The 113,296-nt window shown below is 35.5% G+C and overlaps 3 protein-coding genes across 8 annotated transcripts in view; all 3 read left to right on the top strand.

The window, feature by feature from the left end:
• Positions 1–1,026: 1,026 nt before the first annotated feature.
• Positions 1,027–15,518, top strand: LOC141336837 (polypeptide N-acetylgalactosaminyltransferase 16-like). Its single transcript, XM_073842566.1, has 5 exons — positions 1,027–1,034; positions 1,710–1,793; positions 1,932–2,055; positions 10,700–10,816; positions 14,409–15,518. Exons 1-5 carry the CDS (start codon positions 1,027–1,029, stop codon positions 14,550–14,552), a joined length of 477 nt encoding a protein of 158 aa, XP_073698667.1. The 3' UTR covers positions 14,553–15,518.
• Positions 15,519–21,000: 5,482 nt separating this feature from the next.
• On the top strand, positions 21,001–103,743 carry numb (NUMB endocytic adaptor protein). 6 transcript variants are annotated; one of them, XM_073842453.1, is made up of 11 exons: positions 21,001–21,210; positions 65,090–65,229; positions 72,104–72,178; positions 84,821–84,853; positions 86,851–86,925; positions 90,380–90,520; positions 92,431–92,635; positions 93,965–94,270; positions 95,822–95,965; positions 98,137–98,283; positions 101,403–103,742. In XM_073842453.1, exons 2-11 carry the CDS (start codon positions 65,104–65,106, stop codon positions 102,173–102,175), a joined length of 2,025 nt encoding a protein of 674 aa, XP_073698554.1. In that variant the 5' UTR covers positions 21,001–21,210; positions 65,090–65,103; the 3' UTR covers positions 102,176–103,742. The 6 variants fall into 6 exon arrangements, with proteins under 6 accessions (XP_073698554.1, XP_073698553.1, XP_073698557.1 ...); XM_073842452.1 differs by having other exon boundaries at positions 93,962–94,270; XM_073842456.1 differs by lacking the exon at positions 98,137–98,283 and having other exon boundaries at positions 93,962–94,270; positions 101,403–103,743.
• A 1,297-nt stretch (positions 103,744–105,040) lies between these two features.
• The window catches only part of exd2 (exonuclease 3'-5' domain containing 2), a 15,226-nt gene continuing 6,970 nt past the window's right edge, over positions 105,041–113,296 (top strand). Inside the window, exons 1-5 of the mRNA XM_073842565.1 lie at positions 105,041–105,149; positions 109,732–110,100; positions 110,201–110,457; positions 111,914–112,040; positions 113,271–113,291. Coding sequence (XP_073698666.1) covers positions 109,753–110,100; positions 110,201–110,457; positions 111,914–112,040; positions 113,271–113,291 — 753 coding nt within the window. The 5' untranslated portion in view covers positions 105,041–105,149; positions 109,732–109,752. The remainder of the gene's footprint in view (positions 105,150–109,731; positions 110,101–110,200; positions 110,458–111,913; positions 112,041–113,270; positions 113,292–113,296) is intronic.

The raw sequence follows: 113,296 nt of genomic DNA, 5'->3' as shown, positions 1-113,296 counted from the left end.
AAACAGTCAAATTTGGAAATATTTGTACTATTTAAATGACTGATTTTTATTTGAATATATTTTAAAATATTATTTATTCCTGTGATTTCAAAGCTGATTTTTTTAGCATCATTACTCCAGTCTTCAGTGTAACATTGTCATTCAGAAATCAGTCTAATATTCTGATTTGCTGCTCCAAAAACATTTATTATTATGTTGAAAACAGCTGAGAAGAATTTTTCAGGTTTTTTTGATGAATAGAAAGTTCAGAAGAACAGCATTTATCTGAAATAGAAATCTTTTGTAATGTTACAAAATGTCTTTATCATCACTTTTGATCAATTTAAAGGATCCTTGCTAAATAAAAGTATTTATTTCTATAATTTCTTACCCAAAAACAACAACAACAACAAAAGTAGAACGACTCCAAGCTTTTGAATGGTATAGTGTATAAGGTTACAAAAGTGTTTTATTTCAGATAAATGCTGATTTACTCAGCTGTTTTAAATGGTGATAATAAAAATAATAAAAAATGTGTTTTGAACAGCAAATCAGCATATTAGAATGATGTAATGATGCTGAAAATGTAGCTTTGAACACAGGAATAAATTACATTTAAAGCATTATTTTAAATAGTAAAAATATTTCATAATTTAACTGTTTTTGCTGTACTTCTTTAAAAAAACATTACAAATCTTACTGTTCAAAAACTTTTGACTGGTAGTGACTTTGACTTTATGCTGATTCTAAGCAATTTGAATAAATACATTTATAAAATAAGTTTATTTAACTGAGACGAAATAGATGCAAATAATTAATAATGAATCATGCCATGATTTTCAGAGTACTGAAATCTGAGCCATTTCATTTACAGTCAAAATAAAATGTATTCAGATACCTTCAACATTTCTCACACTATCACAGTTTATTCACTATAGTTTAGAAAATGGTAATAAAATATGACATGAACTCAAGAGTTAAACTGTGTCAGAACAAATTCATCTTGATGATATCAGATAACTTTGATAGAAAGGTATGTAACAAAACATGGTCAGGTCAAAGAGTCAAATTTTTGGTTCAGTTTTACTGGTAGTCCAGAGTTTTTGGGTATAATATGTCATTGTTTACTTTATTTTGCTATCCTCACTAACATACATCATCTATAGTGTCCTGCACCCACTAGTAAAAAAAAAAATCAAAAATTATAAATTTTGGTTTGACTGTATGTATGAGTGAAAAATATGAATCACATATATTCTATTATTTTAATCATGTTTATTATCTTGTTCATGTTAAAACTGCGCAATTCAAATGGTTTGACATTTTATGTGCAATTCAAATACATCAATCTTAAATTAATGCTTAAATATGTTTTTGAGTAGATGCATTTTAGTATGTTTCTCACTGTTTTAACACAATATTTCATAATCAATACAGTGCACAAGCAGTATGAACTATGGACTATTTTTATGGTTCGTTTTGGAGCTTGACGGCCCCTGGCAACTGTCTGCTGTCATTTTCTGAAAAGAAACACAGTGAACATTATACTAAACCTCTCTTTCTTTCATTTTTGGGTGAAATTCAATGGCACTGATTTCCTAATTCGAATCTAAATTGCCAAGATCTTTGTTTTTTGTCCAGTTTACATGTTTACAAGTTTGACTTTTATTTGTAATATATATTATTGGCCATTAAAGGTTGTTATGCTTTCTCTCTGACTCTCTTTACAGTATTGCAGATCGCCTTGCATTAAGACGGAAGCTGAACTGTAACTCGTTCCGCTGGTATCTGGAGAATGTCTATCCTGAACTCAAGTGAGTCACGTTCACTGGACTGTGTCTGGACTCTAATAGACTGGCAGACAAACCTAGACTGTATTTAAAGTGAAACCTCATTTAACACTCTCAAGTCTGTTCTGAATGTGATTTGTCTTTATTGCTTGTGTTTGTCAGAATCCCAGAGCAGGAAGCGGCGTACAGTCTCTTGAAACAGGGTGGCTTGTGTCTGGAGAGTCACGGCACAGACAGTCTGGGTTTGGCTGAGTGCAAGACCACCCTAAACATACCTGCCTCACAGGTGATGCTCTAACACAGTTTGTGATAACTGAATAAATACAGCATTTCATTTTTTAAATTGGAGTATAAAGTGACAAAACCAAAGCTTAACATTGGCACTGATTTCCTGATTTTGATTCTGATAACTTTTCTTCATTTGTTCACATTATTTACAAGTTTGAATTTTTTTAAAATATATTATTGGCCATTAAAGGTTGTTTTTGTTTTGTAAATTGTTCAGTTACCGCATCAACATGCATATAAAATTTTAATTACTACATAATTGTAACAGTAATTGTCTCATTGATTATGGGCATAATGTGTTTTATTCAAACACATTCTATGTTCACTTAGTTTTCACAGTTGCCTTTTTTTATTTAAATATTTTTGTCCACTAAAGGTTCTTGTTTTGTTTTGGGTTACGCTTTATTATAAGCAGACTTTGTTACAGTGTAATTATAGAATTAAGTACTGAGTAATATTATTTACCAAACATGCACTGCAAAAAATGCTTTTATTACTTAGCCAAAATATCTAAAAATTCTTAAATCAAGAAGGATTTTCTAGACGAGTCAAAATTTCTTGTTTTCAGAAAAAACTAGTCAAAATTAAGCAAGCTTTTGCTTAGAACAAGCAAAATAATCTGCAAATGGGGTACGCAAAAATATCTTATTTCAAACACAAAACAAGATTATTTTTCTTACCCCATTGGCAGATTATTTAGTTTGTTTTAAGCAAAAACGCACTTAATTTTGAGTATTTTTTTCTGAAAACAAGACATTAATTGTTATTAGTCTAGAAAATCCTTCCTGATTAAAACTTTTTTATATATTTTGGCTGGAAACAAGACAAAAATCTAAGTAAGATAAGTTTTGTTTTGTTTTGTTTTTCAGATACCATGGCAACAGACCTATTTCAATTGCTACATAATTGCCTCACTTTTGTTTTGCTTTGTGAATCAGTTACCACGTCAGTAGACATTTCATAATACAGTAGTTATTACATAACTGCCTCATTAATACATGCATTGATACTTTTTTGTATATTTTTGGTCGTTAAAGGTTAAAATACCTGTGCAAAGTTATTGCAACGCAGTAGGAAGGAGGAGATGAAAGAATTTTATTTGTAATGACAAGTAAAGTAAAAACAGTGATGGCCAAAATGATTAGAAAACAATCTCAGGTTACTTGACTGTAACCTTGTTCCCTGAGAAAGCGGAACGAGATGCTGCGCTGCTAAGCGCATTGGGAACGTCTTTAGAAGTGACCAGCTGTGAATATTGTATGTAAAACGTCAATATAATTGACTAAACGGCATTATAGCCTCGATTGGTGACGTCACCGGAGCGCACGCGCACGAGGCTATAAATAGATGAGCCACAGGTGCATCGTCAGGTCTTTTGTCTTCAGAGATCACTCTGTGTGTTGTGTGCGTCGGAAAACTCTCTCTCTTACTCATCCTTGATTTTGTTAGGAGTTAGTTTTACTAAGCAGAACGCAGAAACGTCACTCTTTTTCTCACTTTTCTCTCTTCTTATTTTAAGAGTTTAAAAAGAAGGAAAAGAGCATCATGAGTCAACAAGCAGGTAAGCGTTGTGTTCCTCCATGCTCGCGTCCCATGACCGAGATGGATACACACGATTATTGCTTTGTTTGTTTGGGGGAACAGCACGCGGTCATGGCGATAGAGAAGGGCGGGTGTGAGCATTGCGACCTGTTAACTGTCAAGATGCTTCGCACTCGTCTTAATTATTTCCACTCCGCACCTGCATTGCAATCGTGGGGCTCTCGCATGGATTTGCTTGACGAGCAAGAGACGGGTTCGTCCTTTTCGCTTGCTGCGTCACCAAATCCTGACATTCCTTCTCGTGATCTCGAAGCGCGCTTCGGTGCTTCTTCGGTTCACGGAGGGGATGACATATCTCTTGGTTCATCAGATCGCGAGCCGCCAGCCTCTGAGCGTTCTTCTCGCGATAGAAAATCTGTTGAGGAATTGCTGGAGGTGATCACTCGCGCTGTGGACAGGTTGCAGCTTGACTGGCCAGATGAACAAGAGACCCCCAAACGTAGCAAGCTTGAGGATAGGTTTCTGTCCGGTGGCAGAGGGGAGAAGAAACAAAAACCTCTCCCCTTTTTCGAGGACCTCCATGACGAGCTGTCCAAGTCATGGAGTAAACCATATACCTCTCGTGTCTTTGTGCCATCGACGTCGACATTCTCGGCTATCGTGGGTGCGAAGTCACGAGGATATATGGAGATGCCTCGGGTCGAAGAGACGCTCGCGAGCTATCTCTCACCCGAATCAGCATCGTCTTTAAAGAAACCTACCCTCCCCACTAAACCGTGTAGAACAACTTCGGCTTCGGTGGGAAAAGCTTATCAGGCTGCAGGTCAGGCTGGTGCTGCGCTGCACACAATGGCTGTGTTACAGGCATACCAGGCTGATCTGTTGAAGGATTTGAGTGCGGGCAGTACAATCGACGATGAAGCTTTCACTGAGCTTCGTCGAGCCACAGATTTGTCTCTCCGTGCGACCAAGCAAACGGCTCGTGCCATCGGCCGATCTATGAGCGCTTTAGTCAGCACGGAGAGACATCTATGGTTGAATCTGACAGGAATAAAAGAAAAGGATCGCGTGTTCCTGTTAGATGCCCCCGTTTCTCCCTCTGGACTATTTGGAGACTCGGTTAACACCGTTGTCGAAAGATATAAAGAGGTAAAGAAACACGAGGAAGCGTTTGTTCAGTTTCTTCCTCGCCGCACTCAAGGGGAGGGGCCGTCTGCCACCCAGCCCCGTCCCGGTCCTTCAACATCCAGGGAGGTCAAAAAGCAGAGCGTGGCTCAGCGTGCTCCCCCTCGTAAAGATTGGGGACAGGCTCGCCGCGCTCAACAACCTCCTAAGCCAGATCTCAGGACTATTATCAACAAAAAGAGAAAGTCCTGATGGTCTGGCGCCCAATCTAGTGGGGGTAGCCCCCCGCGGGATGGGGCGCGTTCAACATTTAAAACTCGCCTCTCCCCGATACCCTCACGAAACCTCTCCATCCCCGCCACTTCTCGTGCCTCGGGGGGCAGCGGTTTCCAGAGAAATGTTAGATGTTCCGTCGTTTTCGGCTGTCATTCCGGACGCGGGACATCTAACATCCCCTCAAAAGGAAGTAGTAAAATTAATACCACTCTCAGAGAGTCTGGCAGCGTGGAAACTTCTGCCAGGCATCTCAGAGTGGGTATTAAGCACAGTACAGATAGGATACAGAATCCAGTTCAGTCGTCGTCCTCCGCGTTTCAACGGCGTGGTTTACACTTCCGTGAAACCGGAGCTGATGCACGTACTGTCACAAGAGCTGAAAACTCTTCTGAGCAAGGAGGCCATAGAACATGTTCCTCTTCCAGAAAGAGAGTCAGGCTATTACAGCAGATACTTCCTGGTTCCCAAGAAGGATGGGGGGTTGCGTCCAATCTTAGATCTTCGAGGCTTAAACCGTTCAGTCAAAGCACTCAAGTTCAAGATGTTAACTGTCAAGATGGTCGTGACGCAGATTCAACATTACGATTGGTTCGTCACGATCGATCTAAAAGACGCATATTTTCACATACAAATATTGCCACAACACAGGAAATTCCTGAGGTTCGCTTTAGGGGGCGAAGCGTACCAGTTTCGGGTTCTTCCATTCGGCCTAGCTTTGTCACCCCGCACATACACAAAATGCATGGATGCAGCACTGGCTCCATTACGACTCCAGGGCATTCGCATTTTGAACTACATCGACGACTGGTTAATACTGGCACAATCGCGAGAGTTGGCGCTTCAACACAGAAACATCGTGTTGGCTCATTTAGTTTCTCTAGGGTTGAGACTCAACACCAACAAAAGTGTTCTTTCTCCTGCCCAGAGAACGACTTATCTCGGTATCGTTTGGGATTCGATCACGATGCGGGCACAGCTGTCTCCCGCTCGAATCGAGACCATTCGGCAGACAATGAGCAAAGTCAAGCTAGGTCAAAACCGTACTGTTCTTCAGTACCAAAAAATGTTAGGCTTCATGGCTTCAGCATCCACGGTGATTCCTTTGGGGCTGTTGCACATGAGACCGTTTCAGTTGTGGCTAAAAGCCAGAGGATTTCATCCAAGAGCCAATCCTCAAAGGCAAATAAAAGTGACGCGCCGCGGGCTTCGTACACTAACTCTGTGGTTCAGACCCCGGTTCCTTACCTTGGGTCCCACTCTAGGGGCGCCCTGTCGTCGCAAACTGCTAACGACGGACGCCTCCCTGACGGGCTGGGGAGCGGTCTTACATGGTCGTCCAGCTCAAGGGGAATGGGAGGGTCATCAGCTCGATTGGCACATCAATTGCCTCGAGTTGATGGCTGTATTTCTGGCTCTGAAATACTTTCTCCATCAGTTGAGGGGCTGTCATGTCTTAGTGCGGGTGGACAATACAGCAGCAGTCTCTTATATAAATCACCAGGGAGGTCTGCGCTCACGCAATCTGAACAGATTAGCGAGGCAGATTTTTCTCTGGGCCCAAGGAAAGTTCCTGTCACTCAAGGCAGTTTACATTCCAGGGCACTTGAATGTGGGAGCAGACTTACTGTCCAGACAGACATTACCGATGGGCGAGTGGAAACTCCACCCGGAAGTAGTGAATCTGATATGGACCAGATTTTATCAGGCGGAAGTGGACCTCTTCGCCTCTATACAGACAGCGCAATGTCCCCTTTACTTCTCTCTGAGTCACCCAGCTCCGTTGGGTCTGGATGCGATGGCGCACTCATGGCCCAATATGCGCCTGTATGCGTTTCCTCCAGTCTCTCTGCTCCCGGGGGTTCTAGCCAGAGTTCGCCAGCAAGGTTCTTGCCTCTTATTGATAGCGCCGCGTTGGCCGAACAGAGTATGGTTCTCGGAGATAATATCTCTCCTCGACGGCTCGCCTTGGGCGATTCCGGAGAGGAGGGACCTTCTATCGCAGGCGGGGGGAACGATATTCCATCCCAGGCCCAACCTGTGGAATCTTCATGTTTGGCCCCTGAGGGGAACCAACTGAGGGACACGGGGCTTTCACCTGCCGTTATTGAGACCATCCTAAGTGCTAGGGCTCCCTCCACTAGGAGGATTTATGCCGTTAAATGGGGTATTTTTGAAAGGTGGTGTGCTGCACACAATGTAGATCCAGTTAACTGCCAGATTGCTTCAGTGTTGGACTTCATGCAAGAGAAATTATCATCAGGCATTTGCCCCGCTACTCTTAGGGTATATGTGGCCGCTCTTTCGGCTTGCCACGCCCTAATTGATGGGGAACCGCTTGGGAGGCACCCTCTGCTCTCCCGCTTCCTTCGTGGGGCCAGGAGACTGAGGCCTCCAGTCAAAACCAAGATCCCTTCTTGGGACTTAGCAATAGTCCTTGAGGGTCTGGTTGAAACCCCGTTTGAACCTTTAGAATCAGCGTCTGACAAACTTCTGACTCTTAAAATGGTTTTTCTTATGGCAATAACTTCCTTAAAAAGAATTGGGGATATGCAGGCTCTGTCTATCGCGCCATCCTGCTTAGACTTTGCCCCAGGATTGGTGAAAGTGATTTTGCATCCTCATCCTGATTATCTGCCCAAGGTGCCATTCTCGGCTGTACATCCGGTCATTTTAGAAGCCTTCTGTCCTCCACCGTTCACAACGCCGGAGCAGGAGAATTCTCATAGACTGTGTCCAGTCCGCGCTCTTCAGGCTTACATCCACCGCACTAGCCAGTGGCGTAAGTCGGAGCAACTCTTCGTCTGTTATGGCCCCCATAACAGAGGAGCAGCTGCCACCAAGCAGACCATCTCTCATTGGGTCAGGGATGCTATAGCTCTTGCCTATGAGGCGCGCGGTCAAGCTTCGCCTATAGGCCTTAGGGCTCACTCCACCAGGGGGGTCGCCTCGTCCAATGCGTTGGCAAGGGGTGCTCCCCTACAACAAGTTTGTGATGCGGCAGGCTGGTCCTCTCCGCACACATTCATAAGATTTTATAGCTTGGATGTTCATGCCACTCCGGGCTCTCGCGTCCTTGAGTCGACATCACAAGCTAATGTCTAGGTCTTCCTGCGTTCTTGTGAAACACACCTGCACAACCGTAGGAGTCCAGACATATTCAAGCACGGCGGCGTGGGTATTCTCGTTCCCAATGCGCTTAGCAGCGCAGCATCGACTGTAGCTTTCAAAAGGGAACAATCTCAGGTTACTTGACTGTAACCTTGTTCCCTGAGAAAGCGGAACGAGATGCTGCGCTACTTTGCCGTGCTGAAGATGTCCCAGGACTGCTCTTCAGACAAAATATCCTGACGATGCACCTGTGGCTCATCTATTTATAGCCTCGTGCGCGTGCGCTCCGGTGACGTCACCAATCGAGGCTATAATGCCGTTTAGTCAATTATATTGACGTTTTACATACAATATTCACAGCTGGTCACTTCTAAAGACGTTCCCAATGCGCTTAGCAGCGCAGCATCGACTGTAGCTTTCAAAAGGGAACTAGTATTTTCACCAGCTAAACATGGTTTTAAGTCTGTTAATTCTATCTTTTGCTGTAGTGTGTCAGTAGGAAATATCAGTTTACATTTACAAACATTTATTTTGCCATTAATTGTAATAATACAGTAAGATTTTTGTTTGCACAAGGAGTCAACAGCCAGGGCTCCACACAGAGATCTGATCTCATCATCATCCGGTCTGTCTGGAATGACTTGAAGAAACAGAACAAACTGAGACAGACTAAGTCCAGAAGAACTGTGGCAACATCTCAGATGCTTCAAGAGACCTACCTGCAAAGCTACCTGAAAAACTATGTGCAAGTGCACCTAGGACCAAAGCTAATAGTTAATAGAAGTGAATTGATAAAGAAAATCTATTTATGAAATTATTTTTGACAGCATTTTCAATTTACAGCGTTTTTTTTTTTTTTCACAAGTGCCTAAAACTTGTACAGTACTGTAGCTTTGCAGGTAGGTTTCTTGAAGCATCTTGGAGACGTTGCCACAGTTCTTCTGGATTTAGTCTGTCTCAGTTTGTTCTGTTTCTTCATGTCATTCCAGACAGACTGGATGATGATGAGATCAGATCTCTGTGTGGAGCACTGGCTGTTGTAAGACTCCTTGTGCAAACAATAATCTCATTGCTTTATTACAATTAATGGCAAAATTAATGTTTGGAAATGTAAACTGATATTTCCTACAGCAAAAGATAGAAATAACTGAATTAAAACCATTTTTAGCTGGTGAAAATACTAGTGTTCTAATATTTTTGGCCACTAATGTTACTATTATCAACTCTGCTAAATAAACAACTAAAAATACAAATAAATGAAGTCAAATATTTAGTTACTTTGAGTGTGATTGATGGACAAATTCTGATTTGCTATATATATCTCTGTGAAAAAAAGGTTTATCTTAGTATTTTTATCTTGTTTCTGGTCAAAATAAAGTAGGGTTGATATCTGCAGGTTTTAGAAGACTATAGTGCACTATTCTGACAACACAAGTGGTTTTTGTAGAAATTAAGTGTTTCATAAAAGTCATTTCAGGCTGAATGTTCAGAACGTTCAGTTTCATGTTTTTGCTCTTTCTCCTAATATCCCTCTCTCTAATATACGAAAAACCTTGCATTAAGATGCATTTACTAGATAAGCAAAATTACATAAGATAATTAATCTTGTTTTAAACAAAATGCACTTTAAGCGAGACACTGCAGGTGAATAGAGTAAAAAAATTAACTAATATCACCTTACTTACCCAGTTGATTGATTACATTGATAATTGCAAACATTTTTTGTATTACAAGTTTTCTAAAATGTTAGGTTTAAATATGCAAATGAGGCATTGTTTAATATGCACTAATTTGCATACATTTCTAGTACAAATCTAAAATCTAAAACCAAATCTAAACACTGAGTTTCAAAATTCTTGTTTATTTTTTTGACATATTAGAGTCAAAAGTTTTTAAAGAGGGAATTTTGGGTATCTCATTTTGTCATGCCATAATTCAGAAAAAAACATTTTTTTTTAGCATTTTTGGGGAATAAAATGTGTAAAATCAACGAAACATATATGAACAAATCCCTCTGTAAAACCTTCAGAATATAGACAGGAATAAAAATGTAAAGTTTGGTGTGTGTAAGTGTTACTGAAGTGGAGATTTATGGCTCAGTGTAGGAGAAAAAAAACTCATTTTGAGAAAACGGCCTTTAAAAATATACATTGTAATTTAAATCTATTGACACAAATAGATAAAGTGCTATAAAGGAAACACTTAACAGTGTTTTTTGAATGTTTTCTTTTCACTAGTCTGAAAAAACACTTTATGAAAAACCAAAAGCCCAAAATCTCAAACTTGATAGGTGCATGAGTTTTTTCTTCAATTCTTAAAACAAGAGTATTTTACTTACCCCACTGGCAGATAATTTTACTTTAAGCAAACTGCACTTAATTTAGTTTTTTTTCCCTGGAAACAAGACTAAATATCTTACGTCATTTTGTTCATCTAGTAAATGCATCTTAATTTAGTATTTTTAATATTTTTTTTGATATTTTTACTTAAAAATCTAAGTAAGATAAGCCTTTTTTTTTTTTTGCAGTGTATCTAGTAGCTCTCTACACCTGCATTACTCACTCAGTCATTTGTCTGTCCTGTTTTCTCAGAAGTGGACTCTGATTGAGCCACAGATCCGTCAGCATGACCTGTGTTTGGCCATCACAGCCTTCACAGCAGGGTCAAAGGTCAGACTGGAGCCCTGCAACATCAAAGAGTCCAGACAGGTGGGTATATGTGTAACTGACATATAGGCTATTACAGTTTTGATGACCTTTCTGAGAATAAATCAGATGTAGGTTTGATGTCTGCAGGTTTTAGAAGACTATAATGCACTATTCTGACAACACAAGTTGTTTTTGTAGAAGTGTAAGCGTTTCATAAAAGCCATTTCAAGCTGAATGTTCAGAACATTCAGTTACATGTTTTCGCTCTTTCTCCTAATATCCCTCTCTCTCTCATTCTCTCAGTAAAAATAGCTGCCATCGATCTGAAACGCAGCAGAAACAAACATATCTTCCCATAAGCCCACTGCATATGGTTCCACTCACGAATTTAGCTGGCTTAGCTGGACTGGCTTTTATCTTTTTTTCTTTTTTCTCTCTCCATCTTTCATCAGTCTGACCTCTGCTCCTGTCCACTTATTCAAGCTCGGCGCATTTGTGATTATCTCCTGAAGTCAGAACATCCCTCACAATCAGATCTGATTCCATAGAGAGAAGTTTAGCTGCTTTAGTCTTTGCTTCTCTTCATGTGGCAAGACCATTAAAGGGATAGTTCACCCAAAAATGAAATTCTGTTATTAATTACTCACCCTCATGTCGTTCCAAACCCGTAAGACCTAAATTCATCTTCAGAACACAAATTAAGATATTATTGATGCAATCCGAGAGTTTTCTGACCCTGCATAGACAGCAATGCAACTAAAATGTTATAGACCCAGAAATGCAAGGAAATTGGTTGAAAAAAAAAGCATGTTGTTTGAATTTTTACATAAATATTGTGTTGCACTGAATGACAATGTAACATCATTTCAACCAAATTCTGACATTTTATTCTCCAAAACCTTAAAAGTAGACACTTTACTTAGTTTTAATGTTTTTTCTACGGACATAAAATCACTTTTGTAAATTTCTTTTGACGTGGACATCTTAAAGTCTTTGACCCAAATACAAAAATCAAATCAAATTCAAAATATGAACAAAATTAATAATAGTCGTACTGAAATAACACTTGCTCACAGTATGGAGTGCTGTTTATGTGGCTTAGAGTCTACAGTCAGTTACAAGCTTACATTTCAGTTAAGATGCTGCCTACGTAGGCAGTAGTTCGTAAAACGACTCACTAGGGTTTAGAACAGAGCTATTCAGCGCTGAGATCATCGCTCTACTGAATGAAACCGGCCACGCTTCCAGCAAACACACACACACACACACACACACACACACACACACACACACACACACACACACACACACATTTTGGGTTTACATGCACACACACACACACACACACACACACACACACACACACACACACACACACACACACACACACACACACACACACACACAGGATATTACGGTATATATCAAGCCTTCTGTATTCAAACTCACTGACCTCACTCTAAAGCAGTCACATAAAATAAAACATGCCCTCAGCTACATTTTTCTGCTTTCATTTCATTGTATAGTTGCTTTGCAGAATTGTTAAAAAGGTGTTTCATGTTGTTCCTCTATGTGTTTCTTTAAATTTGAGATTTTACAATCATTCTATATTTTGCTTTTTTATTCCAATTTTGTGTAAAAAATGTTCTAAGAGTGAATGATGTGTAAAAAAATCATAGTTGTTGATAGTAGTAGTTGATAAATGTGATGCTGGACCACAAAACCAGTCTTAAGTAGCACAGGTATATTTGTAGCAATAGCTAAAATTATGGATTTTTCTTTTATGCCAAAAATCACTAGGATATTTAGCTAAAGTCATGTTCCATGAAGATATTTAGTAAATTTCCTACCATAAATATTGCAAAACTTAATTTTTGATTAGTAAAATGCATTGCTAAGAACTTCATTTGGACAACTTTAAAGGCAATTTTTTTTATATATTTAGATTTTTTTGCACCCAAATTCCAGATTTTCAAATAGTTGTATCTCAACCAAATATTAGTACTATCCTAACAGATCATAAATCAATGGAAAGCTTATTTATTTAGCTTTCGGATGATGGTTGGTTGTGGTCCAAGGTCAAAAATGTAGTAGGTTATGCACATTACTCAATGCATATAGAAAATCCACATACAAAAAGCAGATATATTATATATATTTTTAAAAAGTGTATATACAGTAGATACATAGATAGATAGATAGATAGATAGATAGATAGATAGATAGATAGATAGATAGAAGTGTTTTGTCATTTTTATTCGTTTTTGTTTTTCTTTAAAATTATAAGTAGTAGTAGTAGTAGTAGTAGTAAAAAGTATTTTTTCTTTTTTTCTTTTATTACTTTTAGTTTATATAGTTTAATTTAATACTTTCATCTACACTAAATGAAAATAAGACATGTTTTGGCAGCTAGTTGAAAAGTTAGTAGTTACAATAGTGTTTTGTTTTATTTATTTATTTATTTCAAATAATGAAATTATTTTGTTTGGTTTAGTTGATGATAATAACCCTAGTTGAAAATAAATTCACTCTATAAGCTCTAGATATGCGTTAAATTCTGGTAACAGGGTTGCAAAAAATGCAAACAAACTAAATGAATGTAAAATAAAAGATAATATTTAGTTTAACCTTCTGAGGTGACTTAAAGGATTAGTTCACTTTCATAACAACAATGCACAGATAATTTACTCACCCCCTTGTCATCCAAGATGTTCATGTCTTTCTTTCCTCAGTCGTAAAGAAATTATGTTCTTTTTGAGGAAAACATTTCAGGATTTCTCTCTTTATAATGGATATGGATGGCGCCCCGAAGTTTGAACTTCCGAAATGCAGCTTCAAAAGGCTCTAAACTATCCCAGTCGAGGAGGAAGGGTCTTATCTAGCGAAACGATCGGTTATTTTCTAAACAAATTGACAATTTATATACTTTTTAACCTCAAATGCTCGTCTTGTCTCATCTCTGCGCAGCGCATGCGAAGTCTGTGCGATTCGGGTAAATACAGTTAGGGTACATCTAAAAACTCCCATCTCGTTTTCTTCCCTAACTTCAAAATCGCCTTAGATCACTGTTAAAGTACCGACATAGTGTTTACAAAGTGAACATACAAAGAAACTCAAACTCCCTTTACAAAAAAGGGGTAAAAACAGCATTATAGGACGATTTTGACATTGAAGACATAAACGAGATGGGAGTTTTTAGACATCCCCTAACTGCATTGACCCGGATGCTACTGACTACACATTCACTGCAGAGATGAGACAAGACGAGCATTTGAGGTTAAAAAGTATATAAATTGTCAATTGGTTTTGAAAATAACCTATCGTTTCGCTAGATAAGACCCTTCCTCCTCGACTGGGATCATTTAGAGCATTTTGAAGCTGCATTTCGGAAGTTCAAACTTAGGGGCGCTATCCATATCCATTATATAAAGAGAGAAATCCTGAAATGTTTTCCTCAAAAGAACACAATTTCTTTACGACTGAGGAAAGAAAGACATGAACATCTTGGATGACAAGGGGGTGACATTATCTGTACATTGTTGTTATGAAAGTGAGCTAATCCTTTAGGAGGTTTGTCTGCAGCATTTGTATGTGTTACTGCTTCACTATAAATGAAATGAACCCTTTTTCACTTTTTTCTGTCACTCTATAGAAATGGAAGCCCAGAGGTCCAGCACTGCAGCACATGATCAGCGGCTTGTGTCTGGACAGCCAGCCTCCTTCAGGCCCACCGCTCATCGCACAGTGCCGCCCCCAGGTGGCCAGCCAATCCTGGGAGCCGCAGCTGGTCACCTGACTCTGAGAGCTGACAGGGAAGGCGGGGAAAGGGGAGGAGTTTAGTCAGGTTGCTGAGCTCGAGGAAAACATTTGCACACTGTTTTAGTTGAAGGTGCTGCTCTCAAACCAATCGAACATGACCATGTCCAAAACATCTGACCTCATATCTTTAGCCTGGAGTAGCCGGAGAGGAAGACGCAACATTTTGTCTGCCAAATCAAAGCCCGAAGGGCGTCCTAACAAGTTTTCGGACATGGCCATGAAGTTCACACGGCATTTGTCATTTGACAAGAGTGCTATGTGACATCTTATTTTTCTGAATGTTGTGTTAAGGACTCAGACGGCAGAAAAAAAGATATGTATATAAATACCTTTTACTACCTTTCCTTAACCTCACCCATAACCTGTATATACCCTCGTTCCCACTGAGACTGTGGTGTTTGCAGCATAGGCTTCAGTAGCTGTTCTCATGAAGGGTTGAGTTGTTTTCAATCACTGTGAAAGGTTTCCAGTAGTTTTATTCAGTATTAGATTGGGATAAAGTGCAATGCCTTGAGATGAATCTGCATATACAGTGCAAACTGTCAGATTAGCAGCGGTGCGCCAGCTTACTTGAAGATGTTGAAAAATGCGGAAAGAAGGACAGAAAAGGCTCCAGAGAAATCCACTAAACCCACGGCTAACGTCGCAGTGAAAAAAACCTAATGTTTTATCAAAAAAAAGCATTGAGATGTCAGCTTATATGAGGTGTAAAGCGCTTTTAATGAGCTATTATTCTGCATGGTACTGCACATCAGCACAATGAAAAGGCATCTGCGAACATGTCAAGCCCAAAGACTGTTTTTCCTCTGTCTTATTTGTTTGCCTTTTGAAACTTTGTATTTACTTGAAGCAAAACCATTTTTCATTTTGAACATGTGCTAGGAAGCAGTTATGTTGTTTGAAAAATAAAGACTACCACCAAAAAACTAAATACAGACAACAATCCAAAACCTGGAGTTTGTCTTTGCTTGCTACAGTAAGTTTTATTTTGGAAATACAGCACACAAGTAAATGGATACGTCTTTTAACAGAAATGCGGTATAGTGAATTTATACAGTATATTTATAAATATGTACTGCGGTCTCCTTTAAATCACTAGATGGCACAAAAGCCCACTGCAGCACTTTCCTAAACAGCTCATGTGGACTTTTGGTTGATTCTTGATGTGATCACAGACAGCAATACACTGCAATTTTTTTTGTCTCATTTCCAGCCAAAATATCTAAAAAATTCTTAAATCAAAAAGGATTTTCTTGTTCTCAGTAAAAACAAGTCAAAATGAAGTGAGTTTTTGCTTAGAACAAGCAAAATAATCTGCCAATACGCTAAGAAAAAATTATTTCAAACAGAAAACAAGATTATTTTTCCTACCCCATAGGCAGATTATTTAGCTTGTTTCAAGCCAAAACACACTTAATTTTGACTTGTTTTTACTGAAAACAAAAAAATATATATATTTTTTTACTTGTCTAGAAAATCCTTCTTGATTTAAGAATTGTTAGATATTTTGGCTGGAAACAAGACAAAAAATCTAAGCATTTTTTGCATTGCATTAGATGATTCTGCCTTAATTTGACTTATGCATTTATTTTTTTAATAAATGTGATAGATTTATGTAGCAAATTAGAATGGATAAAATCCTCTAATATTTTTTTGTCTTGTTAATAAAAGTGTAAAAATATGCTATTCGTGGTCAAAAGCCATTGGGGTTAAAGGCACAAAAACTGACATGATAAATAAATGGCTGACTTTTCCATTTGTTGACAGTGCATGGCTAGATTCAGGTAGTTAATGGGTTTTTTTTTTTATTAAATTGTGAGTCGAAATTTGAGATAATCACCAATTTTATATTAAAGCCATCATATATTAATCATTTCTTAAATTGTTTTAAACAAAACAAACCACATTTATGATTCATTAATTTCGTATGATCATTTTCTGACTAGATGCTTTGCTCTATCAGTGTTCAATTAAATCCTATTTTTCTGGAATCAGGGCAGTAGTGAATAACACATTTTTTCTTAATTTCTTAAGGTGTGCCTTTTGCCCTGTTATTCCCTATTAGATGAGATTTACAAGTGCATTCAGGGTCACAAAAATATTCTGGAGAATTGGGATCTCTGATATCCCTAAACAGCTGTGGGAATACATTTTATTAAACATTTTAGTGATTTATCATTACGTAAAACTTTTTGAATGTGAAGATCTGGGAAATTTGAACTGATTTTGGAAACATGTAAGTATCTTCTGAAGGCCAGTACTAAATAAAAAAAATATGATATTTAGGCAAAATAAGAAAGATTTACACAACTTCATTCTGTTCAAAAGTTTTCACCCCCAGCTCTTAATGCATACTGTTTCCTTCTGAAGCATCAGTGAGCGTTTGGACCTTCTGTAATAGTTGCATATGAGTCCCTCAGTTGTCCTCAGTGTGAAAAGATGGATCTCAAAATTATTTGTTGGAAAGGGTTCAAATACACAAAAATGCAGAGATTGACAGTAATGAAGTATTTTTACTTAAAGTAGTGTTTTTCTTTGGAAAACTTTACTTCACTACATTCCAAAGCATAATGTCATCCTTTTTACTGCACTACATTTCATAAAGGTTGTTTGTTTTACCTTTAATACTTAAGAACATTAAATGTAGTACTTTCTTGTACTCAAGTAAATATTTGAATTACTAGAGTAAAAGTAAGAAAGTAATAGATTTCTAATGTAATTAAGTATTAAATGATATTTAATATAAAAAGTACAATATAATGCTTTGGAATGTTGTGAAGTAATGGAAAAACACCCTGGTAAAGTACAGACACGTAATAAGTACTTTTACAGCAGAGTAAAAATGTTTTGTTTTTTTAACTACTGTCTGCCTCTGCAAAAATAAATACATGAAGGATTTTTCTGAAGAACAGTGGCAAGTTTAATTATTCAGGACAAACAAGGGACTCATGAACAACTATCACTAAACAAAAAACACAGCTGTGGATGATTCAGGTAATATCACAGTGTATGTTAACTTTTAAATTTTTATTAAAAAAATGTAAATTCAATTATTATTTTCTCTTGTGGACTTCTATGCACATCTTCTATGTGAAATATCTTCACATAGAATTCAGATCAGTACTAACAAAATAACATGCATTTTGTATAATCACTCTTATTTTGGTAAAATAATTGACATTTTGCAGATTCTGCAAGGTGTATGTAAACTTTTGACCTCAACTGAAGCCTATTTGATTTGCAAGGTAGCTTATAGTAATAAAAAAAGACCTACGTGTTTTGTTGATGTTGACAAACTGCAGTAATAAAAGTGCAAATGTGAATGCGTCAGTAGTAAAAGTATTGTCTTAAATTGTTGTAATAATACCTCAAACTGCACACTGCATTATTTACGGCAGTAGACTATAACGCAGTGGCTGCGTTTCACCAAGCGACCACTAGTTGTCAGGCCTTCATCACAAATACTCAATTCCTTTCGTCAATATAGATTCAAATTACACCATCAGACATTTATAGAGTAAATAACAAACACTTTAGAAACCTGCCCTGAAAACAGAAATATAAACGTGTTTAATACTTCCATATACACTTTTATTAAAAGCAAAACCAGCTAATATATTCACAAATATAGTCTAGTTTTTCTATAATAGCCTACCAATAACATAAAAACAACATCACTGTTAGAAAAAAATCATACTCTCTTTGTACTCGTAGGTTTTCTTCTTATCTAAGACTTATATTCCAGTCAGTAAACACAGTGTCCCTCCCTACAGTTCGTCCAGGGTGTCAACATTGGATGTTGATGTTTTGGTATTTAAAGGTCAACACTAGGGCACTGTGACCTATGGATCAAATGTGGCTCACTAGCAACTCACTATACATACTTGAAAGTATGTGCACACGTGCTGGACTCATGTCACTAACAAGTAGCATTGTGTTCCTTATATCTTTTCTTTTAATAAATGATTGAGGGCAGTGAATGAGCTCAGTCACATAATGAGGGCAGCGGGTGAGAGACAGGTGAGTGCAGTGAGATAAACGGGGCCTTGTCTTCACAGCATAACAGGCTTGACAGCTTTGTAGAGCTGCGTGAGCATTCCATGCATTCCTCAGTGAGCTCTGCTGCGCCCGCCGCTGTCCATGCCATTGAGGACCAGACTTATTTAGAAGAACTGCTATGTTATATTGCCACATCTTTGTTTAAAAGAGTTCTGTGCAATCCTTGTCATTAATTTTGTGTGTTTCTGATTCAACTAGACTTCAAAAAGTAGTAGTCTGCAAATCTTTGCATTTACATTGTCTGTTTAAATTGGCTGACACTGGAAACAGATGACCAAAACCAGTCTTAAGTCGCAAGGGTATATTGTAGCAATAGCCAACAATACATTGTATGGGTCAAAATGAAAGATTTTTTTGTTATGCCAAAATCATTCGAATATTAAGTAAAGATCATGTTCCATAAAGATATGTTGTAAATTTCCTACAGTAAATATATTAAAACGTAATTTTTGATTTGTAATGTGCATTGCTAAGAACTTAATTTGGACAACTTTAAAAGCGATTTTCTCAATATTTAGATGTTTTTTTTGCACCCTCAGATTCCAGATTTTTAAATAGTTGTTTCTCAGACAAATATTGTTCTATACTAACAAACCATACATCAATAGAATGCATATTTATTCAGCTTTCAATTTAAAATTTTACCCTCGTGACTGGTTTTGTGGTCCGGGGTCACAAATGGACTCATTTTCAATTTAGATAATATATTAATTTTCTATACCAGGATACAGAAGCGTTAAACTACTCAGTATGTCATCCATGTATTTTAATTTTTGGCCAACACAAATTGTTCTTAAAATGCAATAAATGTTTCAAAACAAGCAAGATGTTTTGAAACTAAAAGAACGGATAGTTGTGAAAAAAAAGTAGTTAAATAAATAATTATAATATAGTAAAATACATTTCATTTCAATTCAAATGATAAAAAAATACATAAAATCAAGATTTAACTAAAAAATTATATTTTCCCTCAGTAGCTATTGTTGTTTATTGAAGAACACAATTTCCCCTAACCTCTGGAATCACAAAATAAAATTCTAATTAATTAACAACATTAATTTTATGACTTTATAATCATTGTAATTTTTTTCCTATTCATTAATTTTGTAGAAATAGGGTTTCAACATAAGGTTATTTTTTTCTAGAACTGCAGAAATAATTTTAAATGTACTTTTGACTTTGTATGACTTTTTTTATTTAGTTTTATTTGTACTTTATGTAATTTATCCTAAATTTACATTCACAACCTCTCTAAGCTGCAGCCCTACAGCACTATGTACAATCAAACCAAAATATATTCAGATACCAGATATAATTATTTTTTTAACTAGTGGGTGCAGGACGATATAGTTCATAGCAAAAAAGTAAACTGTAACATATTATACTTAAAAACTCTTCATACAGTGGACTACCAGTAAAACTGATATGAATTTGGGACCAAATATTTGACTTTTTGACCTGACCATGTTTTGTTACATAACTTTCTATCAAAATTATCTAACATTATCAAGATGAATTTGTCCTGACACAGTTTAACTCTTGAGTTCTTGTCATATTTTACCATTTTCTAAACTATAGCAAATAAACTGTGATAATGTGAAAAATGTTGAAGGTGTCTGAATAAATTTTGATCAAGATGATTTTTTTTTCTGACACAGTTTAACTGTGAGTTCTAGTCATATTTGTGACCCTGGACCACAAAACCAGTCTTAAGTAGCATGGGTATATTTGTAGCAATAGCCAAAAGTGCATTGTATGGGTCAAAAATGTCAGAAATCATTAGGATATTAATTAAAGATCACGTTCCATAAAGACATTTTGTAAATTGCCTACCATAAATATAGGAAAACTTAATTTTTGATTAGTAATATGCATTGCTAAGAACTTCATTTGGACAACTTTAAAGGCAATTTTTTTCAGTTTTTTTTTTTTTTTGTACGCTCAGATTCCAGATATTCAAATAGTTGTGTTTTGGCTAAATATTGTCCTATCCTAACAAACCAAGCTTATTCAATCAATCAACGGAAAGCTTATTTATTCAGCTTTCAGATGATGTATAAATCTCAATTTAAAAAAAAAAATGTACCCATATGACTGGTTTTGTGGTCCAGGGTCACATTTTATTACAATTTTTTAACTATAGCAAATAAACTGTGATAATGTGAAAACAAAAGGTGTCTGAATAAATTTTGGTTTGGTATACCTACACACACACCCAATTAATTAATATGTATATTAGCGTGTATATTAATTGGCTGCTCCCCTGAATGCTCCTCCCACACTGATTGTTTATGTTGTGAATAATTAATGAGAGCTCGTGTCAGACTGTGACCCCGCCCAGCGCAGATCAGCGCCTGACGGCTGCCTGAACCCGGCGACCAGTCAGTCAGGATCGCGAGACACACACAGACACACAGAGTCGGACAGACAGGTGAAGAGTTCAAACAGGATCCATCCATATTTGGGGGATTATAATATTTTATTTTCCTGGTCGTGTAAATCTCCGAATCTCTCTGATCGGGTTCACTCACTTCATCTGTGGATACGAGCAGTTCATCTGACCCGCCGCTGAACAGGTGAGTCGATTCACCTTTACCTACCCCATCTGAACTGACACGCTGATGAGGATGACAAACGGGTTAATGATGTTATAACAACAGTAGTCATGATTATAATAACGACGGTTGATGAGGTTGTTGTTAGCCAGCTAACGAGCTAACTGACTGTTTGACTTTGAGTTCAAAACGTAGCATCCGGCTAAGTCAGCTGCTAACCAGAACCTAGCGAGATAAAAATGACTCATACTGATGTTTTGTGTGAAGAAAACAGTTTGCAGACTGCCTTGTGTGTTTCGTGTCGAGGGTTAAGCTTCGGTTAACCGGTTTGTGGGTTCGGTCTGTTTGCTGAAGAGTTGCTAGCTCAGCTAGCCGGTTAGCAGCTCACCTGCCACTGATTCACAACACTAAAACACTTAGTGCTCCATTTCACTGTCATATCTTTTATTTTTGTTATTATGAACATCAGAGCAGAAGAATATCTTAATGTTGGGAGTTCAACAGTGTGCAAAGGTGTGCATTCTTCTGAACAAGCTGCTTGTTCATGAATAGTGCTGCTGCTGATGTTAATACAGAAGTCAGGAACTCAACATCTTAACGTCTTTTTATGACTTTGTAATCGTCAGTTTGCTGCTACATCACTGTATCCAAGTGACTCCAAACAAGCTGTGTTTGTAGCTGTCACACTCCAAAATGATGGTTTGGTGTGAGAGTGACCACTCAGTGCTGATTATATCCTTGTTTACACAACAACAAATTAGTCTGAGTCACATATGTCTCAGCATCATGGGACAACCTTTCATTAACCCTGACACATAAAATGTAATGCATCATTGAATTATGTCATACATAAAATGGCATAACTATTAGTCATCACTTTTTTTAAGCTTTCAGTTGATGAATGGGATAATTTTTGGCCAAAATACAACTATTTGAATATCTGAGGATGCAAAAAAATCTAAATGTGAGAAAATCGCCTTTAAAGTTGTCCAAATGAAGTTCTTGGCTATGAATATCACTAATCAGGAATTAAGTTTTGATATATATTTGTGGTAGGAAATGTATAAAATATCGTCATTGAACATGATATTTACTTAATACCCTAATGATTTTTGGCATAAAAGAAAAATCAATCATTGTGACCCATACAATGTATTGTTGGTTATTGCTACAAATATACCTGTGCTACCTACAGTATGACTGGTTTTGTGGTCCAGGGTCACATATTTAAATGCTTAATTTGATGAGCAAAACATACGATGCAATGTAGGCTAATACAGTGATGATTGAGAGATGAACAAATAAATGTTCCTCAAAAGCTGGTGATCAAATTTGAGACTCACATTTGAACTTGGTTATTCTGAAAAATGATGTCTGTATAATTAGGTAAAGCTGAGCTTCTTCAGTCAACTAAATATTCATCTTGAAATATGTGACCCTGGAGCACAAAACCAGTCTTAAGTAGCACGGGTATATTTGTAGAAATAGCCAAAAATACATTGTATGGGTCAAAATGATAAATTTTTCTTTTATGCCGAAAATCATTAGGGTATTAAGTAAAGATCATGTTCCATGAAAACATTTTGTAAATTTTCTACCAGAAATATATAAAAACCAAATTTTTGATTAGTAATATGCATTTTGGACGACTTTAAAGGTGATTTTCTCAATATTTAGATTTTTTTGCACCCTCAGATTCCAGGTTTTCAAATAATTGTATCTCAGACAAACATTGTATTGACAAACAATATATCAATGGAAAGCTTATTTACTTGGCTTTCCGCAAATTTACACTAATGACTGGTTTTGTGGTCTAGGGTCACATATTACTAACAGAATCAAATTTTGTGTTTATTTGATAAAAATCCATAAAGATATATAGAGCTGTAAAATGAATAATCACGATTAATCAGTTCAAAATAAAAGTTTATGTTAGTGTACTATTTGTGTGTGTACTGTGTATATATATTATGTAAAAAATGTTACAAATATTTAAAAAAATATATACGTATATGAGTGTTTTTATATATGCATAATTAATAAACACAGTACACACGTATAGTATGCAAATATAAACTTTTATTTAGAATCAGCTCTAAAGATTTCACAGCAAAAAGGCATGAAACATGAGCTGAAGGGGGACGTTTTTACAATTGTACTCAAAGTTTTGTTCAAGTTGATCACTTAGAAGCGTTGTAAATTTGTCTATTAAATATGATACAATAGGCTTTATTAAGCTCATGACCTGTGGTTTTAGGGGTGCACTTTCTGCTAATTACACAAGTCTTACAATGACTTATTGCCACATCAAAGTTCTGCCATAGTTAACATTTTTTCATAGATAGATCTACAGGAATACCAAGCAACCCATGTTGGATTTCCCTTGTAAACGAGCAGGTTTTGTTGCAACATACATGTTCACCTTGACTGGTATGAGGGTTTGGCTTTTCTTAGAAGTGCGATTACGTTCGGAAACGAGTGCATCCAGTTGATGAGTCATCAGAATGGGAGTTGCTGTCAGAATGCACACTTCTGAAGGGTTTTCTTGCGGGATGAAGTCATTTGTCATTTCCTAATAGAGGCGAGAGGCTTTGCCAAGATAGAAATCAAGAGGCTGCTCTTATCTGTTTACTCAGCTACCTTTGGTTCCAGCTGTCCTGGGCTGCTCAGCGGTTAATCATTATCACATTCAAAACTCTGTACCCTGACCGGAATGGTTCATTCAGGTTATGTTTTGATATGATTGTACTCAAGGTTGTAGTTTTGCATGTGTAACTCTAGTAAAATGTGACTGTATAACTCCATTCTAAGGTTTTTTGAAGTATGTCGTATTGTGCATCGTTCCTTCTCTGTTGTGGATGATTAGGTCTTCCCGCCGTTCCTGTAATTTACGAGGGCTGCGTCTACTCAGTTTTATAGCCGCGTGTAAAGAGAGGTCACGGCGCAGGTTGAATGGCTGTGACGTGAGCCGTGAGTTGCACTGAGATATTACTGCTGTTTCTGCACATGGACTTTGGCCTGGTATGTGTCCAGTTCTCTTGAGTTAGTGCTGACATCACTTTCAATGACAGCACATTCATGAAATGCTGTCTGGGAATCCAGCCATACCCCTTTTTCACCAAAATGGTGCTGGGGTTTGGCTAGGGAAACTCGAATCTCCTTCAAAGCTAGCTTACTTCTACTTTTCAGAACATAAATAATTGAATTCAGTGTATTTGATGGAAGTCAAAGTTATAATTCGGGATGAAACGGAAGTAGTGACTGATGTTTTGCTTCACATTGTGATCCAAGTGGAACTGACTACGAATGTACAGTTGATTTTAAGAAAGGGGCGGAGTTCAAAATAATTGAAAAGATGAATTTATTATTTAATGGTGATTATAAATACTGTACATATATGGGTTGTTGACATGACATGGCATTTTCACTGTCTCACAAGATAAAAGTTGAATATAATTAATATTGCCGTTATTTAAAATTCTGGAAATCGTTAAACATTTCTTTGTTTTACATGGAACTGTTATTAAAGCTGCAGTATTATTCACATTTTTTAAGCCAAATTTTAAAATTGTCCTATGGTGTGACTGTCTCAGGCATGGTTCAATCAATTACTTTTATAAATTAAAAAGAAAAGCTTAAAAATGTTAATAAATACCTCTGACATAATTGTACAAGTGTCTGTTTTAGTAAATGGTAATCATTGTTTTCATCCATATATTTCTGAAAGTGTAGGAACTTGATACATTTTGTCTTTGAAAACCATGTCCTCTGGTGCGACACCATATCCTGATGTTAAATCGGCCAATTCCAGAGAAAACTTTAATTAGTTGAAGTATCCCATTCTTGGTCGTGTTACTCAAGCCCATGGCATGTGCACATGGTAAATTTTCTCTGAATTGTTCAAATAACTTTTTTAGAACCACTACAAAAGTGTTACGTTTTGTTTATTTTCCTCTAGATTATATTTTTAAATGAAAAACTGTATGTTAAACTACATAATCATGGAAAATTATGCAAATTTGTCTTGCAAACCTCTAATGATAGATTAGCTGGGAATAGCAAGGTCATTAATTGACACAAAAGGCTGAAACGTCCTATGGAATGACAGAAAATGTCCACCGGTGTGACGTCTGTACTGTCACAGCATAGGACAAAGATGTCACACCAGAGGACAAGGTCTCTTTAAGAAGCATTTACAATAATTAAATAAGATTTGTTTAACTCCTTTTTGTTTTTGATCATTGTCAGTGTTCTTAAATGCACTAATTACATTAAATTATTTTCAGATGTTTTTGCAGAAAACTTGTACTGTTATAAAGTGTCATGAGAAACTTTGTTTTTGAAACAGAAATAATTGAGGGAGACAAATTATTTGAAGATATAGGACATGGAATTATAGACAGAAAATGAACAGGGATCTACCAGAAGGGAGGAGATCCTAAGAGATGCAGAAAGTAAATAGGATCAAAATGATGCCTTAAAAAGAGTAGCCATATAATAAAAAAATCATTCACATTTTCATGAATATAGTTGGAAAATCAATCATATTTAGCTGTGCTAGGAGAGTTTCAGTAACATTGATTGAAAGAGACTGAATTTTGTTGATGGAAATTATTTTGCTTTGTTTAAACAACATGTTCATATTGTTTGTATCAAAATTAAACTTTCTTTCTCCTTTGACATAGGACTTAGAAATACTTTAATAACTACCATTTTGGTCTTTTAGTGTGATGTAATGTCCTGTGGTGTAACACATTCAAAAAAAAAAAAAAGGCAGTTGAGTGCTGCAATAGGAGAGATATAAATATGACTCATCTTAAAATGGTATAATTGTCAGTAGTTTTGAACGGATGACAGCAGAGTTTGTCTTGTTGTCAAAGTTTGTCTTGAAATTGCCCAAGAAGTCATGGGGAACAAATTATGTTAATTATAATTTCATAGTAAATGCATTACACTATATGAAGATAAATTTCTCCCATGCTGTTTTTTCCTAATTGTTGCTATGTCACACCACAGGACAAATTTATGGTACAGTTCATTAAAAATATAAAAAAAAAAAAAAAAAAAAAAAAAAAACAATGAAATAATTGACGAAGTTAGTGACCCTTTGTATTTTCTTAAAGATCTGACTTCACTTAAATGTATATGTATGTCCTCTTCAAAAATGGTCTTTTACAAAAAAAACATTTTTTTACTGGCTATTTGTGAACCAACCATATACTAAAAACCAATGTCTTTGCTAAAAGAAATGTTGATTACTTCAAATGTTTTTATTAAAATTAAATGTAATCATAATTGAGTGGTGGCCCTGAAATCAATTAAACTATCTGTTTAATTCCAAATTAACAACTAGCATAACACATGATAAATGTAACTGATTCTCCTCATTCTCCTATTCAAAACATGATGGAAACTGTGAATCCACTGCAAGTTGCAACTTACTTTAAAAAATGCTGAAATTTCAGTTTAAATTGCACAAGATATTAAGTTGATGTAATCAACATAATTATGTCAATAGAACTCTCATCAAAATCTTAAAAGGTTTAATTAAATCATTAAATTAGAATCAATACCGTGTTGGTGGGAAAGGGTTCTGTAACTAAGTTTTAGCATTTTCCCTATAGTTGCCTGACTTTAAACATCCATTCGTATGGACTCATGATGTAGCTATGAAATGAACCTTGATCACTGCACAATCATAATGCCAATCATATTTAAGTCTCAAGCATCATAAATGCTTATGCTAATAGAGCCATCTGTATCTTTAGGTGTTATGCATACCATCTGGACTCAGATCTTGGATCTCGTTTTACTGGAACACAATGCTGGTTAATGAGAACTCTTGACTTTAATGGTGTGTTGAAACTAGCCTCACCCATCAGCATGTCGCAAGAGGAAGAATGAGCTACTGGCTTACTGAAGACATGGACATTCCTGTAAAGCTTGTCATTGCTGATGTCATTACTAACCATTTCATGTTACTAGAACTGCACCTGTCATCTGAAAGTCCTGCTCCTCTGTGTTGAGCTCTTGATGTTACACACCTGCAGATGCTTTCACAGTATTTCCCACAAGATCTTGTGAGTCTGTGAGGTGAACCTCAGTCCATCTAGATCGGCACAGAAGACGATTCTGTACATTTTACAAATTCAATTTAGGTTTTAGGTGATTTTTAAGTTTGAAAATGTTGAAAATTCATATAAAAAGAAAAAAAAAGAAAATGTGAATATTAGCATTTTATTTGTTAAGTGTATTATAAAATAATTTTATTTGTATTTAATGCACATAGTTTATTTTACAATATAATAGTATTTTCACACACTATTTGTGACCCTGGACCACAAAACCTGTTTTAATAGCACAGGTATATTTGTAGCAAGTGTCAAAAATACATTGTATGGGTCAAAATTATGCCAAAAATCATTAGGATATTAAGTAAAGATCATGTTTCATGAAGATATTTTCTAAATGTCCTACAATAAATATATCAAAAACTTAATTTTTGATTAGTAATATGCATTGCTACTGTAGGAACATTATTTGGCCAGCTTTAAAGACAATTTTCTCAATATTTTTTATTTTTTGCACCCTCAGAATCCAGGGCCTGTATCCCTAAAGATTCTGAGAATCCTCTCAGAGAGCTCCTAACTTAACCTAAAAATTCCTTGCCAGGAGTTTTAGCTTAGAAGTGATTCCAGAACATTTTCAGTGAGCTCTGAGCAAGGAATGGATGGAAAATCCTATCTTAGTGAGGAGGTGTGGTTGACCCCGTTGCTAGGTATGAGTCATCATTTCAAAAGCCGTGATTGGTTGATCCTACAAGTTTGATGAAAATGAACTTTTGGTGATAATGAGCAAAGGATGTACCCTCAAATCAATAAACATAATTATACACTCTAATCTTATGCAGACTGTAATTGTAAATAATATTTCACATTCAAGAAAATATCTGGAAAATGAATAGTAAGCTGTAGGGGTTATAGCCTAACATTAGAATCTAAAATATGTGAAAACTTAAGCTCATTACACCCTGTTCAAATAATGATTCGTGTCTTATTTGCTCATATTAATATCCTAGCTGGCATATTTTGTACTTTCACTCCCATATGGACCCCATTGAAAACAAGATGGGCTGTCCTTAATGAAGTAGAAATTGCAACGTTACAACTCAGTGTGTTCTTAACGAGGGTAACACGGCTCAGCCTTTATCAATGTCTGTGATTGCTGGCTGGTCTATTTATGAAGGCTTGTTAACAAATATCCTACAAACACAGAAAATGGCCATTTTGTGCAGCTGCTTAGGGGAACTCCTAAGCCACTAAAAGTCCTCTTCCCTGCTCTTAGCAGATCTCGCCTTAGGAGCCCTTTTAAGCGCTAGGAATCTTGAGGAATAGCTTTTATATTAACTGGGATTTTCGTGTCACTTTTAGGGGAAATTCTTTTCTTAGAGAATTTTCTTAGAATTTGGCCGCTAGGAGCCACTTTTTGCACAAAAATTCTTTAGGGATACGGGCCCAGATCTTTAAATAGTTGTGTCTCGGCCAAATATTGTCCTATTCTAACAACGCATACATCAATGGAAAGCTTATTTATTCAGCTTATTTTTTATTCAGATGATTTAAAAAAAAAGGAACCTTATGACTGGTTTTGTGGTCACATTTTGTTCCTCTTCTTCTTCTTTGACTTTTTCCACTTTGACTTTGAGTTCTATTTAGATTTTTTTCTTCAACTTCTTCGATTTCGACTTCTTCCTCTTAGACTTCCTCTCTGCAATATTTTCATCTTTAATTTCTCTGTTTTTTGCCTCTTCAAATTTTTTCTACTTTGACTTTTCCCACTTAGACTTCTTTGACTTCTTCTTCAACTACTATTCCCTATTCGACTACTATTCCTATTCACTTTTGTCTTTTTTGATTTCTATTTATATTTTTCCCTCTTCAACTTCTTCAATTTCGACGACTTCTAATTCTTAGACTACTCCAATCTCTTCAATATTGTCTTCTAGAGGTTGGAGAAAAAATCGGTTGATTCACGATTCAGTATTTTAGCGAATCAAAAAATATGATGGAAAAACTGAATCGTGAATAAATATCAAAAAATCGTGAATTGATTTTTAATAAAAGAATCGATCTGAATTGAATCGTCAGTTTCTTCGATTTCTTTGCGTCTTTGATTTTTTTTTTTTTTACTTCTATTTCGATTTTTCCCTTTTCAACTTCTTTGATTTCGACTTTTTTCTCTTACACTTCTTCGCTCTCTTCGGTATTTTTGTCTTCGATTTTGTTCGCCTCTTGCCTCTTTGATTTTTTTTTTCTTTTCTTTTAATTTTTCCACTTTGACTTCTATTTAGATTTTGTTCACTTCTTCGACCACTTCCGTCTCTTCAATATTGTCTTCTTTGATTTTTGATTTTTCGACTTCTTCCTCTTAGACTACTTAAAATCAAAGAATGTTAACATTATCCCGATATATATATATATATATATATATATATATATATATATAGTCAGTGAAGTTAATGCAATATTATTGCTACTATTCAGTGTATCAAATATCACCCAGCCCTCTTTTATAGTACTTTTTTTTTTTAGTCCTTTTTAGTTATGTGGAAAAGAGCAGCCTGAACATTCTACTAAACATCTCCTTTTGTGTTCTGCAGAGAAAGTTAATTAATTTTTTGGGTGAGCTATGCCTTTTAATGTGAGTTCCCATATAAGAGTCTGTTGGAAAAGTGTCAAATGTGAAAGGGATGATTCAGTGCAGTAAGCTTCTTGATGATAGTAAAGCTAATTATCAGGATAAGAGTGTAATCAGCAGTGTTAACGCAGCCTGTGCAGTTATAAGAGCACAGGACCTGTAGATGAGCGGCACAGTGCTTTGTTCTCTCTGTGGTTATCTTCAGCCTCACGCTCAAGGACAGCGGCGTGCTAATCTGCAACCTGTGGCACACTGAGATATCTTCTCAATAACCTGCACACGTAACGTCCTGTGGCAAAGCTCCGTTCGCGGCTTTGACGCTGGTTTCCTGGTAACAGCAGCAGCGCTGGGGTATGAGAGCTCGGACATGAGCAGGGGAAGCCAGGCGCTCCTCTTCAGCCGGTGCGCTCACATTTTGGCTCGGTGTCAGAAGCAGGCTTGATCGTGGCGGAGGCAAGAGAGCTTACCGAAGGCTCCTTGCTGTCATGAAATCTGTTCAGTTTGCTGCATCACGGTTCGCTTGGAATTTCAACACCGCCTGTCGCAGGACGGGTTGTGCAACACGAGTCCTCTCGTGCCATTGCTGTTGACGTTACTGCAGAGTGTTGCTTTTTTAACTGAGGTGAAGTCAGGATGTTTCCTGTGGTTTGTTTACGGGCAGAGCGTTTCTATTTACAGCTTTTGTCAAACGTCTTTTAGTCACTCCCAATTTTGTCAGATTTGTTGCACAACATGCATTTTTTTTTTATTCTAGGCTATGTTGTAAAAATGCAGCTCTGCATTGTTGGTGGAATATCGCTGATGCAGACGTTTGTTTCAACACTGATGATTCAAATGTGAACATGCACACAAGCACAAGCACATATTGTGCTTTCCAAGAGCTCGCTCCCTCCCTCCCTCAGATAAGACGAGAGTAACGTGGGAAGAATGTGCATTCCTTTCCTGAGAAGGAGGAGGAGGAGGAGGAGGGGACGGCAGTCTGGAGAGGAGTGTGTTTCCTCTGCCTCGCATCAGTGGACTGCCTTCAGCCGTTCAGGCTTTTATCAGCGATCCAGGCCTTTGAGATGAGTCACATGGTACCGTCCGTGTTGGTGTGTGTCTCTCACACCCTTTCCTTTTGAAATGATGACGGTGCAGCGGTGTAGCTTCAAACTAACTGTTACTTTATAAACAAACATCTGCTCATAGTTTTGAGAACATCCAAAGTAATTTAATTCAATGAATATGATCTCATAAGCTGGCTTTGAACAAGAGTGCTAGTTTAAATACAATACCAGTCTCTTTTGCTCATCAAGGCTACATTTATTTAATCAAAAACACATTAAAATGGTAATATTGTGATATAATATTACAGTTTTCTGTTGTGTGTTTTCTATTGAATGTATTTTAAAAAGTAATTTATTCCTGACAGTGATCAAAGCTGAATTTTCAGCATCAATACTCCAGTCTTTAGTGTCACATGATTCTTCAGAAATCACTCAGTCTAATATGCTGATTTGCTGCTCAAGAAATATTATGTTTTCAGTGTTATAGGGATGTGGCGATATCAAAATCTCACGTTATGATAATATCTCTATAAATCCATGACATAATACTTATTGCGATATTTAAAAAAACAAAAAACAATTTAGTACATTTTAAAGTTATAAAGTGATACATTGTTTATCTAATGCACTTTGAGAGTTCAAAATTAAGAGCTGCAACCCATGTTCTTGACTAAGAAAATTTAAGTCAGAAAAAGTCCTGTACCTGAACTTTCAAGCGGACTCAACTCTCTTATTATTTGTGGTATACTGTCTCAGTCTAAATTGCATTCACACTTACATTCATTGTGGGAAGCCAAACATTATTCCTAGGCCAGTAGTAGCCATTTATTGTACAATTGCACTATAAAATAAATGAAAATGAATATTTCATAGGTATATCATTTATGCTTTACACTAAAGTACGGGAATTACAATTGTTATTTCCTTAATTTTACACTTGAGATATTTTGAATTTGGACTGCAGTAACGTTACCCATTTAAACTGCTAGCTGTCAGCAATTCATACAGCAATTTTATGCTTTTTTTTGATGGAAATGGCAGTAGAGCTTTTATTTCGACAAAAAACTCCAGCTTCAGTGAAAACAGGACTACAAAACCTTGTCTCTAGTGACAAATCTAGTGAAATGCTGTAATCATCTGGCATTAAAATAAAGCATAACTGGTGTTTTAAACAAATTTACTGCATTCACTGTGAACTGAGCCGTTCTGAGGAGTGGAAAACACCGGATCATGAGCTGTTTCTCTGAACGATGTGTGTGCTTTGCTTTGAAATGCATAGCGAAAACAGACTTGATGAAGGGATTAAGCCATATTGTGTTTTTCCAGTTTTAGTTTGTTTGACAGATACTGTGCCAAAGCATAATGGCCAAACAAAACTTGAAAGACCTTTTATGTTAGAATAAGAAGTTCAAATATATTTTGAACATGATGATATCGATACAGTTTGGCTATCGCAATACCGTGATATTAATAATACCGTTACATCCCTATATTACAAACAGTTGTGCTGCTTTATATTTTATATTTATATTTTAACCTTTTTTCCAGTTTCTTGGATGAATAGAAAGTTCAAAAGAACAGCATTTATTTGAAATAGGAATCTTTTGCAACATTATAAATGTCACTTACTATCACTTTTAATCAATTTAATGAATCATAAAAATGAAAAGTCATAGCATTTAGTTCACACATACAATATTTGAAATGATTGTAGATGTGGCTGGAGTAACTGCTGTCAAAAATAGAAACAGGGATCCATTAACTGAATGCATGTGACATTAGGCTGCTGCAGTGTAAACAGCTCCATTATAATTATACTGGGACTTATCTAATTTTCTTTTGCAATTTTTTAGTATCAGGGCTCGCAAAATCGCTAGCCCGACGTCCCGGGGCTATTGTGTTTTCCAGTCGGGCTACCAAAATGTGTCACTGGGCTGCCCGACGGGCTATCATAAAGTTGACGGCTCCTGCATGTCCTTAAAAACCCCTCAATTTAGTTGTATCAAATTTAAGCCCATAAAAAGTTTTAAATATGTTAAATAGTATAAGAAAATTCTTAATTATAATTTAGGAGGTCTTACATTTGGGGACGGAAAGACGAGAATCGCGATAGGGCTGGATTAAACTTCAAAAGGCAATGATGTCATTGAATAAATATGCACGCTGCACGTTTCAATGTCAAAACGAGGACTGATTTCTTTATATGAATTTATCTGAGGGGAACCGACTGTCCATTGCACAGGACTAAGACCATTGCAGTAAAAGAGAACGCGGACGCTGTTTTTTGTTTGTTTGTTTTTACCGCTGCCGCACACACCTGAGGCGAGCACGCGCACAGAGAGAGAGAGAGGCGCAATTCAGACGATTCACAGATTGATTCCTCTTTAACTTAACTTTGTTATGTGTGTTTCCATTCAAAGAGATGTTTAAATACCCGTTTTGGTATTCTGGTAAACACAGTCGGTTATGTCTTCAGTGAACCGAAACAGCTGAGAAAGAGATGTGTGCCAGTATTCGGTTCGTGCATTTGGCCTTAAAGAGACAGCATCCTATAAATACCTGCATTAAGAAGCACTAGTTATTTTGCAATAAATTATTAAATGTCTGCACCTGAATACTAGTCTTATTGATTTTATTAGTAACTTTATGCTGTATTCATCTACACATGTCATTTGTGTAATTGTTGTTTTGTGACTTTATTAGTTCAGCTAGTAGTTTTTGCTGTGGATTAGAAGTACTTAAAGCATTCAGTAATTATTAAAAAACAAACTCTTTTGGTTTTGTTTGTTTTTTGCTAATCCGAAAAATTGATTCCAATCCTACTCATACTGTTCATTTTACTTGTGCAAATGGGTAATAAATTGCCTTAAATTGATATTTAAAAATTCTGCAGATACACTAAATAGTGAAATAAAATTCATTCCTTGATATTTGTTTGTATTTGTGTATTGAAAAAATTTTTCATTGACATTTACCCCCAGTTTCACAGACAAGGCTTAAAACTAGTCCTAGATTAAATGTAAATCTGAGCTGTTTCAACTGAAAGAAACTTGGACTGACTGATCTTAAAATATATCAGTGCCTTTGTTTTGTCTCCAGATGCACACCAGTAGGCCTTTAGTTTCTTTTCTAAGTCACGGTTATAAAAATTACTTAAATGTCCTAATCCTGGTTTAGGCTAAACCCCATCTAAAAAACCGGGCCTTAGACTCCTATCTGATTTTCTATATTAAAAAGAAAAAATATATGTATATTTTTTTTATTTGGGCTAGTTAAATTATTTTCGGGCTACCAAAATCTGAAGAGTACCTGCCCGAAGGGCTACCAGAGATTTTGAAATTTTGCGAGCCCTGAGTATACTGTCCCTGCAGGTATAACACATTGTATGATTTCTGCTAATAATCCCACATATATTTAAATAAATTCCGGTGGCCTTTGAACCTTTTCTGGTGCTCCTAGTCCGGGCCATTTGCATGTGCAGGCTATACTCTCAAAGTATTATAATTTTAATTGCTGTGATTTAATTTTGACTTATTTTTTAAACATTTTGACTTTATTCTTGAAACTAGAGATCGACCGATATGGGTTTTTCTATAACCGATGCCGATGTTTAGAGGTCAGGGTCAGCCGATGGCCGATATGTGCTGCCGATTTTTTTTGGCCGATATCTTTAAGTTCTCCCCTTTATTTCCATGCTAAAATGTCACACTAATAATAAGTGGATGCACATCATTTCTAAACTTAACATCATGAACAATGAACACGATGAACCATCTTGATTTTGTGCACTGCACAGTATTATTATAAAAGATTTAACCAAAGTTAACCAAAAAAATCAAACAGACCAAGTATTAAATATATAAAACAGATAATATAAAAACTGTCAATCTTTTACACATAAAAGTTTAAAAGCTGAGATTAATGCTAAACTTTAATGTTTTAAATATAAAATTTTGAATACAGAAAATTTAAATGATTTATATAACTGAGAGGACCTGCCAGCAGGTGGCGTCAAGACACTGATTTAATTACTGAATCAAATCATCATTCATTTGATTCGTTCGAACAGCTGATTCATTCCTGAATAAAGCAAAATTACTCTCTTTATGAATGAGAAATTGAATCATTTCACTAGATTCGATTAAAAAAACGCACGTTCATTCATAAACGAAACACCGCAGTGTTTAAATGTAGGCAATAGTGTAATCTGCCTGCCATCCACCCGCACCTATATTTTTTCTCTGATTTAGCATACCGCACTCGATCTTTCTATTACAATTATTCTAATTCTTAGTTTTACATGATGATATGATGAATGGATGGTTCATTTTAACAGCGGATATTCACATCGCTGCACACTTATATAGGCTTAATCACTTGTGCTTTTAAGCCAAATCCATGCTGAAAAAAAATCATGTTTACTGACATCTGAACGTGGCCATAGTTATAAACTCGCAGTATCTGAGGTGACGGAGAGGACGGTCGCATCAGGCGCAATCATCAAAATATATTTAAAAGGAAGCTGGCGCCACGGTCTTGACCACATAACTCAGGTTCAGATTTTAGAAAATGTAGTTAATGTTTACATTATTATTGTTTTATCTCATCCACGCGCGACCCACCCACAAGCAATTAGAATGTATTTTATTGTTACCAGACCCGCGGATATAACCACCCTCTGTGCATCACTGTCTCCGAGAGAGGCGGAGTATCACAACGCTGCATTGTTTGTGAGAGCTGCCGCCTTCTTGAAATTCTCCGACTCGGATACAGGAAAAATAAAACAGAACTTATAACATTGGGGCTAATATGTTAGCAAACAAGCTGCTGATCGTTTTAGACTACAGTCTTTAAACTTAACTGCAAGTAAGCAAACCTTTAACCAGCTGTAGCATTATGCCAGTTCTCGACGGTCCTATGATGTTCTTTTACTAAGTGAAAGCAACACTTCATAGTTTACTGGTAATATATAGTACAAATATGGCCATGGGACTTTGAAATATCAGAATTTAAGCCTTACCTTTATCTCTCAGAAATGTTTTGGCTTGGGGTCCTTCACAGTAGCATTCCACCGCACCAATAACACGGGGCTGCCCGCAGACGTGCCTGACTTTAAATCGGCGCTACTAAACACGGATATCGGCCGATGCCAATATATATAAAAATGGCAAATATCGGCCCGATATATCAGTCGACCTCTACTTGAAACATTCTGACTTTGCTCTCAAACCATTTCGAATTTATTCTCATAATTTCGACTCAATTCTTAAAACATTTAGACTTTATTCTCAAAACAATTCGACTTTTCTCAAAACAATTCGACTTTATTCTGAAACAATTCGACTTCATTCTTGAAACATTTCGACTTTATTCTCGAAGCATTTCGGCTTTATTCTGGAAGCATTTCGACTTTATTGCCCGAAACAATTCAGCTTTATTCTCGAAGCATGTCGGCTTTATTTTCTAAGCATTTCCACTCTATTCTTAAAATATTTAAACTTTTTATTTCTTAAAACAATTCAACTTTATTCTCGAAGCAATTCGACTTCATTCTCAAAACATTTCGACTTCATTCTCGAAACATTTCGGCTTTATTCCAGAAACATTTCGGCTTTATTCCAGAAACATTTTGGCTTTATTCCTGAAACAATTCAGCTTTATTCTCGAAGCATGTCGGAGTTATTCTCGAAGCAATTCGACTTCATTCTCAAAACATTTCGACTTCATTCCAGAAACATTTCGGCTTTATTCCAGAAACATTTCGGCTTTATTCCAGAAACATTTTGGCTTTATTCCCGAAACAATTCAGCTTTATTCTCGAAGCATTTCGTCTTTATTTTCTAAGCATTTCCACTCTATTCTTAAAATATTTAAACTTTTTTTTTCTTAAAACAATTCAACTTTATTCTCAAAGCAATTCGGCTTTATTCCAGAAACATTTCGGCTTTATTCCAGAAACAATTCGGCTTTATTCCGAAACAATCCGGCTTTATTCCCGAAACAATCCGACTTTATTCCCGAAACAATTCAACTTTATTCTCGAAACAATTGTACTTTATTTTCGAAACAATTCGACTTTATTCCCGAAGCAATTCGACTTTATTCTCAAAACATTTCGACTTCATTCCCGAAACAATTCGGCTTTATTCCCGAAACAATTCGGCTTTATTCTCGAAACAATTCGACTTTATTCCCAAAACAATTCGACTTTATTCTCGAAATATTTCGACTTCAGTCTCGAAGCAATTCGGCTTTATTCCAGAAACATTCCGGCTTTATTCCAGAAACATTTCGGCTTTATTCTCGAAGCATTTCGGCTTCATTCTCGAAACAATTCATCTTTATTCCAGAAACAATTCGGCTCTATTCCAGAAACATTTCGGCTTTATTCCCGAAGAATTTCGGCTTTATTCTCGTAATTTTTTTTCTTTTTTCTTTTTTTAACACTATAACGCCGTCCTAGAGGCCAGATTGGGCACTGGGGGTAGAAAAGGATGCATGGGACTTGTTAGAAGCCTTGTGAGCTTGCTGCATTCTTCAGTCGACTGGACACAAGCCCTTGCAGTGCTTCAGCAGCAATCACCTGTCCTCTGTAAGTGATCGGTGTCGGCTTCAGCTCTTCTGGAGTTCTGATTGCCCCTGAGACGCCACCGAGACTGATTGGAGCTTCATTCAGCAGCAGAGGTTCCTGGCCCGTACGCTGATGGAGCTGCTATTTACTGAGCGCATTGCTTCAAAGCAATCAAACCTCTGCGGACTGTGCCACTGGGTAATTTTCCATTATTTGGACTTCTTTTGCTCCACTGGGCGCATTTGTCCGTGGAACAGCGATCTCTCCATGGCTTCTCATGCAATACAGTCTCCATTGTCTTGGACGGCAGACAATGAGGTCTTTCAGTTTGTTCAGTTGAATTTGAGGGCCTAGAGGGAGAGAGATGGCCGGATTGGTGGCTTCAGGTGTCACTCAGGTGCGGCGCAGTCACCCAGAAGGAAAATGTTACATACCGCAGGCCTCGTTGGGCCTCCTTGAGTGGTCGGACTGGTCCGACGGGGTGTGATGAAATTCTCTCTCTGGTTTGAACCAGAACACTATGACTCACACAGGCTCCTGTTACCTGTTCTTTCAATATTGTCTTTCACAGAGGAAGAGCTTCTTGCACCCCTGAGTCTTTCTTATCTGGTTTGGTTGAGTTTGATTTGTCCCCTTTAAATAACCTAAGCCCTTAGGGAACCAATTTAAACTTTTACAAACAATTATTCCTTATAACAAATATTACTCTGTCCTATGACTTTAACAGCTACAGGTTCACGATCACTAATACTACTGTTAGTAAAATTATTTAAACTTGATTTTAAAGAAATATTACACCATTTTCCTTCATGTTTTAATTTTAGGTATTTAAATGTAATTATTAAATTTTTTTTTTTTTCAATAAACATAACTTTGTTTGCCATAAATAAATAAATAAAAGGAATTGTTCTATGTTTCTGTTGAATTAAATGAATGTTTTATGACTTCATTGCATTACCAACAGAATTTCGTAAGGCACTATGTGTTTTTTTGTTAAACTTGTAATAAAATGATGTCAAATTGTGTAATTTCATTATTTAAATTAACTAGATATGGTTATTGAATTACTAAAATGTAATCTAACCATTAAAATAGAATCCAGAAATGATAAACAGGATTAAATTGAGAGAAAAAAAAAAAAACTGACTTAGAGTAAAATTCAAATGAAGAAGATGAATTATATATTAAGACCATTTGAATTTTTAGGACATTTTTAGATTGTGAAATTATTTTCGTTATTATGGCTATGCACATTTCCCCTCAAAAAATGCAGAATTTCAAAAGAAATAAAAAAAAATAGTTGTTAATATTTTATTAATTCAATTGATGAGAGTGCATTTTTTATTTATTATTTTATTATTTATTAATCCATTAAAATGGAATCCAGGAATATTAAAATGAGAATAAACTGGGGAAAAAATAAAAAAGAAGTTTAATATAATTTCATAAGGCACTAATATGTTTTTTTTTGTTGTTAAACTTGAAATAAAATGATGGTAAATTGTAATTTCCATTATTTAAATTAATTAGATATGCTTATTAATAACTAAAATTTAATTTAACCATTAAAATAGAATCCAGAAATAAAAAATGGAATAAAAAAAAAACCTGAATTTGAATTTCAGGAGAAAAAAAAAGTCAATTGATAAGACGACGTGCATTTTTATTTATTTAGTTTTTTTATTTTATTTTATTAAACCATTAAAATGGAATCCAGGAATATTAAAATCAGAAAAAAAAACAGAAGTTAGGGGGAAAAAAACTAAGATGTATTTTTTGTTAAACTTGAAATAAAATGATGTTAAACTGTGTAATTATTATTATTTAAAGTAATTAGATGTGCTTATTAATTAAAAAAAATATTTAACCATAAAAATTAAATCTAGAAATGAAAAATTACAAATGGGATTTAAAAAAAATAATAATTTGGGGGGAAATCAAAGAAACAAAACAAAAAATGAATTTGGGTGAAAATCAAATATAAAGAAAAATAAGTATATTTTAGGACCATTTTGATTTTTAGGACATTATTACATTGTTTTCATTATGACAAATTATTTTTTTGCACCCTAATGGTACAAAATATATGTTGTATTTCCTTAAATGTATTTTGTGAAATATACAGTAAGCTGGTCATGTTCCTGACAGTTTTTGTGATGTTCACCAATGGTGCAATTAAAAAATGAGGTTTTCCAATGTGGTGTCATCTGAAGGATTAGATGCAGGCGTAAGAATGAGTTGCTGGTTTCAGTCGGGGTGGATGGGTTATGTGATTTTAGTCACAGGTTTCAGATGTATTTGTTGCTGGACTGGCAGAGCCTGAATAAAACATGAGTACAGCCATCAGAGAGGCTCTGCTTTCAGTAGGGCATTTAACAAACACAGTTTACTCTGACAAGACCTTACTTGAGCTCCCTTAAGATAAGCAACATAACCTTTGGCTGATAGGTCAGATGTCCTGCCTTTGACTACCACTATTAAAAGCAGACGCAGGGCTCATACTGTACGTGAGTCAGCGTCACCAGGAATAAGACCGATCATATCTTTCAGAAAAAGCACAGGCCCACTCACTTCCTTCGTGTATCAACAGAGAGTTCAATAGTGCCTCCATTGTGCAATGAAAGATTATGGGTATTTATATATGACAGAGTTTAATGGCATTTGAAGTTTTTAATGTGAAAACGCAGCATGTAAAATTCAAACTAAAATTCATCTGGAGTTACTTAAAAAGAGGAATTTTTATTGCTGCCACATAAAAGCATTCAAATCCCTTGGAATTTTTTATTTTTCTTTGTTACCACATGAAATCATGATCTGTTTAACTGAGAATCCATGAAACTTCTTAACTTTTTTTAAACCAGGGCTATGGTATAATTTTATTGCAATACTTTTTAAACAGCATTCTGCTTCAGGATTAAATATATAATATTTGTATTTGTTTTGTGTGGACTCCTCTATTATTATGTAATAGTCTGTGATAACTTGCACAATGAGGATTATTATGTGAGACAGTAAGAATATTATACCTAAAATTTGTATTGTGAGTTATGTGGCTTTTTCACACCATTCAAAATAACAAAAGTCAACAGTATTTTTTCTATTTGACAGTGGCAATGGCAGTGATATGATTCAGTCGTATCAAATCTCAGCTGCTGTTGGCACAGAGTCATGTGAGACACTCATTATTAATTTAACCGAAGATTCCATCATCTGATAAATCAAAAAAACTTTAAGACGTGTTTAAGACATGATTGTGAAAAGATGATTCCTTAACAGAGTCTGTGTTAGCTTTTTAAAGTATGGAGAGTGAGGAAACTGGGTCGTTGAGCATAATTTAGCAGTGATTAATTTTTTTTTTCTACGTATGATCCTAAAGGAATAGGATTATATTTTTGAGAACACTTACTCAGTATATGGCTCTGACTGTTTTGGTCTGTGTTTCCTAACTACATATTTTCATAATCCGCTCAGTTGAATAATTCAGTGATTCATTTTAGGTTTTTTAAAAATTATTCCAGGTTACATTTTTCTATTCTTATAAAGAACAAGAACATCAAGATTTAATGTTTTGATGTTTTATGAAGTCTTTTCTGCTCACCAAGTCTGCATTTATTTGATCCAAAATACAGCAAAAGCAGTGTTATAATATTATAAAATATTTTTTTGTATTTAAAATAACTGTCTATTTGAATATATTTTAAAATGTAATTTATTCCTGCGATCAAAGCTGAATTTTTAGCATCATTACTCAAGTCTAAGGTGTTACATGATCCTTTAGAAATCATTCTAATATTCTGATTTGCTGTTCAAGAATCATTATTTATTAATTTACATCATTTATTATTATTATCAATATTTAAAACAAAATATTTTAAAAGAATAGAAATACGCTAGCATAGATCAGCTATTATCTAAAAAAACCTGTTGTATACCATTCAGAAGCTTGGAGTTTTTTTTTTTTTTGAAAAAACATGATAGAAATAAGTACTTTTATTTGGCAAGGATGCTTTCATTTGATCAAAAGTGATAATTCAGATTTCGATTTATCAAAGAAACCTGAAAAAATTCCTCTCAGCTGTTTCCAACATAATAATAATTTGTTTTTTGAGCAGCAAATCAGAATATTAGAATGATGCTAAAAATGCAGCTTTGAAATCAGGAATAAATTACATTTTAAAATATATATTTAAATAGAAAACTGTTTTTAAATAGTATAAATATTTCACAATTGTACTGTTTTTGGCTGTACTTTGGATCAAATAAATGCAGGCTTAGTGAGCAGAAGAAACTTTAAATATCTTACTGTCCAAAAACTTTTGAGTGGTCTTTTTGAAACTTTTGAATCTGAACAATTTATTATGTTTTATTATTTATGCCACCTCTGAGCTGCATTTAAAAGTTGATGAAAAGGCATTGTTTGCTAATACTCATTTCATTTGATTAGTAGTAGAAAAGATCTGTCTTATTATTCTAATTGAGTTTATTCACTAAATGTAAGAACTTGATAGAAAATGCATCTAAGAAGGGTAAAAAAAAAGCACTTATGAAGGTAAATATTGCCCTGTAAATCCGTTTAGGGGGCAAATATCGCCCCTTAATAAAAAATAAAAAATAACTGCTGTCAACTTACCACTGCAAAGAATATGAAGATCTTTGTTTGGAAGCCAGCTGCCCATGACAGGCCTAAACCAGCCAAGATACTAGCATAAAGATATACTCAGCAAAACACTGTCTAATAATCTGTGTCAACAAAATTTTATAAAATATAGACCCTGATGTGCTGACTAAGAAAATGTGCAGGAACACTTCCGTCAAACCTCACCAACACCAGAGTAGAGCAATGTTTTGAGTCAACCTCAACTCAGAGTCTAAAGTCATGTTGGAAATAATTCACAATCCACAGAGTGAAGTTAAAGGTGCCATAGAATGCATTGATACAATATTTTAACTTGTTATCTACATAGAATGTATATGGCATAAGAAAGGGCAAAAATTCTCCAGAAACGGTTTTACAAGTTCATTTACAACCCTAAAATTTGTCACTAGAATGAAATGGTCTGTTATTACCTTATTTGGAAGGTTCATGAATAATTATGATGAGCTTTGCTCTGATTGGTTGTTTCACAGAGCGGCTCATTTCAAAAGCTTACACAGCAGGAAGGAAACACATGGAGGGAAATATATATTTAATTACGGAGTTCGAGCCGCTATTAATATGCAGGGCATTAAAGCTGCCTTTTTGAATGCACAATCATTTTACTTTCGCAATATTACTTTTTCGCAATAGCCTGCAGAATTTCTGATGATTGGGCTATGCAAATGTTGGGGGCGTAACTATTAGTGATTGTGACTCTAACGTAATAGTCGCTGTTTTGTTAGAAATGGCCTCTTTTTCAGTGGTCTTTTGCAAACAGGAGGAAACGACGGTGTTTGAGACTCACGGTATGTCATGTCCATGTACAGAACTGTTATTATTCAACTACGCCAGTAGGGCTGGGCGATATGGCCTAAAAATAAAATCCCCGATTTTTTCACAAAAAATTCGATTTACGATTTAAATCGATTTTTCCCCCCTACTACTTTTAGCATGTAAAGAAACCCCAGCTTTTCCACAATATATATGGGCACCATATATTTTGCAGTATACATTGCAACTGCATCAGTGCACCAGACCCCATTCTTATCATACCAGACACAGTTAATGTTTGTAAGACAAATAAATATGAGACGGAAGGAAAATATATATTTCCATGCTTTTCTCTTGGACTTATATCGTATACAAAAATATACAATTTTGAACACAGAAATATTAAATAACTGAAACGATCTGCCAGCAGGTGGTGGTAAGACACTGATTTAATTACTGAATCATATTCATTTGATTCGTTTGAACGGATGGTTCATTCAAGAATAATGCAAGTGACTCTTTATGAACGGGAAATTGAATCATTTCAATAGATTCGTTTAAAAACACACGTTCATTCATAAACGAAACACCGCTGTGTTTGAGTGGAGATGCGCAGCGGCTCAGCTGAGACTTGTTTCAGACCACTTTGAACGACAAAATAGAGCAAAATCAGGCAATAGTGTTATAGTCTGACAATGTAAGTCACTTAATAATAACTTCTTGTTTATTTAACTGTTATAATAAATCAATATCTCATTTACGAACTCCATTAAAAATGATTAAAAGCTGTCACTCATCTTAGTTTGCAATATCACTAAGATCTATTATAATAAACGAAGCTACTGCCCATTCAGTCTCTTATTGACACTCTCTCTGCACTTGAGATACATTAGTCAACGTGCAAAACACATAGAAATCTTTGAAGCTCCACTCAGCGCAAATACAAATATGCTGGTCGCACTCGAGCCTTGATATGCAAATAATTCGCTATTGTCTTCAATCATCTCTCTACTCTGTTTATGTGATAAGTGAAATTGTATGTAATATAACAGGCTAACTTGCTAGCAAGCAGCTAATCATGTCCACTTAGTGACTCGCGTTATTTGCCAGAACGCGTATTTGTTTTCCGTTCTGAATACAGCGGTTAGTTAGGCGCGCCATCATGTGGTCGGACAACATTGCCATTAGTGCAATTACAATGTATCTAGTATTTTTATTAAAAAATCGCGATACCTCGATTTAATAAAAAATTAAATCGTCTTAAAATGTAAATTCGAATTAATCGAAAAAATCGAAAAAATCGCCCAGCCCTAACACCAAGGTAAATATAGTTTTCCATTCTATGGCACCTTTAAGATATCGGAAGGTCATTATTAATACATGCATACATGGTTGATGTGCATTAGTGCATGTGATAGTCTCATTTCTGTGGCTCGTGTATTACTGACAGCAAACCGTGTTTTTCTTCTAGGGAAGTGAACATGAATGAATGTGCTAGTGTACTAGATCCGTCTCCATTATCATCCTGAGATTGCTACAGGCAGTGTGCTTTCTATCCCAAATGCTTCCTCTTCCTGTTTCCTTCTCTCTGCCTCTCTTCATGAACGTCTTTCCTGTCGGCTTTGAGGAACTGTCAGCGACTGGCTAGGCTCGTGCACATTTCATGTGAGATAAAGTCCACTGTACTCTTTCTATCATGCAAACACTTTAGGCTCGCCGTTCCAATACATCACTTATTAACTGCTGTGTTTTGCTTCTTAAAGCAGAAATGTCCTGCGGCCTTGTGCTTTAAACATTTACATGTTGCATAGTTTTAATAAACCTGTATGCATCTCATGTTTTGTTCTCAGGGCATGTACAGAAAAACATGCCACATGCAAATTGGGATGTAGAACAGGAACGGCAAATCCTTTGATTACGTGAGATATCTGAGTCTACTTCCTATTATTTGACGTCCAGAGGAGTCGTTGTGTCTGTCCAAAAGCTTTCTCAAGTGAAGGTATGCAGGACTGCCCTTCACAGATAACACTGAACCCAGACAGAGCCATAAACATGCGCTTACTTTCATTTAGATATGCAAATGCTTGTGCCTTTGTGTGCGTTTCTGCTCTGCCCTCATAAATGGCTTATCTGGTTTATTGTATACTTCACAGTGGCCATTATTGGTGGACACACAGTGGTCAAGCATCTGGACTGTCTCCAATAGAGACTCCAATACACTGATCTGTTAAATACATAGATATTTACTGAAATATTGTTTCAATTGCACTTTTCTTCCTTGCAATAAAGAAGACAAGTTTAGCAGAGCAGTTAATGGCAAAATCTTCAGATTCCCTCTGCAAAAAAACAAACATTGTAAGCAAGTTTCCAGGAAGTTCTTAAATTAATTTACACTACTGTTAAAAAGATTGGGGTCAGTATTATTTTTAATTCTTTTTTGTAATTTTTTGTCATTATTTGTGACCCTGAACCACAAAACCAGTCATAAGAGTGTAATTAAGAGGGAATCTGAGAGTGCAGAAATCTAAATATTGAGAAAATCGCCTCTAAAGTTGTCCAAATGAAGTTCTTAACAATGCATATTACTAATCAAAAATTAAGTTCTGATATATTTACAGTAGAAATTTACTAAATATCTTCATGGAACATGATCTTTACGTAATATCCTAATGATTTTTTGCATAAAAGAAAAATCGATAATTTTGACCCATAAAATGTATTGTTGGCTATTGCTACAAATGTACCTGTGCTACTTATGACACATTTCATAAAAATTATGCTTTTATTTCACATGGACTCATTAAATTGATCAGTAAATACATTTATATAATTACAAATAAATTCTATTTCCAATACATGCTTTCTATTCATCAGATAATTCTAAAAAAATATACTATGGTTTCCACAAAACTATGAAGCAGCACACATTTCAATGGTGATAATATTAAATGTTTCTTGAGCAGCAAATCAGCATATGAGAAAGATTTCTGTGAGAGAACAATGCAAAATATTGTTTCCAGTCAAAATATCTAAAAATTCTTAAATCAAGAAGGATTTTCTAGACGAGTAAAAAATATTTTCTTGTTTTCAGAAAAAACAGGTCAGAATTAAGTGAGTTTTTGCTTAGAACAAGCTAAATAATCTGCCAATAGGGTAAGCAAAAAAATCTTATTTCAAACAGAAAACAAGATTATTTTTCTTACCACACTGGCAGATTTTTTTGCTTGTTTCAAGCAAAAACGCGCTTAAATTTGACACTTTTTTTTTTTCTAAAAACAAGATAATTTTTTAGATATTTTAGCTGGAAACAAGACAAAAAAATCTAAGAAAAGCATTTTTGCAGTGAAGAGACTGGAGGAAGAGCCAGTGTGTGGAATTAACAGCTGCTTATATTATTATTGGTTGCTTAGGAGTTATTTAATAAACTTTATTGAATTACAAACTACCTTGTAACCTGTGCAGTAATTTTACTCGCCTGATGAAAACCCAAGCTTTTCGTATTTGCGGCTGTTATGGTGCTGAATCAGATTCATTGTCGACTGCCACAGTCTAATTTCACACTCTTAAAAATAAAGGTGCTTCACGATGCCATAGAAGAACTTTTTTTGTCTAAATGAAGAAACTTTAACATCTGAAGAACCTTTCTGCAAAATAAGGTTCTTCAGATTATAAAAAGGTAAGAAAGAGATGGTTCTTTAAAGAACCTTTGACTAAATGGTTCTTTGTGGAACCAAACATGGTTCTTCTTTGGCATCGCTGTGAAGAACACATTAAAGCACCTTTATTTTTAAGAGTGTACCCATGTAAGAATCAGCCTGTAAATTCTTTTTTTAATGTATTGTTTTTTTTAGACATTTGACGACCTATTGTTGACATGGATTGAACGTTCAGCCTTCAGAATATAACATCTATGTAATCCTGCGCTTTCTCACGTATTGATGTCCAGTAGTGTTGTCTCTGCGGGCAGCCTACCAGGATTTGGTTCCCCGCCAAAACCCAGTGATCAGTTTCAGACAGCACTGCATCCGGTGGCACACGCAGCAGCTTACTGAACGTTATTCCAGCGTGAGACTGACGGCATTGGAGAGCATAGAAAGATTTGCCTCTCCACCTGTGTGTGTGTAATTGTGTCTCATGCAGAGGCGACTGCACACAGATGCACAATTTGTTAACATGAAGTGTCAGTCAGTTTTATCATTTGAAGAATTAATTAATATAATGTAACATTAATATAATGTTAAACATTCAGTAATGCCTGTATAGCTGATGTGCGCAAGATAACTGACAGCTGATAAGCAAAGCACGCAGCTGGATTGAGCGCACGGTGGCGCAGATGCGTGAGCTTGTCAAATGAATGTCCCTTTCTCACAGACATCACTGGAAAGTTTGTAGTTCGGTCGGATGTGTCAAAAACAAGTAAGGACAACAATGCACTAGTCATTAAACGGCAGTGAGAGAGAGAGAGAGCACACTCACTTCTGTTGCGTAATATTTATTGATGTTCGCTCACTTAGCATACGTGTCATTTGAATTAAAACTAATTTATAAATCTCAAGCAAAATTTATAGGTGCATTCACTATAACAGGGCTCTACAGTGCGACCATTTCACTCGCATTTGCGACTAAAAATTACTGAGACTGTGAAATAATATTTAGGAGCATATTTGTTTTTGCGCTCAGGGGAGATTTAAAGGTTTCTACGTGTTTTTGCAAAATTGAGTAATGTATCACAGACATATCTCATGAATCCTTTCATAAACAAAGTGTAGAGAGGGTGTAAATAAGAGACTGATTGAGCAGTATAGACAGCGTTGTTGATTATAATAGAGCTTTGTGATATCGCAAACTTTTACTAATTTTTAAGGGAGTTTGTAAATGAGATATTGATTTAATACAGCAGTTAAATTAACATGAAGTTATTATTAGGTGACTTTCTTTGCCTGATTTTGCTCTATTTCGTCGTCAAAATTAGCCTGAGCCGCTGCGCATCTCCATTCAAACACAGCAGTGTTTCGTTTATGAATGAGCGTGCGCTTTTTAACGAATCTAGTGAAATGATTCAATTTCCCATTCACAAAGACAATGACTCGCTTTATTCCTGAACGAACCACTTGTTCGAACGAATCAAATGAATGATATGATTCAGTAATTAAATCAGTGTTTTGCCGCCACCTGCTGGCAGTTATTTAAATCTTTAATATTTCTGTATTAAAAAATGTAGATTTAAAACATTAATCTCAACATGAATTTAGAAGTTTGATTGCACTCCTGCCACCTCTGAGCCTCATTAAGCTTTTAAAAAAGTAAAAACAAACAAATTTACAATAATAAGCCGCTGCAATAGAGCTGCTCTAATGCTATTGAATGAAAGATGATGTACCACAGAGCAAAGAATGAACAGTGAAAGTAACAAAAACTTGTAAAATACATTTTAATGGGCATAATTAACTGTAGAATAACTGAAGGGTATACAGTCAAACCAAAAATTATTCAGACACCACATGTAATTTTTATTATATATATTTTTTAGAAGTGGGTGCGGGACTAGTTCATTTATATAAGTGAGCATAGCAAAATAAAGTAAACTGTGACATAATATACCCAAAAAAGTTTAATACAGTGGACTACCAGTAAAATTGATAATTTGGGACCAACAATTATAAATTCAGTTTTGCATATTCCCGGTTAACAGCATGCCCAGGAGACTACAGGCTATCATTGAGGCTAAGGGTGCACCTGACAAAGTATTGATAGTTGTGTATATATTTTGTCATACTAATAATTGTCTAAATCATTTTTGGTTGATTGTAATGCACTACGTACCTTTCTATTAAAGTTATCTGACATTATCAAGATGAATTTGTTCTGACACATTTTAACTCTTGTCATATTTTATTACCATTTTCTAAACTATAGAGAATAAACTGTGACAATGTGAGAAGTTTTCAAGGTGTCTGAATAAATTTTGGTTTGACTGTGTATTATTGATAAAATGAAGTTAACAAACTACCATTATACATGTTATTTTAGTTTCTGTACCCAATATTTTACTAATTTACCAGTAAATTTAAAAATATCGTTATCGGTACTCGGAATCGGCAAGTACCAAAAATAAAAGGGTATCGGGCGAGTACTGGAAAAAGTGGTATTGGTGCATCCCTAGAACTATTCTTGTTCAGAGCCCCCGTTGATTCTCTCTCTCTGCCATTTTCTCTGTATCTTTGCCTTTTGAATCCATCCCTCCTGCTCTTTCTCTTGCTCCTTTTCTTTCTCCATTCTGGTGTGGAGCTTTTCAGGGTGAAGATGCCAGATCAGAGGCATTACTGGACAATTAGCAGCTAATCTAATAATTTCTAGTGTTACATTGATCTTTTTGGACTGTGGATTTAGATTTTGCCCAAGACAGCATTTACTGAGGGGTCTGTGTCAGGTTTTTTTGTAGAATACTTCAGTAGTGCCAAAAAAGTGTCTCTGAAATGAATGAATAGGCCACATGAAGGTTTGAAGTGACCCAAGAGTGAATGTAATTTAAGAAATTTACCTGAGACTGAATAAATAAGTTTTCCATTGATGGATGGTTTGTTAGGATAGGACAATATTTGGCCAAGATACTACTATTACTACTACTAATTCATGTGTGACATTTTTCATTGGAGTGTCAGAAAGCTCTCGGATTTCATCAAAAATATCTTAAAATGTGTTCCGAAGATAAAATAAGGCCTTACGGGTTTGGGACAACATGAGGGTGAGTAATTTATGACAGACTTTTTCATTTTGGGTGAGCTAACCCTTTAAGTTTGTCAGGATCTGCTCAGTACAAGGGTAGAAAAGTAGCATTTGTTGCATGTGTGTAATAAAGTCAGTAGCTATGTTTCCATCACCCTGTTTTTATGCATTTTGAAGTATTGCATCAGAAACGAGTGATGGAAATGGCAAAAAAAATATATATATATTTTTATTCGTAAAAAGTTTTTATGCTCACTTGAGGTTATTTTTGAATTGCGTGAAAAAGGGTTAATGTGAGTAATAGGAGATGGAGAAAAATTTCTCTACACGCATCAAAAAAGTCATGTGACTTTACGCTATAGGATGACATAACCTGACTAACCAGCGGACCGATCTCGTTGCACAGCATCTGAAATGCCATAGTCATGTATCATATGTAAGGTGTTTAACAAATGATGTAAGGTTTGTGCCACTGCTGCTCCAAACTAACAGTATTGGTGATTACCAAAATCATTTTTTAGCTTTCTGTATTGGTTAGTCCTCCAATATCCAATATATGAAAAAATAGTCAAGCGCTTTATATAGATATATATAGATATTTGTCTTTTCACTTTATTATGACCGGTGGTCTAATAAATTAAACACTGTTTTCATAACATTCAGTTGACACGTTTGTTTGAAGGACATTGGGCAGAATGAGGAATATTGTGATTTTTTTTTAATAAAAAAAAAATTGGGATTTAAGCCAATTAATCGAAAAAAAAAAAAATAATAGACCAACTAATCGATTATCAAAATAATCGTTAGTTGCAGCCCTAAAAATTATTATATTCAGCTTCTCTTAATTTTCTTGGTGATATTTAGTGCCAGTTTGTCAGGAAGTGACGATTTTGTTTTCTTTGACTTGTTGTGATGGAAATGATGCTTATTTGCAAATGTTTTATGCGATATTCCAGTTTTGCACACAAGTTAAATTCGCAACTTTGGACAGAAACCCAGCTAGTGTGAAAGTAATAGACCTGCCGCTTGTTCTGTTACCTGTAATGCACTTCTATGGTTTTTAGTTTCCTTACCCTGACATTTACCTCAGTTATTGGAACTGAAAGTTGAGGTTCTCTGTTAACTGAGCAGGTTGTGTCACATAACCTGCTTTCTGGAAAACCCACAGGTATAAAAGAGGGAACAGTTTGGTTTTAAGTAATGAGGACACCCACATCTGAATTTTTAGGACACTACACTTTTTTTTCGATTCACACCTGTATTCTGAGACATTTGAGTTTGTGGACAACTAGTTTGTGTCAGGTCACACTGCATGTATTGCTTTTCTGTAAGTGTGTGTGGTAATGTGGGGTTTTGGTTACTCACAGAGACGGTGATATGAGCAGCGTGTCATCTGAAGGGTTTGGATGTGATCGCTGTCTGACAGCAGAGCTGATCCCATCAGTTTTTGTGGTCTGTGTGTAACCCAGATGCTCTGCCCATACACAGCTAGAAACAAAAGAGCCGTCAGTTCAGTGAGATCTGATGGAGAAACTCAGGCCTCCATTGCGCTTGTTTATTACATCATGTCAACTGTGAAGCCTTTCTGTGGTGTGGACAATGGCATCTTTGATATTGATATTTACTTTAGTCACTGTCACTATGGCTATAGGCTTTAATCACAGCAAAAGCAAGAATAGGAAAATAGCTTAAAAGATTAATTAAATATATATATATTAAATTTTCTTTTTTTCCACAAACCTAATGATTTTTGGCATAAAGGAAAAATCTATAATTTTGACCCACACAACGTATTTTTGGCTATTGCTCAAATATACCCGTATAGTTGCATAGTTTTGATGTAAAGCTTGGTTCAATTTAGGAGAAAAATATTTTAGCTATCAATTTGATTACTACATTTTGTAACAACAGTTATTGAATTATGCCAAAAATCATTAGAATATTAAGTAAATATTATGTTCTATAAATATATTTTGTAAATTTCCTACTGTAAATATATTGAAACTTAATTTTTGATTAGTAATATGCATTGCTTTATTTAGACAACTTTAAAGCCGATTTTCTCAATATTTAGATTTTTTTTGCACCCTCAGATTCCAGATTTTCCAAATATTGTCCTATCATAACAACCCATACATCAATGGAAAGCTTATTTATTCAGCTTTCAGATTATGTATAAATCTCAATAAAAAAAAATGACACTTATGACTGGGTTTGTGGTTCAGGGTCACATTTTAGAAAAATATTGCCAGTAATATCAACTCAATTAAGGGCATTTGGGTTTTTCCGTCTGTTCCTAGTGTTTTGTAAGTGGCTGTGATATTTTTAAAGAAGGTTATCATTCTGTCCTCTGTTCTGGCTGCTCCTCTGTGCGACGCTCTGTGCGTTTCAATAGATTTGCTTTGCTTGGCAGTAATCGACTGTTTCTAAAACTGGCTGTTTGTCAAGGCTGGGCAAGAAATGGACCAGCAGTTACACAACATTCTAGATCCAGAAGAGGGAGGGTTCCCTTCCTTCCCAGCCCCTCTTCACTTCCTCTTTCACTGTTTCCAGTTGTGTAATATCATTGACTCACTAAAGTAGTCATTATACAGCAGTATAAAGCAACACATGACCTCATCACTTTATCTATTTTTAATGACAACAGGATGCCTCTCAAAGAAAAATGCAAAGTTATTTTGCCTTGGTAGATTTTGCAATGTCTATGTTTAGGTCCCATAATATGTCTTTTTGTCAATTTACATTTTTCTGCATTCTATTTTTATTATTTTTTAATTAATTAATTTTTTTATTTAACATTTTCAGAATTCCATTTTAATGGCTTAATTAAATTTTAATAAGTAAAAATGATCAATAGATTTTTTTCTATCTATTGAATTTCTAAAACAATTTTAGGGCCATATTTATTTATTTATCAATAGATTTTTTTTTAATTAGTTGAATTTTTATGGCCTTATTATTATTATTATTATTATTATTATTATTAATTTATATTTTTTCAGAATTTTATCATTTAATAAAAAATGGTAATGAAATGAAGATAGTGTCTATGTTTAGGCCCCATGATATGTCAATTTTTTGGTTTTAATTTTTCTAGATTCTATTATTATTTTTATATTCTTATTATAGTAATTTTTGTATTTACATTTGTCAAAATTCATTTTTAATGGTTTAATTAAATTTAAATAATCAATATTATCAATAGTTTTTTTTTTTAAATCTGTAGAATTTGTAAAACAATTTTAGGGCCATTTTTTATTTATTTTTATTTACTTATTTATTAATCAGTTTAATTTTTTTATCAGTTGAATTTATAAAACATTTTTTAGGGCCCTGTTATTGTGTGTGTGTGTGTGTGTATATATATTTTTTTTTTTCAGAAATTCTCAGAATAATTACATTTTAATAATCAAAAATTATCAATTGTTTTTTTTTCAATCTATTAAATTTATAATAGTTAATATTTATAATAGGGGCCCTATTATTTATTTATTTATTTGTTATTTATTTATTTATTTATTTTTACTGTATTTATTTATTTATTTATTTTTCAGAAATTCTCGGTTGTCTTTTACTTTTTCAGAATTTATAATTTAATAAAAATGGTAAAAATAAAACATTAACAATTAATTTAATCTTTTAAAATGTAATTACTTTATTATTTTTATTATTATTAATCATCATCAAGTGCTAGCCTCTCTACCATTGGTTGAACAGACATGTAGCCCTGCCCCTAAAGCATACCATTGGTTGAGTCAGTGTTGCTGTTTTGGGCTGGTCAGGATCTTCAAACAAAGCAAGCAAAGTTTCAGTACAGAGCCACATTGTTATTCTTTCACAGAAATCAGCCTTATTTAGGTTGTCTCTAATGAGTACTTTGGTTGATAGCAACTTCTCAGTATTTCAGACTTTAATTTAATGATTTTTCCCCATCATTACACAAGCTGTCAGTGATGCCCCAAATTTCTTTTTTGCAGCTTAAATGCATATTTCACAGAATTTTCATTCATGAGACGTCTGACTTGAAGCAGAGCCACGTGTTTCTGTGAGCGTCTCTTTGCCATCTCTCTCTCTCGGTCTGTCTGAAAGGTCTTTTGTCTTCATCTCCAGGTTCTTTTTGCAGGAATTAAGAAGTGTTTTCCGTTCCTGGAGAGATGATTTAAATAGTTTCTCTCTTCCTCCTGCTTTCATGTGTGCTCTGTGAGCCGCGTGACTGAGGCAGCGAGAGGCTTGTGTCTGGCCAGAGCTCAACTTCTAGTGCACTAACGGCCTCATTAACGCGCTGAGAGAAGCCCTTCTGAAGCCTTCACTCACTCACTTACTCTTTTTACTTCATTTGTTCACTCACTTCTTTATTCTTTCGTTCACCCTCAGTTGTTTACTCACTCATGCATTGAGTCATATTTTTTTCACTTACTCATTTATTAACTTCATGGGCAACTTCCGTAGGTCTATTGACATTTAATTGCATGAAATTTTTATTTAAAACAAGCAAGTGTGAGCAATGGTAATAGGACCCTATGGAACCCGTTAAATGTTTTGTTTTATTTAAATTTTTCTGGTTTCTTTTGTAATTAGATTTTATTATTTATAATATATATATATTACATTTTTATATAACTATAATAGGGAAATATGTTTTATTTTTGTTTTCTCAGTTCTATTTGATTTTTTTTTTTATACAGATTTAATAGCAATTTATTATCAAACTTGTACTAATCAAATTTATTTATAAAACTTCATAAAACAATTTGACGGGGCATCAAATAAAGAATAAATATGTTGCTGATATTTACACTACCAGTCAAAAGTTTAAAGTTAAAAGATTTTTTTTTTAAAGAAGTCTCTTCTGCTCTGAAAAGTAAATTTTAGTGTTTTTGCTGTACTTTTCTATTTGAATATATTTTATATATTATTTATTTATTGAATATATTTCCTGTAATCAAAGCTAAATTTTCAGCATCATTACTTACAATGTCTTCATGATCCTTCAGAAATCATTCTAATATTCTGATTTGCTGCTCAAGAAATATATTTATTATTTTTATTATCAATATTAAAGTAACATTTATCTGAAATAATTAATACTTTTATGTAGCAAGGATGCTTTAAATCTAGCAAAAGTGATGATTAAGACATTTATAATGTTACAAAAGATTTCTATTTCAGATAAATGCTGTTCTTCTGAACTTCCTATTCAATGAAGAAACCTGAAAAAAATCTGCTCAACTGTTTTCAAGGTAATAATAATAATAAATGTTTTTGAGCAGCAAATCAGAACATTAGCATGATTTCTGAAGGATTATGTGACTGCAGTAATGATGCTAAAAAATCAGCTTTGAAATCACAAAAATAAATTGTATTTTAAAATTATTCAAATAGAAAACAGTTATTTAAAATAGTAAAAATGTTTCAAATTTTTTGCTGTAATTTGGATCAAATGAGTAATTTGGCTTGGTGAGCAGAAGAGTCTTCTTTAAAAAACATGTTTTTGTAACTACTACACACTATACCAGTGTGAATGAAGTTAATACGTTTATTTAGCAAGGATGCTTTAAATTGAGCAAAAGTGATGGTTAAGACATTTATAATGTTACAAAAGATTTCTATTTCAGATAAATGCTGTTCTTCCAGACTTTCTATTCATCAAAGAAACCTAAAAAAAAACTCAGCTGTTTTTAGCTAATAATAATAATAAATGTTTTTGAGCAGCAAATTAGAATGATTTCTGAAGGGTCATGTGACTTAAGTAACGATGCTAAAATTAAACATTTGAAATCACAGGAATAAATTGCATTTTAAAATATATTTAAATAGAAAACTGTCATTTTAAACATTAAAAATATCTCAAAATTGTACTGTTTTTACTGTACTTTGGATCAAATAAATGCAGGCTTGATGAGCAGAAGAGTTGTCATTAAAAATCCTTTTGACTGGTAGTGTACACATATGAGAGGTTACTCTACAATACCAATACTGCAAGTTTCAGAACTATTTCTCCAAGTTTAAAATATGACTTTTCTACCCTTATGAAACAAATCATGATCACAGTTTCCCCTTAACACGGCCCTTAACATGCGTCATTGTCTTCTGAACCTGAATCATGCCTGTCCATAAATCATAAGAGCGATACGGCTGCTGATAAAGATGTCAAATAAGACGTCAAACTCAAACTGTTCTGTCAGTTTTTTACTTTTAGCCTGCTGTATTTCTAGGGCAGTTGTTTAAATGTTATTTCTAGCAAATGACTCCAGAGAGTTTTAACGGCATATTGATGGTGATGGTGTGAATGACTGTGAAAAACACTTTTGCTTGCGAATAACAGATGTAGCTTTTAAATGAATAGTTAAATCCATCAATTTAACAGCAATTAAACCTGAAATGTATGAAGGTGGTTAGTGGCTGTGCTGTTGAGTTAAGCCTCCTCACATGTTTCCCACCGTCTCACATGCTCACTTTCTCTTTCATTGGCTTTTATTTCACCCCCTTGACACCAGACTCACTCTCCCACACACTCGACAGAGAGACAGAGAGACGGAGTCATGAAACGTGTAAAAAAATAAAGCTTGTTTGCACTGACAACCAGTTGCAGTGGCAAAGCTACAGGAAGTCTGTCATGATGTGCAAGAGAGACTGATGCAACTTCAGTAAACATGCAGTATGATAGTTTGATGCATCGCTACAGGTCTCAAAGTGTGAGCTTGTGTCTTGTGAGTGAAATCAAAAGACCATGAAATGTAAAAGGAGCATGTGAGGAAATTGTTGTTAATCACAAAGTTAATTAATCATTTTAATAATCATTATTTAAAAAAAACAAACATGGAAAGCATGAAAAACAATTGTACAGATATTGTAGAATCATGATTCAGTTGTGGAATTTGTCCAATTTTGGGTTAATAAATTAAAAGTTGAGCTGTAGACTTTATCAAGTCATGATATGGACTAATGTCTGTGAATATTACACCGCAAAAAGATTGCAAATGAAATCTGAAGTGTGCTTGTTTTATGTCGGTTTGCTATTTTTTAACACATGCTAAAGCATGTGATGCTCATCTGTGTGAACTTCATCTCCATAGATGAACTGAGAGTCACTTCCCCAGCATTTCACAATTTAATTTGAAAAATAAAAAAACTTTGCAGTATAGTCAAGCAAACACAATTCTTCTCCACAACATGCCAAAATAATTTTTATTTTATTTATTTTTTTTTGAAGAAATGATGGTAGAAATATACTGAATTTTATAATGTCAAAGTATAATGTCAAAGTCATAATCATATTAACAATAATTTGGAATAATATTAATTTTATATTATTGCATTTTATTGCATGTTTTTTAACCTTCATTCAGTTACCACTGTAATAATACATTTGTATTAAATCATTAAAAAAACTGAATTCCTGAAAAACTATAAATGACCCTTTTACTGTAAGTAAATTAAGTAAAAGAATTAGTTTAGTTGATTAGACATGCATTTAATTAGGACAATTTTAAATTAACCATTAGAATGGAATCTAGAAAAACTGATAATATAGGGCCTTAAAAATTTAATTTTTGTTCAACTTGTAATAAACTGTAATTGTATAGGACTTATTATTTCAGTAATTTTTAATGTTTAATAGAATATTTTTCAACCATTAAATATTATATTTTAACTCATAAAATTAAATCCAGACATATTAAAACAGAAGAAATGGATTCCAAAAAGGTATATATATAGGATATATACAGACATGCATTATACTGTACAAAAGTAATCCAAGACTAATATATTTCTGTTACATGTTAAACCATACTTTTACTTTAACAGGTTGCCGTGAAGTTTCTGTGTGTATACAGTATGATATGATGCTAGTTCTCTCAAATGAAATGTAAAATTATCTAAAACTATAGAAGTGACTTACCGAAATTTGGCATCGATTGATTTGAATTCGTACTTTGAATCGGTACTCAGTCGGTGACTCGGTGCCCTTAAAAGTACTCTGTTCCCTAGTTCTTGTCATATTTTATTACCATTTTCTAAACTATAACTATAAACGGTGATAATGTGAGAAATGTTGAAGGTTTTTGAATACTTTTTTGTTTGACTGCATGTCTCTGCCTACATGCAGAGATAATGTACAGGCAGCCAGTCATTATTGTTGGACTGACTGCATGTTATTCAGTACATAATGTGTGGAAAACTGTATCAAACATCGTCAATGTTTTGAGGGCGTTTGGCTTATTCAATGATCTTTCATTTTCATCTTGTTTATCTGACTCATTATGTGCTTCTGCTGCTGCTTTCACTGTGGAATGCATTTCAGCAGCAAGAAAACTATTTCTTATCAAATTAGATTGATTTATCCTGGCATCACAGCCCAACTGTGACGTTTTCAAAAGCTTTGGCTGTAAAGCGTCAGGAGCATCTATTTTGACCAGCAGTCCAACGATTGTGACCTTCAGAGATACAATCAGTGTCAGTGTGAACAAGGCTTAAGACTGAACTAGATTGAACCGAGCTCACAGAGAGCATGGTGTCAGCTGAGAGAGGAGACTTCAGTGATGAGTAGTGGCAGAAATCTGTGGAGCAGTGTTTTCATCATGTCTCCTCCGCAGCATCAGTTCTTCTATAGTGACAGAGCTTCGCCCGCGGCCTGCAGTCAATCTGACCTAAATACAGACGAGTGGAGGAAAGCTGCTGAAGTTGAGCGTTATGTAGGATTCGCTCTCTCTCTCTCTCTCTCTCTCTCTCTCTCTCTCTCTCTCTCTCTCTCTCTCTCTCTGTGCTGCTTTCTTCTGTTTCTCACAGTTTCTCTCCTCTGACAGTAGATGAACTCATTGGCAGCAGTCTGTCCGTTAGATGTCCCCCACACTCTCTCTCACACACACACACACACACACACACACACACACACACACACACGTGCTAATCTTTTCTGCTTATTAACATTTTTTCCTCTGCATTTTCTCCTGCTGCTCTGCTGTTTAACACTGGGAAAGAATATCTGTGTGTCGCCAGAGGAGCTGCTGCTCACCAAGTGTCAAGGTTTATATACACTACTATTCAAAAGTCTGCAGTCGGTTTTTGAAAGACTTCTCCTTTGCTCACCAAAGACTATATTATTAAGTTAGCTTGCGAAAGACTTTTAAAGCTATAACCACCAAACTTAGGTCAGACCTTTAGACAGGTCTGCCTCAGGTTGCTCTATCTTTTTGAATTGTTCGGACTTACGGTTTTCATAAACCCGACTATCAAAACCACCAAAAATCCCATAAAATTTCATTGAAGGGGTAAAACTTTATATAATGACACTTACAGGCCCGGTTTCATAGACAAGGCTTAGCCTAAGCCAGGATTAGACCATAGTTCAGTTAAGACGCCTGAAAGAGTAGTTCACTTTCAGAACAAAAATGTACAGATAATGTACTCACCCTCTTGTCATCCTAGATGTTCATGCCTTTCTTTCTTCAGTCGTAAGGAAATTATGTTTTTTGAGTAAAACATTTCAGGATTTCTCTCCATATAGTGGACTTCTATGGTGCCCTCGAGTTTGAACTTTCAAAATGCAGCTTCAAAGGGCTCTAAATGATCACAGCCGAGGAAATGAGGGTCTTATCTAGCAAAACGATGGCTTATTTTCTGAAAAAAAAAAAAAAATTCTAATTCAAATATCTTTTCACTTCAAATACTCAACTTGTCTAGCTCGGCAAGACGAGCGTTTGAGATTAAATAGTATATATGTTGTAAATGTTTAAGAAAATAACCAATCGTTTTGCTAGATAAGACCCTTCTTCCTCGGCTGGGATCGTTTAGAGCCCTTTGAAGCTGCATTTAAACTGCATTTTGGAAGTTCAAACTCGGGGGCACCATAGAAGTCAATAATATGAAGAGAAATCTTAAAAACCAAAACAAAACAAAAGCACTGATATATTTTAAGATCAGTCAGTGCAAGTTTCTTTCAGTTGAAACAGCTCAGGCTTACATTTTAGTTTAGGACTAGGCTTAAGCCATGTCTGTGAAACCGGGTGATTTTTAAGTGGCCTATTGCTATTAGGGATGCACCGATACCAATCGGTCGATAAAGCTTGCGCGTTTTGTCAGTAAAGCCGGTTCTGTAATCAGCGGTAAATGCCATCAGGTGCGTGATTTCACGTTGAGCCGTATATACTACACACAGCCGTTGTTTACCGACGAGCTGCGCATAGCAATGTTCATTATCAGTGTGAATGTGCGCAGCTCGTCTGTAAACAACGGCTGTGTGTAGTATATATGGCTCAACGTGAAATCACGCACCTGATGGCATTTACCGCTGATTACAGAACCGGCTTTACTGACAAAACGCGCAAGTTATCGACCGATAAGGATCGGTGCATCCCTAATTGCTATAGCAAAGCTTAACAACCCCCTACTGAGAAAAACAGCTAAAAGCAGCCATTCAGATGGTCTTAAAGTGGTTTTGGACACTTTTTAGCTGGTCAGGCTGGGAGACCTGCTAAAAAACCAACCAAGCTTAAACCAGCTAAGACTAGACAGCCAGCCTAGTAAAAAAACTTTTATGGGTTAGCAACTTGCTAATCATGTTATAAACATGTTTAAAACATGTTAGCAACAAGCTAACAGCTTACTAATCATGTTAACATGCTAATCATGCTAAAACATGTAAGCAACTTACTAATCATGCTAGAAAAGTGTTAATCACGCTAAATATGTCAACAACTTGCTAATCATGCTACAAAACATGGTAATAACATGCTAATCATGCTAAGACATGTTAGCAACAAGCTAACAGCTTACTAATCATGTTAACATGCTAATCATGCTAAAACATGTAAGCAACTTACTAATCATGCTAGAAAAGTGTTAATCATGCTAAATATGTCAACAACTTGCTAATCATGCTACAAAACATGGTAATAACATGCTAATCATGCTAAGACATGTTAGCAACTTGCTAGTCATGTTAACATGTCGACAACTTGCTAATCATGCTACAAAACATGCTAGTAACATGTTAATCATTTTAGAAAAATGTTAATCAACAATTTGCTAATCAGGCTACAAAACATGGTAACAACATGCTAATTATGCTACAAACATGTTGAAAAACATGTTAGCAACAAGCTAACAACTTATTAATCATGTTAACATGCTAATCATGTTAAAACATGTTAGCAACTTGCTAATCATGTTAACATGTCAACAACTTGTACATCATGCTATAAACATGTTAGCAACAAGCTAACAACTTACTAATCATGTTAACATGCTAATCATGTTAAAACATGTTAGCAATTTGCTTATCATGTTACCATGTCGACAACTTGCTAATCATGCTACAAAACATGGTAACAACATGCTAATCATGTTATAAAAATTTTGAAAAACATGTTAGCAACAAGCTAACAACTTAATAATCATGTTAACGTGCTAATCATGCTGAAAACTTATTAGCAACTTGCTAATTATGTTAAAAATATGTTAGCAACTTGCTTATGCTACAAAACATGCTAGCAACATGTTAATCGTGCTAGAAATATGTTAGTCATGTTAAATGTGTCAGCAACATGCTAATCATGTTAAAAACATATTAAAACATGTTACCGACAAGCTAACAACTTGCAATCATGTTAACATGCTAGCAACATGCAAATAATGCTAAATGCATATTAGCCACTTGCTAATCACGTTAAAGACATATTAGCAGCATGTTAATCATGTTAAATATGTTACCTTGCTATTCATGCCACAAAACATGTTAACAGCATGTTAATTATGTTGAAAACATGTTAGCAGCAAGCTAACAACTTGCTAATCATGTAACATGCTAGCAACATGCTAATCGTGTTAAATACATTTTAGCAATTTGCTAACCATGATAAATACATATTAGCAACTTGCTAATCATGCTAACATGCTAAAACCACAACATTTGTACTAAGATTTTCAAATTTATTTCAAACTTTCAGACAAGGCTTTCTCAAGCCAACTTCAAAGTTTGTCTGCAAACTTTATTCATCCAAGTTACTTTTTTAAAGGGGTCATCGGATGCAAAACTAACTTTTACGTGTCTGAACATTAATGTGTGTTGGCAGTTTGTGTACACAAGCACCCTACAATGATAAATATCCACCCAGTGGTATTTTTTTCCATCTTTAAAAGTAATATCCCCTTTTTAAAATCAGGTCATTCTCAGATTCTTGTCAGTGTGATGAAACACAGTTGATTGACACGAGCGCCTTTCCTTAGACCCGCCCCCACCGAGCTGAAACAGTCTGAATATGATCGCCATTGTGTGACTCAGGTGCAGAGGAAGACTCTAATTGAGCGATTGAGGTGTTCTGTTGTTGGATATAATAATGAACATAGCAGTCGTCATTTACTCCCGACATCTGAGCAGCTGAAGAGGCAGAGGTTTAACGTTACTTTCGTTTTTAAAAGGAAAGTGTCGATCCCAATTTACATATGCGACTAGTTTGTGCGAATCGTTCCTGATGCAGCTTCACCCACAGCAGATGTGAGTTTAAGGGTTTTTTATGCATCTTTGCAAATGGCCTTTCTTAATAATGTGCTTGTTGGCAAGTTTCACCGATAAACGTGGCTAAAAACGTGGATAAATGTGGCTAAAGTAAACATTACAGCTCGTAATCCCTCAGCAGAGAGGGGCGGGGCGAGCAGAACTCATTTGCATTTAAAGGGCCCATGCGATAAAATGAGCTGATATTTTGCAGAGCTGATTTTGACAAGGTAAAAGGGTGTTTTTTCACTACTATTGAGAATTTTTAACCAAAGTATATTACAGACTTTGCATTAAGACCCTAAAGAATCATGTGAACTTGTGGAAAATGGGCATCCGATGACCCCTTTGAAATAACTGTTTCTTACTTTTCTTATATATTTTTTTAATGTACTTAATTCATGTGATTTTAAAGCTGAATTTTTAGCATCATTACTCCAGTCTTCAATGTCACATGATCCTTGAGAAATCATTGTAATATGCTGATTTGCTGTGCAAGAAACATTTATTACTATTAACAATGCTGAAAACAGTTGTGCTTCTGCATATTTTTGTCGAAAACATAATACTTTATCATATATGGCATGTGTGTGTAATTATACTTGGTTATAATTGCAAACGTGTGTGTATGTTTGTGATTTTGTCGCTCGCACATCACACCCAAGCTGGGCTTGGCACTGGCTTCTCATGCTAATGTGCTATTGTGTTTTCCTCTTTTCAAGACAAGCTGTTTCTCAGTGCCTGTGTGTGTGTGTGTGTGGTTACGCATCTCTCCCGGCTCATTCAAATGAGTGTCACGTTATGCTGTTGAAATCTGAGCTTCTGTGGAGTGTAAAAGGCAATGAATCTTCAGCCTGTTTCAGTGCTGCGCTCTTTGAAACTTGTGCTGTGTGTGTGAGTGTGTCTGCTGTCTGGCTCTGCAGGTGACTGACTGACTGTCTGCAGCGGCTCTGATGTGACTCAGTGCTGCGTGACTCTGCACGCGTGTGTGTGTGTGCTGGTGCATTCAGGGGTGCACGCCGCTCAGATCTTGTTCACGTTTGTGCTAGTGAGAGAATTATTGTGTGTGATAAGTAGACAGAGACAGATAAAACTCCTTGTTTCTACACCGATACAACAGACACATCTGAACACACTCGTCTCAGAAGAACAGCTACTTCTGTACCAAATGTATTTTTATGATCAGCATTGGCCTGTTAGGGTTTTTTGGCTGTGGGACTTTTATTTTGACAGTGCTGACGATGCCAGTACCTGAATTCAGCTGCATTTGAAACTTGCATAAAAATGCATGTAGTGTTTGTGTGATTTACAGTATTTACTTCCTTTTAATCCATGTTTTTATTTTTTTATTTGTGGAAAAAATACAATAAGTTCCTTAAAGTTGTGCCATTTGATTTCTGCAATGCGGAAAACTTACTGTATAATGCAGAATGTCATGGAATTTGCCCAATTTGAGAAGGATAAATCAAAAGTAGGTCAGTACATTTAATTCAAAACACAATATAGTCAAATTTTTAAATTTATAATTTTTTAGTCTAATAATAAAATTATTATTATTATTATTAAGACATTAAATATTAAAGAATATTTACCAGAATTAATTTACCAAAAAAAAAATTTTTTTTAAAAACTGGATTAATCAAAAGCATGTCTTATTAATTGATTTTTATAAAAAATGATATATTTATATATATTAATATTTTTTTAAATTGATAAAATATTTCATAAGGCCTTAATGTCATTTTTAAAAATAAATCTCAATAGATTACTGTTAAAGTGTGTATGTTACATAATTTAAATAATTAGACATGTTTTTGATGCTTTCTGAAGAAGTCTTGAAAAAATAAAACTGAAAAAAAAAACAGAATTAAAATGGAAAAAACTGAATTTGGAAAACAATCAAATGAAATTTCAGGGGAAAAATAAAACACTTCATAGGGGCTTAGAAATGTTATTCTTGCTAAACTTTTAATAAATTGCTGTTAAATTGTGTAAGTTTCATGATTTCAATAATTACACGTTTTTTGAATAAAATCTTTTAATTTAGCCATTAAAACTTTAAAACGGAATCCAGAAGAATCAAAATGGGAAAAAAACGGAATTTGGAAAACAATCAAGCAAAATTTGAGGAGAAAAAAATAAAATATATTTCATAGGGGCTTTTAAGCTAAACTTTTAATAAATTGCTGTTAAATTGTGATTAAAAGTGATTTCAATAATTAGACATGCTTTTAAATAATATTATTTATTTAGCCATTAAAACAGAGAGAGAAACATTTAAACAGAAAAAAGATGGAATCCAGAAGAGTTAAAACGGAAAAAACAGAATTTGGAAAACAATAAAAAGGAATTTGGGAAAACATAAAACAGTTTTCATAGGGCCCTATAGGGATAGTTGACCCAAAAACAAAATAATTGTAGATATTTACAAAGCCTCTTGTTGTTTCAAACCTGTGTGAATTTCATTCAACTGTTGAACACAAAAAAAGATATGTTAAAGAATGTTGTGAATGTTAGTATCCAAACAGCTGACAGTAGCCATTGATGTCCATAGTATACAGATAAAAATACTATGGAAGACAATGGCTACTGTAAACAAAATCATGCAAGTTTAGAACAACATTAGTGTGATTTAAAAATGTTCATTTTTGAGTCAATTACCCCTTTAACTATAAAGCCGTTTATTTTTTCCTTTTTATTAATTTATATTAAAAATGTAAGGTAATGATGCCAGTGTTTGTACTTTATGACTAGCAATCACTCAAAATGGCATCTAAGAGCTTCTGAAGTTTTGATAAATAGCAAATAAAAGGTGTTCAGTTATGTCTGTGAAATAATGTGTATTTATTGTTTTTGTCATTTTCAATCATTAATGGACCAGATAATCAGACGTCTGTCTCTTTCAAACGTGTGTTGGCATCTGTCTGAAACGTCTCTCTGTCTCTGTGTGTCTGCAGGAGGAGGTTGAGCGATGAATAAGCTACGGCAGAGTTTCCGGCGAAAGAAAGACGTTTATGTGCCAGAGTCCAGCCGGCCGCACCAGTGGCAGACAGACGAGGAGGCCGTACGCGGGGGCAAATGCAGCTTCGCCGTCAAGGTAATGGACACATACACACCTGTGCTGAAGCACCTGCAGCTGTCGATCATTCTCACGCTGTTAATGCAACAGATTACTAGAGCTTTGACAGATTTGTCGACTGCTGTTGTGCCTTGACTCTGAACACAGATCACGCCAGGATAGAATCTCACAGTGTGTGTGACCCATTTTTGGAAAACAGTATGCTGTAAGTCACATGATTTTTGAAATGAAAAGCGGGCATTGTGACAATAGCTCAACAAAAACAATAAAAGTACAGCATTAAGATCATCTTTACATATGACCTGTATTTGAAGAACCTTTCTTTTAAATGTTTTTAACATTTTACACACATGGTTATCTATGTAAAAAGGGCTAAATGTCCCTGTTAAGAAAAAATGGAAAAGAAAAAAAAAATAGAATCATGATTCATTTTATCTGTAGACATGCAAAACGTGGACAGAATTGAGGAATCCAGTCATAAAATGTAATTTACTCTATAACGCCGAATGTCACGGAGTTTAACAAATTTTGGATGAATAAATCAAAAGTAGGTCAGTACACTTAAATCAAAATTCAATATAGACTAGTGTCTGTGAATATTAAGCTGCAAAAATGCTATTTAAATGCGATGCTGCATGTTCTGGGTGTCTCTGTGTGAACGAATGCTCGCTGTTTTTTAGCCTCTGAACTGCTGACAGTCACTTCATGAGTATTTTACTGTTTCTTTTGAGAAAAACTGTTGTCATATCATATACAAACAGAAACGTAAAGGTCTTCACAGCGACCCATTAAAGTAAAAGTTTGGTTTAACAGGAAGAAACTATGACAGCAGTATATTACTTATTTTTTGAAGTAATATTTTCCAGAAAAATTGTTTACCAGAATTGATTTAGTCGAAAAGTTTAAATACACAACACATGATTTCTAGAAAGAAAGAAAGAGAGAAAGAACAACAGAAAAAGAAGGGAAAAAAGACAAAGACAGACAGAAAAAGAGAGAAAGAAAGACAGAAAGTCAGACAGAAAAAGGGTAGACAGAAAGACAGACAGAAAAAGAGAGAAAGAAAAGAAGGAGAAAGACAGACAGAAAAAGAAAGAAAAAGACAGACAGAAAAAGAAAGAAAGAAAAAGACGGACTGAAAAAAGAAAGAAAAGACAGACAGAAAAAGAAAGAAAAAGAAACAAACAGACACAGACAGAAAAAGAAAGAAAGAAAGAAAGACAGACAGACAGAAAAAAGAAAGAGACAGACAGATAGAATAAAGAAAGACAGACAGAAAAAGAAAGAGACAAACAGAAAAAGAGAAAGAAAAAGACACAGACAGAAAGACTGAAAAAGAAAGAAAAAGACAGACAGAAAAAGAAAGAAAGAGAAAGACAGACAGAAAAAAGAAAGAGACAGACAGAAAAAGAAAGAGAAAGACAGACAGAAAAAAGAAAGAAAAATACAGACAGACAGAAAAGAAAGACAGACCGAAAAAAAAAGATACAAACAGACACAGACAGAAAAAGAAAGAAAGAGAAAGACAGACAGACAGAAAAAAGAAAAGACAGACAGGAAAAGAAAGAAAGCCAAAAAAAGAGAGAAAGAGAAATCCGAGAAAGAAAGAAAGAAAGAAAGAAACAGAGAGAAAGAAGGGAAAAAAAGGGAAAAAACATAAATTAAAATTTTAATATATAAAATCAGTTATTTAGAGATGTTTTTGGTTATTAAAAATGAATGAAACCGTTCCAAGTGAAATTCAGAAAATTAATGGAAAACACAGAATTTGGTGAAAATGAAACTGAATTTAAGAAAAAAAAATCATAGGGTCTTAATTAAATTTGTTAACCTTTTAATAAATTTCAATTAATTAAGCATGCTTTTTGATTAGTTAAAAATTAATTTAACAATTAAAACAGAGAAAAAAAAACAGAATCCACAAAAATTAAATCTGAAAAAACTGAATTTAGAAAAAATGGAAATGGAAAAACAGATTTCAGTATTCATTTCATTTGTGTGATTAAAAGGTTCTGAAGGCAGGTTGGTGCTTAAATTGTCTCTCAAAGGATATTAAACTATGAATGAGTCAGGATGGATGATTAGCAAGTTTAGTTCTTTGTTATTGTTGATTTTAAAGTTGCAAAAAGGATGCAAATCTCAAATAATTGATGTGCAACTTCATTTAGTGCATTTTGTTTGTTTGGTGGACATTTACAGCCGTGTGATATTTCGAGGTGCTACACAGCCCACGCCGTCCTTAACCTGCTTTTGATGTGTCTCTGATTTACCACAATTACCCACAATCCCACAGAGAGAGCAGCCTGAAACCAAAGACTCTGACCATCAGCGCTCCTCTTCTCCTGTAGAGCTGCTTATTCATCTGTGTGGTTTTAGTCTGGTTTATCATATAGCGTAAGGTCACAGTAAATTAGTGGCCTGTGGCGGGTTCGTGTCGTCTTTATGTGTGTGTGTTTGTGTTTGTGTTTTGTGTGGTGTCCTAGATTCTCTCTCATCATCTGAGCTCTTATTTCTCCACCTGCTGATCATAAATATACTCCATACAGCTCGGTATGTGAAATGTGTACAAAGTAGTTAGTCAGTGTTTTATATGGTTTGTGCTTTTGTTCAGATGAGGTGCTTTACAACAGTCAATTGGTTGTTTTGGTCTTCATTTTGTAGGTGTCACTTTACTTGGAGCTCTTTTTACTTGCACTAGAAAATTATGGCTTGTAATGCACCATCTTGTAACCAAAGATTATAATACTTATCTATTCCATCAGAAACTATAATGCATTAAAACACATAAAAAACAACCAACTTCAGATCTAACAACGAATCTGGAAATATAATAACACATTTTGAATTTGATTACAATTATTTATGAAACAATATATTGCATTTCAATGTCCATTATGAATAATTCTAATGCATTATACATGCAGAGGCTTCAAGTTAAGTGTTAGCATTTTGGACAATAAAAGGATATTTAGTTGAATACATTGGTTGAACATACAGTTCACTGCATTAAGTGTATGATTTGTCATTATGAGATGTCTGATCAGGGTGGACATGAAATAACCATTATACAGGACTTCCTTCATAATTCAGGGATTAGTCGAATATTGAAAAAAATTGTAGTTCTGCATATATCTGGTGTTAATCGGTTAATTTTTCTGTGGCTGGTAACTTATGTCTCTGATCAGTAGATCTGTGTTAAAACTAAAAGCAGATGGAGATGAAGCTGAACAAACACATTAGTGACATTTTGTCTCTGTTTTATAAGCCACTAAAAATGTCAGTGGAAATCTAATAAACACACAAACTACACACTTGTTGTTATAAATAAAAATTGCCAAATGACCTGACCGTTTTTTTCACACTATTATTCAGTTTTCATTACCTAAAATAATCTGAATTCTCAGTTTTGTTTTGTTTTTATAAATACCTTGCATATAACTACTCTGCCAGTCAAAAGTTTTTGAACGGTAAGATTTTTTTTTTTTTTTTAAAGACAGTCTCTTTTGTTTGCCAAGCCTGCATTTATTTGATTCAAATTCAAACTCTAAATTTTTAAAAATATTTTTACTATTTAAAATAACTGTTTTCTATTTGAATATATTTTAAAACGTGATTCATTGCTGTGATTTCAGCTGATTTTTTTTGGCATCATTACTCCAGTCAAATAATCCTTTAGAAATCTTTCTAATTTTCTGATTTGCTGCTGAAAAACATTTATTATCATCTTTTGTAACATTGTCTTTAAATCACGTTTGATCAATTTTATGCATCCTCGCTAAATAAAGTATTAATTTCTAATTAATAATTTCTATTAATTTAAAAAAATCAAAATTATACTGACCCCAAGCTTTTGAGTTTTGAATATATTATATGGTATAGTGTATAATGTTACAAAAAGGTTTTTTTATTTAAGATATATGGTGATCTTTGGGCCTTAAAAAAAATAAAAATAAATAAATATTGATAATAATAAAATAAATGTTTCCTAAGCAGCAAATCATCATATTAGAATGATTTCTGAAGTTTCATGTGACACTGAAAAATTGATGTTGCTGAAAAATTAGCTTTGATCACAGGAATAAATCACAGTTTAAAATATATTCAAAACATAGAAAACAGTAAAAATATTTCAAAACTGTACTGTTTTTGCTGTACTTTGGATCAAATAAATGCAGGCTTGAAAAACAGAAGAGACTTCTTTAAAAATAAAAACATTGACTGGTAGTGTACATTTTTGTAAGTATCTGATGAGCAGGTGCCATAAAGGTTTGGTTGTGTTGAGGACACACTTATGTAAAGCAGTTCAGTCACAGAGTGTGTATGTGGTTGCTAAAGAAGAGCAGCTCTATGAATAACTCTGTGCCCAATTCCCAGCTAAATCGCTGCTCTGTTCTATTACAGGCAATGGAAAACGGCTGTTCTGGTGGTTATAGACAGCTGCTTTTCGCATTCATGCTCAATAACTGGTTCAGAGCCAGGTTATAAACCATTTTAGATGGAGACCAAACCTTAGCTCTCTGAAAGAATGTCAAACTCCGGAGCATCACACAATAATCGGAATACTGAATCCATAAAGACTATATTGTGAAGCAAACTCCCTCCACACTGCCAAATCGAAATAATTTCTGATCTATTCCAAAAGCCACATTTTAAAGTGACTTTAAAGTGTCTGTTTCTTATTTGCATAGAGCCATTAAATCCAATAATGCATTGCAACAAGATTTCAGCGAAACGTTTGATACAACTATGTGATGTAACAAAATCAAAATTGATACGTTTATAATATAATTAATAAATATTAAACTTTTTTAACATTATTAAAAGTTCATACTGAGTGACTGATACCGTCTTTGTTATGAAATATAATATACTGGTTTGTTCACATTGAGTTGACAGTTTGAACATGTGTTTGCTCAAGATCTGAGATTAAACGAACTAAAACTAAGGTAAACCTCGCATTGCATTTTCCTGCAGTTGGTTAAGACAACAACTCTGATTAACACGAAAAAGAATATCATAAAGGTTTGAAAGTACATGAGGAAATGATGACAGAATTGTAATTTTTGGTTAAACTAATGTTTTAGTGTTCTTTTATATAGTCAGATTAGATCAATCCATGACATAAACTAACCCAGTGCCAATGTAACTAGACTTACTGAATGAAAGTAGCTGATATTTAACCCTGTATACAGTTGAGGTTAAAAGTTTACATCTCCTTTTTAGAATCTACAAAATGTTCATTATTTTAGCAAAATAAGAGAGATCATACAAAATGCATGTTATTGATTATTAAGTACTGACCTGAATAAGATATTTCACATAATAGACGTTTACATATAGTCCATGAAAGAAAATAATAGCTGAATTTAAAAAAAAATGACCCTGTTCAAAAGTTTACATACACTTGATTCTTAATACTGTGTTGTTACCTGAATGATCCACCATCCTTGTTTGTCCCAAACAGTTAAACTGCCTACTGCTCTTCAGAAAAATCCTTCAGGTCCCACAAATTTTGGGGTTTTTCAGCATTTTTGTGTATTTGAACCCTTTTCACACTGAGGACAACTGAGGGACTCATATGCAACTATTACAGAAGGTTAAAACACTCACTGATTCTCCAGAAGGAAAAACCATGCATTAAGATCCGGGGGTGAAAACTTTTGGAATTTGAAGATCAGGGTAAATTTAACTTATTTTGTCTTCTGGAAAACACATTCTGTAGCCTCTGAAGGGCAGTACTAAATGAACAAATATGATATTTAGGCAAAATAAGAAAAATGTACAGTACACACATCCATTTTGTTCAAAAGTTTTCACCCCCCAGGCTTAATGCATCGTTTTTCCTTCTGGAGCATCAGTGAGTGTTTGAATCTTCTGTAATAGTTGTATATGTGTTCCTCAGTTGTCCTCAGTGTGAAAAGATGGATCTCAAAATCATACAGTCGTTGTTGGAAAGGGTTCAAATACACAAAAACGCTGAAAAAACAAAAATTTGTGGGAATTTGTAAAGGTATAAACTGTTCTGTTCTAACAATTTAACTTTGTAGGCTATTATTTGATACGTCAGGCTTTACAGGGATAATAAGCAGGTGCACACTATTGATGGGTCGTTCTTGAACGATTCGTTCATTTTGAACGAATCTTTAATGTGACTCGGGAAGAACGAGTCGTCTCGGGGAGTGATTCGTTCAGTCGCGCATGCGCAATTGCGCAACTATGAGCGAACGACTCAAACCCGAAGACTCGAGAGATGAACTAATCAATTCTGTTTCCGGCTCAGGCAGCATAGGTAAAGCTTATGGGGCTGTCACGTGATGAACGAACGACTCAAACCCGTACAGATAGAGGTGAGGGAGCTAATCAGGTAAACAATGAATTATGGAAGTAACACGTAACTTTTTAATTATATTTTGGTAAAATGAACGAAATGACTCGAAAAAAGATTCGTTCATTTTGCCGAACGAGACTCAAAGATCCGAGTCGGTAAAATGATCCGAACTTCCCATCACTAGTGCACACATGACTCACGGTTCTCAAGCTGCTCTTAGATGTGACTCTGCTGATGTCACAAACTGACAATAGTAGCTCCTGAGGTCTGTGTGTTTTATAAGCGGAAGGGGAAGGACTTCCTGTCAGTACAATAGCCACCCGCCTCTTGGCCTGACCTCTGTCCCAGGAGCCTTTTGGGCGAGATGCTGTGATGTCTTCTACCAGGGCGGTCTGCCGTGGGTAGAGGAGGGCGCCGCTGTTTCCGCACATTGAGTGTCACTGGCCACCGGTCCGGTAGCTCCAACAGGAATAGATGGGACTGCGTGACCTCTTCCTGTTGGAACAGGAAACACTGAGTCATGGTTTCAAAGCTAAACTACCGTTTCTCTATGTTTGTTTGTAGTATCTGGGGCACGTGGAGGTCGAGGAGTCTCGTGGCATGCACATCTGTGAAGAAGCCGTCAAGAAATTGAAGACGGTAGGTGTACGAACGCACACAGACTTCCTTCCTCTGTCACACCTCCAGTGCTGGGACGACATCTCCTGTTCTTCAGCTGAACAATCTCCTCAGTCTACGTCTGTCTTCCTCCACTCACAGCACATCTCTGTATTTCTGCAGTCGACACCAAGTGATCTATTTAAAGCATGTCTGTCTCCTCCTGCTGTTCTCTTCCTCTTCCGCTGATCTCGCTTATGCTGTCAGTAAAAAACGCTTAATGTTTAATATAAGTTGAGCTCAGTCGACATCATTTGTGTCATAATGTTGATTACACAGAAAATGATTTTCAGCTCACCTTAACAAATAGTCACTTTGCTGCCCGAGAAACATTTCTAATTATTATCAACATTTTTTGTAACCTGTGATACTTTTTTCAGGATTCTTTAATGAATAAAAAGTAAAAAAATATATATATATATTTTGTGGCAATATACACGGCTGTTCAAAAGTTTGGGGCCAGTTACTTTTTTCTCTTTTTTTTTGAAAGAAATTAATACTTTTATTTTTACTCAGCAAGGCTGTTAAATTGATATAAAGTAAACTTACTTAAAATGTATTCAGACACCTTCAACATTCCTCACGTTATCACAGTTTACTCGCTATAGCTTAGAAAATGGTAATCAAATATGAAAAGAACTCAGAGTTAAACTGTGTCAGAACAAGTCAGAACATCTTGATAATGTTAGGTAACTTTGATAGAAAGGTATGTAACAGATCAAGGTCAGGTCAAAGTGTCAAATCAAATGTTTGGTCCCAAATTTTTATAAATTTTACTGGTATAAAGAAATATTTGGTTTAACATGTCAGAGTTTGCTGTCTTCACTTGCATAAAAAATGGTACTGTCCTGCACCCACTAAGAAAAATGTAAAAAAAAAAAATGGTTTCTGATGTCTGAATACTTTTTGCAAGATTGATAATAATCAGAAATGTTTCTGAACAGAAAATCAACCTATTAGAATGATTTCTGAAAGATCATGTGACACTGAAGACTGGAGTAATGTTGCTGAAAATTCAACTTAATTAGTTTCTGTAATTAACATTGCACAACAAGTATAATGATTGAGCCGAACTTCTGTTGATCTCAATATGTTTTTTAACCTTCTCTGAGATGTAGAGCCCTGTATCACTCTCTCCTTAACCTTCTACTGCACTGTCATCTGATTTCCACCAAACCGCTGATGGTTCTGCTCACTGCATTTCCAATGACTTCACCTTTTAAGTGATGGCATAACTGCCTGTGTTATTACATAACCTGCCCACAAACAAACATGACACAGCAGTCTTTGTTTACAAGTTTTTCTAGTTTCGATAACGTGCTGAACATTGAAAGCAATTTCATTTTGCATTTTACAGTTGAGGTCAAAAGTTTACATCCCCTTTCATAATCTGCAAAATGTTAATTATTTTACCAAAATATAAGAGGGATCATACAAATGCATGTTATTTTTTATTTAGTACTGACCTGAATAAGATTTACACAAATGATGTTTGCATATAGTCCACAAAAATAATAGTTGAATTTATAAAAATTTCCCCGTTCAAAAAATTACATGCACTTGATTCCTAATACTGTGTTACCTGAATCATCCACAGCTGTGTTTTGTTTAGTGATAGTTGTTCATGAGTCACTTGTTTGTCCTGAACAGTTAAACTGCCTGCTGTTCTTCAAATTCTTTGGTTTTCCAGCATTTTTGTGTATTTGAACCCTTTCCAGCAATGACTGTCTGATGTTTTAGTTCCATCTTTTCACACTGAGGACAACTGAGGGACTCATATGCAACTATTACAGAAGGTTCAAACGCTCACTGATGTTTCAGAAGGAAAAACAATGCATTAAGAGCTGGGGGTGAAAACTTTTGGAATTTGAAGATCAGGTTAAATTTTCCTTTTTTCGTCTTCTGGGAAACATGTAACTATCTTCTATAGCTTCTGAAGGGCAGTACTAAATGAAAAAAAAAAAATGATATTTACGGAAAATAAGAAAAATGTACATATCCTTATTCCGTTCAAAAGTTTTCACCCCCCAGCTCTTAATGCATTGTTTTTCCTTCTAAAGCATCAGTGAGCATTTGAACCTTCTGTAATAGTTGCATATGAGTCCCTCAGTTGTCCTCAGTGTGAAAAGATGGATCTCAAAATCATACGGTTATTGTTGGAAAGCATTCAGATACACAGAAATGCTTAAAAACAAACAATTTGTGGGACCTGAAGGATTTTTCTGAAGAACAGCGGGCAGTTTAACTGTTCAGGACAAACAAGGGACTCATGAACAACTATCACTAAACAAAAAAACAGCTGTAGATCATTCAAGTAACAACACAGTATTAAGAATCAAGTGTATGTAAACTTTTGAACGGGGTTATTTTTTATAAATTCAACTATTATTTTCTCTTGTGGACTATATGTAAACATCTTTTATGTGAAATATCTTATTCAGGTCAGTACTAAATAAACAATAACATGCATTTTGTATGATCCCTCTTATTTTAGTAAAATAATTAACATTTTACAGATTCTGAAAGGGGAATGTAAACTTTTGATCTCAACTGTATTTCGTCGTGAGCGTGTAGGGATGTAGTTTTATGCGGTCTAGTGATTATTTTGGAAACTTTATACTTATAAACGACATTATTCCGGATACTTCCACTTTGAGTATCAGCCCCAGCACAGAGTCAGCAGAACAGGTACCTTATCATTCATCCAAACCTCAGCACGTAAGCACGCCATGAGAGGGACAGGCGTGAGTTTCCTGTCTCGGCAGCGTCCAGCGGAAGACATTCCATTCTTCAGGGAAAAGGAAATTCAGTGTGCTGTCTATTTTCCACTTTGACAAGGCCTTGCACGCCTCCACCCAGGTTAAGCTCTGGAGAAAATAGCTCTGGAGTCGTGATGTTTGTCACTTTCCAACTGACGGCTTGCTCTGAGTTATTGCGTATCTTCTTCTTCGTCTGACCTTCTGGTGAAAAAAAAAATGCTGTTTAATCACATTAGTGCTGCTTGTAGAAGGCCGTCCTTTCCATTTTTTTCTTGCCAGTGTTATTTCAGTATTATGATCCTTTTTTTATTAATATTTTGAATTAGTTTATATTTGTATATTTTATATAAGCGTTTGTTATATATTTATAGTTTCATTAGTGGTTTTGTTGGGTACTTTTGTCATTTTTATTAGTTTTATTAGTCTGTACATTTATTTATTTATTTGGTAAGATTTTACAATAAGGTGTCATTTGTTAACATTAGTTAATGTATTAACTAACATGACAAACTTGGAACAATACATTTATTACACTATTTATTAATCTTTGTTTATGTTAATTGTTAAAAACAGTTGTTCATTATTTGTTCAGGTTAGTGCACAGTGCATTAACTAATGTTAACAAAAACAATTTGTGATTTTTATAGTGCATTATGAAATTGAGATTAAAAAAACAAAACAAAAACTAATGAACCCAACAAATTTAACTGTAAAGTGTTACAAATATATATATTATTTTTTTTACTTCAGGTTAAACTAAATAAAACTGAGAAATGTTGCCTTGGCATTTATATTTTAAATTTGTTTTGTTTTAGTTATTGTATATTTATTAAGCCCTGTTTCTTACAGTCATTTTCTTTTTTCTTTTCATGTCTGTCAAAGAAAGTAACTTTATTTTTCAATCTAGGAGTGAAGAAACATAGCTGACAGATGTCTGCATGCTCTGTGAATAAACTCCCACTCGTCTGGGAAAGTTGCTGTAGTCTCTGCTTTTACAGATAGTAAGAAAAGGAGAATTCAACCTCAAATGAAAATTGCATCATTTAATCTGCTCATGTTCAAACCCATGCAGCTTAACCTGGAGTGTAAAAGCTGCTCTTTTCTGTGCTGTGAAAGTGAATGATGACCTTAGTTGCCAAGCTTTTTGAGGCAAGATTTTCAGAAAATAAAGACTTGCATTTTAGTCTGTTAATCACAAAGCTATAAGTTGATCAGAAAATCCGGAATATAGCACACAAGCTTTTTGTAGGTTGATGGCCATTGGTAACTATCCACTTTCATTTCATGGAGCTTTTCTTTCTTTTTTCTTTTTTTTTACAAAATACAAATGTGATTTAAAATTCAATAACAAAAAAGGCTCAAGGTTTGCTGTGATTTTTTTTTTTTTTTTTTGGTAGGGCAGCACAATTTAACCAGAAATTTATGATTTATATATATATATCAAAAATAATATAAAATAATTTCTAAAAACATTTATTATTATTATTTTATGTTTCCAAATGCACAGCAAAACAACTCCAACTCAGATGGAGTTTATGCGGAGCAGCATTTACTGTGAACCTACATTGAGTAGCTGAAAACACTAAACCATCACTCTGAAACATGCAGCACAAGGGTATTTTTTTATATATATATATATTAGGGCTGTCAAATGATTAAAATTTTTAATCAGATTAATCAGACTTTTCAGTGGATTAATCATGATTAATCACTATTTGCAACACCTGAATCCTAACCATTTTTTTTTTCTAAAATGCATACCAAAATATAAATAACAGGATACATAATTTTCACATTTTCATATTATGCCAGGGCCCGCATCGGGGCTGTTTTAGGCTACTCCTTATTTTTTATATTTTAGACATCCATCAATTATGTCGCGCTGGTGGAAACAACACAAAACTTTCGCTTTTACTTTCGATAACGGCTCGGATGGCGCAACTGGAAGAGATCCGCGTTCAGTCGCACGCAGTAGGCTAAAACTTAACACAAAATACCGGCAAAAATAAATAATAAATGTGTCGGGGAAAGAGTAAGGACATATCTGAATTATTTATTAATAAAGTGTATTCAATGTGAGTCAATGTGAGTCAATGTCGCAAAGATCCTGCACTCTCATTTTTGGACGCGCCTTGAGAGAGAAATTTATCGTTAAGGATTACATATTAAACAAGTTTTTGTTTTCGATTTGTTTTATTTCGTTGAGTAATAATTTAAAACTTTCTATAGATATGTTTATCATGTCTGTGAGGCATGCATTTAGCTTTATTTTTGTTAAGCACTCCTGTTCAAGAACAAGACGACAGAAAGCGCATCATTTTTGTTTTCTTTATTTCATAAAAACACTGCAACGTTTTTTGGTGTATTACTTTTTCCTTTGTGAGCAAAAATGACGGATAATTTGAAATTGCTTCCACTGAAAAAATGCAAATGATTGAGCTGGTGCCTCGATGACCTGCAAAGCGGCTTTATGTATCTTCCACTCTCCACTCCGTCACTGTGTCAGTCACCGCTCTTTCGAGAATGAACGTAATTGTGCGATGTACAGATGTAATTCCCAAAACATAAGAAAAACGAAATTTTCATACAAATTCTGAATGGATTATGGCATGGAAAGTGCAAAGCGCGCTCCCTTTATTATCACTAAAAGCGTCACAAATCTAAGTTCATAGAGATCTCACAACGTTCCGTTATAATCAATAAAGCTTTCTAAACTACACAATGAATATTTTATTTACATCGCGTCTACACTTAGTCAGGAGATGAACAACGCTGGATTGTTTGTCAGATCTTCAATTGCTTTGCTTTCGTTTGAGGGTACAGTATATAGCACCGTCTACCCCAGTAGAGGCTTGTACTTGTTAACTGTACCATCATCATTCTTTTTATATTTGAATCCGTCCATAGGCTCACCTTGCTCCATCTCGCCTCTAGCTCCCCAATCCTGACAAATAATTCGTCACTCTGCGCATGCGTGAAATGCGTTAAAAAATTTGACGTAATTAACAACAACAAAATAATTAACGCCGTTAACGCGTTATTTTCGACAGCCCTAATATATATATATATATATATATATATATATATATATATATATATATACACATTACCTGTCAAAAGTTTTGAACAGTAAGACTTTTTTTTTTAAATTAGTCTTCTGCACACAAGCCTGCATTTATTTGCTTTAAAGTACAGGAAAAACAGTACAATTTTAAAATAATTTTACTATTTAAAATATCTGCTTTCTCTTTGAATATATTTAAAAATGTAATTTATTCCTGTAATTTCAAAGCTGAATTTTTTGTCTCATTATTCCAGTCACATGACCCTTCTAATATTTTCTTGAACACCAAATCAGCATATTAGAATGATTTCTGAAGCATCATGTGACACTAAAGACTGCAGTAATGATGCTGAAAATGTAGCTTCTATCACAGGAATAAATTACATTTTAAAATATATTCAAATAGAAACCAGATATTTTAAATAGTAAAAATATTTCACAATATTACTACCTTTGCTGTATTTCGAATCAAATACATGCAGCTTCAGTGAAAAGAAGACTTCATTTAAAAAAAAAAACATTGCAAACCTTACTGTTCAAAAACTTTTGACTGGTAGTGTATAAGTCAGAGTCATATAGCTCAAACACACTGAAGATAACAAATGACATACAAGCTTTAAAGAGGCAGCTTTAACAGATAAGTCATCTCTCATGACCCTCTAACCTACTCAATCCCTCGCTCAGACAGTCCAAACCTTATTATTTCCAGAACTTAATCAGCACTGATTGAGTTAGCGTCGCTGTAACCCGGAGCACCAAATCAAGTGGCTTGAACAGAAGTGGCTGGACCTGTGTATGTGTGTGGATGTGAAGACCGTTCTCTAACATAATGAGATTTCCTCTCATTGGAAGCTTGCCACTCGTGTCCAGGAAGTCCATGTGTCTCTGCAGAGGCTCATCTTTATTGATGTCATCCACTTGTGTTTATTGTCTATTGTTACTGTGCTTGCTGCACCTAACATGGGAAATGTGTGCACACAGGTCTTTTTCTGGCACGTGAAGATCTGGTGCACTAGAGCAGGGGTGGGGAACCTTGATCCTCGAGGGCCGGTGTCCCTGCATAGTTTAGCTCCAACCCTAATCAAACACACCTGAACAAGCTAATCAAGGTCTTCAGGGTACAGGTTGGTATCTTTTTTTCAGGGTTGGAGCTAAACTCTGCAGGGACACCGGCCCTCAAGGATCAAGGTTCCCCACCCCTGCACTAGAGTATCTCACGTTTTTATTTTTGTGGTTAGTTCTGCGCTCACAACAGTGCATGGTGGGATAATCTGTCCATTGAAAAATATAAGCATCAAGTCCAGTGATGGTTTGTCCTAAGGTTCCAGCTCGCTAGGCTTTATCTTGAGTTTAACCTTCAGGTTTCTGAAGAATGAGAGCACACACACTCACATACACAAGTCACACACGGTCTGCTTGTGTTCGCTGATGATCTTTAACCTTTAATGATTGGAATTCAGGGGGCTGCAAACTACCTTGTTACTTTTTGTTTTCAAGTGCCAGTCTAAAAAATGTTGAACCTTTTAGCAATTAAAATTAGACAGGCTCCAAGTGTTCACATTTTTAAAAGCACATAAAGACATCTTTTAAGTCAGGTTTTTGATTTAAGATATTTTAGTCTCTTTTATTTTTTTTTACTTTTGAAATTTGGTGCTTTTCCTTTTTTTCATCTGAAATTATATAATCTATGCTGCAAGTCAAAAGTTTTTGAACAGTAAAATTTGTAATGTTTTTTAAAGATTTCTCTACTGATCTAACCTGCTAACCTGCATTTATTTGATCCAGCAAAAGCAGTAGTATTGTGAAATATTTTTACTATTTAAAATAACTTTCTATTTTAATATTTTTTTTATTTGCTTCACATGATCCTTCAGAAATCATTCTAATATGCTGATTTGCTATTTAAAACAGTTGAGTAATTTTTTTCAAGATTCATTGATAAATAGAAAGATTTGTAGCATTTATCTGAGTAAAAAATGTTACATTATACCATTCAAAATTTTATATATTTATTGGAAATAAATTATAGAAGTTAACACTTTTATTTATCGGGGATGCTTTAAATTGATTGAAAGTGATGCTAAAGATATTTAGAATGTTACAAAAGATTTTTTATTTCAGATAAATGCTGTTCTTCTGAATTTTCTATTCATAAAAAAGCCTAAAAATTCTGCTCAGCTGTTTTCAGCATAAAAATAATAATACAGGTTTTTTTGAGCTGCAAATCAGAATTTTAGAAGGATTTCTGAAGGTTCGTGTGACTGCAGTAATGATGCCAAAAATTCAGCTTTGAAATCAGAAATAAATTACATTTTAAAATATATTAGAATAGAAAACAGTTATTTCAAATAGTAAAAATATTTCAGAATTTGACAGTTTTGCTGTACTTCAAATAAACGCAGGCTTGATGAGCAGAAGAGACCTTTTTTGAAAAAAAAAAAAATCTAAAAAGTGTGTGTGTGTGTGTGTGTGTGTGTGTGTGTGTGTGTGTGTGTGTGTGTGTGTGTGTGTGTGTGTGTGTGTGTGTGTGTGTGTGTGTGTGTGTGTGTGTGTGTGTGTGTGTGTGTGTGTGTGTGTGTGTGTGTGTGTGTGTGTGTGTGTGTGTGTGTGTGTGTGTGTGTGTGTGTGTGTGTGTGTAAAATCAGCTCATGATGGCATAAAGAAATGAATTCAATTATTTGGAAAGTTACATCATGTTCACAGAAGTGTCCAAGACTGGTAAACAGACCATAATTGTGTTTGTGGGCCGGTTATGTACGTAGTAACCGTTACAACAACATTAGCTCTCAAACAGTGGAAATCCAGGCTGATTCTGAGAGAAAGAAGGACAACAGGGCATATCAGTTTCTTTCCTCTAGCCTTTCCTGTTTCTCTTCCCCCTCCAGCTCCTGTATTTCTATCAATCTAAAATCTTTTTCACCCTGCTCAATGTGTCTAGTAGCATCAGTGGCAGTTATTACCCATGAATCTCCCATCCTCCTCCATCTGTTTGCATATGTACTAAAGTGAATGCATTACAATGTTCTTTTTTTCTAAGCAGGTTTGTTGACATGAGCCATTAAGAGCATCTCCATCCTCTCTGACCCCTTAACCCTCTTTTCTAACCCAATGAGCATCGCTTTCTTTTTCCGGCTGTGTATGAACTTACATGTGTGGAAACAAACAGTAACTTTAACTCGTAACCTGTAACCTCCACCTCTTTCTGTGTAACTCGCTGTGCCTTAACTGAAGATGTGGGCTCAGTATATAATGGTTATACTGGTCATGATTACTTGAACTGAAACCCAAACCTCAGTTAAGGGACGTGAAGCCCGTGTAGATGAGAGGAAGTAAGTCTTAGGCTTGGTGAACGGTGCACTTCTTTTTTTTTTTTTATGCAAAGGCCACATACACACTGTAAGGTTTAGGAAATGACAGTACATTTCTGCAGTTATCATTTCACATGTACAGTATATGCAATACAGCAGTTAGTCCAACTTCCTCATAGTGATAACCACCGCCTTCAACAGTTTAGAGTCACATCGCTGTAAACAAGAAACATGACGCTGGCTGTTTGTGAATTCAGCAGTAGATGCGGTCATACCCATAAATAACGTAACACTCTGTGTACACTCTTAACAAGAAAGGTCTTTCCCAAAGAACCTTTCTGTGAACAGTTCTTACTAGAACTATTTTTTTTAGAGTCAAGAACATTTTAAAATCTGTAGAACCTGTATAGAACTTTTTGTAGAATGAAAAGATTCCATGGATGTTAAAAGTTCTTTATGAAACCATCAATGCTTTTATTTTAAAACCTTTATTTTGAAGAGTGTACGGATTGGATATTTAGCAGTGTGTCTCAGTGTGTTTTTGTTTTATTAGTTCTTAATTTTAGTTGAAGTTCAATGTGTTTTTTTTTTTATTAAAAAATTTAAACACTTAAAATGAGAAATAATGCTTGTTTTTTATATACAGTTGAAGTCAAGAGTTTACATACACCTACATCTGCAAAATGTCAATTATTTTAACAAAAGGAGATTGGGCATACAAAATGCATGTTATTTTTTATTTAGTACTGACCTGAATATGATATTTCACATAAAATATGTTTACATATAATCCACAAGAGAAAACGATAGTTGAATTTATAAAAATGACCCCGTTCAAAAGTTTACATACACTTGATTCTCAATACTGTGTTATTACCTCAATGATCCACAATTCTGTGTTTTTTTGTTTTTTTTGTTTTTTTGTTTAGTGATAGTTGTTCATGAGTCTCCTATTTGTCCTGAACAGTTAAACTGCCTGCTTTTCTTCAGAAAAATCCTTCAGGTCCCACAAATTCTTTGGTTTTTCAGCATTTTTGTGTATTTGAACACTTTCCAACAATGACTGTATGATTTTGAGATCCATCTTTTCACACTGAGGACAACTGAAGGACTCATATGCAACTATTACAGAAGGTTCAAACACTCACTGATGCTCCAGAAGGAAAAACCAAGCATTAAGAGCATTAAGGGGGTGAAAACTTTTGAAATTTTAAGATCAGGGTAAATGTAACTTATTTTGTCTTCTTGGAAATATGTAAGTATCTTCGGTAGCTTCTGAAGGGCAGTACTAAATGAAAAAAACTATATTTAGGCAAAATATTTAAAAAATCATTCTGTTCAAAAGTTTTCACCCTCCGGCTTTTAATGTGTTGTTTTTCCTCCTGGAGCATCAGTGAGCATTTGTACCTTCTGTAATAGTTGCATATGAGTTCCTCAGTTGTCCTCAGTGTGAAAAGATGGATCTCAAAATCATACAGTCATTGTTGGAAAGGGTTCAAATACACAAAAATGCTGAAAAACCAAAGAATTTGTCGGACCTGAAGGTCTTTTCTGAAGAACAGCGGACAGTTTAACTGTTCAGGACAAACAAGAGACTCATGAGCAACTATCACTAAACAAAAAAACAGCTATTGATCATTCAGGTAACAACACAGTATTACGAATCAATATTTGAATTTTTATAAATTCATCTATTACTTTCTCTTGTGGACTATATGTATACATCTTTCATGTGAAATATCTCCTTCAGGTCAGTACTAAATAAAAAAACAGCATGCATTTTGTATGATCCCTCTTTTGACTTCAACTGTATATTTTTTTAATTTTAGCTTTAGGCTTTAGTTAACTATAATAACCCTGGTGTGTATGTGGCTGAAGAGTGATTTTGAAATCTTCACACTCTTCCTCTCTCAGCTGGGGTGTGTGTTCAAAGTGCACACTGCAGCCAAGATCAGTTCTTTCCCTGTGACTCTTGATGCCATTTGAGGTCATCAGAAGCAATCCTAATGAACTACCACTCAAAGCTGCTGCCATCACTAACATCATAACATGATTCATTTAAAAGAATAGTTCACCCAAAAATCAAAATTCTGCCATGATTTACTCACCCTCACCAAAACCTGTATGGCCTCTTTTCTTAGGGAAAACACAAAATTCAGTTAAATGTTCACGCTGCTCTTTTCCATACAAAGAAAGTGAATAAGCTGAAAAGGCACCATATAACATATACACAATAATGATTAATCGAATCATGATTATTTTGCACAAAAAAAGTATTTTTAAATTTCAGAAATTTCTTTTTACATTTAACCAGAATTATTGCACTTTCATGTAAGCATGAATCAAATGTCAACTCATTTATTTTGTTTATTGAGCCTCATCTAATTTATTATATTTGCCATACACGCACTGCAAAAAATGCTTTACTTACTTCGATTTTTTTTGTCTTGTTTCCAGCCAAAATATCTAAAAATTCTTGAATCAAGAAGGATTTTCTAGACAATTAAAAATAATTGTCTTGTTTTCAGAAAAACAAGTCAAAATTAAGTGCGTTTTTGCTTGAAACAAGCCAAATAATCTGCCAATAGGGTAAGAAAAGTAATCATGTTTTCTGTTTGAAATAAGATATTTTTGCTTACCCCATTGGCAGATTATTTTGCTTGTTTTAAGCAAAAACTCACTTAATTTTGACTTGTTTTTTTCTGAAAACAAGAAAAAAAATTTACTTGTCTAGAAAATCCTTCTTGATTTAAGAATTTTTTTATATTTTGGGCTGGAAACAAGACAACAAATCTAAGTAAGAAAAGCATTTTTTGCAGTGCGTTAACACTTTCTACATTATAAAATCTGATAAAACCTTAAGAGGTTTGTCGAAAGTTAAAAGCATGCAATTCAATATTTTTCTGCAATCAGCACTAGACATTATTCATGATAACGAACAGAGGTTAAATTTTGTTTATTGCTGGATTAACCAATTAATCAAAAAAATAATAAATTGATTGAATAAAAAATGGTTGCAGCCTTGCATGGTCTGCTTTTTATGGAGCTCATCTATTTTTATTTTATTGAAAAAATCAGCATAAACATTTTGCCTTCAATCTGTTAGAAAGCCATATTGGTTTGGAACAATATGATGAAAGTAAATGACTGATAATTCATCATGGGTGAACTATTCCATCAAGAATAGTGAAATAATCAAACTCACATAGTGAAGTAATAATCCTAGAACTATAACAACACCAATAATAACATCAACACACATCAACCTTAAACTGCACACGTGGTGAGTCTGGTGCCTGGTTGGTGAGCTAGAGGTGTGATCTCCCCCTCGTCTCCTCTCCATACTTCACAACTTCGTCATTCTTAACCATCGAAACCCCTCAAACCAGGGTCCGCCCTGACACGCACTCACAGGACATTGTGTCTGAGTTCATTTGTAACCCTCTCCTGCCTTTTCCTCCCACCAACATCCCCTTACCAACCTCCATTCCAGGACAGAAAGTTCTTCAAGGGCTTCTTTGCAAAAGTAAGTTCTGCTGTGTGCATTTACATGCCGTTTAGAACATACATCTATGCAAGTACATGAACTCAAGCACTTAAAGCTACTCAGGCTTGGTTTATAATTCTAATGCAAAAACATGCTGGATTTTCAGCATTGCAGCACGCTACACTCTTAAAAATAAAGGTGCTTCACAGCAATGCCATAGAAGAACCATTTTTGGTTCCACAAAGAACCATTCAATCAAAGGTTCTTTAAAAGAACCATCTCTTACCTTTTTATAACCTGAAGAACCTTTTATGAAACAGAAAGGTTCTTCAGATGTTAAAGGTTCTTTATAGAACCATTTAGACAAAAAAGGTTCTTCTATGGCATTGTGAAGCACCTTCATTTTTAAGAGTGTATATTGGTCAGTCACCTTCTTCTGCAGTCGGTTTTCTTTTTTGGTTTAGCTACTGTCATGACAGTCACAGAAGCCAGTCATTCTCAGTTCTAAGTTAGTTAAAGTTACCTCAAAAACAGCGCATCTGACATTTGACTGAAGCATTACCACCCACTTGAGAGGAGGTCGACTGATAGTGGGTTATGCAGAGACCCATAACTAAAATTGGAAATGTGTTGGAAATTAAACTTCTGTTAACTCTTTCAGTCAAACATCTTCCCTGAAAGTCTGAGTTAGAATAGCTTGCAAGACAGTGATTATAAACACAATGAGGCTGTAAAAGCAACTAGTGAGTTAGAGTTTATCTGACTACAACCTCTGTAGTCCCATTTAGACACTATCAGCACTATCAGCTACCTCTTTCAAAACAAGTACAGTCAACAAATGCAAGTGGTTTGACTAATGGATTTTATGTCATAGAATAAAACTGGTACTGTAAATATCTTGAGCTTACTCCACTTCTAAAATAAAAAAACATGATAATTTAGTCCATTTCAGGATTTCTCTCCATATAGTGGACTTCTATGGTGCCCATGAGTTTGAACTTCCAAAATACAGTTTAAATGCAGCTTGAAAAGGGCTCTAAGCGATTCCAGCTGAGGAAGAAGGGTCTTATCTAGCGAAACGATCGGTTATTTAAAAAAAAAAAAAGACAGTTTTTATACTTTTTAACCTCAAATGCACATCTTGTCTAGCTCTCCATGAACTCTGTGTATTCCGGTTCAAGACAGTTAGGGTATGTCGAAAAACTCCCATTATCTCATTATCTCCTTCAAACTTCATTTAAACTGCATTTTCGAAGTTCAAACTTGGGGGCACCATAGAAGTCCACTATATGGAGAGAAATCCTAAAGTGACATAAACATCTTGGATGACAAGGGGGTGAGTAAATTATCTGTACAGTTTTGTTCTGGAATTAATCTGTAAAAACAGCATATCTGTTGACCTCTGTTCTTGAAAACTGAGTTCTGATACCACCACAGCTATAAAGCCATGAATGATAAGTGTGTGCAAAGGGATTGCACGATTGCAACCATTCAGATATGCATTTATGTGCTTGCATAGAGTATGTTTGTGGCTCAAACGTGTGTGAATGTGTGTACACTTTTATTCTCCCCCCCACTGATAGATTAGCTTGCTCCTACAACATCCCTGGAGCAATAGAAGTGTGTGTGCAAAGGGGCAAATTGAGTTTCAGAACTCACCTTGTCTTTTTTCATGTGTGTGTGAGAGAGTATGCGTGTGAAAAAGCTAATTTCTGCACTTAGGTAAAGTGTGAACACTCAAGCTCCCCGAATCAGGATGTGTGTTTGTTTGAGTGGTTCACTTCTACTGTTTCCTTCTTTCTCGCATTATACGACATGCCTGCTCCTAACACTGCTGTAACCTTCTCAAAACTCAATGTTTTTAACTTTTCTCTATTTTCAGGTGTTGTTGATAGATGAAAGTGCATTTGTATGAAAGTCGAAGAGGGTGAAGGGCCTCATCAGGGGGAACTTATGGGGAAATCAACTCTCTTCTCTTTTTGTGCGTCTCTTTTCCCGTCTGTTTCTCACTGTGTGTGTTGTGTGTGTCCACACAGGCGGGTAAGAAGGCCGTGCGAGCGGTGCTCTGGGTGTCTGCAGATGGCCTGAGGGTCGTAGATGACAAGACAAAGGTACTGAAGGACTCTGAACTGACCTGTGATGATGATCCATCAGATAACCACAGTATAGATAAATACAGTACTTAATCATAATGACTAGTTAGAGTTTGACTGTTTAAAGAATAGTGCACTTAAAGTGAATTCAGATTAAACTTTTGTCATCATTTATTCACATCTATGACCTTTTTTAGTGGAATGATCTCTGTCTGATTTGTGAACAAATCATTCCAAAATGATGTGAATCAGAGCCATCCTATTAAATGAAAATGTTTGATTCATAAGAAATATTTATTTGTGAACACAACAAGGAAAGCTAGTGCAGATCATGGTTATTATAGTTAACTAAAACTAAAATGATAACAAAATGTGTTAAATAAGGGGAGACACTGCAGGCAAAACACTTTTTTTCTCATGCACCTGTCAAGTTCTCAAAAGATTTTGGGCTTTTTGGTGTTTCATAAAGTGTGTTTTCAGACACCCAAAAGACACAGTTAAGTGTTTCTTTTATAGCACTTTATCTATTTGTGTAAATAGATTTCAGTTACAGTACATATTTTTAAAGGCAGTTTTCTCAAAATTATTTTTTTTCTCCTGCACTGAGCCATAAATCTCCACTTCAGTAGCATTTAAACACACCAAGCTTCACATTTTTATTCTTGTCTATATATCATTTGCTTGTTTTTATACATTTTATTCCCCCCAAAATGGTAAAAAAAAATACATTGTTTTCTGTCTGTTTTAATTTTTTTCTGAATTATGGAGTGACAAAATGAGATACCCAAAATCCCCTCTGTAAAAACATTTGACTCTAATATGTCAAAAAAAATTAAACAAGAATTTTGAAACTGACTTCATCCAGCGTTTAGATTTTTGTACTAGAAATGTATGCAAAGTAGCGCATATTTCATTAAATAATCCCTCGTTTGCATATTTAAACTTAACATTTTAGATTTTTTTGCAATGATCAATGTAATCAAGTAAGGTACGTAGGGTAAGTAAGGTGATAACTAGTAGTTATTTTTTACCCTATTCACCTGCAGTGTCTCGCCTTAAAAAGAAAAAACATAAACTGAAAAAATATATATAAAAATATTTCAGGTAGTTGACATAAATATGAATGAAAAAATGATATGTGACCCTGGACCACAAAACCATTTGGATATTAAGTAAAGATCATGTTCCATGAAGATACTTTGTACATTTCCTACAGTAAATATAAAAACTTAATTTATGATTAGTTATATGCATGGCTAAGAACTTCATTTGAACAACTTTAAAGGCGATTTTCTCAATATTTCGATTTTTTTGCACCCTCAGATTCCAGATTTTCAAATTGCTGTATCTTGTGCCAAATATTGTCCTGTCCTAACAAACCATACATGAATGGAAAACGTATTTATTTTTTAAGATTTTATAATTCTCATTTTCCCCAAAAATTTGCATAATGACTGGTTTTGTGGTCCAGGGTCACAAATGAACCTTTTTTTTAAGTAACTAATACAAATAAAAGCACACTAACAAAATAACTAAAACTTTAACTAAAACTAAATGAGAATTAATTAAAAATATTAAGAAAAAAAAGTATCTTAGTCATTTAAAAAAAACACTGTTAGATGTCAATATCTTTACTAAATGGCTTTAGAAGACTTTGAATATCATGTGTGAATCATAGTGACCACATTCATGATGATTTTATAATGCTCGTGTGTCATTGAAAGCTTCAGTCCCATTCATTGCAAATGCATATAAAAGAGAAATGTCTTTTTTGTTTATGGAAGATCAGCATGAGTTTCAGGTAAATTGAATCAGTACTGGTGAACAGCCGTGGCCAAAAGTTTTGAGAATTACATAAATATTGGAAATTGGAAAAGTTGCTGATTAAGTTTTTATAATGGCAATTTGCATATACTCCAGAATGTTATGAAGAGCGATCAGATGAATTGCATAGTCCTTCTTTGCCATGAAAATTAACTTAAACCTGAAAAAAACTTTGCACTGCATTGTTAAGAAGGCTTCAGGGCGTCCAAGAAAGTCCAGCAAGCGCCAGGATGGTCTCCTAAAGAGGATTCAGCTGCGGGATCGGAGTGCCACCAGTGCAGAGCTTGCTCAGGAATGGCAGCAGGCAGGTGTGAGCGCATCTGACACACAGTGAGGCCAAGACTTTTGGAAGATGGCCTGGTGTCAAGAAGGGCAACAAAAAAAACACTTCTCTCCAAAAAAAACATCAGGGACAGATTGATCTTCTGCAAAATGTATGGCGAATGGACTGCTGAGGACTGGGGCAAAGTCATATTCTCAGATGAAGCCTCTTTCCGATTGTTTGGGGCATCTGGAAAAAGGCTTGTCCGGAGAAGAAAAGGTGAGCGCTACCATCAGTCCTGTGTCATGCCAACAGTAAAGCATCCTGAGACCATTCATGTGTGGGGTTGCTTCTCATCCAAGGGAGTGGGCTCACTCACAATTTTGCCCAAAAACACAGCCATGAATAAAGAATGGTACCAAAACACCCTCCAACAGCAACTTCTTCCAACAATCCAACAACAGTTTGGTGAAGAACAATGCATTTTCCAGCACGATGGAGCACCGTGCCATAAGGCAAAAGTGATAACTAAGTGGCTCAAGGACCAAAACGTTGACATTTTGGGTCCATGGCCTGGAAACTCCCCAGATCTTAAAACTTGTGGTCAATCCTCAAGAGGCGGGTGGACAAACAAAAACCCACTAATTCTGACAAACTCCAAGAAGTGATTATGAAAGAATGGGTTGCTATCAGTCAGGATTTGGCCCAGAAGTTGATTGAGAGCATGCCCAGTCCAATTGCAGAGGTCCTGAAAAAGAAGGGCCAACACTGCAAATACTGACTCTTTGCATAAATGTCATGTAATTGTCGATAAAAGCCTTTGAAACGTATGAAGTGCTTGTAATTATATTTCAGTACATCACAGAAACAACTGAAACAAAGATCTAAAAGCAGTTGAGCAGCAAACTTTGTGAAAACTAATATTTGTGTCATTCTCAAAACTTTGGGCCACGACTGTAGTCATGCGCAGTTGCCATTTTCTTCTTTTTCTGCCACCTGCTGGTGAGAGTCAGTCATTGCTCATTGGTGCATGAAGACCTGCTGGATTTTAGTCTGGCAGATGGTCTGCTTAGCTGCGTATGAATGCTGCTGAGTTTTTAAATGCACAGGATTTTACTGATGCAGATTCCTACAAAAGCAGCAATTAAAAAATGTTTTTTCATCTTACCAGATTTGTAACTAAAATTTCCACCCAAATCAAAGCTCTCTGGTTTAACATTTAAATGTAATTCACAGCCATGAATATTAGTACCCTAATTTTAGTAAGTATTTAATCAAATAAAATAATACTTAAATCCACTTTTTTTAGTACACTGAAACACTATTATTTTGTGACAGTATAAATGAACGATGGAATGACATGCATTTTGCCCGTTTTGTTCTTAGGATCTCATTCTAGACCAGACGATAGAGAAGGTTTCCTTCTGTGCGCCAGATCGTAACTTTGAGCACGCCTTCTCCTACATCTGCAGAGATGGGACCACGCGCCGCTGGATATGCCACTGCTTCATGGCCGTCAAAGACTCGGTGAGATGCCCTTATCTGTCATATGTTCTCATGGACAGACTATGGTCCTGTTAGGGTGTTTTTTTCCTTATTTGCCTGTTTATATAAAATAGTGCTTGAGAAACTAAGAACAATAGAGTCTTGAATTTACAACTTCCATCTTGCAAATGCATATTGTCAGGTAGCTAGTGAATCTCATTGTTCTACATCACATTGTTCTACCGGTGTTGTTCATTATAGACAATACACTATTATTGTTGTCATTTTTTAGAAGGTGTTATCAGGAAGACATTGAGTCACAATTACAAAAATAAACATAACATGTAATGCCTTAGAGACCACAATATCGACTAGAATACAACATGCAAACTGGACAAAAGAGTTCAGATTGTCGGCGCCGATAGCCTCGTGGGCAGCGCTGTTGCGCTCCGGGCGTCCTGTGTTCGAATCCCGACTCGAGGACCTTTCCCGATCCCGCCCCCCATCTCTCTCCCACTTCGCTTCCTGTCATGTCTGATCTGTCCTATCATAATAAAGGGAAAAATGCCAAAAAATAAATCTTTAAAAAAAAAAAAAAAAAAGTTCAGATTAATATGTATATCACATATATACATTTGTGACCCTGGACCACAAAACCAGTCTTAAGTAGCATTGGTATATTTGTTGCAATAGTGAAAAATATATTGCAGCAATTTTTCTCTGCAAAAGATTTTTTGGATATTAAGTAAAGTCATGTTCCATGAAGATATTTTCTAAATTTCCTACCGTAAATATATCAAAACTTATTTTTGGTTGGTAATATGCATTGCTTAAAAATTCATTAGGATAACTTTAAAGACGATTTTCTCAGTATTTTTTTTTGACCCTCAGATTCCAGATTTTTAAATAATTATTCCGTTTTCAGAAGATTTATAAATCTAATTTGGCCGCATCTGTCTGAATAAAAAAGCAGTGATTGATTTTCTTATTTTTTAAAGCTTTTTAATGATTATTTATAAAATGCTTTTTTATCTTGTTTCCAGCCAAAATATCTAAAAATTCTTAAATCAAGAAGAATTTTCTAGACAAGAAAAAATGATAGTCTTGTTTTAAGAAAAAAATCCAAATTAAATGTGTTTTTGCTTGAAACAAGCAAAATAATCTGCCAATGGGGTATAAAAATAATCATGTTTTCTGTTTGAAATAAGATTTTTTTTTTGCTTACCCCATTGGCAGATTATTTAGCTTGTTCAAAGCAAAAAATTATTTAATTTTGACTTGTTTTTTTTTTTTAAATAAGACAAACATTTTTACTTCTCTATAAAATCCTCCTTGATTTAAGAATTGTAAAATATTTTGGCTGGAAACAAGACAAAATGTCTAAGTAAGAAAAGCATTTTTTGCAGTGTAGACTAGGGATGCACCGAAATGAAAATTCTTGGCCAAAACTGAAAACCGAAAAAGAGGAAACCAAGGCCGAAAACCGAAACACCGAAAGAATTATGCCAATTATAAGTACCATTGCATTTGTGGCTTTCAAAGAATAAATCAATTACAAATTATGAAAATATTTATTTAGCACATTGCAACAATGCACAGTATAAAATAAAATAAAATTCAAACTTAAATGTTTAACTCAGCCTATGAAATCAGCATATGAAGCATATGACCGAAAATTCGGTGCATCCCTGGTTAGACCTCAAAACTCTGAATTAAAAAAAAAAAAAAATCCAGAATAATTTATAATCCCTGCACAAGAGAGACAGTGTTGTTTCCAAACATATGAGGAAAAAAATGTATATCAGTATGGACCAAAATGAGTTGAAAAGTATCGCCATATGACTTACTTTAATGCTGTGCGAATGTATAATATTTGTATAATATAATTAATCCCACAAGACTTAATTTCATATGAAGAAAGAGCTTTGACTAATGGTTGGTGTTGGTCTCAGGGTGAGCGTCTGAGCCATGCGGTGGGCTGTGCGTTTGCAGCATGTTTGGAGCGCAAACAGAAGAGGGAGAAAGAGTGTGGGGTCACGGCCACTTTCGATGCCAACCGCACCACTTTCACACGGGAGGGTTCCTTCCGTGTCACCACAGCCACAGAGCAGGCCGAGCGAGAAGAGGTCATGAGACAACTGCAGGATGCCAAGAAAGGTGTGTTTGAGAGATTTAATACAGTGCCTTCAATTAGATCTGGCCCCATTTTTGATATATTTACAAAAAAAAATTACATGCACTACTGTTGTTGTTTTGTTTGAAAGAACTCTTTTAGGCTGGTTTTACACTATCGTACAAAAGTTTTTGAACAGTAAGATTTTTTAAAGAAGTCTCTTCTGCTCAGCAAGCCTGCATTTATTTGATCCAAAGTGCAGCGAAAACAGTACAATTTGGAAATATTTTTACTACTTACAATAACGTTTTTCTATTTGAGTATATATATTAAAATGTAATTTATTCTTGTGATCAAAGCAAAAAAAATTTGCATCATTACTCCAGTCTTCAGTGTCACATGTTCCTTCAGAAATCATTATAATGCTGATTTGCTGTTTAAGAAACATTCTTTTATTATAATTATTATTATTTAAAACAGTTGAGTATATATTTTTTCAGGATTTTTTTTGATCAATAGAAAGATCCAAAAATTAGCATTTACTTGAAATAAAAGCTTTTGTAGCATTTAACAAATTATAGAAATAAAAAATGATAGAAATTAATATTTTTATTTAGCAAGGATGCTTTAAATTGGTCAAAAGTGATGATAAAAATATTTATATTGTTTCAAAAGATTTCTATTTCAGATAACTGCTGTTGAACTTTCTGTTCATCAAAGAAACTTGAAAAAATCTGCTCAACTGTTTTCAACATAATACATAATAAAAATGTTTTTTGAGCAGCAAATCCAAATATTAGAATGATTTCTTAAGAACCATGTGACTGGAGTAATGACGCAAAAATTCAGCTTTGAAATCGCAAGAATAAATTACATTTTAAAATATATTAAAATAGAAAACAGGTATTTTAAATAGTAAAAATATTTCAAGTTTTTAATGCTGTACTTTGGATCAAATAAATGCAGGCTTGGTGAGTAGAAGAGACTTCTTCAAAAAATATTAAAAATCTTACTCTTCAAAAACTTTTGACTGGTAGTGTATCTAGTCAAAAATAACAGTAAAAAACAGTAACATTTTAAGTAATTTTTCTATTGCAATATACAGTAAGACTGAAGTAATGATGCTGAAAATTTAACTTTGCATCACAAGAATAAATTACATTTGAAAATATATTATAATAGACAGTTATTTTAAATTGTAATAATATTTTACAGTATCGCTGGCTTTCACTGTGTTTTGATGAATAATCTTTCAAATACTTAAGATCAGTATTATAGCTGTTTGCAACTGCTACTCAAATGAGTCAAATCCCAAGAAACAAGCATTTTGATGGCCACTGCATGAGCTGATCTAACTCTTCCTCTTTTAGCAGACTCTGAGGTTGTGTTGGGCAGCTCCTCTGTTGGTGCAACTAACCCTGTGGTCACCCTCGCTGGATCCAATGGCTCTTCATCCTCCCCTCCTCTGCCCATAGCCACATTGGGCGCTCAGGAAGCCAATCCTCACGCCATCCCGCGACGCCACGCACCAGTGGAGGCTCTCGCTCGCCAGGGCTCGTTCAGAGGCTTCCCTGCGCTCATTCAGAAGACGTCTCCCTTCAAACGGCAGATGTCACTGCGCATGAACGAGCTGCCCTCCACCATGCAGCGCAAGTCTGACTTCCCCATCAAAAACACTGGTGAGGCTCTTCAGTTTGGCATTACAATCCTCCTCATACTGTCTTGTTACCCGTTTTTTGTTTAGTGATAGTTGTTCATGAGTCCCTTGTTTGTCCTGAACAGTTAAACTGCCCGCTGTTCTTTAGAAAATTCCTTTAGGTCCCACAAACTCTTTGGTTTTTCAGCATTTTTGTGTATTTGAACCTTTTCCAACAATGACTGTATGATTTTAAGATCTATTTTTTTAACACAAACTGTTTTTATTACAGAAGGTTGCATTAAAAGCCGGGCGTCGAAAACTTCTTGAATTTGAAAATCTAAAATATTATATTTTGGCAAAATAAGAAATTCCATTCTGTTCAAAAGTTTTCACCCCCATCTCTTAATGCATTGTTTTTCCTTCTAAAGCATCAGTGAGCGTTTGAACCTTCTGTAATAGTTGCATTTGAGTCCCTCAGTTGTCCTCAGTGTGAAAAGATGGATCTCAAGATCATACGGTCATTGTTGGAAAGGGTTCAAAAATACACAAAAAAGCTGGAAAACCAAAGAATTTGTGGGACCTAAAAGATTTTTCTGAAGAACAGTGAGCAGTTTAACTGTTCAGGACAAATAAGGGACTAGTGAACAACTATCACTAAACAAAAAAAAAAAAAAAAAAACACAGGTGTGGATCATTCTACAACACAGTATTAAGAATCAAGAGGATGAAAACTTTTGAACAGGGTCATTTTTATAAATTCAACTGTTATTTTCTCTTGTGGACTATAAATAAATAAATGTCTTTAATGTGAAATATCTTAGGTCAGTACTAAATAATAACATGCATGTTGTAAAATCCCTCTAATTTTGGTAAAATATTTAACATTTTGCAAATTCTGAAAGGGGGGGGTGTAAACTTTTCTGTACTGTTGTTTTTTTTTTTTTTTCAATTTTATCTATATTGTTTGACTGGGTATTGACACTCATTTCACAATTTGATTCAATTAGATTCACAGGCTTGCAAATCAGTTAAATTTTGATCTCAATTCAATTTGATTCAGTATTTCAGTTGGATGTATATAACTGGATATAACTAATGTTGTAAACTACACAGGGAACCCTGTCAGTTGATGCATATAATATTAAAGGGGGAAATCCAATTTAATTCACATTTATACGTTTAAATAGTAGCTGAAGAAAAAAAAACAATTCATGGCAGATTTATTCAACATGCATTATGTAAAACAGTGCATATATTTAGAAAAATCCTTTTTACAGTTAGTTTTTCTAGCTGACTAACAATGCTGTTTTATTGACATGTTTTCACAGTTAAAACACTTAGTAAGTGATTACATGAGACATGATTACATTTCAGTAAATTATTTAAAAGTTGTTCCATTTCTTTCCTTCCTTCTGATGTTTATTCATGTTTATTTCATGCTATAACTAGTAGTAAAGAGGAAGAGATGTTCCGTTCATTTAGGAGCATCAAAACCACATTTTTTGTTTGTGGTTTCTTTTGTTACCTTTAAAGCAGTTTCCTTTAGCAGATGTAAATACTGAATATTGTCCTGTGTGTTTGTGTTTATCAGTGCCGGAGTTGGAGGGTGAGGGTGACAGCATCAGCTCTCTGTGCACTCAGATCACATCCACTTTCAGTGGTCCTCCAGAAGACCCGTTCACTTCAGCACCGATGCCCAAACCCACCTCCTCACCGCAGTCACCCTCTGCTCCAGGTCAGCTACACCCTCAACCTCTCAGTAGCTTACAAAAATGTGTATATTTGTGTTACGACTTGCACCATTACCCATTTTTACTAGTTAGCTAATCAGCTGGTTAGTATTTATCTTTTTACGTAAATGACTCAACATATACTACGCAGCATCTGTATCAGAATGACTGGAAACATGCATTTATTTATTTAAAAAATTCTAATATGCATATAATTCTAATATGCTGATTTGCTGCTAAAGGGGAGACACTGCAGTCAAAAACACTGTTTTTTTCATGCACCTGTTAAGTTTGAGATTTTGGCCTTTTTGGTGTTTCATAGTGTTTTTTCAGACTAGTGGAAGGAAAACACCCAAAAGACACTGTTAAGTGTTTATTTTATAGCACTTTATCTATTTATGTCAATAGATTTCAATTACAATACATATTTTTAAAAGCTGTTTTCTCAAAATGAGTTTTTACTTCTACGCCGAGCCATAAATCTCCACTTCAATAGCACTTACACACACCAAACTTTACATTTTTATTCCTGTCTATATACTGAAGGTTTTTACAGAGGGATTTGTTCATATATAATTTGCTTGATTTTGTACAACGTTTTATTCCCCTCAAAATTGTAAAAAACAAACAAACAAAAAAACATTGTTTTCTGTCTGTTCAGTTTTTTTCTGAATTATGGAGTGACAAAATGTGATACCTAAAATCCCCTCTGTAAAAACTCTGTCTCTAATGTCAAAAAAAAAAGAATTTTGAAACTGACTCCATCCAGTGTTTAGATTGTTGTATTAGAAATGTATGCAAATTAGCACATATTACATTAAATGATGCCTAATTTGCATATTTACACCTAACATTTTAGAAAACTTGTAATACAAAATTTTCAGTGTAATCAGTGAACTGGGTAAGTAAGGTGATACTATTAGTTTTTTTTTTTACCCTATTCACCTGCAGTGTCTCACCTTAAGAAATATTTCTGATTATTATCAATGTTATCAATTAAAACAGTTATGCTGCTTCATAATTTGGTGGAAACCCTGATACATGTATAAATAAACCTATCACTAACTATCTAGTAAGTTAGTCAACATTTTACTAATACAAAGCTTATGTTGTATATTTGTGATGCGATCTAGGAAAACCCATGGCAAAATTTTACCTTTTTTAGGTTTTGATACCTTATGAAAGCTGGGTTCAAGCCCTTTCCAAAACATAGCTTGAATGTAACAAAATTTATGGCTATCATAAGTTGGCTAATAGTTCCCTGCTGAAAAAAACAGCTAAAACCAGCCTAGGTATTAGCTGGTCAACCAGGCTGGTTTTAGATGGTCATAGCTGGTCAGCGGGCTGGTTTTAAAGGGATTTTGGCCACTTTCCCAGCCTGGCCTTAGCTAAAACCAGCTACTTCCAGCCTAGGCTGATTTTAGCTTGTTTTTTTCAAACATCAGTTTTCTGTTGATTATCATGGGCATAGTCTCTGATCTTTTGATCACCCCTTGTATGTTTAGATAGCACGACTAGTGTACCTTGTAGTTTACATTTAGAAAAGCAAGTGCAGCGCAACTGTTCGCGCACCCTTTCTTATAACAGACTGTTATCGGACTCCTCTTTAGTAACTTCATCATCCGATCCTACATCTCTGGATGTGAAGTAGTCCATTATAAAATGGTTTAGGGCACAGACATTGGCAAGATTGAGCAGATTGAGACGAGTAAGTTCATTAATGAGCAGCTACAGTACGTCAGACTTCGTTGTTACGCCCAGCCATTTCACGATAATAAAAAATAAATAAAGAAATAACTTAGTCTGCCGTAGTTTACACAGGACTGGTGGGGAATGTGCTTTGCCCAGATCGCATCACATTTTGATGACAGAGAAAAAGAACAAGCACAACTAAAATCATGTGATTCAAGACTAGTCAATACAGACCCAGAACCTTGATTAGTGGCAGAACTAATCAAATCATAGTGTGTGTGTGTGTGTGTGTGTGTGTGTGTGTGTGTGTGTGTGTGTGTGTGTGTGTGTGTGTGTGCGTGTGCGTGTGCGTGTGCGTGTGCGTGTGCGTGTGCGTGTGCGTGTGCGTGTGTGTGTGTGTGCGTGTGTGTACGCTATGTGTTAGCACTCTGTTTGCTTCTGTCTGGCTCTGTCTCTAATCTAAGCGTCCTGTCTGCTGCTGTAGTTAATGGTACAGTTCCTGCCTTCCCGCCGCCTAGTGTCACTGTAACTGCTGCAGCTAACTCACCTGTGCTGCCGCCTCCGCTGCCTGTCCGAGAGACTAACCCCTGGGCCAAGACCCCAAATGCAGCCCCCACCACAGCACACATAGGTAAGAGCTGGGCTTCCTGCCACAGGAAGTGATGACCATGCAGAATAGTTGCTGAGAAACCCATTTTGGTTATAGTGTAAGATTATACCACTGTGTGCAGCTGTTCCATCTTCACTGCAAAAAAGGCTTATCTTGCTTAGTGTTTTTGTCTTGTTTCTAGTCAAAATATCTAAAAATTCTTAAATCAAGATGCATTTACTATGTGACCCTGGACCACAAAACCAGTCATAAGGTAAAATTTTACAAAACTGAGATGTATACATCATATGAAAGCTCAATAAATAAGCTTTTTATTGGTGTATGGTTTGTTAGGATAGAGCAATATTTGGCTGAGATACATCTATTTGAAAATCTGGAATCTGAGGGTGCAAATAAATCAAAATAATGAGAAAATCACCTTTAAAGTTGTCCAAATTAAGTACTTAACAATGCGTATTACTAATCAAAAATTACATTTTGATATGTTTACAGTAGGAATTTTACAAAAAATCTTCATGGAACATGACCTTTACTTAATTTACTAATGATTTTTGGCGGGAAACAAGATTTTTTGCTTTAGCTATTTTGCTTATCTAGTAAATGAGACTTTTTAGATATTTTGACTAGGAACATGACAAAAATACTAAGTAAGATGAGCCTTTTTTTGCAGTGCTTTTCAGTGACTTCACAAGTGTAAGAATGCACTTAATTGTTTTATTTTAGATGCTAACTGTAATTGCAACTGAGTCATGGTCACATTCTATTTATGCTGAAGTATTTGAAAATGCATGATTAAATGAAAATATATGGTTAAGTTTTATTCAGCATTCACCATCCTGTTGGAATTATTGTATACAAAATCAACACTGTCTTATATAGACAGGACTTCATATTAAGAAGAATTATATATAGAGAGAGTATATATATATAACAACCCCCTGCTCCTGGAGGGCTAACATTTAGTTCAGAGTTCAGCTCCAAAACACCTGCCTGGAGGTTGTTTCTAGTAATCCTAAAGACCTTGAATAGCTCTTTCAAGTGTGTTTGATTAGGGTTGGAGCTAAAGGCTGCAGTTTGAATGTCTCCTTTGTTTGACACACCCATGTCAGATCTTTGAGTTTCTACTAATGAGCTGATGCTCTAAATTAGGTGTGTTTTATTAAGAAGGCATACAATATGTGCAGTGTTTGGGCTCTTTAGGACCAGGGAGATAAAGTGCCAGATTAAGGGTAGGCAACCCTGCTCCTGGAGGGCTACCTTCATGCAGAATACCCAGTGAAGTCCACTTTGCAGGGCACTTAAATGTGTTTGATTTGGGATGGAGCTAAACTCTGCAGGACAGTAACCCTCCAGATGCAGAGTTGGGTACCCTTGGGCTAGACTAGTGGTTCCTAATCCTAGTCCTGAAGAACCTCCAACACTGCAAAATTTTGTCTCTATTCTTACACACCCATTTGAGGTCTTGAAGTCTTTGCTAATGATCTGATGAGTTGATTTGGGTGTGTTTAAATGTTCTCGAGGTATTCCAGGACTAGGGTTGGGAACCACTGGGATAGATGGACCTCATTGACCATTGGCCACTTAAAAAACGGTGTTAAGTTCACCATTCAAAAAATGCATAAGAATGTATTCCGTATGAGCAAATGCTGTATGGATTCGCTTTTTGGGATAGCAAATTAGCTGTTTTTGCTTTGTATAAGGCTCCCTGAAGCATAATAAACTTCAGAATTCGGAATATGCTCTTGATTACGAATGCCTCAGAATTGAAAGTTTGGTTCCTTTTGGAATTATTTTACCAGTCCTAGAAGTTTAGCACAGGGCTAGCCAAGTTTATTCATGGAAGGCCACTGTCCTGCAGAGTTTAGCTCCTACTCTAATCAAACATAGTACCCCTTTAGGTGCAGGGTTGGGGACCCTTGGGCTAGTCTAGTGATTCCTAATCTTGGTCCTGAAGAATCTCCAACATTGCAAATTTTTGATGTGTCTCTTATCTTATACACCCATTTGAGGTCTTGAAGTCTTTGCTAATGATCTGATGAGTTGATTCGGGTGTTTTTGGAGAGAGAGATATTTAAAATGTGCTGGGGGGTAATCAGGACTAGGGTTGGGAACCACTGGGATAAATAGACCTCATTGACCATTGGCCACTTAAAAAGCTATGTCAAGTTCAACGTTTAAAAATGTGTAAGAATACATTCCTGGTGAACAAATTATGTATGGATAAGCTTTATGAGATACCAAATTAGCTGTTGTTGCATTGAATATAGCTCCCTGAGGTAAAATCAATTTCCAAAATTTCAATTCTGAGGCATTCGGAATTCCGAATGCCTCAGAATTGAAAGTTTGATTCTTTTTAGAATTGAGTCACAAGCCCTAGTGAGAGAGCCTCTAAACCAAGGGTCTCTAAACTTGGTCCTACAGGGCTGGTGTCCTGCAGAGTTTACTTCCAACTTGCCTCAAAACACCTGCCTGAAAGTTTCTAGCATGACTAGTAAGATTTTAGTTTGTTGGTTCAGGTGTGTTTAATTTGGGTTGGAACTAAACTCTCCAGGACACTGGCCCTCCAGGACCGAGTTTGGAGCCCCCTGGTCTAAACTGTAACATTTTAGTGCAGGGCTGGGCAACTTCAGTCCTTGAGGGCCACTGCCCTTTAGAGTTTATCTCCAGCTCTAGCTTGTTCAGGTGTGTTTGATAAGGGTTGGAACTAAACTCTGCAGGACAGTGGCCCTCCAGGACCGAGTTTGGAGTCCCCTGCCCTTAACTGTAACAATTTAATGCAGGGCTGGGCAACTTTGGTCCTTGAGGGCCACTTCCCTGCAGAGATTATCTCCAGCCCTAGCTAGTTCAGGTGTGTTTGATAAGGATTGGAGCTAAACTCTGCAGGACAGTGGCCCTCCAGGACCGAGTTTGGAGCCCCCAATCTAAACCGTAACCTTTAAGTGCAGGACAGGGCAACTTCGTTACTTGAGGGCCACTGCCCTGCAGAGTTTATCTCCAGCTCTAGCTTGTTCAGGTGTGTTTGATAAGGGTTGGAGCTAAACTCTGCAGGACAGTGGCCCTCCAGGACCAAAGCTGCCCGGTCCTGGTTTAGCAGAATAAATGGCATGCTTACCAAAAACTCTTCTTGTTGTGTCCTGTAGGGAGCGAGTGGCCAAATCCTGCACCCGCATCCGGAGCCCTACCTCCCGTCAATGCAATTCTTTCTACACCTGCCTCCTCTCACAAACGTACGCCATCGGAAGCCGACCGCTGGCTGGAGGAGGTAACCAAGTCTGTGCGAGCCCACCAACCAGCTGCCGCCACAGCCGCGAGAACCAACACGCCTCCCGCTCAGCAGCCCTTCCCCACCCCCGTGCCCGGCCCTATGCCACCCGGTCCTTCTGCACCCTTCATGCCAGCCATTCCTCCATCTGCGGTCCCTACCGTACCCCCACGTCAGCCGGCATTCCACGCTCAGGCGCCGGTGTCCTACCCAGTGTCCAACGGGATCCCGTTTGTGCAACCAGCCTTTCCGGTGGTTGGCATTACACCTTCACAGATGGTGGCCAATGTGTTCGGTTCTGCTACGCAAACTCAGCCCATCCCAGTACCCGTTCAGGTGCCCCAGGCGCAGCTTCAGTCTTCACCCTTCTCCACGCCACCAACCGGCCAGTTTGACACCCAGGTTGTGTGCAGCCCCTTCGGCAAACCACTCCTACCTCCGGTGTCAAGCGGCACAGCAATGCAGCCGCCGAAAGTCAATGCCACATTTAATGGGGCTAACAGCTGGGCGGCACCTGCAGTGCAGCAACCGGCCGATGCTTTCGAGGCCCAGTGGGCCGCACTTGAGAGCCGCTCGCAGCAACGCACCGCTCCTTCACCCACAAATCCTTTCTCCAGCGAGCTCCACAAGACATTTGAGATCCAACTCTAAGTACACGCAGTCACGAAGTGACGTTGAAGGACAATGCGAATGCGATAGAGAAACGACCATACAGGGAACGACCCCGCAAACCACTTCAGCTTCATATTTCCGTCTTTCAATTTCTTTGTTCGTCCGTGTCTGGTTTTTGCTTGTGAAATGAACAAATGGAGACAAGTGGGTTAATGAATACAACAGCGAGTACAACTTTTGTGTCCAAGATGAATTCGAGTGACGAGATGATGGTAAAAGCAATCTTTAGATGCTCTAACGTTGGCCCCATATTGTTCCGTACTTCCTCTACCCCGACTAACCCTTCTCACAGCGCCCCCTAGCAGGCTGGATGACTGCTCCCTACCTGAAGGACGAGGCACTTCACAGACCTTCCGGGTTCACGAGGTTCTTGTAGAACTTCGCAATCAGAAGAGGAAGAAGCAAGAGAATGCCAAAATCTTTATTTTTATGCATTAAGTATATTTTAAATAGCTTTGAAATTTAACTGAAGAGCTGTAAATAATCTTTCCAAATGTGCAGGCTTATTTTGTGTGCATACAGGAACAGAGCATATATATATATATATATATATAGATGTGAGGGAAGGTTTTCATTTCTCGTCTCTATTCGGTTTTAGTCTTCTGGCCATCATGCATAGTTCGGATGTTCATCTTTTGTAAATAGATAATCCTTATGGACCCAAAGTGGGTTCGAGCATCTTCAAATCATGCAGGTCCCAGACAATGTTATCTGTCTTTCATACTGTCCTTTTAACCTTATTTTTTTGTACGATAGTATGAGTACTTTGATTTCTATTGCCTACATATCGTCATTTTTTAGCACATTTTTAATGAATTTTAACACTATTGACAGTGTCATCTTTCAAGCCACTTTTATTTTATTTCGATAAGAAGATGCTCATTTTAGCACAAGCACTGTACTAATCAATCATTTGGCCACTTAGGGTTGATTTGACATCGGTCTTGAAATTACCTGTGGTTTCAACTCTACAGTGATTGCAGTGATTCCCCCCCCCCCCCCCTGTTTTTCATGCAATCCCATTAACCCTTTTGTTTTATCAGACACAAAGGTGATTGGTCTTGTTTTTAGTTTTTGATTCCATTTTGTAAGTATTGCATTGTATTATTCCAATTCTTTATGGAAAATTTAATCTAAAAGATTGAATAAAACGGTGGTAGAGGAAAGCGCTTCTGTGTGCTTCTGTTCCACATACAAGGTTTATGATTTTCTGTATATTACTGTATCTAACATTTGTGTTTTGCAACTGAGGATTCTGAATAAACATCCTCATAAGATGTTTGGCCCATGAACTGCAAGCTCTTGCATGCACAAGCATGTCACGGTGGGACAGTTCCACCTTAAAAAATATTGACTTCTGGATGGCAAGTGCATATCAAGTACATATCATTTGAGGCAGGGACTGTTAGTCAAGTCCCTCCTATTTTCAATATGCCGGTATACTTAATGGCTTAATTATCTATAATTGGTCAAGTATGATGGGTTGAAATAATAATGATTTTATTCTTTTGTGTGTCACTGTGTAATTTCAGTTCAATGACTATTAAATTTGTTCCAGTGTCATTTTTCAGGTGTAAATTATTGTATTCTGAAGCAGACATGCCTGTGTGGTACCTGGAACTTTTAAGCACCTTTTGTAATCGTTTTAAAGAGGTTGCTGGGCCAAATATCAGATCAAATTTCACATCAGGTGTAAATACTTGGCATAAGGTTTATTATAGTTAACTAAAACCATAAAAGCATTTGCATATCTTGAAATAAATTTAACGTTAACTGAAATAAAATACACCACCAGTCAAAAGTTTTTGAACAGATTTTTAGAGCTCTTCTGCTCACAAAGCCTGCGTTTATTTGATCCAAAATACAGCAAAAGCAGTAATATTGTGAAATATTTTTACTGTTTAAAATAACTGTTTTCTATTTAAATATATTTTTAAATTTTATTTATTTCTGTGATCCAAAGATGAATTTTCAGCATCATTACTGCAGTCTTCAGTGTCACATGATCCTTCAGAAATCATTCTAATATTCTGATTTGCTCTTTAAAAAACATTTTATTATTATTATCAATATTTAAAACAGTTGAGTAGATTTTTTCAGGATTCTTTGATGAATATAAAGATTCAAAGATCAGCATTTATCCCAAATTAAAAGCTTTTGCAACATTATGCACTATACCATTCAAAAGCTTGGAGTCAGTTTTATATATTTTTTTTATTTATTATTAAGCAAGGATGCTTAAACTGATCAAAAGTGATGACAAAGACATTTATAATGTTTAAATATATATATATATATATATATATATATATATATATATATTAGATAAATGCTATTATTCTGAACTCTCTATTCCTCAAAGAAACCTGAAAAAATTCCACACAGCTGTTTCTAACATAATAATAAAAAAAAAGTTTTTAAAAGCAAATCCGAATTTTAGAATGATCATGTGACGAGCAATGATGCTAAAAATTCAGTTTTGAAATCACAAAAATAAATTACATTTCAAAATATATTCAAATAGAAAACAGTTATTTTAAATAGTAAAAATATTTCAAAGCTGTGCTGTTTTTGCTGTACTTCGGGTCAAATAAATGCTGGCTTGGTGAGCAGAAGAGACGACATTAAAACAAATAAAAAACTTTTGACTGGTAGTGTATATATGTTTTCATTTTCTATTTTCGAATTATTGTTTATTTTAACTTGAGGACCTAAAATGAAAGAAATAAAATCAATAATAGCCAAAACTGGAAATAAGAATGAAATTAAATCTACCATAAATCACGCTATTGCCCGTCTCCGGCGGAGGTGTCGCTGTGGCGCGAATGTTGCCTGCGAGCGCCGATGAAATAAACCCCCCGAAGAAGACGCGCTGCAGCTGTTCATCATAAACGTGTGTGAGAGTGTCTACAGTAGTATTCACTCATTACACTGACATCTATAGAGTCTTCAGGTATGTACTTTCTCAGCAACACTAACACTAGAATGACACGTTAGATAACGATTCATGTAGATGCGCAGGTCCTAACAGTCCGTCAGAATGAAGTACAACATCTCTGACATAAACACAAACACACTGCGATTAAAGTGATTAGTTCGCGTAATTAGATGTTAATATATTTCCGAACTCATTATGAACTCTTCCTCGAAGCGGTGTTGTTTCACTTTTGTTGGAAATATATTTGTTTTTTTAAATAATGTTCGTTAATGTTTTCACGGAAGCGCAGCATCAACACAACACAAAATACTTTAATATCTCAATCTCTTTAGTCGTAGATATGTTTTTAATAAAGCTTATTGTTTATTTTAGACAAAGCAATAGTAGTGTTGTCAGTTATGTTTTGGACCTTTATTATGATGTCCTGCTTAATAACGTTAGTAGCCATGATTTCTGCCACAATATCACAGTCATTTCTGTGAAACTGCTGTAAGTTTGAGTTACCAAGTAGTGTTAGCTATCTGTTGTATAAAACCAGTATAACAAAAAGGTAATTTCGTGTTAGTTAAAGTTTGGAAGATATTGTCTGTTTTTGCTCAGATTCACAAATGAAAAATTAGAATATCGAGGTTAAGTCCATTTATTTCAATAATTTGTTTCAACAAGTGAAACTTGTATGTTATATTAGTTCACTACACACAAAGTGAAATATTTCAAGCCTTTATTTGTTTCTATTTTGATGATTATGGATTAAAGACAAAAAAAAATCCAGTATTTCACGAAATTAGAACATTTCATGTGACCAATAAAAAAAGGATCTTAAACATATGTTGGCCTTCTGAAAGTGTGCTAATGTACTGTATTATGTCCTCAGTACTTTGTTGGGCCTCCTTTTGCATTAATTCCAGCATCAAGGCGGCGATCAGCCTTTGACTCAGTTGAGGTGTTATGGAGCCCAAGTTGCTTTGATATTGGCCTTCAGCTCGTCTGCATTTGGGGGTCTCTGTTCCCTCATCTTCCTTTTGACAATACCCCATAGATTTTCAATGGGGTTTAAGTCGGGCGAGTTTGCCGGCCAATCAAGTACAGTTATTCCATGGCTATTAAACCAGGTACTGGTAGTTTTGGCTTTGTGGGCAGGTGCCAAATCCTGCTGGAAAATAAAATCATCATCTCCAAAAAGCTTGTGCATGAAGGTCTCTAAAATTCCCTGGTAGACAGCTGCGCTGACTGTGGACTTGATAAAAGACAATGGACCCACAGCAGCAGATGACATGGCTCCCCAAACCATCACTGACTGTGAAAACTTCACACTGGACTTTAAGCAGCTTGACTTTTGTGCCTCTCCGGTCTTCCTCCAGACTCTGGGACCTTGATTTCCAAATGAAATGCAAAATTTGCTTTCATCTGAAAACAGGATATGGGACAACTGGGCAACAGACCAGTACTTTTTCGCCCAGCACAGACGCTTCTGACGTTGTTTTTGGTTCAGGAGTGAATTCTCCAGCTGTAGTCACTGTCATGCAGACGTCTGTATGTGGTGGTTCTCAGTCCATTCCTTATGAAGCTCCCCCAGATTTCTGAACCGCCCTTGCTTGACAGTCCTCTCAAGGCTACGGTCATCCCTGTCACTTGTGCACCTTTTTCCCTTCTTCTTAACACTCTGTTAATATACTTTGATACTGCGCTCTGTGAGCATCCAGCTTCTTTTGCAATTGCCTTTTGAGACTTTTCCTCCTTGTGGAGGGTGTAAATGATGGTCTTCTGCACAAGCGTCAAGTCAGCAGTCTTCCCCATGATTCTGAAGCCTACTAAGCCAGACTGAGACAATTTAAAGGCTGAGGAAACCTTTGCAGGTGTTTTGCATTAATTGGCTGACTAGACTGGGACATAGGCAGCCTACAATGTTGAACTTTGTCATGAAAATATTCTAATTTTGTGAAAAACTGGATTTGTTTTTTGTTGTCTTTAATCCATAATCATTGAAATATTTCACTTTGTGTGTAGTGAACTAATATAACATTCAAGTTTCACTTTTTGAAACAAATTATTGAAATAAATGGACTTTCCCTCGATATTCAATTTTTTGGCACATACCTGTAGTTCTAAACAAATCCACAACAGAAGTGTTTAGCATCTACAAGCAATGAATCCAGTTGATACTATAATTTTCATTATAGGACCATTCCTTGTCAAATCAAACAAATTTAAAAGCTTCCTAAATTTATTTTGCTAATATTTTTTTCCGAGGAAAGATAGACATGTATAGTGCTGAAAGTCAAAATATTAATTGTCATGGATGAATATTCACTGAGTAAAACACTATTTTGTAGAGGGAGGTCAAAATGGTAATTTTCACCTTCGATTCAGAGTCAAGATACAGGGGGGTAAAAATGACTTTAAAAAGTTGTCAGTGTCATTATCTTATTTTTACACAGAGATTGATAGCTCTATTAGTAAAATCTGTTAACTTTAGCAGTCTTTGTTGCATTGTGTGCCAATGGTGACCATTCAAAAATTAGGAAAGAGCACTTTTCAAGTTTTTCTCCAAAGTTTGCATGCTTGTATTAAAAATGTTTCAATGCCCTTATTGAAACATTATATTGGGATATTGGGTCTTAACAAACTTTTCTTTTGGTATCTTTATTTTTAATGCCTTATGAGATTCGGTTCCAGAGATATTGGAATTTCAAAGTGGCTCCAGGAGTAGATTGTTAAATACAACGACCATTTCAGTGCATTTTTATCACTTGGACAGCTATGTTCTATGTAGTTGTTTTGGAGAGGGAAACAAGATAAAATTCTCATTTCAGCTTTATTTATTCTTCAGACATTGTTCTTTTAGATAAAATAAGTGTCAGCTGTATACAAAGTGACCAGAATTTGGTTTTCAACCACTGAAAATGGCTAACATTCAACAATCTGGATATGGAGCCTTATTGAGATTCCCATATCTCTGAAACTGAATAATGTAGGGCCTTGAAAATTAAGATTTCAAAAGAAAGGTTAATTACCAACTAGATTCTAAAATCATATGGCAATATTTGAGTTATAGGCACGCTTGGAGAAATATTTTTGGCACTCAGACAGGTATGTTCAATGCTGTTGTCTTGACGGAAAGAAACGAGATGCATCTCTAGTTTCAACATTATTTGTTCTTCAGACATTCCTCTTTGAAAGAAAAGTAGTATCATATTTATTTTCCAAACTGACCCATATTTGGTTTTGACTGCTGAAAATGTCTACATTTTAATGATTTACTCATGGAGCCGTGTTGAAATTCCAATATCTCTGGAAACGAATCTCATAGGGCCTTAAAAATAAAGATGCCAAAAGGAAAGTTTGTTAAGACCCAATATCTAAAAGGGCATTAAGATATCTTAAATACTTCTTGAGTTACAGGCATGTAAACTTTGGAGAAAAACCTATAAAGTGCTGTTTTCCCATTTTTGAATGGTCACCATTGGCACATAATGCAACAAGGATTGCTAAAGTCAACAGATTTTACTAATAGAACTACCAATTGTCTTAAAAATAAGACAATGATGCTGCCATCTTTCTAAAGTCATTTTTACCCCCTGTAACTTGACTGAAAATTGCCATTTTGACCTCCCTCTACAAAATAGTGGATTACTCAGTAAATATTCATCCATGAAATTTAATATTTTGGCTTTCATCACTATTCATGTCTATCTATCTTCAGAAAAAAATATTAGCAAAATCAAAAATGTAAATTACCCTATAGTGTTTCCTTATTGAATTTGATTAAATGTAAGAAGTTGTCTTAAGATACATTTAATACGCTTAGAAAATTACTCCTATAAAGGGTCAATATTGCCAGCAGCCATTACTCCACTCTTCAGCGTCACATGATCCTTCAGAAATCCTTCTAATATGCTGATTTACAGCTCAAGAAACTATTTTCAACATTGATAATAATCAGTAATGTTCCTTGAGCAGCAAATCAGTGTATTAAATGATTTCTGAAGGATCTTATGACACTAAAGATGCTGTAATGACTGTAATGATGCTGAAAATTCAGCTTTGTCACTAGGAATATATATTACCATGGACCACAAAACCAGTCATAAGGGTCAATTTTTTTTTAAATTGAGATGTGTATATGTAATCTGAAGGCTGAATAAATAAGCTTTCCATTGATGTATGATTTGTTAGAGTAGGACAATATTTAGCCAAGATACAACTATTTAAAAAATCTGAGGGTGCCAAAAAATCTAAATATTGAGAAAATTGCCTTTAAAGTTGTCCAAATGAAATTTTTAGCAATGCATATTACTAATCCATATATTCACAGTAGGAAATTTACAAAATATCTTCATGGAACATGATCTTTGCTTAATATCCTAATGATTTTTGGCATAAAAGAAGCATCATTTTGACCCATACAATGTATTTTTGGCTATTGCTACAATTGTACCCTTGCAACTTAAGACTGGTTTTGTGGTGCATGGTCCCATATTATATTTTAAAATGCATCGTAAACAGTTATTTAAAATAGCTGTAATATTTCACAAATGACTGTTTTACTGTATTTTATTTAACATTATTAATAATGTGTATTAATTTTGAGTTTCAGTGGGGAGTTGGTGCAGCTGCAATGATGTCCAAGCAGAGCACATTCACCGCAGCCCTAGCCACAATGTTAGGAGCCACTCTCGGCGGCCTGTTCCTGTGGCGCAGCATCCGCACACAGAAGAGAAAGGCCCTAAAGGGCCCCGCTTCAGCTGAGCCCATACAAGCCCAGCTAGAAGCGGACATTACGTCCTCACAGCCAGCAAGACAAGAGCTGTCGACACCGCCACAAACCCGGAAGCTTCTGCGTGCACATTCGCTGTTAGAGGTGCCGCCCGTGATCATCAGCTCACAGGAAGAGTGGGAAGCACTTTGGCCTGATTTTCAGAAGGACCTGTCCGTCTATCCGGTTTTGGGATTGGATTGTGAATGGGTAAAAAGCATGCGTGTAAGCATGGCTTAATGGAATGCATGTGTCCTAATGGAAATGTATTGGTAGTGGCAGTTCTAGATGATGTTTTTTGCTCACACAGGTGTCTGTCAAAGGCAAGGCCTCTGCGGTTTCCTTACTCCAAATGGCCACGTTCTCCGGCCGTTGTATGCTGGTCAGACTGCTGACGTTTCGTAATGCACAGCTTCCACTTCCTAAGGGTCTCCTCGGGGTTCTCTCTGACCCCCGTGTGCTGAAGGTTGGTGTGGGATGTTATGAAGATGGGAAACGGCTGGTTCATGATCATGGTCTGAGTCTGATTGGCACTGTGGACCTGCGCTACCTGGCTCTCAGGCAGAGGTAATGCATCCGTTTGATCCAAGACTTTACTATTCTTTTTTACATTTTGCTATGTATTAGGGCTGCACTGTGCCCAAATAAATCCAATATGCATTTATCAAATCACAAAGACTGGATTTTTAAATAAATATGTGGCCCTGACCATGTAAATATAACCGGTATATTTGTAGCAATAGCCAAAAATACATTGCATGGGTCGAAATTATCGATTGTTCTTTTATGCCAAAATCATTAGGATATTAAGTAAAGATTTTCCTACCGTAAAAATATCAAAACTTAATTTTTGATTAGTGATATGCATTGCTAAGAACTTCATTTGAACAACTTTAAAGGCGATTTTCTCAGTATGTGTCCCTGGACCACAAAATCAGTCATATGGGTCAATTTTGAAAATTGTTTGTTAGGATATGACAATATTTGGCCGAGATGCAACTATTTGAAAATCTGCGATCTGAGTGTGCAAAAAAATCTAAATACTGAGAAAATTGCATTTAAAGTTGTCCAAATGAAGTTCTTAGCAATGCATATTATTAATCAAAAATTAAGTTTGGATATATTTACAGTAGGAAATTTACTAAATATCTTAGTGCAACATGATCTTTACTGTCCTAATGTGTTTCGGCATAAAAGAGAATTCTATATTTTTGGACTATTGGTACAAATACACCTGTGCAACTTGAGACTGGTTTTGTGGTCACATATTTTGATAAATATTAAATAATTGGCCAAATATTGTCATATCCTAACAAACCATGCATCAAATGGAAAGCTTATTTATTTTATTTATCTTACTTTAAAAAAAGTACCCTCATGAGTGGTTTTGTGGGTCACAAATATACTCTGTGTGTTTCAGAATGAATTGCAGCACTGTGTTCATTTACACACAAGCATGTATTCATTTCTATCATTTTTTTTTTCCCCCGCCAAAAAATTATACTGGCTCTGCACTTTTGAACGGTATAGCGTATATTACTAGCGTATATTATTATTTCAGATAAATGCTGATCTTTGGAACTTTTTATTAATTAATAGAATCCAAAAAATGCTCAACTGTTTTAAATATTAATAATAATAATAACAATAAAAAATGTTTCCTGAACAGCAAATCATCGTATTGTTTTCTGAAGGATCATGTAACACTGAAGACTGGAGTAATAATGCTGAAAAGTAGTTTTGATCACAGGAATAAATGACATATTAAACCATATTCAAAAAGAAAGCAGTTATTTATTATTAGAATAGTACAAATATTTCACAGTGTTACTGCTTTTGCTGTATTTTGACTCAAATAAACGCAGGCTTGGTTAGCAGAATATAATTCTTTAAGAATGTTAAAAATCTTACTGTCCAAAATCTTTTGGCTGGTAGTATAGCATTTCATAAATTCAAATCTCAGTAAGTTTGTAACACTTTAAAGCATGTGTGGAGTAACTTGAGGTGTTGGATTGTGTTGAAGGCAAGCGGTGCTGAATAACGGCTTGAGTCTGAAGTCCCTGGCTGCAGACCTGCTGAACGTCAACCTGGACAAATCGCTGGAGCTGCGCTGCAGTGACTGGGAGGCAGATGTGTTGACCTGCGAACAGGTGAGGAGAAAATCCTCCACTGGCTAGACTATATGTCTACTAGAATGTTAAAATCTTCAGTGTTAAAGGAACACTTCACTTTTTTGGAAATAGGCTCATTCTCCAACTCCCCCCCGAGTTAATAAGTTGATTTTTACCGTCTTGAAGTCCATTCAGCCGTTCTCCTGTTCTGGCGATATCACTTTTAGCATAGCTTAGCATAGATCATTGAATCCTATTAGACCAATAGCATTGTGTTCAAAAATGACCAACGAGTTTCCATATTTGTCCTATTTAAAACTTGACTCTTCTGTAGTTATATCGTGTACTAATACTGGCAGAAAATGTAAAGCTGCGATTTTCAAGGCCGATAACATTAGGAACTACACTCCCATTCCGGCGTAATAGTCAAGGAAGTTTGCTGCCGTAATATGGCCGAAGCAGGCGCAGTAATATCACGCAACACATCGCAGCACAACGTGACCAACTGCATACACAGGGAGCGTTCCTCTTTGGAAGTTTCCCAGCTGGGAACTAATTTCAGGTGCTGCGTGATATTACTGCGCCTGCTTCGGCCATATTACGGCAGCAAACTTCCTTGACTATTACGCCGGAATTGGAGTGTAGTTCCTAATCATATCAGCCTAGAAAATCGCAGCTTTACATTTTCCGCCGGTCTTAGTACACAATATAACTACAGAAGAGTCAAGTTTTAAATAGGACAAATATCGAAACTCGTTGGTCATTTTTGAATGCAATGCTATATTGGTCTAATAGGATTCAATGATCTATGCTAAAACTGATATCGCGAGAACAGGAGAACGGCTGAATGAATTTCAAAACGGTAAAACTCAACTTATTAACTCGGGGGGAGTTGGAGAATGAGCCTATTTCCAAAAAAAGTGGCGTGTTCCTTTAAGTAAATATTTTTAATTTGTTGATTGATATTTTTTTTTTTTGAAAATCAATACAAAACTGTAAAAAGCAAATTTTGGCTATTTAATTTATGCACTGGTGAAAAAAATGGCAAAATACATGGGGGAAAAACACTCAAAAGTGTGTTCGGTAATTAGCATTCAGGCCAGCGTTTAATTTTGTTCGGCTTCGGCCAAGAATTTATTTCGGTGCATCAGTAATTGTCAGTAAAACACTACAAAGATTCTAGACTGTGTAATATAATAGACTGTGTAGTAAAACTATTGTCACTGTTGTGTCGATAAACTAAATGCTCTGTCATACTGTATCCACCAGATGGCGTATGCAGCACATGATGCCCA

This window comes from Garra rufa, chromosome 6, assembly GCF_049309525.1.
Source record: "Garra rufa chromosome 6, GarRuf1.0, whole genome shotgun sequence".
In the NCBI taxonomy this organism is placed as follows: domain Eukaryota; kingdom Metazoa; phylum Chordata; class Actinopteri; order Cypriniformes; family Cyprinidae; genus Garra; species Garra rufa.
This window is presented reverse-complemented; position numbering and strand designations above follow the sequence as displayed.

What these genes read in the sequence shown, in the direction of transcription:
- LOC141336837 (XM_073842566.1), top strand. An exon ending in AATGTCTATCCTGAACTCAA is followed by an intron (nt 1,794 to 1,931) that starts GTGAGTCACGTT and finishes TGTGTTTGTCAG; the next exon opens with AATCCCAGAGCAGGAAGCGG. An exon ending in ACATCAAAGAGTCCAGACAG is followed by an intron (nt 10,817 to 14,408) that starts GTGGGTATATGT and finishes GTCACTCTATAG; the next exon opens with AAATGGAAGCCCAGAGGTCC.
- numb (XM_073842452.1), top strand. Translation starts at nt 65,104, where the DNA reads ATGAATAAGCTACGGCAGAGTTTCCGGCGAAAGAAAGACGTTTATGTG. An exon ending in TCATGGCCGTCAAAGACTCG is followed by an intron (nt 90,521 to 92,430) that starts GTGAGATGCCCT and finishes TGTTGGTCTCAG; the next exon opens with GGTGAGCGTCTGAGCCATGC. An exon ending in ACTGCAGGATGCCAAGAAAG is followed by an intron (nt 92,636 to 93,961) that starts GTGTGTTTGAGA and finishes TTCCTCTTTTAG; the next exon opens with CAGACTCTGAGGTTGTGTTG.